This window comes from Pseudorca crassidens, chromosome 4 (assembly GCF_039906515.1).
Source record: "Pseudorca crassidens isolate mPseCra1 chromosome 4, mPseCra1.hap1, whole genome shotgun sequence".
Lineage (NCBI taxonomy): Eukaryota > Metazoa > Chordata > Mammalia > Artiodactyla > Delphinidae > Pseudorca > Pseudorca crassidens.
This window is the reverse complement of record NC_090299.1, coordinates 27,423,744-27,567,922: the sequence shown is the minus strand read 5'-3', so window position 1 is coordinate 27,567,922 and position 144,179 is coordinate 27,423,744. Positions and strand designations below refer to the sequence as shown.

The 144,179-nt window shown below is 39.0% G+C and overlaps 1 pseudogene; it reads right to left on the bottom strand.

Moving 5' to 3' along the window:
* Positions 1-24,833: 24,833 nt before the first annotated feature.
* Positions 24,834-88,888, bottom strand: LOC137224119 (ATP synthase F(0) complex subunit C1, mitochondrial pseudogene; annotated as a pseudogene).
* Positions 88,889-144,179: the final 55,291 nt, after the last annotated feature.

Genomic DNA, 144,179 nt, shown 5'->3' with positions numbered 1-144,179 from the left:
CCCAGTTGTCCCCCAAATGTCTTTTACAGCGAATTTGTTCAAATCGGGATTCAAGCACGCTCAGCATACTTATCACATTAGCTTGTTCTGTTTCTTAGGTCTCTTTTAATCTAGAATAGTTCTAACTGCCCCCAAGCCCCAACTTGGTTTTGACCTTGCCTTGCTGAGAGGGAGGGCCAACTGACTGCAGAATGTCTCCGTTTTGAACTTGTCAGCATGAAGCTCTATTTTATTATTAACTTGTTTTGTCTTGCCCCTGGCTGCTGGCGACCTCAAGCATTTTTTTTCTTTACATCCTTAATCATTTGCTATTTCATATCTCTTTCTATTCATTGAAACCCTTACTTGTCTTTTACCTTCTAATAGTAGATATCACTCTGTTCTGACTTCTTGAACAACTTTTCCTATTCTATATATATATATATTTTTTCCTCGATGAGTACTTCTGATATGTCCTTTATACTGGACATGCCTGACAGCTGTAAAATCCTTAGTTCTATGATGTCATTATCAGGGTCTCCCCGCTCCTCGCCCCTCAGTCATTCTCAATCAGGAGTAGTACTGCCCTCTAGGGGAATTTCTGGAAATGTGTGACAATTTCAATTGTCACAGTGACTGGGGGCTTACTGGCATGTATATTGGACAAAGGCCAGGGATGCTAAATGTTCTTCCCTACTTAGAATAATCCAGAGCAACTAAGAATTATCTTGCCTAAAGTTGTAATAGTGCCCATGTTGAAAAACACTATGTAGATGACACTAGGTAATTTACTTTTGGTTGACTGATACACCAGCACACAGTAGGTGCTCAGTACATATTTGTTGAATGAATGAGTTTTGAAATTTGACCTTTTAAAGCAGACTGTTTTGCCACACACACACACACACACACACACACACACACACATATTACACAAAATTATTTTGTTAGAACTCCTTTAATTACAAGTGAGAAAAACTCAGTTCACACTGGATTATGTAATTGAAAAGTTCAGGGGTACCTGCCTTCAGAAATTGCCAGATCCATGGCCGTAAATTGTATTATTGGCACTTGATCTCCTTTAACTTTTGGCTTTCTACTCTGAATATTGGCTTCACTTTCTGATGGGCTCTTTCCTCAAGAGAGTGCCCAGCAGCTCAAGGTTTATATCCCTTACCCCGAAGTCCAGGAGAAAGGAGAATTTCCTTGTCCTAACAGTTCCAACCCACACTTTCATCTTACTAGAGTCATTTGCATCACCTGCTCATACCTAAGCCAATCACTGTGGCCAGAGAAGATGGGGTACATTAACAGGTCCGGCAAGATTGTTTCTTTTCCTTCACTCAAGGCAGGCACTGAAGTTAGCCCATCTGCACCAGATGCTTTTATCAAAAGAAGAGGGGATGGATGCTGAGCAGGAAACAGCAAAACAACATGCATTTCCACTGCTCTAACCCATCACTCAGTACAGAACACCAATCAAATATTCACTCAGTCATCATCATCTGAACCAGGGACAGATTTTAAAAATGAAATTATACAGTGTAATTTTAACATTATTACACAACACTAAATAGTAAATATTATTTGTGTATTTTGAATATCTTGTGATGTAAAACATCATCCCTGTGTTACCATGAAACTAGAAACTAAAGGAATATTTCCAATAGAACTGAAGTGTTTTTTTTCTTTTCTTTTCTTTTTGGCTGCACTGCATGGCTTGTGGGATCTTAGTTCCCCAACCAGGGATTGAACCTGGGCCCTTAGGCAGTGAGAGCTGGAAGTCCTAACCATTGGACCACCAGGGAATTCCCAAATAGAACTGAAGTGTTTAATTCGATTCTACAAGTATTTCTTGAGGCCTACTTGTAGTGTCACATTGTACTGAATTGGTCGACCAGACCGGCGCCTGGGTCCTAGCCTCAGAGAGATAGGAGGTTTTGGCCAGGGAGGTTCTTTTTCTGATAGGATTTGTGCAGCCAATAACGAAACTGATGCTGAGACTAGAATAGCACAGGCTTTACTCAATGGCCAAAGAATGGAGAAGCCGGAACCTAGTTCACAAATCATCCTCTCAATTCAGGCAGAGACACCAAATATATAGGAGGGTGGAGGTAAAAGGGAGGAAATTGGAAAGAGTAGGAGGAATGTTCATGAGTTATCCAAGAACAGGGGTGTGGTTTGGACCTGGAATTGATGCAACTCTCCTTTTCATTCCTTGTTTGGGCTTTCCAGTTGTTGTCATGGCAATCATCATCTGTCATGGCTCTGGTGGGTGTGTCATTTAGCAATCTAGTGCATTACAATTAGCTATAATGAAGTTCCAGGTCTACTGGAAGGCAAATCCTCCCCCATCTTGGGCCTAATTGATTCTAACCAGTTCATGGTTTTTTTTTTTTTTTTTTTTTTTCTGTTTGCAGCTTCTTCCTGAAACTTAGATTAGTTGGTTTCTATTCAAAGGAGGGGCAGGAATATGATTCTGGGGCAACAGCCTTGGTAACAAAATTTCTAGTAAAATAATTGAAGAACACTTCAAGGTAGTATGAGTTAAAATGCTAAATTTAATTTCTAAAAATATAGTTTAGTCCATATATTCCTAGCTTTCACCTCTGGGGCAAAGGGAATGGACAGCAGGCAAATATTATTTATAGACTAAATTTTCTTTTTGGATAGGTCTTGAATATGTAGGTGCTATTGTTAAAAATTAAATGTCTATTCCTTGGTAGCATTTTTTTTTTTTTTTTTTTGCCATGCGGCATGCAGGATCTTAGTTCCCCAACCAGGGATCACACCTGTGCCCCCTGCAATAGAAGCTCGGGGTCTTAATCACTGGACCACCAGGGAAGTCCCTCATTGGTTGCATTTTTGGCCATTGTTGTTACCTTAGCAGATGTTAGAAGTAACATTTTTTTTCAACTTTAAAAGGAACTAATGCTGGACTTTTGAGTCAGAAAGAGAAAAACAAATATCGTATATTAACGCATATATGTGGAACCTAGAAAAATGGTACAGATGAACTGGTTTGCAAGGCAGAAATAGAGACACAGATGTAGAGAACAAACATGGACACCAAGGGGGGAAAGCAGGGTGGTGGTGGTGGTGGTGTGATGAATTGGGAGATTGGGATTGACATCTATACACTGATGTGTATAACATTGATGACTAATAAGGACCTGCTGTATAAAAAAATAAATAAAATAAAATTCAAAAAAAAAAAAAAAGAAAGAAGGAACTAATGCTCAAAAAGTCTGGGGTTTCTGACCCAGGCAATCAAATACTCCTATTATAGGAATACCTTTCCCATCTCCTCAATCCCATATCAAGGTCTGAAATACTCCCTTTGCCTTTTAGCTGAAAACAATCAGAGGAAGAAAGGAACAGGGCCAGAGAGGCACAAAAGGGGCAGGAGACTGGGAGAGGGCAAGGAGGAAGAAACCTGGGAAGACAACATTGATGTGCAAGATTTCTTGAATGGCTACTGGTGAATGGGAGTAAGGCATATGGATGTAAGGGATGTTCAACTTTATATGTTGTCCTTCTATCTGCATTGACATTACTCCATAATCAGTAGGCATATACATTTTCAGACCTCATCTGAACTGAAATCAGAAGCACTTGGTACTATTGTTCATGCTTGCCTTCTTGAAATTCTGTTTGTTTATATTTTGCGGTATTATTTTCGTCTGTAGCAGGAGAGAATACCTGTTTTACTGACTACCTTTTAAACGGTGTTCCCCAAATTTCTTATTTTGCTGTTTTTAAAAAATTTTTATTATTATTATTATTACTTTTATATTTTGCTGTTAAAAAAGAAATCTTACTGTTTGTGCTCTCTAGATCAGTTTATGCTGAAGGAGGAAATTTATGTCGTCAGCTCAAAATTTTGTTTGGGTTCTAGACTTGTGTTTCTATGTTACTTTTGCATGTTTTTACCTAGTTGTCCTATAATGATCTTAAATTCATGATGTCTAGACTTGAATTTTTCTTTCTCTACTCACATGCTCTGCGTCTGTTTCAAAGTCTGAAAAGAGAACCACTGGGTTTCTTTTTTTTTTTTTTTTTTTTTTTGCGGTACGCGGGCTTCTCACTGCTGTGGCCTCTCCCATTGCGGAGCACAGGTTCGGGACGCGCAGGCTCAGTGGCCATGGCTCACGGGCCCAGCCGCTCCGCGGCATGTGGGATCCTCCCGGACCGGGGCACGAACCCGTGTCCCCTGCATCGGCAGGTGGACTCTCAACCACTGCACCACCAGGGAAGCCCCCACTGGGTTTCTTGACTCTCTCAGTTACCTTTACCTGTTGCTATAAAAATGCTGTGTAACAGTTCACTTTGAAAGCTCAGTGGCTTAAAATACTGTCATTATTATGGCTTACAGGTCTCAGCTGGTTTTGCGCATGTAGTGTGAAGTCAGCTGCCCTTTGGTTGCGTGGTTCTGGTGAGCCTGATGAGGCTTTCACATGTTTGAGGAGCAGCTGGCTATAGGCTGGTCTAACATGACCTTAGTCGGATAACTGGGCTCTTCTTCAAGTGTCTCTCATATGCACATGTTTCTCATGTCCTTGTAGGCTAGCCTGAGCATGTTTTCAAGCAAGCTTGGAGAATATGCACAGAGCGATCACAGAGAAGCAAAAGAAGGTAGAAGTTCTTAAAAGCTTTTTCAAGTCACTGCTTGCTTCAAGCTTGATATTGTCCCACTGGTGAAAGCATGTAATATAGCCCAACCCAGAGTCAGAGTAAGAGGGAACTAAATATAGGGTAAAGGGTCTAGATATGGGAGTCCCTTTAATTGGGGCCATTAAATGGAATCAATTTACTGCACTTTTCTAAGTTTGACTCAGAGTTATCCTTGGTTTCTCTATTCCCTTTACTTGCCATGCAGTTAGTTGATCATGTCTTCTTTTTTTAAATTAATTTTTATTTTATATTGGAGTGTAGTTGATTTACAATGGTGTGTTAGTTTCATGTGGACAGCTAAGTGATTCAGTTATACATATATATCCATTTTTTTTAGTTTCTTTTTCCATATAGGTTATTACAGAATACTGAGTAGATTTCCCTGTGCTATACAGTAGTTCGTTTTTGATTATTTTATATATAGTAGTGTATACATATTAATTCCAAACTCCTAATTTATCCCTCCCCCCAACGTTTCCCCTTTAGTAACCATAAGTTTGTTTTCAAAATCTGAGTCTGTTCTTCTTTTGTAAATAAGTTCATTTGTATCCTTTTTTAAAATTTAATTTAATTTTAAAATTTTTTATTAAAAAAATAGTCACAGCACGTGGGATCTTTCATTGTGGTGCACGGACTTCTCTCTAGTTGTGGTGCAGGGTCTCTAGAGTGTGCGGGCTCAGTAGTTGTGATGCACGGGCTTAATAGTTGTGATGCGCGGGCTTAGTTGCCCTGCAGCATGTGGGATCTTATTTCTCTGACCAGGGATAGAACCTGCATCCCCTGCACTGGAAGGCGGATTCTTAACCACTGGACCGACAGGGAAGTCCCTGTATCCTTTTTTTTTTTTTTTTTTTAGATTTCAAGTATAAGTGATATCATATAATATTTGTCTTTCTCTGACTTACTTCACTTGGTATGATAATCTCTGGGTCCATCCATGTTGCTGCACATGGCATTATTTCATTCTATTTTAAGGCTGAGTAATATTCTGTTGTATATATGTACCACATCGTCTTTATGCATTCATCTGTTGATGGACATTTAGGTTGCTTCCATGTCTTTTTTTATTTCAGTGATTTTAATTTTTATCGTGGTTAAAAAATATAACAAGATATAAATACAGTCAGCCCTCTGTATCTGTAAGTTCTACCTCCATAGGTTCAACCAACCATGGATCAAAAATATTCAGAAAAAAACCAAACAAACAATTCCAGAAAGTTCCAGAAAGCAAATTTGAATTTGTCACATTCCAGGAATGATCTATATAGTATTTTTTTAATGGGCTTATCATATAGAATATATAGCCTTTATTATGTTGAGGTGAATTATATACTTTTGAGGTTCAAATGGAGATGGTACTGAAGTTACCTCTGGTTGCCTCAGCGTTGCTGAGTCTGATGCATCCCTTAGCTACTGCTGCAAAACAGCCCACCCTCCCCGAACTCGGTGCTGAAAATAACAAGCACAGGTTGTTGCTTGTGCATCTCTGGATCAGCTGGTTAGTTCTTGGCTTGGCCTGGCTCCCTCACATGTCTGTTATTAGCTGAGTGTTGGCTGGAAGCTTTGCTTTGCCTGCTCTTCCCATCCCTGGTGTATGAAGCCCTTTTTGCTTCTCTGCAGAGGTATGGTCTTCCTCAGCATCTTTCCCATGTCTTCTCCCTGGACCCCAGCCAGGTCCGTCCATCATGGTTCCCTCAGCTGAACGCTGGGCATGCGAGCCTTCTCATGGATTACCTGGGTTGCATTTGAGTCCTTTGTGTTAAAAGTCCATCGCAAAAAAAAAAAAAAAAAAAAAAAAAGTCCATTGCAGTTTACCCTTCTAATTACGTGTCCCTCATTCCCCTTCACCTCTTATCACACATAGGATTGTGAATTCCTTTTACTTTGTTCGTCTCTCTCTCTTATTTTTTTTTCAGGTATTATTTTTTTTTAAACATCTTTATTGGAGTATAATTGCTTTACAATGTTGTGTTAATTTCTGTTGTATAACAAAGTGAATCAGCTATATGTATACATATATCACCATGTCCCCTCACTCTTGTGTCTCCTTCCCACCCTCCTTATCCCACCCCTCTAGGTGGTCACAAAGCACCGAGCTGATCTCCCTGTGCTATGTGGCTGCTTCCCACTAGCTATCTGTTTTACATTTGATAGTGTATACATGCCCATGCTGCTCTCTCGCTTTGTCCCTGCTTACCCTTCCCCCTCCCTGTGTCCTCAAGTCCATTCTCTACATCTGCATGTTTATTCCTGTCCTGTTCCTAGGTTCATCAGAACCATTTTTTTTTTAGATTCCGTATATATGCGTTAGCATACAGTATTTGTTTTTCTCTTTCTGACTTAATTCACTCTGTATGACAGACTCTAGGTCCATCCCCCTCACTACAAATAACTCAATTTCGTTTCTTTTTATGGCTGAGTAATATTCCATTGTATATATGTACCACATCTTCTTTATCCATTCTTCTGTCCATGGACACTTAGGTTGTTTCCATGTCCTGGCTATTGTAAATAGAGCTGCAGTGAACACTGTGGTACTCTTTTTGAATTATGGTTTTCTCAGGGTATATGCCCAGTAGTGGGATTGCTAGGTCGTATGGTAGTTCTATTTTTAGTTTTTTAAGGAACCTCCATACTGTTCTCCATAGTGGTTGTACCAATTTACATTCCCACCAACAGTGCAAGAGGGTTCCCTTTTCTCCACACCCTCTCTAGCATTTGTTACTTGTAGACTTTTTAATGTTGGCCTTTCTGACCTGTGTGAGGTGGTACCTCACTGTAGTTTTGATTTGCATTTCTCTAATAATTAGTGTTGTTGAGCATCTTTTCATGTGCCTATTGGCCATATGTATGTCTTCTTTGGAGAAATGTCTATTTAGATCTTCTGCCCATGTTTTGATTGGGTTGTTTGTATTTTTTTTTTTTTTTTGATGTCTTTTTTTTTTTTTCGGTACGCGGGCCTCTCACTGCTGTGGCCTCTCCCGCTGCAGGGCACAGGCTCCGGACGCGCAAGCTCAGCGGCCATGGCTCACGGGCCCAGCTGCTCTGCGGCATGTGGGATCTTCCCGGACCGGGGCACGAACCCGTGTCCCCTGCATCAGCAGGCGGACTCTCAACCACTGCGCCACCAGGGAAGCCGTTTGTATTTTTGATATTTAGCTATATGAGATCTTTGTATATTTTGGAGATTAATCCCTTGTCGGTTGCTCCATTTGTAAATATGTTCTTCCATTCTGTGGGTTGTCTTTTTGTTTTGTTTATGGTTTCCTTTGCTGTGCAAAAGCTTTTACTTTTAATTAGGTACCATTTGTTCATTTTTGTTTTTATTTTCATTACTCTAAGAGGTGGTTCCAAAAAGATATTGCTGCAATTTATGTCAAAGAGTGTTCTGCCTATGTTTTCCTCTAAGAGTTTTGATCCTGTCTTCATTCTTCCTTTGAATTGAATCAGCTGTTTCTCTTCATCAGTGCCCACTAATGCTGATTGACTTAAGACCTTAACCATCACTCTCCTGAATTACTGTAATAATCTTTGCACTGGTAGGCTTCCCCACCCCCACCCCATTTTATCAAGTTCTACATCAGATCACAACAAAACTGGTTCATTTCTCCATGAACCCTGCAGATCCCCATCAGTTTGGTTTCCCTTTTCTGGAAGTTCTGACTCACAACCCCAGAGATGTTTTAGCCCTCCTGTGCCGCAGTCAGGAGCTCCAGGGAGTGTGGACATATGGTTTGGGTGAGCCTGCTGCAGATTCTGTGCTGTTTGTTCATCCAGCATGGGGTATGTTACTGAATGCAAGTTTGTGTGCCTGCCACAAGTAAGGCCAAACGATACTGAAATGTCACAGTTCGTAGCAGAGAAAGGTTTATTGTAGGACCATGCAAGGAGGCAGGTGGTTCATGCCCCCCCAAACCCCAATCCACCGAAGGGTTTCAGCAAAGCATTTTTAAAGGCCAGGTAAGGGAGTGGGGTTGCAGGGTATGTGATCAGCACGTGCACAGTTCTCTGATTGGTTGATGTTGAGGTGACAGGGTGGTTAACATTATCAATCCTTGGGCACCAGTAGGTCTGAGGGCTACATGCTCATGATCATCAGGTAGGTAATTTCTTCCATTTGGTGGTGGTTTTTAGCATCTGAAAAATTCAGGAAATATGCATGAGATAGTATTATCTGGGTACTTAAGAGAGGAGCTAAAGCAGAGGATATGGGGGAGGGGTCTGTCCGGGTAGGCCCCATAGGGTCCTGCTCGGTTACCGATAGGGTATCAGAAGGCATCCCAAGGACTCATGCTCCATTCATCGGTAACATCCCTGGTTAAATGGGAGGAGAGCAGTTTTTTTTTTTTTTTTTCGGTACGCGGGCCTCTCACTGTTGTGGCCTCTCCCGTTGCGGAGCACGCGCAGGCTAAGCGGCCATGGCTGATGGGCCCAGCCGCTCCGTGGCATGTGGGATCTTCCCGGACCGGGGCACGAACCCGTGTCCCCTGCATCGGCAGGCGGGCTCTCAACCACTGTGCCACCAGGGAAGCCCAGGAGAGCAGTTTTTACTGTAGCTAATGCTGATGAAGATTCCAGGTCTCCATAGCACACTCATCAGCAGAGAACTGGATGCATCAGCATTGGAAACAGATTCTGGAAGCCTCTAACGCTGGGGTCACAGGAGGTCACTAAAAGCAGATCTTGGTTGGGATGGCAGTGTCTCTCTGTGGTATATTCTTGGGCATGCCTCTGCTGATGCCTTTCAGAGCCTTAACTCTTCATACTTTCTACAAGAACAGCAGCTGGTGCCGTAGGCTCGACATTTCTAGAAGAAAATCTAAAATTTCTTTTGGCTAAAAAGCTGGGTGGTATATTGGAGTATTTCTACTACGAGGATGAAGTGAGGAAGTGTTTGGGGAGGACTGTGACCCTAAGACTGTTGTGGTAGAAGTTAGCAAGTGTCTCATCCAGATCTGGCACCAGTGTCTCTTTTTTGTTTATGGCCCTAGGACACAGGGGTCGGAGGAGGGATTCCATACTGAAAAGTTTGGTGCTGACTTACCATTCTGATCCGAGGAGCTCTAGAGCTTTGTGGCAAAGGCCCAAAAGGTACACGGGCCCAGCAGACACTGCATTATCTCATGTGCCTCACTGAGGTCCTTGCAAACCAGTTCTGGCCATTAGACAGGAAGTGGGGGACTCAAAGGTCAGCGTCTAAGAAGGACATAGGACAGAATGAACAGAGAGTGGGCACAGGGGGCAGTAGGGCAGCAGGCATGGGCAGTTTGAGGGGACCCTTACTGGGAGAACTGCACTGAGGGCTCTCTGGGAGTCTGGACAGAGACAGCCTCACTGGCTTTCAGTCCAAACAAGACATAAATATCTGTAAAGTACCTGGTACTTGATACATTGTAGGTGCAGTATAAATATTTGATTTATTGTGTTTCTCTTTGCTTTAATTTATACAATCAGAGTTACCTTTCTAAAACACAGATAAAAGTATTCAATACATCATTTCTTTGTTTTAAACCACCAGTCACTACCTTTCCTTTCCATCAGTAGTTCTCAGATTCATGTACATTAGGATCACCTGGAGGGCTTTATAAACCACAGATTTCTAAGCCCCACCTCCAGGATTTCTGGTTCAGTAGATCTAGGGTGATGCCCAAGAATTGCATTTCCTAACAGGTTCCTAGCACCGTGTTGATACTGATGGTCTGGTAATTGCACTTTGAAAGGTACTTTATCTCTGAATAAAGTCCCAACTCCTCAGCACCGTTAACAAGGACCTCCATAACTTGAGCTCAGATGTGAAGATGGGGAATTCTACCTAGGAGAGGCGACAATGCCAAGACCACCATCCCCTCTCTGGTGTGTCACACCTGGATTACCCTCCCCTTTTGCCTAGGCAATATTTTATTCCCCTAAAATCTGGCTTAAAAGAGTGTGAAGGACTGTTTTGAGGGGAAAAGAAGGCAGTTAAGGCAAATGTAGCTTCACTAAATAGTACAGCATAACCTCAGGAAAGAAATGTGTGTTCAAGAGGGAGAGGACCAAGACCCTTGCTGTTTAGTCTTTTTGGTACCCTTGGTGTGATGGATTTTGTAGCCAGGTCACACCTTCAAGTCCATTTTATTATCTGCTGGTGAAGTTGCTTTCTTCTTCTGTTACACTTTTAACAGAAGTTGCCCCACCCACTTACCACCAGAGGTAGGAGGTTATTGTACTGGGGAACATGTGTCCTGGGGGGGTGTACCAGAATCATGTGGGGAGATGGGAAAAAAATACAGATTCCTACTGTAGACTTACTAGCTGAGAACCTCCAGAATGAGGCCTTAGAATCTGTATTTTAATTTAATTTTAATACAATGTATTAGGTCTTAAAAAAATACAGAAAACTATTTTTTAAAAACGCATAAGAGGGGCTCCCCTGGTGGCACAGTGGTTAAGAATCCGCCTGCCAATGCAGGGGACACAGGTTCAATCCCTGGTCCGGGAAGATCCCACATGCCATGGAGCAACAAAGCCCGTGCGCCGCAACTACTGAGCTTGTGCTCCAGAGCCCGTGAGCTACAACTCCTGAAGCCCGGGCGCCTAGAGCCCGTGCTCTGCAACAAGAGAAGCCACCGCAATGAGAAACCCGTGCACCACAACGAAGAGTAGCCCCCACTGACCGCAACTAGAGAAAGCCCGTGCACGGCAACAAAGACCCAACACAGCCAAAAATAAATAAATAAATAAAATAAATAAATTTTTTAAAAAGTTATAAAAAAAAGAAAAAATAAAAACCCATAACATTGGCCCATATTCCTCTACTCAGATAACCTATATTGGCATTAAGAATAGAAAAATGAACATATTGGAACATTAATATAGTAAAACCTTCCCTCCATCCTCTTCTCCTTAGTTCCTTTCCTAAAAAGTAATCACTCATTGCTTTCCCCTGTTTTTATCTAGGTAATATTCTGGGAATCTACTTTTTGGGGAAGAAATGTACATACTGAATGTAGAACTATTTTTATTAGAATGTGAGGAGAACACTACAACATATCCATAAGTATCCCTCACTAGCTCCTTTTCCCTCATTTCCTTCTTAAATGGGGCACGCTGCAAAATCCATCCTCAGCCCTCTTCTTTCACCATCACCCAGGTGTGACAGCCCCTGTTCTGGAGAAACTAGGAGAGACCCATTCAAGCATTTAATTTGTGCCAAGATAGGTTGGTTTGGCTTAACCTTTGTGTGGTAATCGATACAATATGTATTTCCGCTCAGTTAGTGTTTATTGAGTGTGTCTTAGTCTGTTTGGGCTGCTGTAACAACATACCGTGGACTAGGTAGCTTATAAACAACAGAAATTTATTTCTCGCAGTTCTGGACTCTGGGAAGTCCAAGATCAGGATGTCAGCATGGTTGGTGAGGATCCTCTTCCCTGTTGCCAGCTTCTCATTGTATCCTGACATGGCCGAAGGGGCTAGGGAGCTCTGTGAGCCTTTTTATAAGAGCACTAATCCATTGGCAAAGACTCCACCCTCATGATCTAATCATCTTACCAAGGCTCTGCCTCCTAATGCTATAAACATTAGGCATTAGAATTTCAAAATATGAATTTTGGGAGGACACAAACATTCAGACCATAGCATAATGCTTTCAAAGTAGGCTAAGTAGTTTAAGAGATAGAAATGAATTAAGGTCTCCATCATGCCCTTTAGGGCATGTGTTATCAGATAAGCAAATAACTACTATGCCTGGAAGAAAGGAAGCTCTCACGGAGGTGTAAGAAATGTGCCCTGGGAAACTTCCCTGTTAGTGCAGTGTGGTTAAGAGTCCGCCTGCCAATACAGGGGACACGGTTGGAGCCCTGGTCCAGGAAGATCCCACATGCTGCGAAGCAACTAAGCCCATGCGCCACAACTACTGAGCCTGCGCTCTAGAGCCTGCAAGCCACAACTACGGAAGCCCACGTGCTTAGATAAGCCTGTGCTCCGAAACAAGAGAAGCCACCGCAATGAGAAGCCTGTGCACCACAACGAAGAGTAGCCCCCGCTCACCGCAACTAGAGAAAGCCTGTGCGAAGCAACAAAGACCCAGCGCAGCCAAAAAGTAAATAAATAAATACATTATAAAAAACAGAAATGTGCCATGGGCGGTACAAAGATAACTGATTTGTGAGTTCTGATAGGCAAGTAGCATTCAAACTGGTCTTTGAAGGATAAAAAGTAAAATGGTAAATAAAGAGGGATGGGGGCCTTCCCTGGTGGCGCAGTAGTTGAGAGTCCGCCTGCCGTTGCAGGGGACACGAGTTCGTGCCCGGGTCCGGGAAGATCCCACATGCCGCGGAGCGGCTAGGCCCGTGAGCCATGGCCGCTGAACCTGTGCGTCCGGAGCCTGTGCTCCGCAACGGGAGAGGCCCGTGTACCGCAAAAAAAAAAAAAGAAAGAAAGAAAGAAAGATGGATGGAAATGGGAGGTGAAATCCAGATTCAAGGAGGAGCATGAGTGAAAGTGTGGGGTGGGACCACGCTGTCATGGCAGGGGGCAGGGGTTTAAAAACATCATTTTAAAGAGTTGAGATTTTTAAATAGTCAGTGGGAACTTTTTCTTTTTTTTTCGGCCTTACGGCATGTGGGATCTTCCCCAAACAGGGATTGAACCTGTGCCCCGTGCAGTGGAAGCGCGGAGTCTTAACCACTGGACTGCCAGGGAAGTCTCGACAATGGGAAGTTTTGAAAGTTGTTTTTTTTTTTTTCTTCCCCTCCTCCTGAAAGTTTTTGAGAAGAGATTTAACAGGAAAAGACTGATGTTTTGGAAAAATAACGCAATACTATTAATATTTATGAGCAACAGGATCACAGAGAGAATTAAGTCCCAGAAAAAGAATATTTTGGAGCAACCAGCAATGGGATTATATTGATGTACAACATGGTCTTTCTCCCTCTTATTTTTTTTGTCCAGCAGAAGTGTGAGGGATGGATTTGGGTGGGGATCAACCAGTGGTGAATAGACCTGTTACTGCAGTACGGTAGTGAAAGTAAGAAAGGAGAGTAGGACATGAGAGACATCGCTAAGGTAGAGTCAGGACTTGTGACCGGAAGAAAACTAAAATAGATGATTTTTAAGATTTCTAGGCTAAGGGACCAGGTGAATATTAGGTATCATTAATTGAGATGGGAGAGCCGGAAAAGGAGCAGGCTTTAGGGTAGAGGTGGTCAGGGAGAGGGGTAGGAAGGTCGAAGCTTATTACTTTGCTGAGTTTGAGTTACACTGGGGATATTCAGATAGAGAGATTTAGCAGGCAGATGGTAACTCAGGTCTGGAGCTCACGAGAGAGGTCAGAGCCAGGCAGTACAGGTTTATAGCCACAGACCTACGAGGCAGATGAGATTGCCTGGAGGCAGTGGTTTTCAACACACGTCAAAATCACCTGGAGGCCTTGTTAAAACTCACCGCAGGGCCTCATGCCTGGAGTTTCTGATTCAGTCTGGGATAGGCCCAGTAATTTGCAGCTCTAACAAACGCCCAGGTCGTGCTTATGCTGCTGGTCTGGAAGCACACTTTGAGACGCATCAGCCTAAAGAAACATGTAGTGAAAGAAGAGGTCTGAGGGTGGGAATTGGGGCAGTGCCCAGCTTAAGGAGGAAGTGAAGGAAGAGGAGCTAGTGAGAGCTACTTATAGATATGTCTTAGTGTTCCCTTACTTAGTAAGAAAAATAACTGTACATTAAATGTGTACATTACGCACATATATTTGCACATAAAATATGCACATTTCAGGTATACAGTTAGATAAGAAGGATCAGAGGAGAACCTGGAGAAAGAGAGGATGCTGTGAATCCCAGAAATCTGGTCTTTTTCGAGGAATCCCTCTCACTCTGTTTAATCCCTGAATGGCTTTCATTTGGGTGTCATCCATTTCCTACAGGTCTCAGTAGCTAGTCCTTTCATTAACTGATCGGTTTAACCCATTCCTGGAATAGAAAAGTCAGACCCAGTTTATAATCTGAGATTTCATGTGAGTTGCTTCTAAAAATTGAAATAGATTTTAATTTTCTTATTAGGAGGAAAATAAAAATAATATTGGTGACAATAACTCAGTAAAGGTTGGGGTAGTATATTTTTGTTAATTGGGTTGAGTCGTTTCTATACACAGTCTTGTGCTGAGGGGTAAGCTACAGCTGGCCAGCAGTATGCACATAGAAGACTCAAATGAACAAAATCACACTGTGGGGAACTTGCTCATTAAGGTAAACGTTTTAAAAGCCCTGCTGATAAAAATATTGGAAATTATAGAAATTAGTTTTTTAAAATATCTGTAGTTTCATATTTGAGAAATAAAACCACTATGAAGATTTAGGTATATTTCTTTCTAGTCTTATATATTTTGTAGGGGAAGAAAATTTCTTTTTTTTTCTTTTTACTACACTCTTAGGTTCTCTGGCTGGGGCCCTATAAATTGGACTGACAGAAGATAAATTACCAAGAGGAAAGCAACCACATTTATTTAAGTTTTATGTGACTTGGGAGCCTTCATAAGGGAATGAAGACCTGAAGAAACAGTTTAAACCTGAGTGTTTTTATTCTAGATTTGATGAAGAGTGGATAGTTATGGACAAAGAAGTATGAGCTAAGGGTAGTAAACTGGGGGAAACTTAGCAAGCCCTGTTTATTGGGATTCTTCTTGGTGCTCCTCTGTCTTCAGAGATAAGGACGCTACTTTCTTCCAGGTATAAGGATGGCACCTCTCACGTGATGGTCTTATCACCTGTTTCAGGGGAGATGGGGTAGGTCTGAGAGTCCTTTCCGTATCTGTCATTTCTCAAATTCCTTTAGCTTAAAGTATTCAATATGTCATGGAGCCATATTTGGGGGCAGCATGCTCTGAACTCCATCAGTATTTTAAAAACTTAAATCAAATAATTGATTTAATTTTATATCATGCTTTTTTCCACTAAATATTATAATGTGGTCATTAAGTATCTTTTGGAAACCTCATTTTTTATTGGCAGCACTGCATTCTAGTTTATGGTTGTATTATAATTTAACTATTGCCTCCAGTTGTTTCCTTTTTAAAATTTATTCTAATCAAAATACAGTGAGGTAAAAATTAATGTTCTTTTTTGTATGATAGAGAATTTCTACTAAAATGTCATAAACAAATTAATTTTTGGCAACATTCTCCTTGCTGTTTAGATATTTAGATGATATCTCATCTGAGTTAATGGATGTATCTAGTGCTTAAATATGCTCATCAGTTTTATTTTCCTCAACTTCTTTCATTTTGTTGGACATGAATCACCTGCTTGAGACATTTTTTTGCTAATTGTATGTGTGTAACTTTTAACAATACCCATTAGCAAATATGTATTAAACTCTGTGTATCAAGAAATATTAGGTGTTATGGGAAATTATAGAGATAAGTAAAATGGGGCCTCTGGTCTCAGAGAGATCATATGTAGTAAGGCAAAAATATAAAAAGAGTATAAATGATAATCAAATTTAGTTTATTGATCAACCACTCTCTGATCTACAGTTCCAAATGAAAGGAAAGAAGTCGTTAGGCAGTAGAAATTACATGTACATTTCTTCCCTTCTGTAGTGTTAGGAAAAAAAGACCATTGTGTTAAATATGCACGTTGATTATAAAATGCATCCCTATTTCAGAAACATTAGATGTGTAAAGATATATAGTTCAGAATTAAGACATTCTAATTTATATGTATGTATCTGATATCTATCAGATATATATCTACCCACCTATTATCTATCTGTGTTTCAGCTTTTGATGTATATTTCTTTTCCTTTTATATTACTTAAGAGAGTCTCTTATTCTAGGGCTATTCTTGTGGTCCTTTAACTGCTCTACCTGCCTCCAGTCACTTCTGATCTTGCTTATTACTTCCAGACGAATATTCCCAATCTCCAACACTCATCAGAATGTAGTGAAAACAGTCTATGCTGGCCCTGGGGCTACAGCTACAGCTGATTCTGGGATTGTCAAGACAGTTGATCTCTGTGCTGGCTACAAACAAGACCAGGGTCCTGCTGATAATAACAGTAAGACTTTGAAGAGCCAATCAGGGTGGCTGTCACCCGCCCTTCTCTTTTCTGTGGTTGTTGGTATTTGATAGCTCAACAGATGAGGTATGGAGAAAATCACACTGGATATAGTATACCAGAGTTTGAGCCCCATCTTTGTTACCTATCTTGGTTTTTTTAGTGAAGTCCCAGGTAGTCTTAAACAGCTTTTGTAAATCAGGATAATAATTATTCTAGCCAGACCTTGAAGTAGCAGGGTGCTGACAAAATTTAACTTATTCATGAAATAATGTATCCTTTTAAAAGCAGTTTCATACACATAGCTGATTTCTTCTTTACTGTGCTACTTCAAGGTCTGGATGAACACAAATCCTGAAATATTATGACTTCCAACCAACTGCAATGTCAACAAACATCTGTGGAGGATACAATGAGACCTGGTAGTGCTAAGCGCTGGGAAGACAAGGGTAAATAGAACACACAGTTCCTTTCCTTGAGAGGTCGGTAGGTTCCTTTCCTCTGAAAGCAGGTCCCTGTACCTTGCTTACCCCCTTGCAATAACTATGTCATGGAACCAAATCTTTGAGAACTGATGCCAGACTGCAACAGGATTGGCTAGCTAAATTATTCTTGTTTGTGTTTGGGGGGTGGGAGCATGATGAGAGAGTGGCTTGACTATCAGATAACCATCCCGCACGCCATTGCCTGGAGCTGCATTTGTTGCTTTGCTCATTTTTCTTTTGTAGGGGGAAATTGAATTTATAACAGCTTCCAACTTCTCGACATCACCTTTTTCCGGCACTTACCACTTATTATTACCACTGATTTCTGACTTGCTGAGTTAGCTTAAATTGCCTGTTCTTTACATCAGATTGAACCTCTAGGGAAATCTAGTTTGTACCAAAGTGGTCAGAAATGAAAGCCTGCTTCTGTGCAAGGTTTCTACATCACCATTCAGTTTGTGTGATATGCAACTTCCATTTATCAATGCTGTCTTCTCGGACTGTGGAAACACTCTCTGGGTGAGGTTCTGGTGTATTTTCAATAGCTACACACATCTTATAATATAAATGTGGAATAAGTAAGTGATTTTTTTTTTGATAATTCTGCATTTTCTTTAAAACTCAGTCACCTTATTCTTACTGACAATGCAGTATAGTAATATATAGATTTCTCATTTTCTTCTCATTTACTCACATAATTATCTTAATTTTACAAATGTATGAGAGACAGTCTCAGATTTTATCACCAGATTTAGCATTTTTCTCAAAGTCTTGGAGAGTGAAATACTCTACATGACTGTTTTACATAAGCATTTATACATATTTTCATTTCAGACCTTTTCACAATTATTTTATCAGACAATCTTCTCTTGCTTTCACCTGAACATAATCTTAAAATCGGATTATGGAGGAAAATAAAAAATTTATGGTAGAACTTGACTTTCTGTTTTCCCAGAACAAGGGATTTATTGCAGTGCATCTTTCAAGGTTTTCTTTCTCCCAGGAACTCTGCCAGAAGACAGCATCCTGCTCCCAGAGGCCCCTCTCTGCTGCACCCAGTCATTAGAAGTCAGTGAAAACTCTGCAGTTGGAAGGCCCATTAGCCTCAGAGAGGCTGGCAGGAAATGAATTTGCTTGTGCATCTCCAGTCAAGGACAATGCCATTAAGGGTTGCAAAACTACAATATCTCAGAATAAAGATTTTCAAATTCTATTACCGGCGCACCATTGAGACACTTTCATTTCATTTCGACTCAGGGCTGGAAACCCAAGTAAGGAAGCACAGTAGTTAAGGTAGAATACAATTATGATAATGAAAAATACAAGTAAATTCTAAAAGCGAATCTCTATATTGAGTTAGCTGGAGAGTAGATCTCTGGCTGTTTGCTATACTTTAATGACCATAGTTGAATCTGTTTTTAATTTTCAGTGGTATTTCCTTTCTAAAAATGCTGTTTGTTGGTAATGCCTTGAAAGACTACCCTGGCATATTTCTGACTTCCATTCTCACTGCCAGTGGTAACAAACAGTATTCTATATTTTCTTTTAGAAATAATGAAAAGCACCTAAATTGTCTAAAAAGTAGAAATAGGCTCATATCATTCATCACTGTAATGTTAATTTAAAAATGAAAAATTACTGTGAAAGAGACTGTCAACCATTTGTAAGATATAACCCTATTTGGATCCTGATTTGAAAACATTTGTAAAAAACACACAAAAAGATGGAAAACTCAACATTCTATTTCTTCTTCCAAGTGCTGGCTGGTTACATGGGAATGTTCACTTTGTAAAAATTCAGCAAGCTGTGTACTTATAAATACTGCAAAACAAAATTTACTTAAGTATTTATGAGACAAGCAAGGAAATTGAAGCAGTGACTAGATGTTTGATAATATTAAGGAATCGTTAATTCTTAAAATGTGGTAATGGTATTTTTGGTTATGTTTCTAGAAATCCTTATGTTTTAAAGACATAAAAATGTATCTATGGATGAAATCTAGGATTCCCTTCAAAATAATCTAATGTGCGTTTCTGGGAATGGGGGTAGAAGTGAAACATTGGCCATGCTTTGCTAATTATTAAAGCAAAGTGATTGGTACATTTGGGCTTATTATACTAGTCTCCTTGCTTTTGTTTATATTTACAGTTTTCCATAATAATAAGTGAAAAAAATAAATTTTCATGAAATATTACAGCTGTACAAAAGCCTATAGGATATAATAGTAGCTGAATCAAATAGTGCTTACCCATGTGCCAGGTACTGTTTAAGTGCTTAATATATATTCACTTATTTGATTTTCATGGTACCCCTGTGAGATATGTTTCATTATTATCCCCATTTTACAGATAAAGAAATTAGGTTAAATAACTTGTCTTGGGTCATAGAGCTAAATAATGGTGGATCCACATGGGTTCCTATGAACCCATGTGTATCTTCCTCTTAGCTTAAAAAGTAAAACCTACTTAACATAGTCAAAGACCACTTACATGTGAGGTTGAACCATATATGACATTGTTGTTGCTGTAGGTCAAAAATGGTGGAACATTGGCACTATCATGTGGTTTAACCCAATACCTTGTCCCAATTATATTGTCCCTCCTAATCCCCGTGCATTTCTTTGTACTCTTAATTCATATCTATGTGTCCCTAACAGTAGGTAGAATTGTTTCTCATGTTTTAAAATGTCATATAAATGATATAATATTGTTAGTATTTTAGCAATTTGCATTTTGCCCTCAATTTATGTTTATGAGATACATTTATGTTGATATGTTTTATAAATATGTTGTGGTATACTCATACTCTGGCATAGTACACAATTGAAAATACATGAACTTGGGCTTCCCTGGTGGCGCAGTGGAGAGTCCGCCTGCCGATGCAGGGGACACGGGTTCATACCCCGGTCCGGGAAGATCCCACATGCCGCCGAGCGACTGGGCCCGTGAGTCATGGCCACTGAGCCCGCGCGTCCGGAGCCTAACGGGAGAGGCCACAACAGTGAGAGGCCCCCGTACCGCAAAAAACAAAAACAAAAACAAAATACATGGACTAAAGCTAAACTTTTCATTTTAACTTGTTTTCAGTGTCACTTATTATTCTTTGGTGGGCTTTCCATCTCACAAATATTGGGCTACCTCATTCCTTTTCATTAGCTGCATAGTATCCATTCATTGTATTGGGTAGACTAATTTATTTAACCAGCTCCCTACTGATAGACATTTAGGCTGTTTCTAGTCTTTTGTTATGACAAGCACTCTCCTACAAATATATAGGGCATAGTCGTATGAGTGTGTTCGAAGGATAAACACCTATCAACAATGGCAATTTATAAACTTTACAATTAGTGGATAAAAACACCACCTTAGACTTCTGTTGCTTCTCAAACGTATTTGATTGGATTTTATTTGGTCTTTCCTGAAAATATTCCAGATGGTTCGCACTGATTGTCATGACAGGCTGTATTTCATCTGTTCTCACAGAAAAATATAGCCCCCCTTAAGAGCAGCTTTAAGAGTGTGTGGATAGACAAAGCAGATAATGTGGTTGAGCTGGAAAATTTTACTCAGTTTGATACTGTGGCCAATAACATAAAAAAGAGGGAAAGAACCAGAAATAGGAGAGAGGGAGTCTTCACAAAATAATATATTATCTTATAGAAATAACCTCAGTGTAGCTTTGGTGAAACAGCTGCTTGCTCTTGAGAGAAATCCATCTTCAAGAGTCTATGGGCTGTGGGGGACTTCCCTGGTGGCGCAGTGGCTAAAGAATCCGCCTGCCAATGCAGGGGACTCGGGTTCGAGCCCTGGTCTGGGAAGATTCCACATGTTGTGGGGCAACTAAGCCTGTGCACCACAACTACTGAGCCTGTGCTCTAGAGCCTGCGAGCCACAACTACTGAGCCCGTGTGCCCCAACTACTGAAGCCAGTATGCCTAGAACCCGTGCTCCGCAACAAGAGACGCCACTGCAATGAGGAGCCCGCGCACTGCAACAAAGAGTAGCCCCCTGCTCACCGCAACTAGAGAAAGCCAGTGCGCAGCAACAAAGACCCAGTGCAGCCATAAAGAAAGAAGAAAGAAAGAGTCTATGGTGGCCTGTGGTTGTAAATGATGGAAGAGTTTGTACATCTGGATCGTTGGTGGGAGTATTTATCCATTTTTACTGCCCACTCTCTCACGCTTATTTTGCTACCTCTCCTTGATACCTAATATATCTTTAGCCTTTCTGGTGACCTTTTGAGGCCCTTGGAATTAGTGACCCTTGCTTACATAAAACCTGAAAAGTTACAGGGAAGCCTGAGCTTCAGTAATGAACACTAGGCATACCAAGGTGAATCTTCTTTGCCAAGCTGCCGTGGCCCTTGTGCTCTTGGTACACACATTTGTAGAAAGAGGTAAGAGGTGCTGGAATGACTTTGGAAAATAAATCGTTACCAGTCGGTGTTGTTTTTTTAACTGTAAGCTTTTCTCTTTTTCCCACGTTAGCAATGCTTAGTAGTTAATGTTCCTGCACTGTAGGTAGATTCTTAGTTGAGATTATCTTGGAAAACTGGATACTTGCTTTTTTTATTCTCTGAATATTAAAAGGTTTCAGCTGCCTTCACTTCAGACAGAGTCAAAGAAGATATTTCAATTAAAGAATTATAGTTAAAAAATTTTTAAAGCATACTACTAGACACAGGAAAGAACATTTTAGCATCTTACTCCTTTAAACTTTCTTGCTATTTATGCTTTGCTTTAAAAAATCGTTATAAAGCAGACCCAGTTATTATGCATTACCAATTGGAACCATAAAGCCTGTAATATTTAAATTCAACTACAAGAAAAATCAATCTTATTTTGAGATAGCCTATAAATTTTTTACAATGTTGACCAAAATATTTTGGCTTGCAAAATCCATTCTTCACTGTGTGTAAGAAAATATGGCAATATGAGATTTGGATGTAGATGTACATCTTTTTTTTAAAGGTTTATTTTTTAGAGCAGTTTTGGATTCACAACAAAATTGATAGGAAGGTACAGAGGTTTTCCATATACCCTTTGCCTCAACACGTGCACAGCCTCCCCCATAATTTTTTTTTTTTTTTTTTTTGACTACACCGTGTGGCTTGTGGGATCTTAGTTCCCCGACCAGGGATTGAACCTGGGCCCTCGGCAGTGAGAGCACCGAGTCCTAACCACTGGCCAACCAGAGAATTCCCACCTCCCCCATAATTAACATCACTCACCAGATTGGTACATTTGTTACCAAGGATGAATTTCCATTGACACATCGTTATTACCTAAAGTCCATAGCTTACTTTAGGGTTCACTGTGTTATATGTTCTAATTCTATGAGTTTGGACAAATGCATAATGACATATAATAATATGTCATTATAATATCATACAGAGTATTTTCACTGTTCTAAAACCCTTCTATGCTCTGTCTCTTCACCCCCACCCCCATTTCTAGCAACTGCTGATCTTTTCATTGTTTCCATATTTCTGCCTTTCCCAGAATGTCATATAGTTGGAATCATACAATATGTAGCTTTCTCAGATTGGCTTCTTTTACTTAGAAATATGCATTTAAGTTTCCTCCATGTCTTTTCATAGCTTGATAACTCATTTCTTTTTAGTGCTAAGTAACATTCCATTGTCTGGATGTACCAGAGTTTATCCATTCCTCTACTGAAGGACATATTGGTTGCTTCTAAGTTTTGGCAATTATGAATAAAGGTTCTATAAACATCTGTGTGCATGTTTTTGTGTGGACATGTTTTCAACTCCTTTGGGTAAATACAAAGGAGCACGATTACTGGATTGTAGGATAAGAATATGTTTAATTTTTTAAGACAGTTGCCAAACTGTCTTCCAAAGTGGCTGTACCATTTCGCATTTCTGTCAGAAATGAATGAGAGTTGCTGTTGCTATACATCCTTGCCAGTGTTTGATGTTGGCCAATCTGATAGGTGTGTTGTGGTATCCCATTGTTTTAATTTGCATTCCCTTGGTGACGTATGTTGTAGAGCATCTTTTCACATGCTTATTTGCCATCTGTATATCTTCTTTGGTGAGATGTCTGTTAAGGCCTTTGGCCTATTTTTTAATATGGTTGTTTTCTTATTATTGAGTTTTAAAGGTTCTTTGTATATTTTGGATAACAATCCTTTTTCAGATGTGTCTTTTACAAAAATTTTTTCCAGTCTGTGGCTTGTCTTCTAATTCTCTTGACATTGTCTTTTGCAGAGCAGATGTTTTAATTTTAATGAAGTCTAGCTTATCAATTATTTCTTTCATGGATCATGCCTTTGGTGGTGTTGTTCCCAAGGTTATCTGGGAGTTTATCTTCTTGGAGCTTTATAGTTCTTGCATTTCACATTTAGGCCTATGATCCACTTTTAGTTAACTTTTGGGAAGATGTAAGGTCTATGTCTAGATTCATTTTTTTGCACATGGATGTCCAGTTATTGCAGCACCATTTGTTGAAGAGACTACCTTTGTTCCATTGTATTGCCTTTGCTCCTTTGTCAAATATCAGTTGACTATATTTATGCGAGTTTATTTCTGTGATCTCTGTTCTGTTCCATTGATCTATTTATCTGTTCTTTCACCAATACCATACTGTCTTGATCACTGCCACTTTATAGTAAGTCTTGAAGTTGAGTAGCATCAGTCCTCCAGCTTTGTTATTCTACTTCAATATTGTGTTGGCTACTCTGGGTCTTTTGCCTCTGCGTACAAACTTTATTTATTATTTTTTTTAAAATATTTTTTTGATGTGGACCATTTTTAAAGTCTTTATTGACTTTGTTACCATATTGCTTTTGTTTTCTATATTTTTAGTTTCTTTTGTTGCAAGGCATGTGGGATCTTAGCTCCTCGAACAGGAATCAAACCGACACCCTCTGCATTGGAAGGTGAAGTCTTAACCACTGGACCGCCAAGGAAGTCCCCAAACTTTAGAATCAGCTTGTCTGTATCCATAAAATAACTTGCTAGGATCTTGACTGGGATTGCATTGAATCAGTTGATCAAGTTGGGAAGAACTGACATCCTGACAATATTGAGTCTCCCTATCCATGAAGATGCAGTATCTCCCCATTGATTTAGTGCTTTTATTTCATTAATCAGAGGTTTGCTCATATAGATCTTACTTTGTTAGAATTATACCTAAGTATTTTTTTGATGTAATGCAAATGTTATTGTGTTTTGAATTTCAAATTCCACTTGTTCATTGTTAGTACGTAGAAAACAATTGACTTTTATATATTAACTTTGTATCCTGCAACCTTGCTATAATTACTTATTAGCTTTAGTAGTTTGTTTGATCCTTTTGGTTTTTCACATAGATGATCATGTCATCTGCAAACAAAGACAGTTTTATGTCTTCCTTCCCAATCTGCCTGTGTACCTTCTATTTCCTTTTCTTGCCTTACTGCATTAACAAGGACTTCCATTATAATGCTGCAAAGAAATGGTGAGAGGGGAATGTCCTTTCCATATACCTGATCTTAGTGGGAGATATACATCTTTTTTGTGTGTGAAAAAAAGATTTAGAGAGCATCTTATTATGTCAACACACTACTAGATTTTTAAATACCTTTGGTTATCTGTGACAAATAGATATAAAATCAAACATTGTTATTTATGCTATTCAAGTCACATCTCTCTCTTAGCACACTCTAGCACTGGGCATGGCCTGGAGTCGAAGCATCAGGTGTGGGTAGGTGACCTTCATGGAGCCTCACATGGCAAAGAGGATGAGGAAGGTGACCATCAAACAGAAGAGCCCCATAGACTCAGACCAGGGCAAAGCCCAGAATGGCGTAGGAGAAGAGCTGCTGCTTCAGAGATGGGTTCCTGGCATAGCCAATGATCTAGCTGCCAAACACTGTGCCAGTGCTGGCCCCTGAACCAGACACACCAACTGTGGCGGCTCCAGCGCCGATAAACTTGGCCGCTGTGTCAGGGTCCTGGGAGACAACACTGATCCGGAACTCCCGCCTGGCCACGGGGAGTGGGACTCTGCTGTAGGAAGGCTGTTCAGATGGGACCTCTGGCCTCCTCAGGAAGGAGGCAGACACAGGCCTGATCAGACCCCTAGTACAAGAGCAGATCAGAGCAGGAGGAGTGAGTAGTGCCCCGGTGGTCTGCGTTTTTTCAGTCTGCACTCCCACTGCCCCGCTGCCCCTGCTCGGCCCACAGTGCTCGCCCGGCTTGAGGTGACTGACTCCTCAAGTCACATATATCTCTTGCAAATTAATTTATTTCAGTCTCGACTGGTAGGCACTCTTCTGTTTTTTTTTTTTAAAGTTTTGCCGAATGTGCAATGGCAAAGTGAAAGTAAGATTACATAAAAAAGAAAGAAAAATATAGCTAGTATTCAAAGTTCTTCACAAGTGAAGACCTTAATCTACTGTTCTGAATTTATCTTTTGCTGTCCCCTGGATAAACCCTTCATCAGGGTAGACCTGTGTATTGCCTATTCCTAAAATATATTGCACTAGGCTTTTTGTTGTTGTAAGGAGGAGATTCATTCAGGTAATCTTAAGATAAAAGGGGTTTACTGTAAATACCAAGGACCTAGACTTTGTTTTCTGATGTCTTTCTGGGTGATTGCTCTCTATTTTTCTCCCCCCTGTTCAATCTTCTCTGCATTCTCCAGTATAAATTCTGGAGGGAGGGCTTCCCTGGTGGCGCAGTGGTTGACAGTCTGCCTGCGGATGCAGGGAACACGGGTTCGTGCCCCGGTCCGGGAAGATCCCACGTGCCGCGGAGCGCCTGGGCCCGTGAGCCATGGCTGCTGAGCCTGCGCGTCCAGAGCCTGTGCTCTGCAACGGGAGAGGCCACAACGGTGAGAAACCCGCGTACCACACACACACATAAAAAGTTTGGAGGGAGATAGTCGGATTGGACTAATTTCCACTGCTCCAGTAGGAAGAGTCCTTTGAATTGGGCCACCCCATGAGTCAAGACTGTGGAGTTGCTGCCCTTGGGTCAGGCCCACTCTGGTTTACTCAGTGGCCATTTCTGAGTAAAGAAAAAGTAGCACCACTGTCATGGGTAGGCAGTTTCAGTGAAAAGAATGAGATTTTCTGTGTGACCCTGGGACTGCTACGTCCAAGACGTGTCTAAGGTGTTTCTACCTCTCTGCCTTTGTTGACACTTACTCTCTTATCCATAGGGCGTTCCCTATGAATTTACACATATTCTGATTTTACCAAGCTGAAATATTAATGATTAGGTAGGCAAAGCCTGCCCCAAATATTGCAGTCTACTGATATCTTCCATCTTTGAGTTTTTAGCGGATCATCACAGAGCACAGTGATGATTTGAGACCAAGGAAGTGAAGGACCTAGAGAGGAATGACTTTTTCAACAGTCTGTAAGAATGCAAAAATAAAAATATTTATTAAATTTGGAGTTGAATTTTTTCTGGGCTTGGAGGTGCGGGGAGAAGCAACATGCACTAACAAGGACAACAAAGATTACTGAATTCTTTAGATCGCGCCAATGATTTACTCTGGTGTATGTGGTTTACGTCCCCTATCTCCTTTATACTCTAGTAAATCTGTGCTCTTTTGTTTATTTTTTAATTAAAGTATAGTTGCTTTACAATATTGTGTTAGTTTCAAGTGTACAGCAAAGCAGTTTGGTTATACATATATATGTATATATTTATATTCTTTTTTATTTTTTACATTATAGTTTATTATAAGATATGGAATACGATTCCCTGTGCTCTACAGCAAATTCTTGTTGTTTATTTTATATGGTAGTTTGTATCTACTAATCCCATACTCCCAATTTATCCCTTCCCTCCTTCCCCTTTGGTAACCATAAGTTTGTTTTCTGTCTGTGAGTCTGTTTTTGTTTTGTAAATAAGTTCATTTGTACTGTTTTTTAGATTCCACTTATAAGTGATATCATATGGTATTTGTCTTTCTCTGTCTGACTTACATCACTTAGTGTGATAATCTCTAGGTCCAACCACATTGCTGCAAATGGCATTAGTAAATCTGTGCTTTTGATCTCTGTGTTGTGGACCACAGCAGTTAGTATTCAAAGTAATTTTTTGACAATTCAGATATGACATATTTACAAGAAAAGCACAGCAGTTGGAATAAGCTAGAGAAAAAGAAAAAAGGGATGCGAGAGGACATGAACCAAAAGGTGCAGGACTTGAAGGCAAAAATCTCCCTCTCGGCACTTCCCTGGTGGCGCAGTGGTTAAGAACCCGCCTACCAATGCAGGGGACATGGGTTCGAGCCCTGGTCTGGGAAGATCCCACATGCCATGGAGCAACTAAGCCCGTGTGCCACAACTACTGAGCCTGTGCTCTAGAGCCTGCAAGCCACAACTACTGAAGCCTGCGTGCTTAGAGCCTGTGCTCCAAAACAAGAGGAGCCACCACAATGAGAAGCCCGTGCACCACAATGAAGAGTAACCCCCCACTCACTGCAACTAGAGAAAGCCTGCAGGCAGCAACGAAGACCCAACGCAGCCAAAAAAAAAAAAAAATCTCCCTCTCTTTGGTCCTTGGAAGCAGCACCAGAGAGTTACCCAAGATGGTGACAGCAAGGGATTCACTGAGGAGTTCCCCAGGCACCAAAGGACTAGGCTTATTTGCTCTTCTAATATAGTAGTTTACATGTGCATTGGACTAACTAGTTTTTCCCTATGGAAAAAAAGAGAATAAATAAGAGAAGACTAATGTAGACATTTTGGACATAAGAAAGGTGATAAAAAATAAATGAATTTTACTGGTGAGAAGGAATGAATGGATTCTTTGTCCACAATGACCTTGAGGTAAATAGAAATAATCTGTCCTCAATGATGTACTCATTTATTTTCATGAAGTATCAGGTCTCCAACCAGTTGATCTTGAAGTCTATCTTGTTGATTTCTGAGCCAGCTGACTAGATTTCCAACAAAGAGGACCTTACAGAAGGTTTTTCGTCAGAGATAAGTGGTCTCATCGACTGAAGTTCCCTTCCTCTTAAGGGTTTTTTTTTTTTTAATATTTTATTTATTTATTTATTTATTTATTTATTTATTTAGGCAGCACTGGGTCTTAGTTGCAGCACGTGGTATCTTCGTTGCGGCATGTGGCATCTTTGTTGCGGCATGCGGATTTCTTAGTTGCGGCACGCATGCAGGATCTAGTTCCCTGAACAGGGATCAAACCTGGGCCCCCTGCATTGGGAGCGCAGAGTCTTACCCACTGGGCCACCAGGGAAATCCCCTCTTAAGGGTTTTGAGGGGTTTTTAGAGAGTAGCTTTTCCTCAGGAAAATTTAAGACTAATTTAGCAAAGTATCGTGCCTCTTATTATTCATATTTATGGAGTACTTAAGGAGTCTTTCTAGCTGCCACTTTTCTTTTCTTTTTTTTTTTTTGCGGTACGCGGGCCTCTCACTGTTGTGGCCTCTCCCGTTGCAGAGCACAGGCTCCGGACGCGCAGGCTCAGCGGCCATGGCTCACGGGCCCAGCCGCTCCGTGGCATGTGGGATCCTCCCGGACCGGGGCACGAACCCGTGTCCCCTGCATCGGCAGGCGGACTCTCAACCACTGCGCCACCAGGGAAGCCCTGTTAAGAGTTTTATCTCATCATGCCATTAGTTATTAAAACTTAGGTAGGAACTATTTTGTATTTTGGTTTATCACATTGCTGAATAACTAAATCATAGAAGCTCAAAGACTGGAATATAATTAGAGATGATTTTACTCAATTCCATCTTTCATAGATGAGAAAGCTGAAGCTCAGATGGAGATGAGATAATTTCCTCCATTGAGTAACTAGCAGCTCCCCTGCCTTCCCAACCCCATCGGGTTTCATCACATTTCATTGGTGGGGTTTGTGGAATAATGAATTGTTGATTTCTCCCACCGCAGTCCAATGTGTTGGAAGATATATTAACAATGCAGGAGACTCTGAAGTGCTTCCATGACAAAAGTGGATTTCATTTTAGGACAACCCATAGAAGGTCATGAAAATCCTTTGGAAAGTTTTCATGCAGTTAAGAGTTAATTTGTGTAGATTTCTAACTTGGAAGTCATAAAATCAATTGCTGTGTAGTAAGATTTCATTTATAAGAATTTGATGTATTTAATGCAGTATTTTGATAGACAAGTCTGCTGTTGTCTGGAAGAGGATCAGGTCACTTGTTGGAAGATATTCAATTACTTAAATGAGTAATAAAAACAGAGTATATAGTTATCCTATTTGTTTATTGCTTTGCTTATTCTTAGCCAATAAAGTAAAATCAATCCCATAAGAAATACTCCTGAAAATGCAATTTAAATATAATTAAGTGCCTAGAATGCTTATAGGGGAGTACAATATCCAAGCCTGAATTTAAACTTAGTGATTTTCAGGCATCAGGTTTAATTTCTTTCATCAATATGAGTTGGTGGCTGTTTTCCTCTTGAGCCAAGGGAGGTAGTGAATGTAGGGGTAAGAAGCACTTTCTTCTGTTGCCTCTAATTATTCTAGCTGGGAATCAATTCTTTTTTTTTTTTTTTCTGTACGCGGGCCTCTCACTGCTGTGGCCTCTCCCGTTGCGGAGCACAGGCTCCGGACGCGCAGGCTCAGCGGCCATGGCTCACGGGCCCAGCCGCTCCGCAGCATGTGGGATCCTCCCGGACCGGGGCACGAACCCGTGTCCCCTGCGTCGGCAGGTGGACTCTCAACCACTGCGCCACCAGGGAAGCCCTGGGAATCAATTCTTAAGTACTTTCATCAAAGAATGAACTTGCTGCCAGGAGCCTTATTTGCCTGCCAGCATAAAAGTTTGGGAATAGATTTTATTTTTTTGCGGTACGCGGGCCTCTCACTGTTGTGCCCTTTTCCGTTGCGGAGCACAGGCTCCGGACGCACAGGCTCAGCGGCCATGGCCACCAGGGAAGCCCCTGGGTATAGGTTTTTTTATTTCAGGGTAACATAGCGCTTTCCAAGGAGGAGCCAATGGCAGAAATTGACTCTATAGGCAACTGTGAGACAGAACAATAAAATGATCCTGGGCTATAAGAATTAGAAAATAATCAAGTTTGAATCCTAGTCCTAGGACTTGCAGGCAAATGACTTTGGGAAATACTAATTGCTTTGAGACTTAGGAAATACTAATTGCTTTGAGCCTTAATTTGGCCATCTATGAAATGAGTATAATAATATGTTTGTTATAAGAATCAAATGGGGCTTCCCTGGTGGCGCAGTGGTTGAGAGTCTGCCTGCCGATGCAGGGGACACGGGTTCGTGCCCCGGTCCGGGAAGATCCCACATGCCGCGGAGTGGCTGGGCCCGTGAGCCATGGCTGCTGAGCCTGTGCGTCCCGAGCCTGTGCTCCGCAACGGGAGAGGGCACAGCAGTGAGAGGCCCGCGTACCAGAAAAAAAAAAAAGAAGTGGAATTATTGGATCAAATGATAGTTATATTTATAATATTTTGAGGAATCCCCAAATTTTCCATAGTGATTGCAGCATTTTACATTCCCACCAGCAGTGCACAAGGGTTCCAATTTTTCTATACCCTTGCCAACACTTGTTATTTCTGGTTTTTTTGTTGTTGTTGTTAATGTCATCCTAATGGATGTGAAGTGGTAGGTTAATCCTAAAGAAATGATGCATAATGCATAACCTGTCTAGGCTCCAAGCACATAGTAGGTGCTTGTTAAATGAATGGGCAAGAATTCGCATTTCATATATGAAATGAAAGACCATTAGAATATAATCCAGGAAGTATTACAACTTATCCATCTATCCATTAATGAAATGGAGTGTGTACCATGCACTATGTTAATTATTAGGAGTCCAAATTTCAATAAAAAGTGAAGCCAAGACAAATGTTATTCCTTCTCTCAAAGAGCTCACAGTCTCTTATCTCTCCAAGGAGGGAAGCTGAGTCACCAAATATGACAGCTTAATTAATGAATCCTTAAAAACATCTAATCCTTTTGGCTCTAGAGTCCATATTTTTTAAGCCACATTATAATTATAATTAGCCACATTATAACTAGATACTATATTCTAGTTTTTGTGACACATGTATTTTCTTTTACCAATTAGTAAATATAATACATACATGTACATACCTACACACGTATACATATATATGTATAAACTGTATATATATATATATATATATATATATATATATACATACATATAATTTACTTCATGGGATTCAAGCCCTCTGGAATTCTGGGAGTGAAATAAGCCCTAATGGTTATTAGGCATCCATTGCATGTAATGAATTAACTTCTCATTGCATCTAGAATGGTAGTAATTATTTGCCATCCTTGGGAGAATGGAGAAATAATCTCTCAAATAATTTTCTGTATTCTGTGTTCAGATGAAGAACCCCTGTTGAGAAAGTCTGCCTCAGTGACTTTCCACTTTGGAGTGAAATAATAAAATTGAGCTTCTTAGCCTGCAAAGCTGAGGACTGTTCACTGGACCATGATAATGGCCGAAACATGCAGGAATCAGTCAACTCTGCTGTTACATTACTGCTCTTACTTTCTGTATAAATTCAGAAAGATAAGGTGGAAACAAATTTGCAGCTGAATCACAGTCTGGTTTTCTTCCTGTAGGAGAATGGGCTTATTTGCGAGGGGGCGGGGTGGTGGTGTTTGGGTTTATTTGTCTTATGCCCAAGTCAACAAAATGCTGTAAACAATAATGCTGCCATTTTGTTTGTTACACGGAAGCCATGCATTGAACTGCCTCCCTGAACAAAAGTGTACAGTACCTTTGCTACTGGGATCAGTATTGCTCTTTCTACCTATTTAGTTCCATTTATTTAACAAGTATTTATTGAGATCCTACTGTGTCCCCATTATCAGGCTAGGTAGTATTTGATAATACTTTGATAATACAAAGGTGAACTGATCCTGTGGTCTAGCGGTGGTGAAAGACTAATGAATAGGCTGTTACAATTGCTAAGTATTAATAAGTGACAGAAAGCACAGGATGCTGAGATAGAACAGAAAAGAGACCCCTAACTCAGACCAGAAGAATCAGGGGGAAGACCTCCTGGGGAAACTGATGGCTAAATTAAGACCTATCAATTTAATAGGAGTTAGTTAAGCAAGGAGAGGGGAAACTGTTTTTAGAAGAAACAGCACATACAAAGTCCCAGCGTGGGTAAGCATACACTCTTAAGAAAACGAAAAAATGTGAACATGATGGTTTGAGACCAGATTGCGAGGGTGTGAGATGAAGCCAGAGAGATAAGCAGGAGCTCACTAATCTAGGATATTATAATCCCTCTTTGGGACTTTGGTAGCTTTCTGGATATACAATGTGGGGGAAAAGGTGGACTCCCTGGTTTCTGGGTTGGCCACTGGATTAGAAGGAAAACACTAGGAGTATCAGGTTTCCTAGGGAAGACAGTAAGTTCAATTTTAGATAATTTATATTTGAGGTGCCTGTGCAACAAGCAAGAAGGCTTTTGGGGTGAAAAGTTTAGGGGGAGATTAGGGGAAATTATTGTTGTTGATGTTTTAATTCTTGCCCTTATTGCCAATCCTCTCTTAGGATGCCACTATAAAATAAATAATTTGTGAATTAGAGATATTTCCTGTGGGATTGGATCCAAAGCATATAACGAGCAGGAGCATATAACTTGCTGCTTCTTGGGAGCATAATGGGCTGAGGTAGCAGTGTTTTGATTATCACTTTCTGCCAACAGCTAAACAATTGCTCTTTCCTATTTACTTAAATATATACATGGTTATATATACATAGATAAGGTCTTTATATCTGTTGATGTGCTCATCTTTAGGAAGTGGGTTTAGTTGGAGGAGAGGGAAATGTTACTTTATATACCTCTATATTGCTAGAATTTTTTTTTACACAAAGCACTTTATTTTTATGAAAATAATAAAATGAAAATTATTTAGTAAATAATTGAGTAAAAATTTTGAGTACATTGAGTTGAAAAAAGTAGTTAAAGTGTTGGGGAAGTTTTGAAGGGCAATGCAGAAGACCCAGAAAGAAAAAAAAAAGACTGGAAGTGAGATAGGAGGTGTGGGGATACTCCACAAACTACATGGAACAGGTGTTTCTGCCTTCCTGCCTCCCTAAGTGGTATATCAGGAACTATGTGTAAAGAATGTTTGTCATTCAGTTGCTGCTGCTTATTTATTCTCCTGTAGCAAGCCTCCAACATTATACCTGTTAGCAAGACTGATGCTCAACCGGCACTCCCTGGTAGGCTATAGTGGTTATTTATAGCTTATGTCTGTTATGGTTGGTCTGATTACTAGTTGTTATTATCACTACTGCTTTAGTTATTTATACTCTATGGCATCACTGATTTAGAAAACCTTTCTTGGCATCTGCTTGTTTTCCATCTCCTTTCAAGTTGAACTGTCAACTCCTTCTCTGTTTTTCCAGTGTTCCCTGATAGATGTCTATCATGGCTCCTGTGGTGGGCTGAACAATGACCCCCAAAGGTATCTGGTCCTAATTCCTGGAACCCTCAAATGTTACCTTATTTGGAAAAAGGATCCTTGTAGATGTGATTAAGTTTAAGATCTTGAGATGGGTTATCCAGACAGGCTGTAAATGCCATTACAAGTGTCCTTATAAGAGATAGGCAGAGAGAGATTTAACACACATACACAGGAGAGAAGACAATGTAAGGTGGAGCCGTAAGAGATTTGAAGATGTCGGCCTTGTAGATTGGAGTGATGTGGCCACAAGCCAAGGGATGCTGAAAGCCACTAGAAGCTAAAAGAAGTAAGGGACAGATTCTCCCCTAGAGCCTTGGGAAGGAATGCAGCCCTGCTAACGCCTTGATTTTGATCTAGCGAAACTGATTTCATGCTCTTTAACTCCAGAAATCGGAGACAATAAATATCTTAAATATACTGAAAACCTATTGTTTGTTGTTTATTTGAAATTCGAATTTAACAGGGCAGGTATTTTATTTGGTAACCCTAGATAGAGATCTTGCATTAATCTTCATATTACTGTTTAACAGCATTTGGTAAAATGGATGTTTGGTGAGTAAATAAATAACCTAATAATTTTACAAATAGTTAAAGAGTATTTTTATTATTGAAATTTCCAAATATATTCAAAAGTAGGGAGAATAGTGTAATGAAGCCCCATGTAGGGATCACCTAGCTTCCACAATCATCAATGCATGGCTAATCTCACAGTTTTTAAAACAATACTTTGTTTAAAATAAGCAGCTCTGGTGGTTTTGTTTTGTGTGTGTATATTTAGGAGTATGTGTACATTTGTACAGCAAAAGAGGGGTGTGGTAGTAATAGCACTGAATTTCAAGACACTGTATCTTTCCAAAAGAATCCAGAAAGTGGAGAACGATAAGCATTTGTATATGAATGACAGGAGAGCAAAATGAGACTTCTACGATTAAAGGAGCTTGCTATAGAACGCCGGGTAAGATAGAAGACGTGGCCAATATTTTCCAAGTCTAAATTGAAACATAGGCACAGAGACTGGTAAATATAACTTATGGTAGTCTTGTTCTGCTAAAAAAGCAGTTCATGAACCCTCAACTAGCTTTGCTGCTAATTTCACCTCTCAGAATAGCAAGGAAGCAATCAAGAGAATGGACATCCAGAACTTGATTCTGAATGCCAAGGAAGAACAGGTTGGAAACGTGGACGTGATTGGCACTGAGGGAGGGCATGACCACGTGGTCATATCATCCCAGAATATGAAGTTGCCAAGGAACGGAGGGCTGGGCTTAGTTAGACCATGGTTTGTAGGAAAAGTAGGCTTCAAAAATTCAGGTTTAATTGCATCATAAGGATGTTGAATGATGTGCAGGTGCCAGAGAAACAGAAAATTCTTTAAAAAAGAAAATTTTACAGTTAAGCTTCATACATTTTTATGGGAGGAGAATAAACCAGAAGGCATCTGTAGCAGCTGCTGTTGGTTGCCCATCCTCATAACAGGTGGTGTGAACCAGTGAAGTGGTCCAGTCCAGCATCTCAGCCGAGAGAGCCTTTTCTTTTTCCAGCTTTACTGAGGTTTAATTGACAAAGAAAATTGTATATATTAAAAGTGTATGAAGACACAAGAATGAGGAAAGAAAAATGAATAGGAAAAATAGGTCAGAGAAATGTACAAAATGTGTCAGAGAAGAAAGATTATTTGTTTGCTTACAGGTCAATCAATAAGCATTTATTGTTGTTCTTTCATTGTGCACCTCAAAATGATACTTATTCCTTTGGCACCTGAAAATTCTTTAAAATTTAAAAGTAAATTTCACAAGTACCATGGCTTAGAAAGGTCACTTTTCTCTTATACCTTCTTCAAAGATTGTTGTATTATTTATATAAATACCAGTTATTAGTATATTAATTATTGGTAATTGTAATATAAAAATATCTTTAATATAGGGAAAATATATCTAAAAAAGTTAGGGATTCAATTTTGATTCTCATAGCAATGAACCTTTATAGAGCCATTGCTACATGCTAGGTAGTATACTAAACACATTATACCCATTAACTAACGTAATTCTCTCCACACCCTCTAAAAATAGATGTTATTTTAATCTCCATTTTATAGTTGTGGAAACTGAGGCACAAGGAGGTAGAGTAACTTACCTTTAGCTAGTAAGTAGCAGAATAGGGTTTTGAGTCTAGAATCATAAATGTTATATAATATTCCCTAATTATTCTACCAAGATTGCTGTCTATGATGAGAAGTATTCAGTAGAAGAACCCAGGTCTTGTATGTGATATCATAGATGTCAGCCTCACAAATTAAACTAATCGGGAAAGGTGTCTGAATTAGTTAAAATCTGATTTAAAGAAAGATTGAAAAAATTACATTCTCTACTTTGACATACATTCTTTGGCAGTACTTCAAGACAGAGTAACGAAGCACAAGAAAATGTCACTAAATTGGAATAATTTGAAATCAATAATCGTATGTAAATGGATATTTCTTAAGTAATCAAAAATTCTTATGATAATTAAAATAACCTTAGTTTATTTATAATCTTCTTTAAAGGTTGTACAATGTGATGATTTATTCTATGTATGTATTGTGAAAGAATAACCAAAATCAAATTAATTAACACAGCCATCACCTCACATAGTTACTATTTTTGATTTGTTTTTTTTTTTGTGGTTAGAACATTGAAAATTTACTATCTTAGTACGTTTCCAGTATACCATATAGTATTATTAACTATAGTCACAATGCTGTACATTAGATCCCCAGAACTTATCATCTTACCACTGAAGGTTTACACCTTTTGACCAACATCACCCCATTCCCCTCACCCCCAACCCCTGTCAGCCACTGTTCTATTCTCTGCTTCTATGAGTTTTCACTTTTCTAGATTCCACATATAAGTGAACTCATACAGTGTTTGTCTTTCTGTGTCTGGCTTATTTTACTTAGGACAATGGCCTCTAAGGTCATCCATGTTGTCACAAATGGCAGAATTATGTTTTTTAATGCCTGAGTAATATTTTATTGCATATATATACCCCGTTTTCTCTTATCCATTCATCCATCGACACTTAGCTTGTTTCCATATCTTGGCCACTGTGAATAATGCTGCAATGACTTGGGAGTGCAGATATCTCTTCAAGATGCTGATCCCATGCCCTTTGTATATATACCTAGAAGTGGGATTGCTGGATTGCATGGTAATTATATTCTTAATTTTGGAGGGAATCTCCATGATGTTTTCCATAATGGCTGTACTAACTTACACTCCCACGAACAGTCTACGAGGGTTCCCTTTTCTCCACATTCTCACCAACACTTGGTATCTATTGTTCTTTTGCTAACATGTGTGAGGTGATATCTAATTGTGGCTTTGATTTGCATTTCCCTGATGATTAGCGATGGGCATTTTATTTTATTTTATTATTTTTTAACCTGTGAAAGTCAAGGTTTATTTGAGGTTGCTGTATAATTTTTCTGAGTTGTACAATAACCTTGCAAAGGAAGAATTATGCACAGCTCATAAATGAGGAAACTGCAGTTAAGAACAATTTTGTGGTTTGCCCAGTTCCACACAGTAGGCAGTTTTGAAGTTTGTATCCTCCTTAACACCAAATACATGGTGTCTTTTCCAACATCAACAGCCAATTCTCCAATTCTCTGGCATCATCTAGGTATCCAAAAATTCGATTCAACTCTGCTACTATTAAAGTTAGCTCATACCCCTCTGTCCCACCAGGCTACCCTACGTCAGACACCAGCCACAAATGGGTTGCCCAGGCTACCCCACATTTCTGCTCAGCTGACTACAAATGGGGTTTCCCACTGATATTGTACAACCCAGATTGGGCCTTGAACCCATGTCTTTTATTAATTTATTAATTTATTATTTTTTTCAATCTCCCAATTCATCACACCACAACCCCCACCCCCCACCGCTTTCCCCCCTTGGTGTCCATAAGTGTGTTCTTTACATCTGTGTCTCAATTTCTGCTCTGGAAACCGGTTCATCTGTACCATTTTCTAGGTTCCACATATATGTGTTAATATACAATATTTGTTTTTCTGTTTCTGACTTACTTCACTCTGTATGGCAGTGTCTAGATCCATCAACGTCTCTACAAATGACCCAATTTCGTTCTTTTTTTTTTTTCTTTGTGGTACGTGGGCCTCTCACTGTTGCGGCCTCTCCTGTTGCAGAGCACAGGCTCCGGATGCACAGGCTCAGCAGCCATGGCTCACGGGCCCAGCCGCTCTGCGGCATGTGGGATCTTCCCGGACTGGGGCACGAACCCGTGTCCCCTGCCTCGGCAGGCGGACTCTGAACCACTGCGCCAACAGGGAAGCCCCGTTCCTTTTTATGACTGAGTAATATTCCATTGTATATATGTACTACATCTTCTTTATCCATTCGTCTGTCAATGGGCATTTAGATTGCTTCCATGACCTGGCTGTTGTAAATAGTGCTGCAGTGAATATTGGGGTGCATGTGTCTTTTAGAATTATGGTTTTCTCTGGGTATATGTCCAGTAGTGGGATTTCTTGGTCATACGGTAAAATTCTAATTTTAGTTATTTAAGGAACCTCCATACTGTTCTCCATAGTGGCTGTATCAATTTACATTCCCACCAACAGTGCAAGAGGGTTCCCTTTTCTCCACACCCTTTCCAGCATTTGTTGTTTGTAGATTTTCTGATGATGCCCATTCTAACTGGTGTGAGGTGGTACCTCATTGTAGTTTTGATTTTCATTTCTCTAATAATTAGTGATGTTGAGCAGCTTTTCATGTGCTTTGTGGCCATCTGTATGTCTTCTTTGGAGAAATGTCTATTTAAGTCTTCTGCCCATTTTTGGATTGGGTTGTTTGTTTTTTTAATATTGAGCTGCATGAGCTGTTTATATATTTTGGAGATTAATCCTTTGTCCGATGATTCATTTGCAAATAGTTTCTCCCATTCTGAGGGTTGTCTTTTGGTCTTGGTTATGGTTTCCTTTGCTGTGCAAAAGCTTCGAAGTTTCATTAGGTCACATTTGTTTATTTTTGTTTTTAATACGATTACTCTAGGAAGTGGATCAAAAAATATCTTGCTGTGATTTATGTCAAAGAGTGTTCTTCCTATGTTTCCCTCTAAGAGTTTTATAGTGTCTGGTCTTACATTTAGGTCTTGAATCCATTTTGAGTTTATTTTTATGTATGGTGCTAGGGAGTGTTCTAATTTCATTCTTTTACATGTTGCTGTCCAGTTTTCCCAGCATTACTTGTTGAAGAGACTGTCTTTTCTCCATTGTATATTCTTGCCTCCCTTGTCATAGATTAGTTGACCATAGGTGCGTGGGTTTATCTCTGGGCTTTCTATCCTGTTCCATTGATCTCTTTTTGTGCCAGTACCATATTTTCTTGATTACTGTAGCTTTGTAGTATTGTCTGAAGTCAGGGAGTCTGATTCCTCCAGCTCCGTTTTTTTCCTCAAGACTGCTTTGGCTATTTGGGGTCCTTTGTTTCTCCATACAAATTTTAAGATTTTTTGTTCTAGTTCTGTAAAAGATGCCATTGGTAATTTGATAGGGATTGCTCTGAATCTGTAGATTGTTTAGGTAGTATAGTCATGTTCACAATATTGATTCTTCCAATCCAAGAACATGGTATATCTCTCCATCTGTTGGTATCATCTTTAATTTCTTTCATCAGTGTCTTATAGTTTTCTGCATACAGGTCTTTTGTCTCCCTAGGTAGGTTTATTCCTAGATATCTTATTCTTTTCACTGCAGTGGTAAATGGGAGTGTTTCCTTAATTTCACTTTCAGATAATTCATCATTAGTGTATAGGAATGCAAGAGATTTCTGTGCATTCATTTTGTATCCTGCCACTTTACCAAACTCATTGATTAGCTCTAGTAGTTTTCTGGTGGCATCTTTAGAATTCTCTGTGTAGAGTATCATGTCATCTGCAAACAGTGACAGTTTTACTTCTTCTTTTCCAATTTGTATTCCTTTTATTTCTTTTTCTTCTCTGATTACCATGGCTAGGACTTCCAAATCTATGTTGAATAATAGTGGTGATAGTGGACATCCTTGTCACATTCCTGATCTGAGAGGAAATGCTTTCAGTTTTTCACCATTGAGAATGATATTTGCTGTGGATTTGTCATATATGGGCTTTATTATGTTGAAGTAGGTTCCCTCTATGCCGACTTTCTGGAGAGTTTTTATCATAAATGGGTGTTGAATTTTGTCAAAAGCTTGTTTTGCATCTATTGAGATGATCATATGGTTTTTATTCTTCAATTTGTTAATAAGGTGTATCACATTGATTTGCAAATGTTGAAGAATCCTTGCATCTCTGGGATAAATCCCACTTGATCATGGTGTATGATCCTTTTAATGTGCTGTTGGATTCTGTTTGCTAGTATTTTGTTGAGGATTTTTGCATCTATATTCATCAGTGATATTGGTCTGTCATTTTCTTTTTTAGTAGTGTCTTTGTCTGGTTTTGGTATCAGGGTGATGCTCGCCTCATAGAATGAGTTTGAGAGTGTTCCTTCCCCTGCAATTTTTGGAAGAGTTTGAGAATGATGGGTGTTAACTCTTCTCTAAACGTTTGATAGAATTCACCTGTGAAGCCATCTGGTCCTGGACTTTTGTTTGTGGGAAGATTTTTAATCACAGTTTCAATTTAATTACTTGTGATTGGTCTGTTCATATTTTCTGTTTCTTCCTGGTTCAGTCTTGGAATGTTATACCTTTCTCAGAATTTGTCCATTTCTTCCAGGCTGTCAATTTTATTGGCATAGAGTTGCTTGTAGTAGTCTCTTAGGATGCTTTGTATTTCTGCAGCATCTGTTGTAACTTCTCCTTTTTCATTACTAATTTTATTGATTTGAGTCCTCTCCCTCTTTTTCTTGATGAGTCTGGCTAGTGGTTTATCAATTTTGTTTATCTTCTCAAAGAACCAGCTTTTAGTTTTATTGATCTTTGCCATTGTTTTCTTTGTTTCTATTTCTTTTATTTCTGCTCTGATCTTTATGATTTCTTTCCTTCTGCTAAATTTGGGTTTTGTTTGTTCTTCTTTCTCTAGTTCCTTTAGGTGTAACGTTAGATTGTTTATTTGAGATTTCTCTTGTTTCTTGAGGTAGGCTTGTATAGCTATAAACTTCCCTCTTAGAACGGCTTTTGCTGCATCCCATAGGTTTTAGATCGTGTTTTCATTGTCATTTGTCTCTAGGTAGTTTTTGATTTCCTCTTTGATTTCTTCAGTGATCGCTTGGTTATTGAGTAACATATTGTTTAGCCTCCATGTGCTTGTGTGTTTTACGTTTTTTTCCCTGTAATTGATTTATAATCTCATAGTGTTGTTGTGGTCAGAAAAGATGCTTGATATGATTTCAATTTTCTTAAATTTATAGAGGCTTGATTTGTGACCCAAAATATGATCTATCCTGGAGAATGTTCCATGTGCACTTGAGAAGAAAGTGTAATCTGCTGTTTTTGGATGGAATGTCCTATAAATATCAATTTAATCTACCTGGTGTATTGTGTCATGTAAAGCTTCTGTTTGCTTATTAATTTTCTCTTTGGATGATCTGTCCATTGGTGTAAGTGAGGTGCTAAATTCCCCCACTATTATTGTGTTACTGTTGATTTCCTCTTTTATAGCTGTTAGCAGTTGCCTTATGTATTGAGGTGCTCTTATGTTGGGTGCATATATATTTATAATTGTTATATCTTCTTCTTGGATTGATCCCTTGATCATTATGTAGTGTTCTTCCTTGTCTCTTGTAACATTCTTTATTTTAACGTCTATTTTATCTGATATGAGTATTGCTACTCCAACTTTATTTTCATTTCCATTTGCATGGAATATCTTTTTCATCCCCTCACTTTCAGTCTGTGTGTGTCCCTAGGTTTGAAGTCGGTCTCTTGTAGACAGCATATATATGGGTCTTGTTTTTGTATCCATTCAGCAAGCCTGTGTCTTCTGGTTGGAGCATTTAATCCATTCATGTTTAAGGTGATTATCGATATGTATGTTCCTGTGACCATTTTCTTAATTGTTCTGTGTTTGTTTTTGTAGGTCCTTTTTTTCTCTTGTGTTTCCCACTTAGAGAAGTTTCTTTAGCATTTGTTGTAGAGCTGGTTTGGTGGTGCTGAATTTTCTTAGCTTTTGCTTGTCTGTAAAGCTTTTGAGTTCTCCATCGAATCTGAATGAGATCCTTCCCTGGTAGAGTAATCTTGGTTGTAGGTTCTTCCCTTTCATCACTTTAAGTACATCATGCCACTCACTTCTGGCTTGCGGAGTTTCTGCTGAGAAATCAGCTAATCTTATGGGATTTCTCTTGTATGTTGTCATTTTTCCCTTGCTGCCTTCAATAATATTTCCGTGTCTTTAATTTTTGCCAATTTGATTACTATGTGTCTCGGCGTGTTTCTCCTTGGGTTTATCCTGTATGGGACTCTCTGCACTTCCTGGACTTGGGTGGCTATTTCCTTTCCCATGTTGGGGAAGTTTTCGACTATAATCTCTTCAAATATTTTCTTGGTTCCTTTCTCTCTCTTTTCTCCTTCTGGGACCCCTATAATGCGAATGTTTTTGCATTTAATGTTGTCCCAGAGGTCTCTTAGGCTGTCTTCCTTTCTTTTCATTCTTTCTTCTTTAGTCTGTTCTGCAGCAGTGAATTCCACCATTCTGTCTTCCAGGTCACTTATCCATTCTTCTGCGTCAGTTATTCTGCTATTGATTCCTTCTAGTATATTCTTCATTTCAGTTATTGTATTCTTCATCTCTGTTTGTTTGTTCAATTATTCTAGATCTTTATTAAACATTTCTTGCATCATCTCGATCTTTGCCTTCATTCTTTTTCCGAGGTCCTGGATCATCTTCACATCATTATTCTGAATTCCTTTTCTGAAAGTTCGCCTATCTCTATTTCATTTAGTTGTTTTTCTGGGGTTTTATCTTGTTCCTTCCTCTGGTACATAGCCCTCTGCCTCTTCATCTTGCCTATCTTTCTGTGAATGTGGTTTTTGTTCCACAGGCTGCAGGATTGTAGTTCTTCTTGCTTCTGCTGTCTGCCCTCTGGTGGATGAGGCTATCTAAGAGGCTTGAGGAAGTTTCCTAATGGGAGGGACTGGTGGTGGGTAGAGCTGGCTGTTGCCCTGGTGGGCAGAGCTCAGTAAAACTTTAATCCTCTTCTCTGCTGGTGGGTGGTCCTGACCTCCCTCCCTGCTGGTTGTTTGGCCTGAGGGGACCCACACTTGAGCCTACCCGGGCTCTTTGGTGGGGATAATGGCAGACTCTGGGAGGGCTCACAGCAAGGAGTATTTCCCAGAACTTCTGCTGCCAGTGTCCTTGTCCTTTGGTGAGCCACTGCTGCCCCCCACCTCTGCTGGAGACCCTCCAACACTAGCAGGTAGGTCAGGTTCAGTCTCCTATGGGGTCACTGCTGCTTCCTCTGGGTCCTGATATACACACTACTTTGTGTGTGCCCTCCAAGAGTGGAGTCTCTGTTTCCCCCAGTCCTGCCAAAGCCCTGCAATCAAATCCCGCTAGCCTTCAAAGTCTGATTCTCTAGGAATTCCTCGTCCCGTTGCTGGACCCCCAGGTTGGGAAGCCTGACCTGTGGCTCAGAACCTTCACTGCAGTGGGTGGACTTCTGTGGTATAAGTGTTCTCCAGTCTGTGAGTCACCCACCCAGCAGTTATGGGATTTGATTTTTTTGTGATAGCACCCCTCCTACCATCTCATTGCAGCTTCTCCTTTGTCTTTGCATGTGGGGTATCTTTTTTGGTCAGTTCCAGTGTCTTCCTGTTGATGATTGTTCAGCAGTTAATTGTGCTTCCGGTGTTCTCGAAAGAGGGAGTGAGAGCATGTCGTTCTACTCCACCATCTTGAAACAATCTAGCAATGAGCATTTTAAAATGTACTTGTTGGCCATTTGTATGTCTTCTTTGAAAAAATGTCTATTTATGTCCTCTGCCCATGTTTTAATCAGATATTTTTTGCTACTAAGTTGTGTGTGTTCCTTATATGTTTTGGATATTAACCTCTTATTGGATATGTGAGCAACCTAATTCTGTAGGTCACTCTTTCATTTTGTTGTTTGTTTTCTTTGCTGTACAGAAGTTTATTAGTTTGATATAGTCCCACTTGTTTAGTATTGCTCTTGTTGCTTGTGCTTTTGGTGTCCTATCCAAAAAATCATTGCCAAGAAGTTGTTTCCCTATGTTTTCTTCTAGGACTTTTACAGTTCCAGGTCTTACATTTAAGTCTTTAATCCATTTTGAGTTAATTTTTGGGTATGGTGTAAGATAAGAGTCCAATTTCAGTCTTTTACATGTAGCTGTCCAATTTCCCCAACACTATTTTTTGAAAAGATTATCCTTTACCTATTGTGTATTCTTGGTGCCCTTGTCAAAGATTACTTGAATGTATGTGCATGGGTTTATTTCTGGGCTCTCTATTATGTTCCATTGATCTATGTGTGTGTTTTCTGCCAATAATATACTGTTTTGAATACTATAGTTATATAATATAGTTTGAAATCAGGGAGCATGTTGCTTTCAGTTTTGTTCTTTCTCAGAATTTTTTTGGTATTCAGGGTCTTTTGTGGCTCCATATGAATTGTAGAAGTTTTCCTTTTTTTCTTCTATTTCTGTGAAAAATGCCATTGGAATTTTGATAGGAGTTGCATTGAATCTATAGATTGCCTTGGGAGTATGAATATTTTAACAATATTAATTTTTCCAATTCATGAACATAGGGTATCTTTCCATTTATTTGTGTCATCTTCAGTTTCTTTCATCAGTATGTTATGGTTTTCAGTGTACAGCTCTTTTACCTCCATGGTTCAATTTATTCCTAAGTGTTTTATTCTTTTTGGTGCTATTGTGAGTGGGATGTTTTAAAAAAAATTCTCTTTCTGATACTTCGTTGTTAGTGTATAGAAACACAACTTATTTTTGTACATTGATTTTTGTATTCTGCAATTTTACTGAATTCGTTTATTAATTCTAATAGTTTTTTTTTATGGGGAGTGTCTCTAGGGTTTTCTATATATAAAAGCATGTCATATGCAAACGGAGACAATTTTACTTCTTCCTTTTCTATTTGGTTGCCTTTTGTTTTTTATTTTTGTTGCCTTGTTACTCTGGCTAAAACTTCCAGTACTGTGTTGAATAGAAGTGCAAAAGTGGGCATCCTTGTCTTGTTCCTGACCTTAGAGGAAATGCTTTCAGCTTTTTACTGTTGAGTACAATGTTGGATATGGCCTTGTCATATATAACCTCTCTTATATTGAAGTACATTCCTTCTATACCCAATTTGTTGAGGGTTTTATCATGAAAGGATGTTGAATTTTGTCAGATGATTTTTTTGCATCTATTGGGATGAAACCAACATAGTCTTTTTTTTTTTTTTAACATCTTCATTGGAGTATAATTGCTTTACAATGGTGTGTTAGTTTCTGCTTTATAACAAAGTGAATCAGCTATACATATACCTATACATATATCCCCATATCCCCCCCTCTTGCATCTCCCTCCCACCCTCCTTATCCCACCCCTCTAGGTGGTCACAAAGCACCGAGCTGATCTCCCTGTGCTATGCAGCTGCTTCCCAGTAGCTATCTGTTTTACATTTGATAGTGTATATATGTTCATGCTGCTCTCTCACTTTGTCCCAGCTTACCCTTCCCCCTCCCCATGTCCTCAAGTCCATTCTCTACATCTGCATCTTTATTCCTGTCCTGCCCCTAGGTTATTCAGAACCATTTGTTTGTTTGTTTGTTTTAGATTCCATATATATGTGTTAGCATACAGTATTTGTTTTTCTCTTTCTGACTTAATTTATTCTGTATGACAGACTCTAGGTCCATCCGCCTCACTACAAATAACTCAATTTCGTTTCTTTTTATGGCTGAGTAATATCCCATTGTATATGTATGCCACATCTTCTTTATCCATTCATCTGTTGATGGACACTTAGGTTGCTTCCATGTCCTGGCTATTGTAAATAGAGCTGCAATGAACATTGTGGTACATGACTCTTTTTGAATTATGGTTTTCTCCGGGTATATGCCCAGTAGTGGGATTGCTGGGTCACATGGTAGTTCTATTTTTAGTTCTTTAAGGAACCTCCATACTGTTCTCCATATCGGCTGTATCAATTTACATTCCTACCACCAGCAACATAGTCTTTTGAAGCTTTGTATGCCTCAGGCACTGACCTAGGCATCGAGGAGCCCATTATAAAGGATCCAGACAAAGGTCCAGTGTACCAAGAGCCAATATTCTGGTTGCAGTTTAAGACCACAAGTATGTAGGGACTGTGACAAAGTAGATAGGTCTGTGGATTTTTGTATGTTTTTTTTTTTGAGATTGTGTGGGGCAAACAAAATGAGACTGCAGAGGAACCTGGCTCTTGGGTGGCCTGTTTCCAACTTTCTCCTAAAGGATAAAGTTGAAGTTTCTTAGCATGGTTTCCAAGGGACTCTCTGATTGAGGTCTTTAAAAGGTCCTTAAAGGATGTTACTTAAAAGGTACCTTCCATCCTTATTTCCTGCTACTCCATAACTCTCACTCCAGCAGTGCAGAACTGTTTCTAGTCCCTGTACACACTGTGTTGTTCTGCATCTCTGTTTCTGTTGTTTTCTCTGTTGCCTCCCTGTCAACTCTCACAGTTGCTGTTAAAATACCTGACATTCATGAAGTGTAGGTTGAATTGAACTGAATGTTATTCAGTATTGTTTAAGTAACTTAAAATCTGATTGAGGAGACAAATGTGTATGCAAACACCTTCACAGAAGTACATGCAGGTACCATAATAAGTTCATGGCTCTAGGACTTAAGGAATGGTATAGCAGAGCAATGAAAAATATGTAAGTGCAATTCACAGTCACTATTCTTTGAGGAGAGCTGGAGAATGGCAGAGATTCTAGGTGATGGGTGATTTTTATTCATATTTTCAGAAAGGGGATAAACTTTGGATTTTGATGTATAATTGTGTTCGATGTTGGTCCTCAGCAAAATTTAGAATGAATTTTAAAATAGGAGGTGTGTGAGCATTCAGATTGGGGGGAGATAATCATTAGGAATCGGTATGGGTTTACGATGAGCAGGTGAGATCAAAACTAACCTTGCTCCTTTTTTTCATAGGTCTCCTAGTTGGTAAGGAAATGCTGAAGATCCACTATTTCAACTCAGCCTTGGGCAATCCCCCAGAATGAAGCATTTGGTTATTTTGTCATTGGACTTGGTTCTTTACTCTTTGTCAGACATGTTTATTAAATTTGCTGATGACTAAGTTTTAATTGCTTGAAAAGTGAAATTAGGATTTATAGTCAGGCTGAAATGATGGACCAATGTTGAAAAGATGAAATTTCACAAGGGTACATATAGTAATATATATACAAATAGATTCAGCATTCATCTGCTTATATTCAAGAAAATGTAGATCTATTTTAAGAACAATTCAGTGGAAAAGTTCTAATGATTTTAGTTGACTGCAAGCTCATTCTGAGCCAATAGTGTAGAGGACTGCCAAGAAAACTGGATACAAATCTAGACTGCATTAATAACAGCTGAGTGTTCAGGATAAAGTAAATAATAATCCCTTCTTTGTGCTTCTCAGATCACATATATTTGGAGTCTTGAGTCCTTAGATCTGGGCTTCACATTTCAAGAGGAAACACTGACAAAGTGGAGCATATTTCGAAGTGGGTAAGCAGGACAATGAAGAGAGTGAAAGATCATGTCAAACAGGAAACGGCTGAATAAACTGGGAACTTAATTGCTCTCTTCAATTATGTAGAAGGAGTTCACAAATTTTATGTCACTCCAGAGAGCAGAACTAAAACTGTGGGGTTGAGGAATTTGAAGAAAGCACCTAATAATTCAATATGAGGAGGAATTAAAACTAGAGCTCTTAAAATTTGAGTGAGATTAAGTATTAATTGTCAGTAATATAGAGATGATAATCCTTTCCAATTCAACTTTAATCAAACCCCAATAGAAAACAAACAAACAAAAATAGGATTTTTTTGGAAGTTGGGGGCAAATTTCAAAAATTACCCCCAAAAACAAATGAACAAAGATAAATACTGTGTGATATCACTTATATGTGGAATATAAAAAATAAACCAAACTTGTGAATATAATAACAACAGAAAAACAAATGGGCAATAATGGCTTTAAAAATTGAAAAGAGAAGGTTGTTTTATCATTGCAGAAAGCTATAATAATTAAATTAAAATGACACTAGTATAGATATATCAATGGAATAGTTATCTTAGAAATAGACTAATATATCAATATTTAATAAAAGACAAAAGAAGTATAACAATTGAGGAGAAATAGAAGGATTATTTAATCATTTTTTAGGGCAATTGCTTTCATAATTGGGGAAAGACAAAATACTGCAAAAAACAGTCCAGGTAACAAATTGTTAAATGGTTAAAAAAAAAATCAAACCATAAAAATTAGAAGTAAATATTTAGAAAACTCCTGGACTTGGGAAGTACTTTTCTGTGTTATTATGTTTTACTATAAAACCTATCAAACATGAAAATAAATAGGGTGAATAGCGTGACAAATACCCACATACTCCTATATAGGAGTTACTAATTATTAACATTTTGCCGTATTTACTTAATTTTCTTTTTAAACATTTGGAAACAAATTACGGTCATGTTTTGTCTCTACATTCTATGGTATGCGTCTCTAAAATAAGGATATTTTTCCTAAGCATGATACTATTATTATCACATCTAAAAAATTAGCAAAAATTCCCTGATATCTTGTAATACCCAATACACATTCCTCAGTTGTCCCCAAAGGGTGTGGTTTGTTTTTTTGTTTGTTTTGTTTGTTTTTAACTAATTTGCCCAAACCAGGATCTAATCAATGACCTACATGGCTCTTACCGTTTGGCTATTGTAGATCTTATTTCTCTGTTAGTTCAGGAAAGTTCCACCCTTCTCTATTTCCCCCTTTTTAAAAATTATATTTACTCGTTGAAGAGACTGCGTCAATTTTCTGGTAGAATTCCACCCTCTGGACTCACATGATTGTTTCCTTCTGGTTTCATTTAACTTTTTATTAACTCTCCACTGTATTTTCTGTAAACACGAAATTTTGATCTCACGTTATGACTAAAGTCAGGTAAAACATTCTTGTCAAGAATATTTCATGGGTGATGCTGTGAATATATATATATTTTTAATTAATTAATTTATTTTTTAGGCTGCCCCGGGTCTTCACTGTGGCATGCGAGATCTTTAGTTGCAGCATGCGGGATCTTTAGTTGTGGCATGTGGGCTTTTAGTTGTGGCATGCATGTGGGATCTAGTTTCCTGACCAGGGATTGAACCCAGTCCCCTGCATTGGGAGCACCGAGTCTTACTCACTGGATCACCAGGGAAGACCTGGTGCTGTGCATATTATATTGTTTATTTTAGGGGTTGCATAATACCTAGTTGTTTTACTTTTTAATAATCTAAGCTCCATCACTGGATTAATGGTTAACGTGAAAATTGCTCCATTGTAATGTAATCACAACATTACTCCATTGTAAAGTTATGATTTTTCCCCTTGAGACAAGTAAATATTCTGTGTGTTGTTAACTTTGTGGCAGATTAGTATCCAGTCCCTTGTCAACCTCATATTGAATGCTTTCAGTATCCATTGCTGATTCTTGCCTGAACCACTTATCCCATTACAAGTTGAAAAATGGTGTTTTTTTCCACTTCCTTCTGTCCTTTTGCATTCATTAATTGGAATTCTTCTGTCAAGAAGAGCTTCCCCTCATCCACTGGAACTAATTTTTACTCTGAAATAGAGTCCCACGTAGAAAAGAAAGAATTAATACTTAAATTTCTCTCTCTTTTTGAGTAAGGAATTGGTATAACTGTCATCTCAATTAGTGGCAAATGTGGGTTTTTTCCCTGTGTTGAGTGTCATTAGGATTTTTATATATTCAAATACATCAGTCAATTATAGGATTCTTTATTATGCTGTGATTACATTTACCGAAGAAGGCTACACCAATATATTTGGTCTCACATGTTCTTCTTATAATGTGATATTGACACTTCTCCATCACTTCTGCCGGGCACTCTCTTGGGACATGTGTGTTTAGTGAAATTCGATCACCTTGAAGACATCGCACTGAAAAGAGCACATCAAAAGACACCATAGAGACAAAGAGAGTTAACTAAGAAGTCCAGATTGTTCCATTCCTTAGCTGTTCACATCCAGGCAACAACAGACGTGCAAGTGAACAAGCTCTCAGTAGATTTCAGCCTCTAGCTTTTTTTTTCTTTTTTGGCTGCGTTGGGTCTTTGTTGCGTGCGGGCTTTCTCTAGGTGCGGGGAGCGGGGGCTACTCTTTGTTGTGGTGCACGGGCTTCTCATTGCGGTGGCTTCTCTTGTTGCAGAACATGGGCTCTAGGTGCGTGGTCTTCAGTAGTTGCAGCACGCTGGGTCAGTAGTTGCAGGGTGCAGGCTCTAGAGCGCAGGCTCAGTAGTTGTGGAGCACAGTCTCAGTTGCTCCGCAGCGTGTGGGATCTTCCCAGACCAGGGATCAAACCCGTGACCCCTGCATTGGCAGGTGGATTCTTAAGCACTGCACCATCAGGGAAGTCCCCAGCCTCCAGCTTTTGAGATGCTCAGTTGATACTGAGTAGAGTAGACACCAGCTGACCCACTGAGCCTTGCCGACACTAAAGATTTTAGCAAAAATAAATGTTGTTTTAAGTTAAGTTTGGTGTGGCTCTTACATGTCCATAGTAACTAGAACAGATGCTTTGATGAAGTTGGCTTTTGGGAGCCTCCCCAAATTGATTCCTATGTCCTTTGACACGACGCCAATGCTCTTCAATAGTTTCCTTGCTTTCTGGCGTAAGAGAATGTCCCAAGTTTACCTTGTACCTTCTCTGCCTCAGATCTGAAATCAGCCTTTTCCCTTAAAAACCCTGACTCTTTGTAGTGAGGTAATGGTATTTAGGTTTCAAAATCTGGGCATTAGGAATGCTTTCCATGGAACAAGTTGTAGTAGAAAAATTACAAATTTGATGACAATAAAACATTTCAGCATGTTTTCCAAAAGCAGAATTAAAAGACAAACTACGAAGCTCAACAGAATGGACAAGAATACTAAAAATCCAATAAAAATGAAAAACAACATGAATAAGCAATTCTCAAAAGATGGAATACAAATGAACACTAAATCATGTTTAACTTCCTAATAATAAAAGAGAGGACATATACTATTATTTTCCTTTATCAATTTAGTAGATTTTCTTTAAAAGAAATAAGCTTCAGTGTTGACAAGAATGCAGTAAAACTAATCTTGTACACATTGGTGGAAATGTCACTTGATTTTTGGCTTTCTGCTAAGTAATTGTGCAATATGAATTAAGTTGCAATATTAAAAAGTTGTGATCCAAAAACAAAAAAAAGAAAGTTATGACCACTTATACTAGTTAGGACAGAGCCTAAGATTCTGTGACAAAGAGGTACCAAATAAAGTGTCTTAAAAAAACAAATTTATTTTTCTCTCATATAACAGTCCGTAGTGAGTGGTCTGGGTTGGAAGAACAGCTCTGCTTTCTGTCGTTATTCAGGGGCCACTTTTCCTTCCATTCTCTTGCCCTGCCATTTCCAAAGTGTTAAAGCCGTGTGGTTGAAGCTCGGTCACAGGCAAGTCTGTGTTCCAGTTTACATGAAGGGGAAAAAAAGAACTCTAAGAGAAGCAATTTTCTTTTAAGCAAGAGAGGTAGAATTCTGCTTACAAGGCCACACCCAGCTGCAAGGGAGGTTGGGAGCTCTAGTCTTTGGACAGTCAACTATGTATCTAGCTTAAACATTATTACTTTGGAAGAAGACCATGTGCTTTGATGCAATAATTCCATTTTCTGATAGTCTACCCTAATGAAATAAATCAATTATAGAAAATGTATTAATTCCTTAAAGAACAATAATTCAGTCAAGGAGAGTAATGTTCAGTATGTTACTTACTAGAGAGGAAAGGCTCTTGAGAAACATCTATGCACTATTATTGAAGGGTTTTAAGGGCCATGGTAAGGAGTTAAATGAGATGGGAAACTGGTGGAAGGTTTTAAGTAAAAGAGTGATTCAATTTGCTCAAGAAGAACATTCTGCTTCCCGAATGGAGGACAGAGTGGAGGCAGTTGCCATAGTCTAGGAGACAAATGATGATGCAGATTGAACTAGGGTTTTAGCAGTAGCAGTGATAGTCTTTTTTTGTTTGTTTGTTTGTTGGAAGATTTTTTTTAACATCTTTAGTGACAGTCTTTTGAATATTAAATTTTTATTAGCTGTATAGATTTGGAAGTAGCATTTTGTCTGTGAGGCCAAATTTCTCACTTAGCCCATATAGTAAGAGATAATGGCAAAATTCACTAAGTGGAGTGTTGGTACAGACACATATCTGGGAATTATTATTATTGTTTTTCGGTACGTGGGCCCCTCACTGTTGTGGCCTCTCCCATTGCGGAGCACAGGCTCCGGACACGCAGGCTCAGCGGCCATGGCTTCCGGGCCCAGCCGCTCCGCGGCATGTGGGATCCTCCCGGACCGGGGCACGAACCCGTGTCCCGAACCCGTGTCCCGAACCCGTGTCCCCTGCATCGGCAGGCAGACTCTCAACCACTGCGCCACCAGGGAAGCCCTGGGAAGTATTATTTTGAAATGTTCAAGTTAATTATGTTTATAAAGTTAAAGGTGAGCAAAATGCCAAGAAACTAAAGGACATTTCTTAAGTAGAAAAATATATCATTTTCATTTTCTTGTATCTTAGTTTATTAATATGCTTTTTCCTACAGAATAACCAAAAACATTTTAGCTTTGTTTTTTTTAAATTAAATTTAATTAATTTATTTAAATATAGCAGGTTCTTATTAGTTATCTGTTTTATACATATTGGTGTACATATGTGAATCCCAATCTCCCAATCCATCTCCCCACCCCCACCACCCATCACTTCCCCCCTTCGTGTCCATACGTTTGTTCTCTACATCTGTGTCTCTATTTCTGCCCTGCAAACCAGTTCACCTGTACCATTTTTCTAGATTCCACATATATGCATTAATATATGATATTTTTTTCTCTCTTTCTGACTTCACTCTGTATGACAGTCTCTAGGTCTCTACAAATGACCCAATTTTGTTCCTTTTTATGGCTAATATTCCACTGTATATATGTGCCACATCTTCTTTATCCATTCATCTGTCGATGGACACTTAGGTTGCTTCCACGTCCTGACTATTGTAAATAGAGCTGCAATGAACATTATGGTACATGACTGTTTTTGAATTATGGTTTTCTCAGGGTATATGCCCAGTAGTGGGATTGCTGGATCATATGGTAATTCTATTTTTAGTTCTTTAAGGAACCTCCATACTGTTCTCCATAGTGGCTGTATCAATTTACGTTCCCACCAACAGTGCAGGAGGGTTCCCTTTTCTCCACACCCTCTCCAGCATTTGTTGTTTGTAGATTTTCTGATGATGCCCATTCTAACCGCTGTGAGGTGATACCTCATTGTAGTTTTGATTTGCATTTCTCTAATAATTAGTGATGTTGAGCAGCTTTTCAGCTTTGTTCTTTATATTTAAAGTGGACTGTATTGTTTTCTTATGCATTTATTAAAGCTATAATATCAGTGATTAGATAGTATCTACATATCCTCTGTTATGGAAGCAATCTAATCTAATAGCAATCTATTATCTATATAATTATTAATCTAATAATCTATTTGTTATTTTATATGTAATATTTAAGTCATCTATTTGTTTTGCATCAAACTTGTGATGTTTACCGCTGAGAAGATTACCTGGTTGCTTGTGACTATGGAATTCAATATGAGATTCCATGAGGCAACTAATTTCCATTTGATCTCTATTGGGAATAAGCTACATAAAGAATAAAACTGTTGGAGTCAATTCATTTATTCTTACTACTTATTGAACACCTATTATGTTTAAATCACTGTAAATAATACCGAGGTACATGGCATTCAGTGGGTTTCTAAGCTGGTTAGGGAGCTCCTGTTTCCACATAAATATCTGAAATGCAGTTGATTAACCAAATTCACAGGAAGTAATATAGTTAAAGCACACAGAGTGAATTCTCCTCTTGATTAGGGAAGAATACATTTCTGGTCCTTGCTGCCTAGCTTGGCTATGATTTTGCTTCATAAAAGCTTAATAATTTTGGTTATTCTTTCCTTAAAGGTTACATTTATCCCCATTTATCATAATGAAATTAGGGTAGAACATGGTTTTGTTATCAGCCTTCAGATTCAGTGTTCGACACAGAACATATCGTAAAAAGCCTTCATAAAGCTATTACTTCCACTGCATATTACAGAAATAGAATTAGAAACCCTGTGCCAAATTAAAAAAAAAACTTGCAACTATGCATATTGTTCAAATATTCACCCCCCCCCAATTTAATATTCCCCCCTTGTGCTGGGTACCTACCATGTGATCAATAAATGGTTACTGAATGAATGAACACAAGCAAGAATAGATCATCCTGACTTTCTACCTACTTACCTCTGTCCGTCTAGATCTACAAGCCTTTTTCTGTTGGACTGTATATGAGTGCCCTCACGGTGGAATTATTGTAATTGGCACTGAGTCTAGTGGTTACCTCCCTGAGATCTTCCATGAACTAACATCAGTGGTGCCTAGCTTATAAAATCTACACAAAACCCACTGCTATTTTATGATATATATAATATCATATATTATATACATGATCTACAGAAACATGGGGGAGGTGGTGGTGATTTGCAGATGAAATCACCCCCCTGGTATTGGCATCTTGACAGTGGCTCATTCCTCACCTTCCCTGAACCAGGTGTGGAAGTCCAGTTACTTCCCATACAGCTGATAAATTCTGGCTGCAAACGAATCCAAGTGCTTTCTTTCTTATTTTTTCCTTCTGTTAGAAACAGAAGGAATCAGGCAACAAATAAAAAAACACTTTGTGAGAAAACAACAGTTCCTTACTCTGTACCACCTGCTTAAAGGCAAACTAAAGGCACCCAAATGATGCAACCCATGAGTGTGGAAGAGGCTGGCCGATGGGCTGTCACGTCTGGCTGATCTGATGTCAGAGCAGATCATGTGGTGCTCTGTGGGCAGCTGGGACTGGCCCGCCGAAAGCACATGGATTACAGTCTGAGGCTGTAATGGGAAAGTCGGCTCCTGGGCTACTGTCTGCTAGACATCAGCTTGCTGGGAAGCTGGGGGCTCTCCGATTTGCCCTGCTCAGGGACCCCTCCTGCTGCGTGACTCACGGGCGCATTGCTGAGAGAAGCTGCTGCTCCCAGTAAGTGCTTAAAGAAGGTCTTTATTCAGAGCATTTTGGAAGCGGAAAGGAAGCACTGGTGTTGATGGGGGTTTCTGGAAGCCCTTTGTAAAACACTCTCCCGGATCTGGGCTGGGCAGCATTGCTTTCTGTGCCATCCTGGAGTTCATAGGCAGCACTGATGTGCAAATGTCCCCCAGCCCTGATTTCTGTTTGTTCTCCACAGGATGTGTCTTTCTGAATTTCATTTTCTATTTTTGTAATTCTAGGGTAGATTTGTTAGAGCTGGTTAAAGCGAATTGATTTCAGATTCACAGACCCATGAGTGGACTTGGTATTCTCTGTATGGTAAGCAGGGAGAGGGGAAAGAGGGTGGTGGCTCTCTTGGTCAGAATCACTGCTTCTGTTAAGATATTGGCTGTGTCTGTGCTGGATAAATATTTAGTGGTTGCCGCCTCTTTTCTGTTTTGGGTGAGTGGCTGGTGAGAGGGGAAGGAGGGTGAACCAGCAGTGAGGAGCATGTAGATTTAGGTAGTTACTGGTAAATTGCGATTTTTAATGGTCTAATTTATATTAGGTGGGGTCAGCTGGCAGAACAGGTGCCGGTAGTGGAAGAATGATGGAGTTCTCTCCCCTTTTTCCCAGCAAGCAAATTGTTGCCTGCTTCAAAAGCCGAATTAAAGAGCAGTGAGAAGTGCTAGAGCACAGATTTCTAAGCACTGCTTTTTGGTTTTTTGCTGGTAACAAGCATCACATTCCCACACTCATGCATCAGAAGAGATCCTCACCTTGGCAATGTTTAGGTGTGGACTTTTTGGAGAGCAAGGGAATAAATTCAATAACATCTTACTGTTTCTTCTGGGCATATGACACTACATTTGTTTTAGAGATAAGTAAAAATAAGTGTGTGTGGTTGGAAGGGACTTTAAAGGGAAATTTAGGAGAACAAATCGTTTCTTTGCCTTAGTACTTTTCTATGAAAACTTGACAGAGTTTTAGGTCAAGGAATAGGATGTCCACTTGAAAGACAATAGCAAATAAATAATTAGGCTATATCTTTAAGCATTGTAAAATATTTATTCTTTTTTTGTTTTATTTTGAGGGATAACCCTAGTCTTTTCTGTGAGTCTCTGCACAAACTGTAGGCTTTGGGGCCAAAGACTGGTTCCAGAAACATGTAGCCATTGAAGAAACTTTTGGGTGGGAAAGATGGTGAGATGGGAGCAAAGAAAGTAAGCTGAGATGAGGTCTATTCTTTTTTATAGCCTTTTGCAATAGATGGTTTAAGTCACAGAACATCAAACAACAGACAAGAGCTTGCCCCACCCATAGTGTTGTGAACATGGATTATTCACTTGCCATTTTATTCCACTAACTCGCATGAGCACTCAGTGCAGAAAGGGTTCCAATTCATCCTGTGACTCTGTGGAATAGAGTACAAACCAAATCAAATGAAGCATAGAAAAATGAGCTTCCCCCTGTCCTGCCCCACCCTACCTTGTCCTCCTTCCATATTGTTGAGTGAAGGCAGATTTATGCTGGAAAGGGCCCTATCACTGCCTGTAAATTTGTGAGTTATTCCAGAGACGCTGACAAAGGGCAGAGGAAATGCAGCTGGTGCTCGGCGGAGAGTAGGTGAGCCCAGTGTGAGGAATGTTTTCAGAGGTATTACTGACCCAGCGCTCTCTCTCTGCCTTCTCTGACCAGCCTGAGACCACACCCCCTTTTCTGGCCATGTGCCAAACACCATCTCTCTCTGAGGGGAAGCCTGATGAAGTGATGTCCATGCTTGGGCGTGTTGATTCCTTGGATAGAAACTTGAGGAGCCCTCATCTCTCTGTAAGCAAACAATTCCTGCTTCTCAAGGTAGAGATGCCCATTTATGGGAGTTTTAGAATTTCTTTTCTTCAAAAATTAATACACTGCTATGAAAAGAAATGGAAGAAAAGTTACCCATTTCCCCATCTCACTCGCACAAGCTCCATTTACTGTCTTTGTGTTCCCTTGTCTTAATCATTACTTTGGGCAGGTTATGATTAATGCAGAGAGGCCATCTATACCCCATACTACTTTTCAGGGAAGACATGCGCAGTTAGGAACTTAGAGCTGAACAAACCTTAAGGACTGACAGTTCACCCCCTTATTTTACAGAGGGGGAAACTGGCCAGAGTTATACATGTGATGAGTGACAGAATCAGGACCAGAACCTAGATCTCAGTGCACCTCTGCAGTCACATAACTTAAGGAAAGAGTATTTTCCTACAAACTTAGGTGTTCTTTCAATTTCAGGTTCTTTTTCTTTTTCTTATCTATGGTATTGCTGGAATAATAAAACCACTGCCATTTCACTTGCCTAAGAATATCTTGGAATAGGTTGGAAAGTCCTTAAAGAGAAAATTAAGTTTCTTTTTCTTAGGGGCATGGCATGTATATATTCTTTGCAGGTCATGTGATGAGATTTCAAATACCTGATCATTAGTTTTCCAATCTTGCCGTACCAGAAATGAGGACCACCCTAATTAATAAAGGGATTATTGTTCAGTTTTGGCAAATCAAATACCACAAGATCATTTAGAAGCTTCTTCCCCATTGGGTAGTTTTCGGAGTCATATTAATGTTCTTTGTTTATGCAGGCCCTATTTATGGTGACATATTTAAAACCGTGTATAAGGGATGTTTAATTTAAAATAAAGTTTCAGCTTGACCTCCTCTCCTTAGATTACTGCTAGACCCCAAAGAGATTTCAAAAAATACTTACTGATTGAGGGATAGAATATAAAGAATACTACAATGCCTGCTTATGAGTATAATGAAATTTAAAATGTAACACAATGTTATGCTGTTCCTTAATGGTATTAGAATGCCCATCTGTAAATTATTCAGTCTAATTTTAGTCAGGGTGAGATTCACATATTTCTTTGAAATCAATATAATTATGAATAAATGTCACATGTAATTTGTCTATGTTAATGCTATTTGTAAAAGCAATAAACACATAATTAGGTTGGGTGTTGTTTAATTACATTTTTTGGAAACTTTGACTACAATACAGAGACCCTCTGATTATATCCTTAATGTGCAATCATCAGTTTCTACTGGTCCAGTGAGGGCATCTTTTCATTCTAGACGTTAAACTCTAGTGATATATTGGGAGAAATTAGTTCTGGTAGCTTTGAGTGGTTTCAACAAGAATAATTGGAACACTGTCTAAAGAGCCTGCACTCTCTAGCTTAGAAACAAATGGCTGCATGTGTGACATTTCTGAATGGTGACATAGTCAAGGAACCCTCTGATTTTTTATTTTCAGCTTCAGGTTATGGAGAGGGGCAAAAAACAGAAAAGGGAAATTAGGCATTAATGTTCCTACTGTGGAGAGATAGAGACTCCAAATAAAGGTACCACTTATTTTAAAAAGATGTAACTTAAGAGGAAATCCAAAAAAAAAAAAAAGGATGTTCACCGGAGTCTCAATACAGTGAATAGCTGCTGTCCTGGTTGTAAATTTCACTCTCAGGTCTTGGGTGCCTTTAACTGGTTCCATTTAGGCTGAAAGCACAAGAAAATACCTCTTGTGGTAAACAAAGCAACAGATTTAAGTTAATGCTAATGTGTTCACAGGCAGAGCCAAAAGCTTTTCAGGGTTATTATAACACACTGGGCTCTTAGCCCATCCATCTAAATGTCTAAAGTAGACTAAAGTTATGGATCAGTCCATTGTATACACCATCCCACATGAGAGCCAGATGCTACTGTTTACTGTGCTAGTAACTCTGCCAGCTTCAATGTGAAATCTGAGATTGCGGTTTGGGGTCAATGGAAGTTATAGATTGATTTTTCTGATCATGAATTCAAGCTTCTACACTCCAGTCTGGTTTAATTAATGCTGCTTTTTAGAACAATCTCGTAAGCCTAATTTACACCCAACTCTCTAAACTGTTTAGATGGAGGGCTTCCTTGTGAAAACTGTTTATTGTCTTTTGGGCTTTGGGTTTGGTGTAGGTCTTCAGCATATTTTTGTCCTTTGTCTTGAGCATGGAAAAGAAGGCATGAAGATCTATTGCACAACCCTACATTTGAAAGCACCACTACATCACAGCCTTTGAGAAGACTGGGTAGAAAAACCGTTCTGTGTATACTGATTTAGAAAAAGACTATCTACTGTCCTCCGTTGTAAAGACAATTCTATCATTCAAGACTCAGTATTGGGTTTTACTGACTCAGTTAGATCCTTTATTTTAATCTTACCCCATTTGATTTGTGCCTTTTTATCATATTTTGAGGAAGTATCATAAGCAATAATAATAATAACAATAGCCATTACCACGTGTTCAGCACTTCCCATATGCTATACCCGGTACCAACATTTCATTTATTTATGGACATTTCACAGACAGTAAGGTAAACTTGCCCCAAAGCACATGACTTGTTAGCTGAGATTCCAACCGGGTCTTTCGAAGTCTAAAGCGCTTTCTCTTATAACTTATGCTTATTGTTTCAACTATAGATTTCTATCGAGTTTTGTACACAAACTAAAAGGTTGTGACAAAGCCTTTTTTATCTACATACAACACAGATTTGGTGATGGGGGGGATGTTGATTTACAGATGAGGAGGGAATGCCTTTATTTTAGGTAAGATTTCGTTGTGTTAATGAATCGTGGTGTGATATGGTTGAAAGGTACAGGGAATGCTTAGAAGTAATACTTACCTGCTTGTTAGTTCTACTTTCAGTATCTAGAAGACAGTCCCCGTAGCAAGTTCCTAATGAAAATGTAATTTAACAAAATTTTGCATTACAGGTCCTTATTATTAAAAGGGTAGCTCTTTTAGCTTTATCCAAAACAGGGTAGACTTTTACTATAAAGTTTTGCAATGATTAAGACTTCCTAAAGGTAATCAATGTAATTTAATGCACTAATACAGTTATTTCACAGAACGATATTACTAAAAATCTAAAAAAGCACATTATCATATTTGTTATATTTTCCTCCTTTTGTATATTAGTTCACGTCCCCGAACTTGGGTAGTCAGTTGCCCTCATAGCTTAGATTTCTTTAAGTTCCTCGAGAGAGAGGCCGACTTTTACCTTTGCCTTCTCAGCTGGGCACAGTAGCTGGTACAGGATGTTGCTTGTTCACAAAATTGCCAACCACTCAGAGGCCAGCTCTCTAAAGGTGTAAGCTTAGTGGTTGAAACTTCAAAGCAGGATTTCTTTGACTTCTTAAGAGAATAAATTGTAGAAAAACAGAAAATATCTAAGTAATCCAAACTGAACTGCTTGTGCCTTGGTTTTTAGCAAAGCAATTTGACAAATCCTTTCATGCTAGCCATTCAGAATACCTACCCATTGTTGCAGGTTTTGTTTGTGACACTTGAAAGTATACCCTTAAATGTGCTATTCAAGTGTTAATGAAAAATAGGTTCCAGAAAGGTTTACATATTAGATCTTTTTTCTCATCTTGGTGTTGAAACATCAACTCTGCCATTCAATAACTTTTCTTCATAACTCAATATTATTGGGTTTTATAATAAAAGAAACATTAAGCCATCCCTAATGAAGAATGAAGCTGATTTACAAAGTAGATTTTGCATGATTTCACAGTCACACAATTATTATGTTTTGTCCAGAAAAGACTATTATTACTCCATGTTGTACATTTTATGCTTACTAAAACTGTTGGTATATATAAAAGCATATTCTTTCTAGTTGTAAAGTTACTTGTGGAGTAATACGGCAGAATTTTAAACTCCTCATCCTGATATTGTATGGTATTTAATTTCAGAATAAACTGAATCCTGTAAGAACATTTGGCCCAGATGTTACTGAAAATAATTGTTGCTCTAAAGTTTCACACAGGGAATAACATTCCATGATTTTCTATTTGTTATGTACTCTGGCTTCATTTTCCATTTGGGATTGAAAAGAAGAAATTTAGAAAAAAAAAATATTTAAAAAGGAGATGCCTTTGTGCTTTATAAGCTCCCAATATGCTGCCTCAGTTAAACCTAAATTGTTGCTGTAAAGAGACAACTATATTTTTTTGTGTTTAGGCACTAATCTGTTTAAATTATTTAAAATTTAATTTGGAAAAAAGGCAAATCCCCCGTAATGACAGCTAGACTGGTATATGTTAGTTGATCAACACTTAGCTAGGTTGGAAGGGCAGAAAATGATCTGTAGCAGCTGGATTGTAATACAGGTCTCATTTGGATGTGGGACAGTTTTGAAAGGTGGTCTTGCTTTCAGCTTAACCACCAGAGAAATAAACAGAGAGGCTTTGCTCTACTGAGGAAACGCTGGAACATAGAAATATAAAAAGGTTTGAACCAGAATAAGCCAAACATGAGGTAGTAAGTAAGGGAGATAACAATAAGCTGAAGTGGCAATCTTTTAGACCATAGTAGCTTGAAAACCCAGAACAGAACATTGGATTAAACAGATGGCTGGAGATTTCTGATTTTAGAGATATCAGAGCAATTTTCCAACATAAATCTGGTAGGATACCAAAGTTAGATTAGTTTAAGCTGTGACTGATAATCACAGTTAATGATTAGTTTTGATGATACATGATACACCAGGTGTCTATACATTGTTTTTTTCTTTTAATTTATGAATGATTTATGTTTTTGTATATATAATATACAACCCTAAATTCAAAAGATACAAAAGGATAAACATATCTTCTTCCTTCCCCTGTGCTCTAGTTCCCCTCCTCAGAGACAATCACTGTTTTTAGTTCCATGTGTATTTTCCAGTTGTATTTCATGACTTTCTCTCTCTATATCTATCTATCTATCTATCTATATAGATGTATATATGTACACACACGTATCTCTATATCTTGTTAAACACAAATTGTGGCATAGTACGTACACTATTCTGTGTCTTTTTTCACTTAATATGTCTTGAGCATTTTTCCATATCAGTACATACAAAGTTCCTTATTTTTTAAGCAAGTATTTTATTATGAAAAATTTCAAACATACACAAGATTAGCATGTATAATGACCCCTCCCAGATATCTATTATCCAGCTTCAACATACATATCAATATTTTGACAATCTTACTGTATATTAGAAAATATCAAGAGATTATCATTAATTTTGTTCCATGTGATATTGGCCTAGTTGTTATGTGAAAAAGAAAAACTCCTTATTGATTAGTGATACATGTTGATATATTTATGAGTGAAATGATATGTTGTCTGATGTTTGAGATTTACTTTAAAATATATAAGAAAAGATATGTGTGGGAGGAATAACTTGAATCAAGATAGGCAAAATGTTGAAGTTGGATGAATGCAGATTCATTGTATTATTTCTCTGCTATTGTATATGTTGGACGATTTCCGTAAGAATACCTTTGCTAATCTGGTTTCAACTATAGCTCTCCTTTTTTCTCAGGAGTGTTTTAAAATAAATCCAAGATATCATGTAATTTCACCCATAAATACTTTAGTATGTATTCCTAAGACATACTGAACAAAAACCTACTACAATGCCATTATCACGTCTCAGAAAATTAATTTATTATTATTTTTTTGCGGTTCGCGGGCCTTTCACTGTTGTGGCCTCTCCCGTTACGTGGCCTCTCCCGTTGCGGAGCACAAGCTCCCGACGCGCAGGCTCAGCGGCCATGGCTCACGGGCCCAGCCGCTCCGCGGCATGTGGGATCTTCCCAGACCGGGGCACAAACCCGTGTCCCCTGCATCGGCAGGCGGACTCTCAACCCCTGTGCCACCAGGGAAGCCCAATATTTTTTAATAATCTAAAATCCAATCTATTTTTCAATTTCCCTAATTTTCTCAAAAATATCTTTTTAAAGTTGTTTTGTTTAAATTAAAAGTCAAATAGGTCCACATATGGCATCTATTGACACTTTTAAACTTTAATAATTCTCTTCCTTAAAAAAAGGCATCCATTCATTTAAGAAACTTAAGTTATTTATCTTGTAGAAGACCACACCTTCTGGATTTGACTGTTCCGTCCATGTGGTGTTCAACTTGTTCCTCTGTCCCTTGTATTTGAGACTTGATTGGATTCAGATTGAATATTTTTGGCAAGAATCCTTCCTAGATGGTGCCTGCTGTGCTCTTGCTGCATCACCTTAAGAGGCTCATATGTCTCACGTTTGATTTTGAGTGATTCAAAGATTGAGCAGAGGATTTGGGTGGTGTCAATCTGATCTGCCTATTGTAAAGCTTCCCATCAACATTTTGTCTAATGTTTTTGACATCCAGTGTTTATTACTGCCTCAGTCCATTATTCCATTAGGGGTTGCAAAATAATTTTCTAGTTCTCCATTCATTTTTGCATTTATTGCAAAATAAAGAAGTTCCCCTCATCAACTTTTTGATTAGTCTAAGTACAGTTGGCTTATTCTTTTAAAGACCATATAGCATTTTACTGTACCATAATTTAACGGGTCCCTATTTATGGATATTTAGAGTGTTTCTTTTGCTATTTCTTGGATTAAATATTTTTTATACTGTATTTACTATTCATTATACATACATAAGTATATGAGAAAACTATAGAATTTTAAGATATTTATATTTTAATAGAAAAATAATTATTGGATTTTTTACTTTCTGAGTGTTAGTTTAGTGTAAACGCAAGAGTTAGAGTCACACAGACAAGTATTTTAACCCTGGATCCCTTATTAATCACGTGACCTTGAGCAACTTATTTATCCTTTCTAAGCCTCATTCTCTTCATTCATATATTGGGAATAACAGTAATATCCAATTCCTGATTTTATTTCATCTTTGAAACAATCTATCAAAATGCTTGGTACAGTGCTTACTACATAGTAAGTGCTCAGTAAGATGAACTTGGTTAACATTTGAGGGTTAAATGAAATAGCACATGCAAAGTCCATTGGACAGCCCCGGGCAAATAGATGCTCAATACGTAGTGCTACTTTTCTCCCTTTCTTCACTTTTGCCCCCAATGTGAGCAGTAATGATTGTTCTTTTTCCACCTGTTTTCAGGAATGAAAAAATAAAACCCAAAAAGTCTTAGCTCCTCTGAGCCTTTTGCTGAGAGACCATTCTGTCACTCTAGTATTAGCCTTGGTGGAGACTCACATGGAGGTTCTGGGGCCGCAGCTTCCTGTCGCGGAGGCTATCCTGGCTACATACAGAGAAATTGCTTTTCAGGTTGTCTCAGTCCAAAAAAAGAATAGGTAGAATGCAAACAACACTAAGTTCTAACCATGACCAGTAGAAATAGAGTGTTCCTCTCCTCTGCCTTGCCCTCCCTGCCCAAATAGAACCATGACCAATTAACATTCCCATCAAACATTACTCTAGAATAAATGCAATTTGCCTGAAAGTTGATACGCTAAATTATTTTTGCTAGCAACTCATGAGAATGACTATTTCTCCTGTGCTCTTGGCATTCCTCTTTCCCATGTATTCCTCATCTTAGTGAGGTTTTCATCTTAGCTTTATTCCTCTACTTCCCCCTATCAAATCATGGCCACTCTTCCCTCTTTCTCCTAGGGTTTTAGGCTTCTAACACCTCCTCTCCTTACTTTCTGCTCTAATCTTTCAATTCTCAGAAGCACCATCTGTCCATGAAGTAAGGAGACATTTTGCACAATTCCTTTTTTCATGTGATTGGATAAAACTGGCCCTTCTCAGCATTACCTCATTTCTTTTCCCCATGTTCCTATAGAATAGCTGACAAGCACTTTTCTTTCACTGGTCCCAGGTTTCTTAGATATACAGAATGCAGAAAGATTAAGTGATTTGAAATGATATGTGGAAGATAATAATGGAGTCAGCCCTGCAGACTGGATGAGGATGGTTGGCTCCCTGATGCCAGGATCAGGCTTTTTTCAATGAATCTGCTGAAGGAGCACACAAATATTTTAGTAACAGTCTGGAAAACAAGAGGTACTTTTGGCAATTCTAGTGATACTCTACTTTGACAGAAAGATACCATGAATGTGTGCTGAGTCTTTAAAGAGTGGTGAGGCTAAATATTTTGCCAAATTTGAATGACTTTTAAGTATTAAGGTGTGGTTTTGGTTAAGATGACTGCCATTTGGTATTTTAATTGAGATTTGGAGTATCAGAAACTCTCATAGAATTGCTTTGCTACTTAAATGAAACATAAAGTATAAAGCAGAGGAAAGAAGGTCAAGAACACAGAGGCCGCTTATTTTTCCAGTCACTTTATGATTAATCCATGACAAGTTAGTTCAGATGTCAGTGATCAATTTTAAGCAGGAATGACCCATGTCTGTTCTTCAATCAAAAAATTTCTAGGGGGCTTCCCTGGTGACGCAGTGGTTGAGAGTCCGCCTGCCAATGCCGGGAGCGCGGGTTCGTGCCCCGGTCCGGGAGGATCCCACATGCCGCGGAGCGGCTGGGCCCGTGAGCCATGGCCGCTGAGCCTGCGCGTCCGGAGCCTGTGCTCCGCAGCAGGAGAGGCCACAACAGTGAGAGGCCTGTGTACCGCAAAAAAAAAAAAAAAAAAAAAAAAAAAAATTCTATACCTAGGATGAAGGATGACTTAAAAAATTATATGTAGAAGTTGAAATTTTGTCTTGTACATTCTCTGTACCTGGAACTCCTAAAGAGGAAAACCTCTTAAAAATGTCAACTTGTGATCTTTCTCTGCTAGGTTTGCACTCCTCTATGCATTGGGCAATAGATTGTTTCTCCCATCTATGAAGGACAAGGGTTATTCCTCCTGCTCTCACTCGTTCATGCAACAGTAATTTTATTAAGCAACTACTAAGTGCTAGATCTGGTGGTACAAAGACAAATAAGATGCGGTCCTGCTCTAACAGCTGCCATTAGGTTAAGCATCTCTGCCTGGAACAGGCAGGGTTTCCCAGAGTGTGGTCTGTGGCCTCTCCTGGGGCCCTACCTCAGCTACCAAGTCAGAATCTCAGGATAGACTGAGGAATCTGAATTTTCATCAGATGATTCTCATGCATTGGTCCAGAGCATAGTAGGAATAAGGTGGTTAAGGGGGAGAGTACCAGCCAGCATGCAGTGCAGCACATCCCTCAGAGAGAGCTTTCTTTCCACTCAGCATTAATATTTCTGGGAGGCTCCACAGAAGGGGAACACCTTGCCTGGCTTGAAGGAGCTTCCCTTAGAAGGGGTAGGCTGAGTGCTGGTGTAAAGGCTTCTGGGAATGGTATGAGTCCTGTCCTCCAGAAATTCTTAGTTCTGGATCGAGGGGCAGATTCTGGGTTGGGTCAGGGGTTGTGGTGGTGGGGATTAGGGCTTGTACCCCTAGAGGGTCCATAATTTAGTCCCTGGACTGTTCAAGGGGAGAATATAGCTGGCAGCTATTATTCTGAACATTCATTTAGGGACAGAAAAATGTAGAGGTAAAACCATAAGGGCTAGTACATATGCAATGTCTTGTTATACCTAGGTGCTTAGAAGCACTTTACATACATTAATTCATTCAATCCCAACAGCCTTATGAGTAACTGTGTTAGTACTATTGTCCTCATTTTACAAATGAAGAAACAGGAAGGTTAAGCAATGCTCAGAGTCCCCTAGAAGACCCAGGATTCCAACACAGATAAGTGTAGTACAGAAGGTTAGCTCATTACCACTGCAGTCAGCTGTCTCTTAGAAGCAGCATCGTGTAAAATGGTAAAGCGGAAGTGCACACCTTTCATCCTGTTCTACTTGAGCATTGATTTCTTCAGCTTTTCACCAAGTAATATCCTCCCTCCTCCATGGGCCACACAAAGAGCACTTCTGGAAGCCCTGACAGCTGCCCTCTTAAACGCCTTTAGGACTGGCTTCGGTTTTAGAGAAGAAATTACATGCTTCTTTTTGTTGTTACTTTACAATCTAGATGCAGTGAAAATCCCTGTTACAGAAGATGTGGTCCTTCCCTTCACTGCCTGAGTGAAGACTGGATGCACTCTTTTTAGAGATTAAGGCCCCAACATCTTAGTCTTTAAGCAAGTGTGTGATACAAAACAAAACAAAACCAACCAAACAAAACACCCCCCAAACTCACAGTGCATGTTTAGAAGGCTGAACAACCTTTCAGTTTCTCTTATTTTTTTTAGCTTCTTTTATTTGATTTTAATATCAGATTGAGTATCTAAAAGCTTTCATGTTGTGTGTTCAGTAACATGGTTAATTATTAACAAGTTTAAAACATGTTAACAAGGAAAAACACTTTTGAACTCTGAGCTTCTGACATGGAGAGTTATTTGACCTGAGTTCTTATTCAGGAGCTATTTAACATTTTTACATATTGTACCAGCTGACAGAGACCTGGCTTACAAACAGATCTGGAGTTATCTTGAATCAGAAGGAAACTGGTGAATTGAGTGGCTCTCTTTCTCTCTGTAGGAGTAGGAGCAAGAGGCCTGCCGTTTCTTGGAAATTTTGCCCAGTAGTCTGGCAACGTAGACACCTTCCTGGCCTCCTTGCTGGAAGAATTACACCCACAAAACATTATCTAACACTGACCCAATCATTCTTAGGTGTAGGTTTGCTGCATAAACACTTATTCATGCACTCATCAATACCCTTGCCTAACTGGGTCAGCTCTTGCAGCTTTACAGAAGGGCATTTCTGACTATGAAAAGATGCATGAACTTCTGATAGACCCCACTGAATATCCAAACCCAAATTATTTTATTAATTTCAACTAATTGTTTTCCATTAAAATAATAAGTGCAAAAAAAAATAATAAGTGCTTCTTTTATTTATTTATTTATTTATTTGTCTGCGTTGGGTCTTTTTTTGCTGCACATGGGCTTCCTGTAGTTGCGGCGAGCGGGGGCTACTCTTCGTTGCGGTGCGCAGGCTTCTCACTGCGGTGGCTTCTCTTGTTGCGGAGCACGGGCTCTAGGCACACAGGCTTCAGTAGTTGTGGCACACGGGCTCACTAGTTGTGGCTTGCGGGCTCTAGAGTGCGGGCTCAGCAGTTGTGGCACACGGGCTTAGTTGCTCCGCGGCATGTGGGATCTTCCCGGACCAGGGCTCGAACCCGTGTCCCCTGCATTGGCAGGCGGATTCTTAACCACTGCGCCACCAGAGACGTCCCAATAAGTGCTTCTTATAAAAAATTCAATAGAAGAAATATTTGAAGTAAAAGGTGAGTGACCCTCAACCCCCAATTATTTTCAGTGTTCACAGGTATCTGGTGCTTCTCTTAAAACTGTTTTTCCACCAAAGAAAACAATAGTTTAAACCGCTGAAAGCTAGAGTTATGATTCATAAGAGTTATTTTTAAATTTTTGACTACTAAGAGACTATATTAATTTCCTATTGCTGCTGTAATAAATTTCCACAAATTTACTGGCTTAAAACAACACAAATGTATTACCTTACAGTCTGGAGATCAGCCGTCCCAAGTGGGTTTCACTGGGTTGAAACCAAGGTGTTGGCAGGGCTGTGATTCCTCTGAAGGCTCTAGGGGAGAATCTGTTTCCCTGCCTTGTCCACATTCTAGAGGCTGCCTGCATTTCTTGGCTCCTGACCCCATCCTCCATATTCAAAAAACATCACTCCAGCCTCCGGTTCTGTCATCACATCACCTTCTCCCTTGTTGATCCATTTGCCTCCCTCATAAGGATCCTTGGGGTTACACTGGGTCCATCTGGATAATCTCTCATCTCAAAATCCCTAGCTTCATCCCACCTGCAAGGTCCCTTTTGCCATCTGTGGTGACACTCACAGGTTATAGGGATTAGGGCGTGGACATCTTGTGATGGAGGCATTACTTAGCTACCACAGAGACATATGACTGATTTGCTCAGGGATTTTGTGTGGGAGAAACTCATATTAAATTAGCACTTCTCCCTCAACTCTTCTTTCTGTTTTCATCCAAATACCAGAAGCTCCATTAAGGTCTCACATTTGATTTATCTGAGAGCACCTGACAGTGATGTGAAGTGGGCCCTAGAGCAACATTTACCAAACCGGCGCTCTAGTGGCCCATGAAATGTTAAAGATGTTCTGCGTTAAAAAGTGTTCTGAGGGAGTTCCCTAGAGGTCTGGTGGTTAGAACTCCATGCTTTCACTGCCGTGGCCCGAGGTTCCGTTCCATCCCTAGTCTGGGAACTAAGATCCTGCAAGCCACTTGATGCAGCCAAAAAAAAAAAAAAAAAAAGTGTTCTGAGTCAAATAAGCTTGAAATATTCAATACATTGTGTGCTCCTACCCACTGAGCTTCCTCTTGTTTTTTTTTTTTTTAACATCTTTATTGGAGTATAATTGCTTTACAATGGTGTGTTAGTTTCTGCTTTATAACAAAGTGAATCAGTTATACATATACATATGTTCCCATATCTCTTCCCTCTTGCGTCTCCCTCCCACCCTCCCTATCCCACCCCTCTAGGTGGTCACAAAGCACCGAGCTGATCTCCCTGTGCTATGTGGCTGCTTCCCACTAGCTATCTATTATACATTTCCCACTCACCTTCCTCTTTAATACACATTAGCATATGGGAAAGCTACTGAGAATTCTTGCTATTGTCTGTGATTCCAAATGTATTTTACAATGAAATATTTTTTCTCTTTATATAAATATATATTTAAAAAGAATGCTCATTAATGACCTTCTCAGGGATACCAGTGTATCATGTTCAGGAACTGTTGTTCTTAATGCGGTCTTTCATTCTAAAAGTTAACTAACTATATTGCCCTGAAAAGATAAATAAAATAAAAAGGGCATAGTGGAGCTGACTCTAAATATCTCCTAAATGACATTTTTCCTATTTAATTCTGTCTCTACTACTTATGTGGAACTTAGTTTATTTAGACTGTAAAGCAACCAACTTTCATAATTTAAGTTAAAAACCTGATATTAAGAATAACTTAAGTTTCTGTTAATAAATATTTAGAATAATATTACATGCATAAAACATTTTGTGACTATGACAACACAAACAAAATTGTTTTGAAAAGCAAGATAATGTCTTGATGTTTTTCAAGGCATGTAGAAAAATTTACTACTGTGAATACTATTTCTGAATCGCTGGACTGGAATCCATTAGTTTAAAAATTATATTAATCTTTTCCCTATTTTGAGAAGACAGTTCCTCTGAAGGAGTCCAGGATGGTAACTGATAACTTAGGTTGATTCACCTGAAACTTCCAACAGTGGTGTGAAGAGAGCTTTAGCCTCCTCTTCTGGGTTCATGGAAAGATGGTCCTTAGCATAGGTTGGCAATGCGATCTTTGTCAGATAAGACTTTCATTGCACTTTCTTATGACACCGATCACTTTTTAATCATATATTATTAGTTGTATATTATGGCTTGCCTGCACACAGTAAAGTTCCTGAGGGTAGGAGCCATCAATATATCTGTTGTGTGCCTGTTTCAATGCTTTTCCCTTAGCAGGAACTGGACCAGTGTTTGTCAAATGAATGGCTCAATGAATGAATGAATGCATTAATTTAGGATGGAAATCCTAGCAATATCAAGTGTGTATGTCAATAATCCATCAGTTGATCCATCCATTTATATCCTTCCCTACTTAAAATTTGAGGAAACTCCCAAATATATATAGAGAGAATAAGGAAAAAGCTAAATTAAAATTAGGTAAGACAATTAAAGCAAAGGAAAGATAAGGGCTGGAAAGTAAAATGGATTTAGGACTGAGCCTAGTTCTGAAAAATATATACCACAAAATCTTATGCATTTGTAAGGGGAGAACAGTAATTTGGTGCTAAGCTTACTGGAAGCCTATGAAGGAAGCAGTTGGTTATTTGATTTTCAATATCTAGAAAATTATGATGTCAGTTGCTCACATGAAACAGTTATTCCTGGAATTAGGACCAGAGAGAAACTCTTCCTATGGTATAACAGAAGGAGTTTACTGTGTAATATAAAGAATAATGTATTCAGCTTATCTTTAAACACAGCGATGCATTTCAAAGAGAAATTTCTTATATTACCCTTGGTTTATACTGATAGCATCCCCACCATAACCTATATGAAGAGTACAGCTTTTGAAAGGGATAAACAGTGGTTCATGAAATCCTGTGATTCAAAGGAAACTGCAAGATAGCTTTCAAACAGTTTTTGCAAAACCTGTACTTAGCAATTAATGTGCATATAAAATTTCATTAGCAGAAACAAATGTGGAATAATGTAAAATCTATTGCCTAGTTATTAGAATAAAATTGAAATCAATTATCTGAAGATGGGGCTCAAATATTGATGAACATAATTTACTCTTTTTTTTTTTAACTTTTCTCTCTATGTATAACTACAGAATGCAGCAAATGGAACTAGTTATTAAACAACAGGGAAAATTCAGTTAAACAGAGAATATATTTCTTCCTTAGGTTGTAATTTAAGTTCCTTTTCAGTAGAAGGAAACGGACTCTAGTGAGAATTCACAGATGCCAATTATCCCAGAAAATGATGACTTAAAAGGAAGGTGAGAGTAGAAACCAATTAAAGAAGAGCATGCACCTGGAGCCCTCTCTTGGGGATGGGAAAGTTGGATGGGAGTGTTGTAACTGCAGGGATGTGATAGATGGAAATAGCGTGTCTTTCGGGAAATTAACCATCACTAGCTTCCCGTCTTATGCACCCGTGTGGATTTTATGTTGCCATCTTGTAACAGAGGCACCACCAATGGCAGTTTGGAGATATTTGTCAACATGCAAAAATTTACTGAAGAGTTTACAAAACTGAATTTCCAAAAGTTATTGTTAAATCTTAGAGATTTTCTTGGGATGTTGTCTAACTACTGGAAGTTCTAAGGTTAGGATAAAACCTTACCCTGGCCTCCTCCCTTACTTCTGACTTACAGCGTTGGTACTGGCAAGGGGAACCCATCAGATCTATGGATAGAATGGAAAATAAGCCTTCTTATTTGGTTTCTAATTCCCTTGAGTCACCATACATTTAGGAGTTTTAAGCCTATATAAAATGACCGTCAAAATACTTTTTTCCATCTCTCTTCCCTTTCCTTTTTTTTTTTTTAAAAAAAATATTTATTTATTTATTTTTGGCTGCGTTGGGTCTTCATTGCTGCGCACGGGCTTTCTCTCTTTGCGGCGAGCAGGGGCTACTCTTCGTTGTGGTGCGCAGGCTTCTCATTGCGGTGGCTTCTCTTGTTGCGGAGCACGGGCTCTAGGCATGTGGGCTTCAGTAGTTGTGACACGCAGGCTCAGTAGTTGTGGCACACGGACTTAGTTGCTCCGCGGCATGTGGGATCTTCCCGGACCAGGGCTCAAACCCGTGTCCCCTGAATTGGCAGGCGGATTCTTAACCACTGCGCCACCAGGGAAGCCCCCTCTTTACTTCTTGAAACAGTAGTCTTCTGCAACTCTAGCTGCTTCCTTCCTTCCTATTAACTTTTAATAGGCCACCACCCCTACTGCTTCACTGACTTTGTTCTGGCGAAGAACAAAGATCAATTTTGTTCTTCACCAAATTGATTAGCCTCTTTTAAATCTCCATCTTAGTTTTCCTCTGTCCCATTGTATATCTCTAAACCAGTCTTCTTCCTGTCCGAAGTACCCTCCTCTCTCTTGACCTTCTCCTACCCCTGTGGCTGTTTCTTTTTGGACTTGTAAAAGGGCCTTTCTTCACTTTTTAGAGATTGTTGTTCATCTTTGTGTTCCTTTAAGTTTTCTCTCTTTTTTTCTGGTGATCTCATTCATCCTGAGGTTTGAACTATATGCTGATGCCCCATGCATTAGTCAGAGTGAGGCTAAGCTGCTGTAACAAAGAGGTAGGTGCGTGATTATGCTCCATCTGGTCACCCAGGATCTCAGTTTTCTTATCTCTTGTTGCTCCACCATCCCCTAAGGTGCTGTCTTTATCTGCAACATCTGCAGTAGCCCAGTGGCACCATGTTTATGTTCCAACACCCAGGAAGTGAAGGTCAAGAATTTCCAAAGGAAGTGATAAAGAAATTGTACACAGTGTTTCTGCTGAAATTGCATTGATGAGGTTATAGTCTCCTGACCACCTGTAGCGTCAAGAGGGGCTGGGAGGGGGAAGGGTAAGCTGTGACAAAGCGAGAGAGAGGCATGGACATATATACACTACCAAACATAGATAGCTAGTGGGAAGCAGCCGCATAGCACAGGGAGATCAGCTCAGTGCTTTGTGACCGCCTGGAGGGGTGGGATAGGGAGGGTGGGAGGGAGGGAGACGCAAGAGGGAAGAGATATGGGAACATATGTATATGTATAACTGATTCATTTTGTTGTAAAGCAGAAACTAACACACCATTGTAAAGCAATTATACTCCAATAAAGATATTAAAAAAAAAAAAGAGGGGCTGGGAAATGAGTGGCCATGTGCTCTGTGAAAACGGTGAGTTTAATAACTATGAGGAAGAAGGGGAGAAGGCAAAATGAGTGGTCCCTGCTAAATGAGTGGGTCAGCCCCATTCTCTCATGTTCCACATTCACAGATCTGTCTACTTTGTGAAGCTTTTTTTTTTTTATGGTTCATTAGTTCTTTTAAAAAAATTTCAGCTTCATTGAGGTATAATTGACATATAAAATTATAAGATATTTAAAGTGTACATTGTGGTGGTTTGATATACACTGTGAAAGAATTTCCCCATCTAATTAATTCACACATGTGATGTCTTCTTCTGCATGTCCTAAAGACACCTCAAACTCAACATGTCAAAACGAAACAAGCGTGAACTAATTGTTTTCTCCAAGTTGACTCCTCTTACCAAACTTTCTCAGTCTTAGTTAGTGGTTATTACTATGTTGTTTGAACTAGAAAACTTAGTCATTCTTGATTTTTTTATTCCCCACAGCAAATTTGCCACCAAGTTCTATATATTTTAATTATTGAATCCATCCTTCTACCACTGTCTGTGTCCATCCAGGCCCTAAAAAGCTTTATCTTATATTATTTCTGAAGCCCCCTGACTGGTCTCCAGTCCAAAAGTTGTTTCCTTAGATGACTGTCCTCCCCACACAGCTACCATATTTATCTTTCTAAAGCACATATGGATGATTAAAAGTCTGTAGTGACCCTCCATTTGCTCCTGTGGGTTTTCTTTAAATACGATTTTTAGAAAGAACCCTTTTTTTTTTCTTATAATAAATCCTACCCCAAATTCCCCATATAAAAAAATATTCAGAACTCCTTATATGGGCATTGTCCTTAGAGTGTCATTTGAAAATTACTGGCCTGAGGATTTTAATTCAGATAACTTGCTGGTAAATAGAAGACCCTCACAGTCCAGGCCCAGCTGACCTTCCCAAACTTATCTCTAGCCAGTATTTCCATCATCTTCTCTGCTCTAGTCGCATGGCATTAATCACCCCTCTCACACACTTCAGGCCCTTGTGGGTCTGTTTTTGCTCCCGTTCCTTCAGTCCTGAGCGGTGCCTCCTTGTTGTACACTGGCCACACCGTTACTCACCTGAAAGGGCATGAGCTTTGGAGCTAGGCAGACTTGGAGAGCCTCTGAAGAGTCTCATCTGAGCCTTGGTTTCCTCATTGCATGGGTTTAATAAGAGAATCTATGTAAAGTACCCAGGCCATAGGAGAACCTCAAAATGCCACTTCCTTTCCTTCTCTCTCCTTCTTAAATGTGACTTCCGTATTTTGTGTGTGTGTGTGTGTGTGTGTGTGTGTGTGTTTGTGTGTTCGTGTGTGAATACTGCAGGAAGAAGTTGGTTTCCCCAATCTGTTTTTATAGCATTTGATAATGCTTCTATAAGAGAACTTTTATGATTATATTTATGTATGTATGTAGTTGTCTCACCTGTTGGATTTTGAGCTCTTTGAAGATAGGAGTCTTGACTGACTCACCTTTGATCTTTGGTACCAGGCAAAAATAGACATAAAATAAATGTCTTTTAAACTGAAGTGCATTGAACTGTATTGAAATGAAGTTGTAGTAGAAAAAAAAAGGTCAATCAGTTTTTCTGGCTCTGACTTGCCCTTCTCATAAGGAATGGAACAAGAGTTTGACGGATGTGCATATGCTGTTTTGCAATAAAAAGGAGCAGACTTCTGATTCTGAACATGAAATAGCAACTGCTGGACTGTGAAACAATTTGCAAAATTGCATTTATCCTGGAGTGTTTTGTTTTGGCATCAGTAGGATAGAATGTTGTTTCATAGTCCATGTTTATTGAACCATGTAAGGGATTTACAGGAGCATCTGTATGGAGGCCAAAGTTGAAGTGGGGCACGGTCCCAAAAAAGTGACATGTAAAACAAATTGATGTGTTCAAGCATGCAGAGTTGACAACATAATCTGCTATTTTTATAGAGGAAATTTTGGCACTAAGTGCAGGGTGTATATATATGTGACAAAATCAGGCTTAATATCAACTCCCCCCTACCAAACAAATAAACAAGTTCCTCTTCTTTACTTCTCTATTTCTTTTTATTTTAATGTGGTAAAAAACATAATAAAATTTACCATAATAACCATTCTTAAGTGTATAATTTAGTAGTGTATATTAACATTATTGTGCAACAGATCTCTAGGACTTTTTCATCTTGTTACAGTGAAATTCTGCACCCACTGAACACTAATTCTTCCTCTTGCCTTCTCCCTGCCCTGGGCACCACCCTTTTACTTTCTATTTCTGATTTTGAGTACTTGAAATACTTAACATGAGTGGAATCATAGAGCATTTGTCCTTTCGTCACTGGCTTATTTCACTTATAATGTTCTTCAGGTTCATCCATGTGGTAGCACATGACAAGATTTCCTTCTTTTTAAGGCTTCATAACATTCTGTTATTTTTATATTCCACATTTTCTTTATCCATTCATCTGTCAGTGGACATTTGGATTATTTCCATCTTTTGGCTATTGTGTTAATGCTGTGATGAACATGGGTGTGCAGATATCTTTGAGATTCTCTTTTGAAATCTTTTGGATAAATACCCAGAAGTAGGATAGGTGGATAATATGGTAATTCTATTTTTCATCTTTTAAGGAATCTCCATGTTCTTTTCCGTAATGGCTGTACCATTTTACACTCCCACCAGCAGTGCACAAGCATTTCAATTTCTCTCCATTCTCACCATCCCTGTTATTTTCCATTTTTTTGATAGTGGCCATCCTGATGAGAGTGAGGTGCTATCTCATATATATATATATATTTTTTGTGGTACGCGGGCCTCTCACTGTTGTGGCCTCTCCCGTTGCGGAGCACAGGCTCCGGACACGCAGGCTCAGCGGCCATGGCTCACGGGCCCAGCCGCTCTGCGGCATGTGGGATCTTCCCGGACCGGGGCACGAACCCGTGTCTCCTGCATCGGCAGGCGGACTCTCAACCACTGCGCCACCAGGGAAGCCCATCTCATATGCTTTTGATTTGCATTTCCCTAATGATTAGTGATGTTGAATATCTTCTTTGGAGAAATGTCTGTTCAAGTCCTTTGCCCATTTTTTAAATATTGGATGTTGCTGTTGTCCTTGTTGCTGAGTTGTGAAATTTCCTTATGTATTTTGGATATTAACCCCTTATCAGATATATGCTTTACAGTTTTTTTCTTCCATTCTGTAGATTGCTTTTTCACACTATTGATTGTTTCCTTTGATGTGCAGAAGATTTTAAGTGTGATGTAGTCCCACTTATTTTTGCTTTTGTTGCCTGTAGTTTTGGTGTCCTACCCAACTTTTTAATTTCTTTTAATGACATTACCGGTCTTTGTATTATACAGCTCTGAAGTCTTGAAATACCTCTTTCTAGTCCCCTATAATGAAGAGTTGCCTAAGACCACTCAATTCGGTAATAGTTCTTATATCCATTCTCTCTCTCTGTCTCCATTCCACTGCACACATGGTTTATCACTCCTGTATGGATTTCTCTCTCCTCCTTATATGACATCTCTCCCCTTTCCAGGCTTGTCAATATACTGCCTCCAGTTTATGCTTCTTAAAGAAGCATATGTCTAGTTATAGATCTGTTTAGAATACTTAAAGTTTCCCCATTGCTGTGCAGAAGTGTCTAAATTTTTCTAAAATCTGGCTCTGACTTACCTTTACAGCCTATCCTTTGTTCCTTTCTCCCATTCCCTACACAGACTTTATAGTTTAGTTAAACAAGGTGAATCGCCTTTTCCTTGTGTTGCCCCATAGTTTCCTGACTTTGCCCGTGCTGGTCTTTTAACTTGGAATGCATTAGCATGTGCTGGTGACCCTCGTTTGGTCATTCATCTCTCTGTCTGCCGTCTTCCGCTCTTATTTCTCTATACTTGCTCCTAGGGAATTCATCTTTAACCTTGACCTATATGTTGATATTTCTTAAGTTAGCATCGCTGTGTATGATCTCATTGCCTCAAGGATGTTACTGAGGTTTTAGGGGACCAATGACTAGCACTCATCCTCCACACCCAAGATATGAGCCAGTTAAGGGATAGACTAGGAGTAAGACAAATGAAACCAAAATACCATCTTTATTATTAATAAAGTTGCAACTGGAGAAGGTGGCTTATACTTGGGAGAAATAGAGTTCCTAATGCTGGACCTAAAATTAGTCCACTTTAAAACTTAAACAGGTAGTGTACAGCAGGATGCACTTCCTACTGGCGATTGCTGCCCAAAGATAAAGAGAAAAAGGAGAGATGCTGTACATGTCCAGCTTTTGCTCTCAAGGTCCTCAGTCAGCCTCCTGTGGGGAGAAGTGAGTGAGGAGATGGAGCAAGGCCGAGGGGGTTGCACTACTGGACATCTGTCCACATGGAGGAAACATTGGGAGTGGGAGGAACATTGCTCCTCCTCCCCTGACACACAAGTCTCCTTCCTGCTCTCCCACTCTCATCCTGCATCCATGTTCATCATATTCCCCTCAAAGACAGCTCTCCTCCCCGACTGCTCTTGTTACACTAGAACTTTTCACCACCTTTAACTTGACTTCTCTCATATGCCACAAAGTTGAGTATTTTAGTAACATTCCTTTTCTTTAAAATGCTTCGGTAATTTGATCATTCTCCAGTATCGCTACCATTAACTTAGGACGGACCCTTAGCACCCTCGAATGGATTTGTCCAATCTGTAAGTGTTCTCCTTCACTTCTGGTTTGCTTCCTAAAGAAGAATGTTTATAAATCCAAGGTATTTTGGATTAGATGCACATTGGCATTCGAGTGTCTCTTCATTGCCCTAATGCATGACATTCTTTTACAACATACTCCAGCTTACAAACAGCACTTTAGAAAGATAATGTTCTTGGAACATTCCATGCTCATTCCTATTGCATCTTTGCCCAAGTGGACATTTCTGCTTGAAGGACAGCCCCTTAACCCTTTATATTCTTAAATTTCCAATTCACTGTCCACCTCTCCTAGATGGCTTTTTGTGTACCTCTAGTTGGCATCTCTGCTATTGTACTTAAAAATTATTATTTTATAATTCTCAACTTATTTATTTTTTGTTTTATTTTTTCAACTAATTTTATTGAGGTCAAGAAGATTTCCTTTACTTCTTATGTCTGCCCTCCCTTTCCCTACATGTCTAGTATGGGCTAAACACAACAAAAAAATCAGTGGAACTGATTAGTCAAGAAAGTTAGAATAACATGAGTTATTTAATATGTTTGAGGTTAAATTTCCAGGCTAAGATGTGAGTCTTTACATATTAAACAACAAAAAATTTCTCCATTTCCTAGTTAAGAACTTCTGTAAATGACATGGCATTTATAAGTATCCAATTTAGAGTTCTTCTGATGCATTCCTTGTTGGAATATAAGACCCTTTTCTTTGCTGAATCCTAAGTGAGAGTATTGGAATGGAATACTGACAGGAAAAAAAAAAGCTCTCAAGATAACACATGGCCTCAATCAAGAAAGCATCAGAAGGAATTAAGCAGGAATTTGGAGAAAAGACATGTTGTCATCTGGGCTTATTGATTTTAAAAGAAAACATTTGGGTACATTTAATATTTAAAGCCACTTTCTGGACCCTTCATCTTAGAAAATAAGTTATTTATTTATAATGACTCTGGTTTCTCTCTGATGTATAGTGGTAAATTTGAATTGACTTTGTACAACAGCATAAAATATGTGATGGAAAGGCCAAAGGATGCTCTAGAAGTATCTACTGGAACTTAATTTACTAAAGGAAAATATTAAAAGCAGAAGTTTTGTCTTACTTACATCCACATAGTTGTTTTTTCTAATAAATACAGAACAATTTGAGAGGTTGACTCTTTGAGCTTTTATTGTTCTTGACTTTCATTTGTTAAAAAAGTCTTCCTTTTAACAGTAGAACAACTATTACAAGTTAGCTAATCAATTGAGTCTTCCATCTTTTATGAATATTTTGAACTGTTAAGAATAGGAGGAAATCTTGGAGAAATTGGGAATGTTTCTTAATTCACAGGATTTCAGGATCCTGGAGAAGGTGCCATGTCTAGGAATGACCACAAAGTGGTGTAGAAATAAATACCTTAAACATACGTGTCATTCATTCATTCAGTAAACAAGCATTTAATAGTCCACAGCTACATGCCAGGAATAATGTTAGGCACCAGAGAAACTGAAACAATTTAGATACAGTACGTGTCCTCAAGGAGCCTAGAGTGTAGCAGACCAAGATGTACCTGTAAGGAAATAAGGGCAATAAGAGTGTTATAAGGACTAAGGTGGAACTTTATATGACAAAAAATGGGGACCAAAAAGAAGGGATGGACACTTTTACAGAAGTTCGGGGATGGAGGAGGGAATGTGGGTTTGTAAAGGCACAACAATGGAAATGATTTTTTTTTTAACATCTTTATTGGAGTATAATTGCTTTACAATGGTGTGTTATTTTCTGCTTTAAAACAAAGTGAATCAGTTATACATATGTTCCCATATCTCTTCCCTCTTGCGTCTCCCTCCCTCCCACCCTATCCCACCCTTCTAGGTGGTCACAAAGCACCAAGCTGATCTCCCTGTGCTATGCGGCTGCTTCCCACTAGCTATTTATTTTACATTTGGTAGTGTATATATGTCCATGCCGCTCTCTCACTTTGTCCCAGCTTACCCTTCCCCCTCCCCATGTCCCCAAGTCCATTCTCTAATAGGTCTGCGTCCTTATTCCCGTCCTGCCTCTACATTCTTCATGACTTTTTTTTTTTTTTAAGATTCTATATACATGTGTTAGCATACAGTATTTGTTTTTCTCTTTCTGACTTACTTCACTCTGTATGATAGAGTCTAGGTCCATCCACCTCACTCCAAATAACTCAGTTTCGTTTCTATTTATGGCTGAGTAATATTCCATTGTATGTATGTGCCACATCTTCTTTATTCATTCATCTCTTAATGGACACTTAGGTTGCTTCCATGTCCTGGCTATTGTAAATAGAGCTGCAGTGAACATTGTGGTACATGACTCTTTTTTTTTTTTTATTTTTTGCGGTACGCGGGCCTCTCACTGTTGTGGCCTCTCCCATTGCGGAGCACGGGCTCTGGACGCGCAGGCTCAGTGGCCATGGCTCACAGGCCCAGCCGCTCCGCGGCACGTGGGATCCTCCTGGAGCGGAGCACGAACCTGTGTCCCCTGCATCGGCAGGCGGACTCTCAACCACTGCGCCACCAGGAAAGCCCTGTTGTTGTTTTTTAAACATCTTTATTGGAGTATAATTGTTTTACAATGGTGTGTTAGTTTCTGCTTTATAACAAGTGAATCAGTTATACATACACATATGTCCCCATAACCCTTCCCTCTTGCATCTCCCTCCCTCCCACCCTCCCTATCCCATCCCTCTAGGTGGTCACAAAGCACCGAGCTGATCTCCCTGTGCTACGTGGCTGCTTTCCACTAGCTATCTATTTTACGTTTGGTAGTGTATATATGCATGACTCTTTTAGAATTATGGTTTTCTCAGGGTGTATGCCCAGAAATGGGATTGCTGGGTTGTATGGTAGATCTATTTTTAGTTTTTTAAGGAACCTCCATACTGTTCTCCATAGTGGCTGTATCAATTTACATTCCCACCAACAGTGCAAGAGGGTTCCCTTTTCTCCACACCCTCTCCAGCATTTATTGTTTGTAGATTTTTTGATGATGGCCATTCTGACCAGTGTGAGATGATATCTCATTGTAGTTTTGATATGCAGTTCTCTAATGATTAATGATGTTGAGCATTCTTTCATGTGTTTGTTGGCAATCTGTATATCGTCTTTGGAGAAATGTCTGTTTAGGTCTTCTGCCCATTTTTGGATTGGGTTGTTTGTTTTATTGATATTGAGCTGCATGAGCTACTTGTAAAATTTGGCGTTTAATCCTTTGTCAGTTGCTTCATTTGCAAATGTTTTCTCCCATTCTGAGGGTTGTCTTTTCATCTTCTTTATGGTTTCCTTTGCTTTTGAGTTTCATTAGGTCTCATTTGTTTATTTTTATTTCCATTTCTCTAGGAGGTGGGTCAAAAAGGATCTTGCTGTGATTTATGTCATAGAGTGTTCTGCCTGTGTTTTCCTCTAAGAATGTGATAGTGTCTGGCCTTACATTTAGGTCTTTAATCCATTTTGAGTTTATTTTTGTGTATAGTGTTAGGGAGTGTTCTAATTTCATTCTTTTACATGTAGCTGTTCAGTTTTCCCAGCACCACTTATTGAAGAGGCTGTCTTTTCTCCACTGTATATTCTTGCCTCCTTTATCAAAGATAAGATGACCATAATTGGGTGGGTTTATCTCTGGGCTTTCTATCCTGTTCCATTGATCTATATTTCTGTTTTTGTGCTAGTACCATGCTGTCTTGATTACTGTAGCTTTGTAGTATAGTCTGAAGTCAGGGAGCCTGATTCCTCCAGCTCCGTTTTTCTTCCTCAAGATTGCTTTGGCTATTCGGGGTCTTTTGTGTTTCCATACAAATTGTGGAAATTTTTTGTTCTAGTTCTGTGAAAAATGCCAGTGTTAGTTTGATAGGGATTGCATTGAATCTGTAGATTGCTTTGGGTAGTAGAGTCGTTTTCACAATGTTGATTCTTCCAATCCAAGAACATGGTATATCTCTCCATCTGTTTGTATCATCTTTAATTTCTTTCATCAGTGTCTTACAGTTTCCTGCATACAGGTCTTTTGTCTCCTTAGGTAGGTTTATTCCTAGGCATTTTATTCTTTTTGTTGCAATGGTAAATGGGAGGGTTTCCTTAATTTCACTTTCAGATTTTTCATCATTAGTGTATAGGAATGCAAGAGATTTCTGTGCATTGATTTTGTATCCTGCTACTTTACCAAATTCATTGATTAGCTCTAGTAGTTTTCTGGTAGCATCTTTAGGATTCTCTATGTATTGTATCATGTCATCTGCAAACAGTGACAGGTTTACTTCTTCTTTTCTGGTTTGGATTCCTTTTATTTCTTTTTCTTCTCTGATTGTTGTGGCTAAAACTTCCAAAACAATGTTGAGTAACAGTGGTGAGAGTGGGCAACCTTGTCTTGTGCCTGATCTTAGTGGAAATGCTTTCAGTATTTCACCATTAAGAACGATGTTGGCTGTGGGTTTGTCATATATGGCATTTATTATGTTGAGGTAAGTTCCCTCTCTGTCTACTTTCTGGAGGGTTTTTACCATAAATCGGTGTTGAATTTTGTTGAAAGCTTTTTCTGCATCTATTGAGATGATCATGTGGTTTTTATTCTTCAGTTTGTTAATATGGTGTATCACATTGATTGATTTGCCTATATTAAAGAATCATAGTATTCCTGGGATAAACCCCACTTGATCATGGTGTTATGATCCTTTTAATGTGCTGTTGGATTCTGTTTGCTAGTATTTTGTTGAGGATTTTTGCATCTGTGTTCATCAGTGGTATTGGTCTGTAGTTTTCTTTCTTTGTGACATCTTTGTCTGGTTTTGGTATTAGGGTGATGGTGGCCTCATAGAATGAGTTTGAGAGTATTCCTCCCTCCCCTATATTTTGGAAGAGTTTGAGAAGGATAGGTGTTAGCTCGTCTCTAAATGTTTGATAGAATTCACCTGTGAAGCCATCTGGTCCTGGGCTTTTGTTTGTTGGAAGATTTTTAATCACAGTTTCAATTTCAGTGCTTGTGATTGGTCTGTTTATATTTTCTGTTTCTTCCCGGTTCAGTCTCGGAAGCTTGTGCTTTTCTTAGAATTGTCCATTTTTTCCAGGCTGTGCATTTTATTGGCATATAGTTGCTTGTAGTAATGTCTCATGATTCTTTGTATTTCTACAGTGTCAGTTGTTACTTCTCCTTTTTCATTTCTAATTCTATTGATTTGAGTCTTCTCCCTTTTTTTCTGGATGAGTCTGGCTAGTGGTTTATCAATTTTGTTTGTCGTCTCAAAGAACCAGCTTTTAGTTTTATTTTTCTTTGCTATTGTTTCCTTCATTTTTCTTCATTTATTTCTGATCTGATCTTTATGATTTCTTTCCTTCTGCTAATTTTGTGTTCTTCTTTCTCTAATTGCTTTAGGTGTAAGGTTCTTCTTTCTCTAATTGCTTTAGGTGTAAGGTTAGGTTGTTTATTTGAGATGTTTCTTGTTTCTTAAGGTAGGATTTTTTTGTATTGCTATAAACTTCCCTCTTAGAACTGCTTTTGCTGCATCCCGTAGGTTTTGGGTCATTGTGTTTTCATTGTCATTTGTTTCTAGGTATTTTTTGATTTCCTCAGTGATCTCCTGGTTATTAAGTAGTGTATTGTTTAGCCTCCATGTATTTGTATTTTTTACAGATTTTTTTTCCTGTAATTGATGCCTAGTCTCATAGCGTTGCGGTCGAAAAAGATACTTGATACGATTTCAATTTTCTTAAATTTACCAAAGCTTTATATGTGACCCAATATATGATCTATCCTGCAGAATATTCCATGAGCACTTGAGAAGAAAGTGTATTCTGTTGTTTTTGGATGGAATGTCCTATAAATATCAGTTAAGTCCATCTTGTTTAATGTATCATTTAAAGCTTGTGTTTCCTTATTTATTTTCATTTTGGATGATCTGTCCATTGGTGAAATGGGGTGTTAAAGTCCCCTACTATGATTATGTTACTGTTGATTTCCCCTTTTATGGCTGTTAGCATTTGCTTTACGTATTGAGGTGCTCCTGTTTTTGGCGCATAAATATTTACAATTGTTATATCTTCTTCTCGGATTGATCCCTTGATCATTATGTAGTGTCCTTCTTTGTCTCTTGTAATAGTCTTTATTTTAAATTCTATTTTGTCTGATATGAGAATTGCTACTCCAGCCTTCTTTTGATTTCCTTTTACATGGAATATCTTTTTCCATCCCCTCACTTTCAGTCTTATGTGTCCCTAGCTCTGAAGTGGGTTTCTTTTAGACAGCCTATGCACGGGTCTTGTTTTTGTATGCATTCAGCCAGTCTGTGTCTTTTGGTTGGAGCATTTAATCCATTTATATTTAAGGTAATTATCGATATGTATTTTCCTATCACCATTTTGTTAATTGTTTTGGGTTTGTTTTTGTAGGGCTTTTCCTTTTCTTGTGTTTCTTGCCTAGAGGAGTTTCTTTAGCATTTGTTGTAAAGCTGGTTTGGTGTTGCTGAATTCTCTTAGCTTTTGCTTGTCTGGAAAATTTTTAATTTCTCTGTCAAATCTGAATGAGATCCTTGCTGGATAGAGTAACCTTGGTTGTAGGTTTTTTCCTTACATCACTTTAAATATGTCCTGCCACTCCCTTCTGGCTTGCAGAGTTTCTGCTGAAAGATCAGCTGTTAACCTTATGGGGATTCCCTTGTATGTTTTTTATTGTTTTTCCCTTGCTGCTTTTAATATTTTTTTTTGTATTTAATTTTTGATGGTTTGATTAATATGTGTCTTGGCATGTTTCTCCTTTGATTTATCCTGTATGGAACTCTCTGCCCTTCCTGGACTTGATTAACTATTTCCTTTCCCATATTAGGGAAGTTTTCAACTATAATCTCTTCAAATATTTTCTCAGTCCCTTTGTTTTTCTCTTCTTCTTCTGGGACCCCTATGACTCGAATGTTGGTGCATTTAATGTTGTCCCAGAGGTCTCTGAGACTGTCCTCAATTCTTTTCAGTTTTTTCTTTATTCTGCTCTGCAGTAGTTATATCCACTATTTTATCTTCCAGGTCACTTATCCGTTCTTCTGCCTCAGTTATTCTGCTATTGATTCCTTCTAGAGAATTTTAAATTTCATTTATTGTGTTGTTCATTGTTGTTTGTTTGCTCTTTAGTTCTTGTTAAACATTTCTTGTATTTTCTCCATTCTATTTCCAAGATTTTGTATCATCTTTACTATCATTATTCTGAATTCTTTTTCAGGTAGACTGCCTATTTCCTCTTTGTTTGTTAGTTCTGGTGGGTTTTTACCTTGCTCCTTCATCTGCTGTGTGTTTCTCTGTCTTCTCATTTTGCTTAACTTACTGTGTTTGGGGTCTCCTTTTCGCAGGCTGCTGGTTTGTAGTTCCTGTTGTTTTTGGTGTCTTCCCCCAGTGGCTAATATTGGTTCAGTGGGTTGTGTAGGCTTCCTGGTGGAGGGGACTGGTGCCTGTGTTCTGGTGGATGAGGCTGGATCTTGTCTTTCTGGTGGACAGGACCGCGTGTGGTGTTGTGTTTTGGGGTGTCTGTGACCTTATTATGATTTTAGGCAGCCTCTCTGGTAATGGGTGGTGTTGTGTTACTGTCTTGCTAGTTGTTTGGATAGGGTGTCCAGCACTGTAGCTTGCTGGTCATGGAGTGGAGCTGGGTCTTCGTTTTGAGATGGAGATCTCTGGGAGATTTTCGCTGTTTGATATTACATGGAGCTGGGAAGTCTTTGGTGGACCAGTGTCCTGAAGTTGGCTCTCCCACCTCAGAGTCACAGCCCTGACACCCATCCAGAGCACCAAGACCCTGTCATCCACATGGTTCCGAATAAAAGGGAGAAAAAAAGAAAGAAAGAAAGAAAAGAGCAACCAAACCAAAAAACAAATCCACCAATGATAACAAGTGCTAAAAACTATACTAAAATATATATATATATATATATATATATATATATATATGGACAGGCAGAACCCTAGGACAAACGGTCAAAGCAAAGCTATACAGACGAAATCACACACAGAAGCATACACATACACACTCACAAAAAGAGAAAAAGGGAAAAAAATGTATCTTTGCTCCCAAAGTACATCTCCTCAATTTGGGATGATTTCGTTGTCTATTCAAGTATTCCACAGATGCAGGGTCCATCAAGTTGATTGTGGAGCTTTAATCCACTGCTCCTGAGGCTGCTGGGAGAGATTTCCCTTTCTTTTCTTTTTTCTCACAGCTCCTCGGGTTCAGATTTGGATTTGGACCTGTCTTTGCATGTAGGTCGCCTGACGGTGTCTGTTCCCGCCCAGACTGGACGGGGCTAAAGGAGCAGCTGATTCGGGGGCTCTGGCTCACTCAGGCCGGGGGGAGGGAGGGGCACGGATGCGGGGCAAGCCTGCGGTGGCAGAGGCCGGCGTGACGTTGCACCAGCCTGAGGCGCGCCGTGCGTTCTCCCGGGGAAGTTGTCCCTGGATCCTGGGACCCTGGCAGCGGCGGGCTGCACAGGGTCCCTGTAAGGGGGTTGTGGATAGTGACCTGTGCTCGCACACAGGCTTGTTGGTGGCGGCAGCAGTGGCCTTAGCGTCTCATTCCCGTCTCTGGGGTCCGCCCTATTAGCCGCGTCTCGCGACCGTCTCTGGAGCTCCTTTAAGCAGCGCTCTTAATCCCCTCTCCTCGCGCACCAGGAAACAAAGAGGGAAGAAAACGTCTCTTGCCTCTTCGGCAGGTTCAGGCTTTTCCCCCCGAATCCCTCCCGGCCAGCCGTGGCGCACTAACCCCTTCAGGCTATGTTCATGCTGCCAGTCCTCTCCCTGCGCTCCACCGGAAGCCCGAGCCTGCTCCCAGCCCCGCCCACCCCGGCGGTGAGCAGACAAGCCCCTCGGGCTGGTGAGTGCTGGTCGGAACCGGTCGTCTGTGCGGGAATCTCTCTGCTTTGCCCTCCGCACCCCTGTGGCTGCGCTCTCCTCCGCGGCTCCGAAGCTTCCCCCCTCCGCCACCCGCAGTCTCCGCCGCGAAGGGGCTTCCTAGTGTGTGGAAACGTTTCCTCCTTCACGGCTCCCTCCCACTGGTGCAGGTCCCGTCCCTATTCTTTTGTCTCCAGGTACGTGGGGAGTTTCTTGCCTTTTGGGAGGTCTGAGGTTTTCTGCCAGTGTTCAGTAGGTGTTCTGTAGGAGTTGTTCCACATGTAGCTGTATTTCTGATGTATTTGTGGGGAGGAAGGTGATCTCCGCGTCTTACCCTTCCGCCATCTTGAAACTCCTCTGGAAATGATTCTTAAATGGAGTCTTATAAACTTGGGGTCGGGGGGCGTTTAGTAGGAAGTAGGTTATATAGATTGTAGAACTGGAGGAGGTGGGGCCTGGGAGTCGAGGAGGGGTCTTTCAGGCAGAAACACATGATTGAAGGACCAAAGATTTAAGAGCCAATCTGGCATGTTTAAGGAATTTTAAGGCACGCGGTAGGAGAGGAACCCGTAGACAGTGGACGGCCTGTCCACTGGCTGTCCAGATGATGTATGGCCTGCCGTGCTGTGGTGGCGGGGTAGCGTTGTGCTCCCGCACGGTCACATTGGTAGAAGACCCCATAAGTGGTGGCAGGGAGGCAGGAGATAGTTGGGAGCGTGTTGTAGACTCCAGGGGACAGACGATAAGGGCCAGTACTGTAGGAATGAGAGGTTAGATCCACATGATTCAGCAGTTCAGCTGTCTGGAAGTAGTATTTCAACAAGGTGCTGATGAGTTTTAGCCTAAGAGAGAGTGAGAAATGATTGACCAAGATTGGAGTTACAGGTGGAAGAGTGGATTCAGGAGCAACACCTGATAGAGATGGATAATGGGTTCATAATGAGCTTGTGATGGAGGATTCAGTTTAGGACCAATTGTGCAGAGGTGGGGGCTCGGGTGAGGAAAAAGAATGGGAGGCCCGGGTGCTGAGAAGGGGCTCGGTGTGGGAGGAATGGGGTAGCATGGGGGGTGAGGTGCTCTGGCTTGATTTTGATTATTTGCGTCTTTGTATAATATTACTTGTGTTTCTGATTGGGTGTTGAAGAGTTAGGTTGAAGGTATATAGACAAACCTCAAAAAAGATTTTAGTTTGTTTCTAAACATTAAGCTCCGAATGACACAAGTGTTGTTTTTGCAGTTCAGTTTCTTAATCCCACAAATACATTGAATAAGACAGGCTACCCACGCTCTGGGCACAGCCCGTGAACTTGCTCTCTGCACGGCTGCCTGACGTTGGGCAAGTTAATGATTTTTTTTCCTCAGTTTCCTCATCTTAAAATGGGAAAATGTATTAAGCAGGGGGCTAATATATAATTACTCCTCTTTTCTCCATGACTTGAAAATTAACTGAGAATGACAAAGGATTCAGGCAAACAGACAGCAAACAACTAACTGTAGTACTGAAAAAGCTGGGTGAAAGGATGTGGCTTAGATGTGTGGGAACAGTGAGCTTCCTAATTGTCTCTTTCTCTCAGTGGAGACCCTGGAATAGATAAATTGCACTGTTACCAGGGATACTTTCTGCTGGATTTTGTGAAAATTAAAAACGAGTGTCTGGACCAAGGGCTACCTTCCCAGATGGACACACCCCTGGCTGCACGCCTCTTACGACTCCTGGTGGGTTGCATTGCCCTCCTGGGATCACCTCGGTGCCAGCCCCTCTGGCCCAGAGTCCTGTGTCCATCTGCATTCTCTTGGTACCTACCAGCCTGCTCAGACTGAAGTATTGTCCACATTTCTACTCGATTGTCTTTGTGCATTTTGAACACCTGCTGAGGCAACTTTCAGCTAAGTTGCCTGGCCAGGAAGTCCAAGCAATACCAGTTATAGTTTTTGGTAGTGCCCTGATGACAGGTTGCATAGGTTTTAAGAAGTCCCTCTATTCCTCTTTTGCCCTCCATAGACTGTGTTTTTAGAGCACAGTTTTGTAGAATATAGAATTTTTTTCAGGATATACATCAAGCTATAGCAGAAATACCTGTAACGATTATAGCTAATATGTCTCTAGTACTTACTGTGTGCCAGGCATTGCCATAATCGAATTACACATACTAACTTCACAACGACCCTATGAGGTAAGTACGATTATATGCAAGAAAACTAGAGGCACAGGAAGGTTAAGTGACTTATCCGACACCTCACACCTGGAGAGTGCCAGAGCCAGGGTTCAGACTCAGAGTCCCTGAGCTTGACCACCAGGTTACCCATCTCTTCAAGGAAACAGCAAATGGTGAATAACAATGGGTGCAGCGATCCCTCTGTTACCCTCCTCATTATTTGCTTTCTCCAGCCCTCCTCCCAGTCTTCTAGTGCCCTCAGTGATTGTGTTTCATCTTTCTGAATAAATGGGAATGATTTGTCAGGTGCAGGTGTCTCGTCCCAGCCCCATACAGAACGCCTCTCACCCTCCATGCCTGTCCTCACTTTCTAACTCTGTTACCAGTAGGGGTTCTTCTGGATGACTGCACTCTACCTCTAGGCTCTCCACCTTTAAAGGAAAAGCAAAATTTCCCCATTATTCTATACTTTTGGAGAGATGAGAAGTAATGATGGTAGTGTATTTGTGTGTCTGCGAGTATTGTGAATGCCATACCTTAATCCTTTTTTGTAAAATAAGCTTCACTGATAATATAAGACACCTGTCCCTCCCATCTCCTCCTCCTTTTCTTTCCCCAAGAAGATGAAGTCCTCACCATAAGGTTCAGCGATTTTCAGTGAGTAATTCACATTGTGAGATTTTTAAAATAAACTTTTTATTTTTTGGCTGGGCCACGTGGCTTGCAGATCCGACCAGGGACTGAACCCAGGCCCTCAGCAGTGAAAGCGCCGACTCCTAACCACGGGACCACCAGGGAATTCCCACACAGTGTGGGATTTAAAAAAAAATGTTCTGTGGCAATTGCATTTGGGAAGACCCTGGATTAAAGAAAGTTATACAGGCTCCTTTCCTTCGGAACTTTTCAGAACCTTGCATGCTAATATGATTTAGAATCTTTTGTATGCTAATGAACATATGATTCTTTTCAGGGAGGATAGAGCATTCATTCTTTTCCAAGTTAATTTGATCAAGGAACCTTTTTTTTTTTTTTTTGAAAACATCTCATCGGCTAGTGTTCTATAGAACGCAGCCTTGGGAAACACAGGTATGGATAATGAAGCACTCAACCAAGGAGATGCCTGTAAAAGTGGCCTGAAATTGTCTTATCGTCTATCCACATTTTAGTAACTACATCTACTTTGACCTATTTTGTTAATTTTTAGACTTGAGAGTATTTAGAGGTCTTTTAAAAAATATCCCCTGTGGGGGACTTCCCTGGTGGTCCAGTGGGTAAGACTCCATGCTCCCAATGCAGGGGGCCTGGGTTTGATCCCTGGTTGGGGAACTAGATCCCACATGCATGCTGCAACTAAGAGTCCACATGCTGCAACTATAAAAGTAGAATAAAATAAAGGACCCGCATGCCATAATTAAAGATCCTGCATGCTACAACTAAGACCCGGCACAGCCTAAATAAATACATAAATAAATATTTTTTTAAAAATAAAAATTATCCCCAGTGGGAATGCTTGATGTGATGGGGGCAGTATTATGTAGAGTGCCCGGACCTTTGGAAATTGACCATCCTGTTGTCATTTTGATGGCCTTTGGAGGGATGTGAGAAGAGTCTCCTGTTGTCTCGTTTCTGGGACTTCAGTTGAGTAGTATGAGTGAAACTTAGATGTGGGTACTTGCCCAAGAGGTAAGTTAATGTGGGATCACTGGACCTCTGTTCAGCTGGCTCATTTCTATTTATACTCCCAACAGAAATAGATCATTAATATTTGGGGGCTTCACATCTTTGGACCATTGTTTAGATGTTTGATTTTATTTAGACTATCTCTATCTAGCATTCTGGGTAAAATCACAGCCTTGAATAACTTAACTTGTTTTGTTTTGAGCTAAATAGTCTCAAATATACTTTTAGTAAAATAAACTTGGTTCAAACACACTGTTCCCAGTGCTTTACAGTTCTCAGGGAGTAAGCTACAGTTCTTGCCAATGTTTCTGTGCTCTGGCTGTCGCTTTTTTTTTCTTTTTTTTTCCTGGCTGCTTCTTAATAAGAAGTTTTAAAAAGGGTATTGTTAAAGACAAAATTATTCTGACACTTGTTAAAATGGTAAGGAAGACTACTTGGAACTATTATGAAAGATGTCAAGACTACAGTAATAGAAGTGAGAGATCAGGCTCAACTCTCAATATAGCGAAGAGAGCTGGGGATTTAGAACTAGTGAGCAGAGTGAGGGGGCCAGTGGATGGAAAATAATAAGAGGAGGCATCCAGAGGAGGAGGATTCTTGCTGAACTGACTTAGGATTCTTGCTGAAGGCAAGCCAGGGTGACTAGATATCAAGAATGGGAGATGAAGAATTTGCTCAGATATCCTGGGTGGGAGATTCTTTCTAAACTGACTTAACAGGATTCTTGCTAAAGTTGGGCTCTCCAGTCCCAGCAAGGATGGGGGTCAAGATTGAGGCTTAGTTGAGGGCTCAAAGGAACCTAACTAAATTTTGGTAAAGCGAGTCTTTGTCAATTAGAGCAAAAAAAAAAAAAAAAAAAGAAAATATTTTTAAAAGACTGTGAACAATAGACATGTGATGTGGATGAAATTAGTCTTCTAAGAAATGGAGGAAGGTATTCCTCAGACTTACTGAGCATTCGTATTTCAAAAAGTCAGGAAATATCAAATCAGCAGTGTATGTAAGACAGTCTGCTTTTTGAGCTCACCATAACATATTATGTAAAATGTATCTGTGCTACACTGGCCATAGCACAAAGGGCAGGTGCTCATGGTTAGGCTTAGGCAGCTTGAAAAATCATTAGGAAATATTCTTCCACCATGTTTAAATTCACAAGAATGTATTTGTCCAGAATTTGGCACCATGGGTATTCCGAGCCTTTTACACATTATACAAGGCTCTAACTGGGTTTTTAAAAAAGAAATAACAAGTTTCTATGCTGTAATAATTTACTTAGTCACCTCCTACTGATTAGAAACAGAATAATAGAATGTCACCACTCTGAGTTGGCTGGCAAGTGGAGGAATATGGACAGTAAGGGTCCAGTGTTCCTCAAACTTTAAAGTGCATACAAATCCCCTGGAGGTTGTTAAGATGCAGGTTCTGATTCCGTAGGTCTGGGATAGGCCTTCAAATTTTGCATTTCTATAAAACTCCCAGGTGATGCTGATTCTGCCGGTCCTTGGATGTGTAGCAAAGATCTAACTCAAAAGGAATAGCACTAAGTGCTCTTTCAAACTGTTTATTTACTTGTCTCCCCTAAAATTAAGATGAGTAGTTCTTAGTTTCAAAACATATACAAATTTGTAGGGGAAGAAAAAAAACTTTTAATCTACCGTTTACCTTCTGTTATTGAGATGTTCAAATTAGACTGGAACTGACAAAAAGGTTAACAGGAGAAAAGGCACACACATTTTATTTGATGTTAATAGTTTAATTTTAGGGTACAGAGCCCTTCATAGAAAGGAAACGAAGATCTAAAGAAGCAGTTAGCCTTGAGATCTCATATACCGTTTAAACAAAGAGTGATAAATTGTGGAGAAGTGATTAGACAAAGGAAAAAGGGTTTGGGCTCCTAGGGAAAGTATATTGGGGGAAAGTAAGTATATGGGGGAAAGTTATGAAAGATAAAATTTATTTTAGTAAGGTTTGTTTGTGCAGACTGATTTTGGTGTCATCTTTCTGTCTCCAGTAATAATGGTTGTTTTCCTTTTCCTGGTTTTGGAGAGGAAAGGGAGAACAACTTCAAAAAGGGAAATTTATGTTTCACTTTTAGGCAGATAGGGTGAGAGCAGAGATCTCTTTCTACATTCTACATTCGCTGCTTTTTAATTGCCTTCAGGTCAAAACAATTTTTATGCCAAAGTGGCATATTTGGGGGCAGATATTTTGATCCCATTCACATTCTTGTCACATCATGAAGAAAATCAGAATTTTAATTTATTTATTGCTTCCAGGCAATGAAGATGACTGTTATTTCATGGAATGTCATGAATTATTTATAGATATTACTGCTTCCTTCATTCTAGGCAAGCTGCTAATGAATGACAATATTATTACTCACAGAAATAAGGTCAGTAAGAAAAATAATAACACTGTCATATATTGAGCACAGATTATGTGTTAGGCATTCTTTCAGGTGCTCTTTTTCTGTTATCTGTATTAGTCCTTACAACAACATTGCAAAGTAGATATTATTAAATATGTTTTGTTGATGGATGAAGAAATCATAGTTCAGAGAAGTTAGGTATCTGCAATGAAAGAAGGGAAATTTGAACTTAGATCTGCTAGACTTTTTTTTTTTAATTTATTTTATTTATTTATTTTTGGCTGCATTGGGTCTTTGTTGCTGCGCATGGGCTTTCTCTAGTTGCGGCGAGCGGGGCTACCCTTCGTTGCAGTGGGTGGGCTTCTCATTGCTGCGGCTTCTCTTTGCTGCAGAGCACGGGCTCTAGGCACGTGGGCTTTGGTAGTTGTGGCATGTGGGCTTCGGTAGTTGTGGCATGTGGGCTTCAGTAGTTGTGGCTCACGGGCTTTAGAGCACAGGCTCAGTAGTTGTGGTGCACGGCTTAGTTGCTCCACGGCATGTGGGATCTTCCCGGACCAGGGCTCGAACCCGTGTCCCCTGCATTGGCAGGTGGATTCTTAACCACTGCACCACCAGAGAAGCCCTGCTTGACTTTTAAGTTGTTTCTGATCTATAAGAGCAATTTTGGGGTTGGTGACGGGAATGATGTCAAGGTCTCTTATTTTTCCAGGAGGATTCTATTCTTTACACTCCATCTTAGTTCTTGTATTGACTGAAACAAAGGGAAAATTAGAAAAAAAGACCAGCTTGGCTTAATGATTTTCTTTAGGACTATGGCTGTATGTAATATCTTTGAGGACAAAGATGATTTAGAGAATATTTACCCTCTTATTGTCTTCCATGAAAGTTTCTCTTTTCTTGACCTGGAGTATTGATTCATGATTATATACTACAAATGCTAATCAATGAATTAACACACACACACAGGTATTTTCAGTAAATTGCTACGCTGGCAGCAAAGTCCGCTGCATAATTTTTGGTGAAAAACAACAAAACTTGACATATAAGCTAATATGTATAAAATGGATAACTAATAAGAACCTGCTGTATATATTTTTTAAAAAAACTTGATATATAATCTGACAACGTTTAAAAACAAAACCCAAAGCAAAGGGCCTGACTGATCCTATTTACTGAAATGGACGTGCATTTCACAGCTTACTTAACCTTCAGAGGCCGTGCCTCTAGTCATCCTAGAATCCCACAGTGCTCATCTTGTCAGCAGTTAGTGGGATCAATCAAAGTTCAGCCACCAACCTCACACGTCACCCGTATATATAGCATTCTTGTCTGTACTGTTTTATCATTTTGCTAACAAACTTGGAGATTATAGAAGTAAATGTAACTTCACAACTTTTATAGTAATACCTTGTTCTAGAGGGGGACTTACGTGTGGGAAATTTCCCTTTTAATTCCCTCTTTGTTCAGGAAGAACACAAGCAGAGGTGGGCAGTGGTGGGATGAGTGGCGCCCACCACTGGTCTCTCTTCAGAGTGTGGGCATTCACAGTTCTCAGGTTCTTTTCGTGCACATAGTAGGTGCTATGAGTAGAGGAAGTGAGTGAGAGTCGTCTTCTCTCCCATCTACAACCTAACTACCATGTGACATAATACAATAAAAGCACGTGTTGGACCAAATTGTGTTCCATGAACATACATTTAATAGCGAGCTAGCACAAAAGCAGTCATACAACCTGGAATGCAACTTCTGGTCTCCACCCTTTCGTGCTTTCCTGAAATCACCAACATATGGGAGGTCCATCTGAGGCAATGTTATGATAGTCTGGCAGCAGGGTTCCTAACACTGTATTTGGATCAGGTGGCAGAATTTTCTGTTATGTGACAGACACAGGAACAAATGAAGTTTTTGTCATAAGAGCTGTCTTAAAATTGTTATGCTGCTGGGCTGGACAGGTGCTCGACCCGGCAGGGCAGAGCTTTCCATCCATCATTTCCAGCCAGTCCCCATTGCCTGAGCACCACTCAGTTCACCATTAATAGATTATATCTAAGGCCCTTGTGTTCATTAATGACCCCTCTTGCACAGATTCAGAGGGAGATGACTGAAGTGTTTGCCCAAGCAACCTTGGGAATTTGAACTCTTGGTGAGGGTTTGTCCAGTGCCAAAAACCACCCCCTAGGAAACGTGATTTAGCTGCCCTCAGAGTGTGGATTAAAATCAGTGTACAACCACATTATCCCGCTGCCTACCCTGAAGTCTTTGAAGTAAATGACAGACAAGTATGTCTGGGCCAAGGGCTATGTAGTCACTGGGCTAAATAGTTCCTGGGCAAAGCAAAAAGAGAGAACTTCGGGGTTTTCTTAGCCATACTCTCTCAAAGAGCTATAGTTTTAAATAAGGTAATTAGGATCATTTGTTTCAATATCCACATTAAAATACCATGCCTTTTAGACTCCTGGTACTCTTCTTTTGTGCTTTCTGCATTTGGGAAAGGGTAAGTGCAGGTGGGCCCAGATAGATGTCAGTCTTCCTGAGTTGTCTGGCCTCAGCAGGTTCCTCCTCCCCACATCCAGGAAGGCTCCAACCCTCAGTGGTGCTGTGCCTAAGCTTGTGCTCTTCTGTTGTCTCTTATTTGTTGCCAGCATATATGTCAGGAAGCCAGAGATTTTTGTTCTGCTGCCTGAAGTCTCCTTCATAAAGTCTCTGCTGAGCAGCAAGTGTGTGTGCAATCGGCATGGGGGCAGCTGCATCCCTACTCATCTGTGACCACCCTGCCTGGCCACAAGCCCTTTCTGGGGCTCCCTCTCACCTGACTGACTTCCGGTTAGATGGTTAAGAGAGCTAGCACTCTCCTGAACTGATAACCTTCATTGCTTGAAAAAAAATAATAATGAAAAGATGAAATTTTAGTTGCTTACTAAATTTGCCCTGGTTTCCATGATGTTTGTTTGCTCCCTAACAGATGTGAATTCACTGGCTGATCTGCCAATCATGGAGCAGCCATTCTCTACAGAATACAGAATACCATTCTCTACATTGGGTGGGTGGTATATCCCAGCAAATCTGATCCATTCTGTGGGGGAAAATAGCTGTAGTGAAAGGAAGATTCATGTCAGTGTTTCATTATTACAGCATCCTATCACTCAGAGAATAAAACATTTATTTGATTAAGTGCCGTTGACTGTGCTTCCTTTCCCAGTCACTCTCTCCTCCCACAGTCTCTTGGAGTCAAATTTACCATGTATTGTGACCCAAGTTTTTAACAGAGGTTTTTTTCTTCCTTTTTTTTAAAAAAAAAGTTTTTATTTGAACACTAAGAAATAATTGAGAAGATCTGGGTTCTGGACCCCCCCCCCCCCCCCCCCGCTACTAACTGGAAAAGATATTTGAACCCTCTGGTCCTTAAGTATCTGGAAAAATGAAGCAGTTAGAAAAAACGATTACTGGTATCTTTAGGTCTAAAATTGTATCACCATATAGTTACAACATAAGGCAATACTTGCTAAATTAGGAGCTTGTTTAAATATGTGGGTCTAAAAAGTACCAGTAGGATATTTAAAAAGTTAACATTTTAAAGTGGAAAGATTTTATAATGGCTAGTTTTTGGATGTGAGTTTTGCTTTCCAAGCTTGGGTGACTGAGGCCACTGGGATTTGGGGTCCTTAGCTATGTGGGCTGCCAAAGGCTGCAAAAGAATCGCTTCACTGTTAATTCTGGTGGACTTTTCTAATGGTAAACAAACTTCCTTTGACATGCACAAGCTTCCGAAGCAGTGCTTTCCTTAGGGAAGGTAGTTGCAGCAATAGGAGCAAAGCCTTTCCAGTTAATTCATTGGGTGAACATGAAAGCCAGGCATAAATCTTAGAACTGTGCTTTGCTGGCAGGCAGAGAATTCTCCCTGCACTCTGATGTGGGGATATGCAGGAGCCCAGGAGGTCCCTGGTAGGGTGCAAACCAATTAAGTAAGAGTCTTGAGCTGAAATAGCTTTTTATCATCTGGGTGAGAAGCCACAGATTTAAAGAAAAGAACTATTGTTTGACAAAGACCTAATTAGCTGGGCTACACTCTTTGTCTTCTTAGGGAAAGGAAAGGTTGAAATTGCATATGGACTACTAAATAAGTTGGAATTCCTTGAAATTTGGAACTTCTAAATCCATTTCTGAAGAGTTTAGGATTCTCCCAAAGGCTGATCATATTTGACTAACGAGGATTTAGATTGAGACCCAAACTAAACATGTGGTTACTCTGATTTACTGAGGGTTGTTTAAATACCCTGTTTATTGCAGGCATGGCAGTGCACATATTTTAGCCTATTAAAGAGCATGGACTCTGGAGTAAACAATATGTGGGTTTCAAATTTGGCTGTACAAAAATTTCAGCTTTATAAATAGCTATTTGCTTTGAGGGGAGTTACTTGAATTACTTGAGTTTTTGTATAAAATGGGATATGTAAAGCGTTATTGAGAGGATTAAATAAAATTTAATGACATGGTCCGTGTCCCAAGGGACCTGATAGTGCTTCTAATCCTTACTTGGTATGATGTTTTAAAATGTAGCTCTTTCAGGGTGCAACATTTTATCATAAATGTGCATTGAGATAATTCTTTGTTAAAAACAAGCAAACAAAAGGTGGTGAGAGAAAATGGGGGAAGAATAGGGGGTGGTATTCAGAGCTATGTGGAGAACATAAAGAAAAATTTTCCTTATTCTATAATATAAGAGCATCAAGAACTTGGCACTGAGTTCAAATCTAGATTCCGATCTAGAGTGTGCCACTTACTAAGTGACTGGGGCAAGTTATTTAGCTTCTCTGCTTCAATTTCCTCATCTAAAATAGTTAGTGTTGTCCAACCCAAGGTCAGGTTCCTGATGAACAGTGAGGTTAAACAAACTGAAACATCGGAGTTTGGAGCAGAGAAAGATTTATTGCAGGGCCAAGCAAGGAGAATGGGCAGCTCATGCTCAAAGATCCAAACTTTCTGGCTTTCAGGTGAGGGTTTTCAAAGATAGTGTTAAGGGAGAGGGTCGTAGGTTGCATGATCGGCTCATGGACCTTCTTCTGACTGGTAGGTGTTCAGGTAACAGGGTGATGTTTCTAGAATCTCAACCTTCTGGCTCCAACCAGTCTGGGGTCTAGTGTTTGTGGTTAGCATGTAGTCACCGTCCTCCACCTGGGTGGGAGTCTCAGTTTCTGTAGAACAACTCATCATCAGATGTATATCCCTTCAGGAGGAACTAAGTCCTGTGACTTTATTGTCCTAATTATTAACTGCTTAAGCCTGCTCTTTGGAACTCAGGGGAGGCCTAGGAGACTAAAGCCTTTTTTCTTTTTTTTGCTACAAACAAGAAAGAGGGGGGCACATAGGGGCGTTTGTACCTGGGAAGACCTCAAAGAATCCTGCTCAGTTTCAATCCCCATTTTCTTTGATACTCCTCAATTTTGAGGGGGAACAGGTGTGGGACAAGAAAGGGAATTAAGTTTGGGGTGGAGAGGTTGATCATAAACTCAGCAGAGGAGCTCAGTTTTAGGGGGTCCTGGTTTCACTGGGGGTGGTTGTGAAGATGAAAGGAAATAAAGAATGGAAAGAAAATATCTGGCATTTGCCCAACACCTAGTAGAAGTTAAGGATCATCGTTACTTCCACCACTGGCATTAAACTGCTGAGCACTCAATATCAAAAATAGGAACAAGGAGTTTTTATATGGTGGTATTTGACAGGCTTAAGGAATGATGCTTCCTCTTGGAATAAATTCATCTCATTATTTTTAGCATCCAATTATTACTTTTTGATTTCATAAAGAGATAGAGATGGTTTGTTCCATGAGAGCACTTCTAAGCTACATTTTTAAACATGCTTATCTTCCATGTGAAAGCTGGGCTTCATTATTTCTGGAGTGTTCCTGGCCGAGGCACATGAGAGCTTTAATTTTTGGAATGCTAACAAGGGCAGCTGTATTCCAGAGTCCCAGTGGTTTTTTATGGGATTTTAAAAAAAGCTCAGAAACAAAACAAGTGGAGGAAATGTTTATGGACTCTGATTTGAGTCTACTTCCATTGAGAAGGGTTATTTCTCCTCAAATTAGAAGGCAATGAAATTAGTCAGTCAAATACTCAAATGTGAAGTCTTATGACCTAATCGTATTGTTTGATTAACTAGTTTTTTTCTTTTCAGTTATTTTACATATTTGATTTGGAAAACATTCTTAAGGCATGAGATAAATGTTTTTCCTATGAATAAAAAATTAAATGAAAACCATTTACTCTAGAGGATGCAGGCAATTCCAGAATTTGAATTTTCCTGTAAATACAGTTTGTATACATAAATGATCACATGTACCTTTAGTGATGAAGTAAAGATTTTGGAATTTATTAAATGCCTTGCCATTTTATAATTTCTTCTAATCCATGTTTATGTTTTTTTCCTAGAACAAAAGGTTAGTAAGCTATGTTCCCCCACCAAATATGCTATTTCATTAAAAAAATGATTTTAAGAGATATTAATTTATACATAGTGTGATTAACTATAAAAATCCAAGGGGTCTTTCAATAGAGAAAAAGGCTAGGAGGAAGAGTGGCTATGTGTGGGTAGTGGAAACATTGGTGATTTAGAGTTTTTTATCTTTCAAATAGTCTCATTAAAAAAAATGAATGATCATATATTACTCCCAAATTAAAAAGTCATAATTTCTAATTTTATGTAAGATGTAATAAATTCAATAGCCTGAGCTTTCAGCATTATCTTAAAGGTTAAAAAAATCTTGTTTTGGGCTTCCCTGGTGGTGCAGTGGTTAAGAATCTGCCTGCCAATGCATGGGACACAGGTTCGAGCCCTGGTCCCGGAAGATCCCACATGCCGCAGAGCAACTAAGCCTGTGTGCCACAACTACTGAGCCTGCACTGTAGAGCGTGTGAGCCACAACTACTAAGCCCACGTGCCACAACTACTGAAGGCTGCATGCCTAGAGCCCGTGCTCTACAACAAGAGAAGCCACTGCAGTGAGAAGCCCGTGCACTGCAATGAAGAGAGTAGCCCCCGCTTGCCGCAACTAGAGAAAGCCTGTGTGCAGCAATGAAGACCCAATGCAGCCAAAAATAAATAAAGTAAATAAATTTTTAAAAATCTTGTTTATTTATTTATTTATTTATTTATTTATTTTGCGGTATGCGGGCCTCTCACTGTTGTGGAGCACAGGCTCTGGACGCACAGGTTCAGCAGCCATGGCTCACGGGCCCAGCTGCTCCGCGGCATGTGGGAATCTTCCCAGACCGGGGCACGAACCCGTGTCCTCTGCATTGGCAGGTGGACTCTCAATCACTGTGCCACCAGGGAAGCCCCTGTTTTTTATTTTTTACTCCTATGTAATTTTGGGGAAAATATCTAACTTTAGAGTATCTTTATATGTATTTGATTTGGTGATGACTATAACTGAGCAACTCCATCTTGTAATATTACAAGGAAAATAATCAAATATTCGTAAACAAAGGAAGGTCAAATAGTATATGATAAAATACTGTTATTAAAGGAATTAATAAAAGGTAAATGACAGTATACTCAGGGGTCCCCAAGGGCCTTACATTTATGTAGGTATACATGCAACCAGAAAAACTATCTAAATGCAGAGGTCATGAGAAGAAGAAACAGGGATTAGATAGGGTATTATGGAGAAGAGCCAAAAATTACTTGTAGAAGGAAGAAAACAGATTCAAAATAATAGGGAAGGACTAAAATAAGTGTTCTGGTTAATAAATGAATATTAACATTCATTTAGCATTCAACAAAGATTTTGTTCCAGGTGGGATCAAGATATCCCTTAACCAGATATATCACTGATTCTCAGTGCCATCTCATCATTATGACATTTTGAGAAGGACCAGTAACATTTTCATTAAATGGTAGGGATTTTTTTAAAACTTAGGCTTTATTGAGGTACAATTGACATACAAAATTGTAAGATGTTTAAAATGTACACCTTGGTGATCTGATATATGTATACATTGTGAAAGGAATCCCGCCCCCCATCTAGTTAATTAACACATCGATAAGAATTAAAAAAAAATTTTTTTTTTTTAGATGGACATTGCCAACATCTGCATTGACGACTTTCCTTTTGTGTTCCTCTGCTACTGATGAATTCTAATTCGAAATAGTACATTCTTACTTTGGATATGTTCATATAGTAAATGAGATCTCAGAGTGTTAATGATATCAGAGACTGCCATTCATTCATTCAATGAATATTTGTTGAGATCCTTATTGTGTAGCAGGCGCTGATCAGGGCAGGGGAGTGGCAGGTATGACATTCCCTTTATTTTAACTTCTGCTACTCTGCCTCTTTAAGATGACTTTGCACTATGGGCTGATTTTATATGTTAATTTTTTGAGGAGATCAGATTTCTTACTTGTGACTGTTGACATTATATACTGCCTGTAATACAAAAAACAAAGCAAAAAACAAAACAAAAACAAAAAACAGGAAATATCTTTTATTAGGGTTTGAGCCCACACCTCCAAGATATTTTTTCTTTAATGTTTACTTGGTCAAAAGTGATGAACTAATGCTGTATTTTGAAACCATATAAAAACAACTAGGTGCTATGCTGGTGGCACTTTAATTTTGGTGACAGTTAGAAGTAGAAACTAGGGATTCGTTAGCCTTAGAAATGGCATTAGCTAAGACCTGTGCATTATGATGACTCTGATCCACCCAATGGTACAGGTTACTTCAGCTGCTGCCAAAGTAATGGGGAGAACTCTGGCTCAGCATTTTAAGTCATAATCTCCCAAAAGCACTGTATACAGTCTTGAAACTTAATGTGGAGAGTTTAAGAATTGCAGTAAAGAAATTAACCTTCCCATCTTTCATTTTCTCAAAACTTTTTGAAAGCTCTGTTACTTGTAGTTACAATGAATTTTGGTTTATACCAAACTCACAACTGTAGGTCTCACTGAGAATGCTTGTGTATTGTTGTTAACTCAAGTTAAAAACAAAAATCTTTTTAGAATCTGCAAAGGGATATATATATATATATATATATATATATATATATATATATATAAAACTGAATCACTTTGCTGTATACCTGAAACTAACACAGTGTTGTAAATTAACTATACTTCAATTTAAAAAATGGTTTAAAAATCACTTTTTAAAAGATTTCTGGGTATATGAAAAGCATTTCTGTGCCACGTAAAAAGGATGTACTTTGCTGCAGTAATCTCACTCCACTGCCAGTTTCACCCATGAAAAATAGATGAATAAACTGCTTACAGAGTGGTGAGGACAAAACAAAATGTGGTGTGGGGATATGGAGATGGGAAACATGAGTTACTTGAACGAATTTTTGCTGCAGTTAGAATTCATAGAAAATACTACAAGGAATCTAATTTAATTTCACACCATAACCTTAAAAAATATATTGTCATTTACCTAAGATTTATTTCCTGACATATATACTTGAAACACTGAAGATGGATGAGTTTCACAAATTTCCTTGCACCTTTAAAAAGATCTATTATTGGGGCTTCCCTGGTGGCACAGTGGTTGGGAGTGTGCCTGCCGATGCAGGGGACGCGGGTTCGTGCCCCGGTCCGGGAGGATCGCGCATACCGCGGAGCGGCTGGGCCCGTGAGCCATGGCCGCTGGGCCTGCGCGTCTGGAGCCTGTGCCAAAAAAAAAAAAAATTCTGTTATTGGTAGGAATGGTCTACTAGGTTTCTTACCTATTAATTCCAAAAAAAAGTCGTTGCTCGAAGTTTTAAAGCAATTAAGTACCCTGTTATTTTCTTTTCTATTTTTTTTTGTGGTACGCGGGCCTCTCACTGTCGTGGCCTCTCCCGTTGGGGAGCACAGGCTCCGGACGCGCAGACTCAGCGGCCATGGCTCACGGGCCCAGCCGCTCCGTGGCATGTGGGATCTTCCCGGACCGGGGGCATGAACCCGTGTCCCCTGCATCGGCAGGTGGATTCTCAACCACTGCGCCACCTGGGAAGCCCCAACAGTTAATTTTTGATGTTAACACTGGTGTAAACTTTTAATGTATTTTTCCTCATGTTTATTATTATTTTTTAAAGAGATGGGAGCTTTGTGCTGTGGTCCCAATGTTAAATTATTAACTTTTTCTTAAAAGTTAAATATATCTAAAGGAAAACTATAGTCTTTTCTTTTTCCCTCACAATTCTACATTGTCTGCTGATAATCTTTTGTGGTGGTTTATCAGTCTTGGTCTGTGTCAGAATAGTTACTTCCTTGTAACTAAAATTACATAAATTGTAAATGAATCTAAGTTTCTGCAATTCAAATTTACTTTTCATACACTAAAAAATTATTTGTATTTCTATAGATCTAGCTATTTTCTAGATTCATGCTATACTGGATTTCTAAGTTCTCCTTTAATATACTCCAAAAGATCTTTTGTTTGTAATGTACTTCTTTTCTGCTTTCATAATAACTTTGTTTTTTGAGGGCTTTTAATTGTGTGTGTGTGTGTGGGGGGCATGCCACATGGCTTGCGGTCTCTCAGTTCCTCAACCAGGGATTGAACCTGGGACCTGGCAGTGAAAGCCTGGAATCCTAACCACAGGCCACCAGGGAACTCCTGAGGTCTTTTAATTTTTTTCTTCCATTTTTTTTCTGAACTCTACCAGTTCATGTTTTATCTCCTTTGAAAGTGTTTCCCTATCTTCCCTAAGTACTTGTATTTCTACTTTGTGCTCTTATTTTATAAAGGTAATTACTTTTAAAAGTTTAAGAAAAATAGTATTAATATATACTTGATTAAATTTTATGTGTCTTTGGGAGCATTTTTCTGGTGAATACTCTTAATTTGTTATTTATTTCTTCTGTTTTTCTTCAGTTTTGCATTTTTTTGTATAAATACTATTTAAAAAAATTGAGGTATGATACATATACCATAAAATTCACCATTGTATAGGCTACAATTCAGTGGTTTTTTTTAGCATATTCACAGTTGTGCAACTAACACCACTATTTAATTCCATAATATTTTCATCACCCCAAAAAGAAACTCTGTACCTGTTAGCAGTCACTCCCCATTCCCACTTCCCCCCAGTCCCTGGCAACCACTAATAAACTTTCTGTGTCTGTGGGTTTGCTTATTCTGAATGTTTTATATAAATGGAATCATATTGGGTTGGCCAAAAAGTTCGTTCATTTTTTTCCCATAAGATGGCTCTAGTAGCGCTTAGTTGTCTTTAACTTGATTCGAAACAATTTTGTTAGATTGTACTGTGGCAGGTGTCATATCAACATGCATTTAAAAAAAATTCATCAAAACTGGTGAATTTTTGTATAGCCATTTTAATGTTGGAAGAAAAAAGCCACATTTTTCAGCATGTTATGCTCTATTATTTCAAGAAAGGTAAAAGCACAACTGAAATGCAAAAAAAGCTTTGTGCAGTGTATGGAGAAGGTGCTGTGACTGATTGAATGTGTCAAAAGTGGTTTGCCAAGTTTCATGCTGGAGATTTCTCAAGCTGGATGATGCTCCACGGTTGGGTAGACCAGTTGAAATTGATAATGATGAAATCGAGGCATAAATTGAGAACAGTCAACGTTATTCCACACGGGAGATAGCTGACATACTCAAAATATCCAAATCAAGCGTTGAAAATAATTTGCACCAGCTTGGTTATGTTAGTCGCTTTGATGTTTGGATTCCACCTAAGTTAAGTGAAAAAAACCTTTTTGACCATATTTCTGCATGCGATTCTCCACTGAAACATGAAAACGTTCCGTTTTTAAAACAAATTGTAACGGGTGATGAAAAGTGGATACTGTACAATAATGTGGAATGGAAGAAATCCTGGGGCAAGAGAAATGAACCACCACCAACCACCAAAGGCCGGACTTCATCCAAAGAAGATGATGTTGTGTATATGGTGGGATTGAAAGGGAGTCCCCTATTATGAGTTCCTTCCGGAAAACCAAACAATTAATTCCAACAAGTACTGCTCCCAGTTAGACCAACAAAGCAGCACCCGATGAAAAGCATCCGGAATTAGTCAACAGAAAATGCATAATCTTCCATCAGGTTAATGCAAGACCCCATGTTTCTTTGATGACCAGGCAAAAACTGTTATAGCTTGACTGGGAAGTTCTGATTCATCTACGATATTCACCAGACAATGCACCTTTGGATTTACATTTATTTCAGTCTTTACAAAATTCTCTTGATGGAAAAGATTTCAGTTCCCTGGAAGACTGTAAAAGGTATCTGGAACAGTTCTTTGCTCAGAGATAAAATGTTTTGGGAAGATGGAAATATGAAGTTGCCTGAAAAATGTCAGAAGGTAGTAGAACAAAATGGTGAATACATTGTTCAATAAAGTTCTTGGTGAAAATAAAAAAATGTGTCTTTTATTTTTACTTAAAAACTGAAGGAACTTTTTGGCCAACCCAGTATATTATATGACCTTTTGTGTCTGGCTTCACTTAGAATAATGCTTACAAGATTCATCCATGTTGTCATGTATCAGTCCTCCATTCCTTTTTATGGCTGAGTAATATTCTACTGTATACATACACCACACTTTGTTTATTCATTCATCAGTTGACACATATTTGGATTGTTTCCACTTTTTTGCTATTATTAATAATGCTACTATAAACATTCATGTACAAGTTTTCACATGGATATGTTTTCATTTCTGTTGGTTCTACCTAGGAGTGGAATTGCTAGGCCACATGGTAACTCTAGGTTTAATCATTTGAGAGATTGCAAGATTGTTTTCCAAAGAGACTGCATTTTCACTGGCAGAGTATGAGGGTTTTGATTTTTCTATATCTTCATTAACTCTTGTTATTATTGGACTTTAAAAATTTTATTATTTGACTGCATCGGTTCTTGGTTGCGGCATGGGGGATCTTTGTTGTGGCGTGTGGGCTTCTCTAGTTGTGGTGTTTGGGCTTCTCTAGTTGTGACGTGTAGGGTCCAGAACGTGCGGGCTCAGTAGTTGTGGTGTGCCTCGGGCTTAGTTGCCCCACAGCATGTGGGACCTTAGTTCCCTGACCAGGGATCAAACCCACATCCCCTGCATTGGAAGGTGGGTTCTTAACCACTGGACCACCAGGGAAGTCCCGGGACTTTTTGATTAGAGCTGCCCTAGTGGATATGAAGTGGTAACTCATTGTGTTTGTGAGGTTGAACATCTTTTCATATGCTTATTGGTTATTTTTAGTCTTCTTTGGAGAGATGTACTCATTTTTAAATTGAGGTTTTTGCCTTAACCACTGGACCACCAGGGAAGTCCCAAGCCACATATCTTTTATAAAAATAAAAATAAAAATAAAAAAGTAAATAAAATTCTTAAAAAGAAAAAGATATGCAGCTTCTATCTTGTTCTGTTGGATCAGTACCTATAGAGCAAGCCACCTGCCTTGGTGTAGGGCACTCAAACAGCTCCACACCTGTAGAGGGGTTCATCTGTTGAGGCACTGAGGCCTCCGGACAACAGCCATATGTGTCTCTTTTCTTGGAGGCAGATCCTCTTCCCCAGGCAAACCTTCAGATCCTTGGAGTCCTGGCCTGAGTTTTGACGCAATTTTGTGAGGGACCCTGAGACGGAACCACCCAGCCAAGCCACTCTCAAATCCCTGAGCCACAGGAACTGTGAAATAATAAATGTTTATTGTTCTAAGCTATTAAGTTTGAGAGTAATTTGTTACATGGCGATAGAAAACTAATGCAGAAGGCTTTTTGTTGTATACATTTTTATAGGTATTGAACTCTTGAACCATGGGAGTGTATTATATGTATAAACAAACACAGCAAGGGCAACTACAAAGGGAGCTCTGAAAATTAAATTCCTCCCTAAATCCCCCAATGGTTTCTCATTACATTTCGAATTCCTTGCACTTACCCAGTCTATGTGATCTGGTTCCACTTCCCTCTTCAGCGTCTCCAGCCAGGAGATACTTAGTGCTGGTTCCCCTGGACTTTCATCTATGTTCTGACATTTTGGAATTCCAGGATCAACAAAGATCAGCTTCTTGAATTGAAGCTCCAGCTGTATACCCTAAAGCAGCTCTTTAACAAAAGTGATATCCCCTACATATTACTAGCACAGTGGGACACACACACACACAACTTTATAGAGGTATAATTAAAATATAATAAGCTGTACATATTGAAAGCATACACTTTGATAAATTTAAAATAAATTTGAAATCATCACCACAGTCAAGATAGTGAATATCCATTATGCTTAAAAGTTTCCTCCAAACCTCTTCCTCTCACGTCACCTCCTTCTTCTCCAAACTACTTTGGACAAATTATACTTCTTTGGGCAAATTATAGAACATTTCCATCATTACAGAAAGTTCTATTGGAAAGTGCTTGTGTAAGTCTGGTAAAGAATACCCCATTTTATTTTGTTGTAGTTAATATACTAGTTGTTTACAAAGTCAGTGAGCATTGGAACCTAATAGTGCAGGGAAACAATTCTATCTATTGACAGTTGTGATGAGATGGCTCTTGGGTTTTAGAGATCTGTTTGCCAGATCGGTTGAGATATAGTAAGTTTACACCATTGAGCAGAGTGTGAAATGCCAACAGCAAAGCATCATCTTCCTCCAGGAAACTAGCTTCTGACTGTAATTAGAAAAGTTAGCTTTATAGGTTGAAAGAGATTTGTAGTTTTTGATTGAGGTAGAAGAAAAACAAAACTTGCTGTTTCCATTTAATTATCACATAAAAATTTGATCAGAGCATCCCCTATCTGTATCCTCTGATCCTCTTTCCTTCTTCTCTTTTCTGTATTTGATTAGACCAGAGGTTGGTAACTTCCCTATAAATTCCTCAAAGAGATTGATGAATTAGGATCAGATTAGAATTCATGAATTAATACAGTCTTTTTCTGGAGAATAGCTCCAATTGTTTGTTTCTTGGAGAATAGCCTCAAATCAGATGTACAGATAAGCTAAAAAAAGAAAGTAAAAGTTATGACTATGCCTAACATATAGAAATAACTACATATATGTAGTTTTTTACAATTACAGTTTTTTTAATAGTGTTTATTTATTTTTACTTGTTGACAGTTTGCTTTGTTTATTTATTTATTTATTTATGGCTGTGTTGGGTCTTCGTTTCTGTGAGAGGGCTTTCTCTAGTTGTGGCAAGTGAGGGCCACTCTTCATCGCGATGCGTGGGCCTCTCACTATCGCGGCCTCTCTTGTTGTGGAGCACAGGCTCCAGACGCGCAGGCTCAGTAATTGTGGCTCACGGGCCCAGTTGCTCCGTGGCATGTGGGATCCTCCCAGACCAGAACTCGAACCCGTGTCCCCTGCATTGGCAGGCAGATTCTCAACCACTGTGCCACCAGAGAAGCCCCAAGTACAGTTTTATTAACTTTTATATTTTAGTATAAACAGAATTCTCATTCTTCTTTATAACAATGAAAATATACCACACATTTTAAGTGTTATTTACTTACTGTATCGTGAATTATTATGTTATCAAATATGTTCTATAGCACAATTTAAAATAGCTAACATATACTGTTATTTAATGAAGTTTGAATATATCAGCTGCTGTGAATAAAGATATTTTTTTCTCTAAGCTTTTGACCCTTGAATTGTTTTTATAGTCCCACATGTAGGGAAAAATATACAGAAGTAATTGCCAGCAATGTTAGGGTCAATATTGCCAGCTCAGTTAGAAATCAAGAAAATATTAATTTTTTTTAAGTTGCTGAAATATTCATTAGTAGTTTAAAATGTATTTTCCATCTCAAATTCTGAATGATGTTTACTAATTGGAATGGTTGGAAACCTGATCTGGGAAATGGAATCTGGCAGCTGATCGATGGTTCAGAACAATAAGAATGTTGGTTTAGGATCAGAATCAAAGGATGCTGTATCTAATTGAAACTTTGGGAAAATTTATGTAAGCAACATGGAATTATCCAAATTAGCATTAAGCAAGAATACCAGCTCTAATGCATCAATAATTGAAAGATTAAAAAACAAAACAAAGCAAAAATCCCTAGGTTCTGTTGATTTCATCACTTAATATAAGCAGAAAATACTTAATTTTTTTAGGAATTCTGAGAATATGAAAAATATTTCTAGACAAATTCCATGAAAATAAGTCTTGTACAAAGGATACAAAACTTTATTAGCTTTTAACAGAATACAGTAAGTGTTCACAAAGTCATCAAGCTGGATTAACCTATATACTCCTTTCCCCTGGAGAATATGCTGAATTTGGCCGTGATGTGCTGAATGCATGTGGCGAGTGACGACTTTCTGGTTTGCCTGGGAGTTGTGTGCGTACCCATAGTCCCTTGTGTTTCTGTCTCTTTGTATTTGTTATTATAGTTATGCAAACTGATTAAATGTTACATTGTAGATGAAACATATTTGAAATAAATGTTATTTGTATGAAAAATGGAATGCTTTGGAAAGATGATAAAAGTGAGTCAAGGGCTTCCCTGGTGGCGCAGTGGTTGAGAGTCCTCCTGCCGATGCAGGGGACAGGGGTTTGTGCCCCGGTCCGGGAAGATCCCACATGCCGCAGAGCGGCTGGGCCCGTAAGCCATGGCCGCCGAGCCTGCGCGTCCGGAGCCTGTGCTCCGCAACGGGAGAGGCCACAACAGTGAGAGGCCCACGTACAGCAAAAAAAAAAAAAAAAAAAAAAAAAAAAAACCACAAAAGTGAGTCAAGGTGGGCCAGAAAACTGTAAAAGATTAGAGAGAATTTACTTTTATATAAATACAAATCATGAAGGGTCTATATTCAGATTGCCTCACATTTGGCTTGACATTTTTCCTCCACTTAAAGAAACTGAAATTTGAAGTGGAGAATATCCACTGAGGATGTGGTTTAATTGCAAGGAAGAAGACTTGGAACTCCGTATTGTAGATATGAAATTAAACAAGGGTTTTTGTCCCTTTGCAATAAATGGTGAATAAATGCACTTTTTTTTTTTTTTTTTTTTTTTTTTTTTTTTTTGCGGTACACGGGCCTCTCACTGTTGTGGCCTCTCCCGTTGTGGAGCACCGGCTCTGGACACGCAGGCTCAGCGGCCATGGCTCATGGGACCAGCCGCTCCGCGGCATGTGGGATCTTCCCGGACCGGGGCACGAACCCATGTCCTCTGCATCGGCAGGCGGACTCTCAACCACTGCGCCACCAGGGAAGCCCTAAATGCACTTTTAATTAAGTTAAAATAAAATATTTAAGTTACGTATACATCTTTTAAACTAATTCTCCGTTCTAACTTTTTCAACTTATCAGTCAACACCTGGACCTGATTTGCTCTAGATAAGGAGATAAGAGAGTGGACTTAACACTGTGAGTGATTTTCAATAGAGATTTAAAAAAAAAAAGATTCAGTAATGGTTCAACCAAATTTGGTCTCATTTCATAAATTCCCCTGAGTGACAATGAAAATGTGACTTAGACTCATCAGTACTTTTGGTAAGTAATTATAGGAAAACGAATTTCGTTTTAGAAACAGTGATCGACAACAATATAAATTTGTAATCTTTAAAATTCTCTCTAGTTGTCTTATCACAAAAATGAAAAGAACTGACCTATTTTGACTTAAATTATTAAACTTGTTGGTCTGTGGGTAATAGAATAAATTAGGAGTTTCATTTTTGTAGATCGGGGGTTGCAACTTTTCTGGTAAAGGACCAGATAGTAAATATTTTTGGCTTTGTGGATTATATGGTTACTACTCAATTCTACTCTTGTACCCAAAGCAGCCGTAGACAACATGTAAATGAGTCAGTGTGGTTGTGCTCCAATAAAACTTTATTTATGGGCACTGAAATCTGGATTTCATATAATTTTCACATGTCATGATATGTTATTCTCCTTCAGATTTTCCCCCAACCATTTAAAAATATAAAAACCATTTTTAGCTCACAGACTGTTGAAAAAAACACATGGTAGGCTGGACTTGGCCCTTGGGCCCTCGTGTGCCAACCCCTGATCTATCCCTCATTCAAGTTATCCAACGTTGCCTTTTCATGACCTAATCAGGATGTTTCAGTAAAACAGAAACACGTTGTATTCATATTTGCTGACACATTCTTTTGCTCATATTTTTTATTGCCTGGAATAGCTTCTTTGTGTCTTCTAATCCAGAATTAGCTTAATTCCTCTGCCTTTCCTCATAACTTTCCCAGCTTCTCTCAGGTACCTCCCTTGCTTTCAAATTCTTTTAAGTACCTTCGCTCTCATTCCTATGATTAGTGTGAATTAGTCCTTTATTATTCCAGATCCGTGAGCTTTGATTCTTTTGAGTATAATTTCTAGGATCAGAGATCATGTATTATCCTCCCTCTAATTCTCCTCAGCATAGTACTGAGCACATAGAAGGATAAATACTTAATAGATTGACATGTTTGCTATCAAAATACAATATTTATTATTCTTTCATTAAGTTTGAAAGCATTTTGATTTGGGTCTTTGGTCTCAAATATCCTTTTATTTCTCCATCTTTATTTAATCTTTCTCCATTGACTTCCCTCCGTGTTCATAATCATGCTCAAGTCTCTGCTTTATTAAAAAACTAACAACAATAACAATAAAGCTTTCTGTCTGTATTGGTATTCATGTATCCCTTACTGAGTTAAGGCATTTAGTTTTTCCTGAGATAATATATTTTGGATATCTAAAGGGATAGGGACGAGGTGGCCCTAACTTCTTCCTGGGAACACTTTCCTGCCATGACACATGGAGGTGGAGCCCAAATGAAGCACAGTCTCATTGGGCTGAGGAGGCTGGGATCAGAGTTTGAGCCTGCTGAAGTAGCTGGGCTTTGTAGGGCAGGGCCCTGGAGAAGAGGAGAGTCATGGAAGTCTTCTTGGGGACTTACTGTTCATCCTTGGCCAAAGGCAGACCTGCATATATATATAAGGCAAGGCTCCAGGAGGCCCAGCAGAAATTGCCTGGTGCAGGGTTGAGAGGTGAATGTGATACAGAGCTTGTACTATGCTGGGAGATGTTCAAGTTCTGGTCCAGCAAGAATGGAGACACCACATTGGGCACCTTAAGTGTTCAGTTGAGATTCCCTAAAGACCACACTTCAGCGAGTGTGTGGAGTAGGGATAAGAGCTATGCCTTAAGTTTAAGTTCAAAGTAGACTTGCCCTAACAAAGAATGCGGAACTGATTCTGATGGGACTAAAAGTGTCTGAGTAATTTAACTGCCTTCCAGAAAAAAGCTCAACATACTTTACAGGAAGATGACATAATCCAGACTTCCTACAATTTATCACCAACAGTGTTCACTAGACATTGAAAAGAAATTACTGGTCATGTGGGAAAGCCGAATGAGACCCATGATCGAGAAATAAATGCAGTCAATAGAAGGTGTACCTGGGATGACCCAGATATTGCCATCCCACAAAAAAACCTGTAGTGCCTTTTCCCATTTTTAAAGTTAATATTTAATACATCCTTCAAGATTCTATTTAAATGGTAGGAAAATTTCAAGAAGCTTCCCTGAATTCCTCCAACTTGAAATAATTTATTTCTCTTTTGACTTCTCACTGATTTATGCCTCTTCAATGGTACCTAATTATATTATATTATATTATAGTATATTATAGTTACCTCCATGCATATTTTATTTTCTTGGTTGAAATCAGAGATTGTATTTCCTTATCTTTTTAATCACTAATGTATTTACCCACTAAAGTCATATAGTAAGCACTCAAAAATTATTTTTGAATATATGAGTAAAGGATGTATGTGTTCTGTTTTTTTTCCCATTTTAAAAATATTTACTTTCTGAAATTTTTGTGTTTACTTAGGTACATATGTGTATGAGTGGAAAATCTTCCTCAATGTTATCATGAATCATGAGTTTTCGTAGAGTTTTCCAAAAATTAGTAGGCTAAAGTGATTAGTCTTCATTCCCTTTGTATTAATGGGAAAAGTAATTGCTTATTGTTTTTATCCTAGAACGTTGAATATAAATTTATTTATGTCTATCTTCTCCACTAGAATGTAAGCTCCTTGAGAATAGAGACTTTGTTTGTATCCCCAGTATTTTCAGCAATTTGTGTCACATCGTAAATGCTCAATAAATATTTATTAAATTTCTTACATCGACTGGTATTTGTCCAAACTTTGATAAACATGGTACACATTTTAGCATTTCATGATAATTTATTTTAAACCAGTTAAGTGTATCAAGAAAAGCCTTCAGAGTTTCCAAATAATTTTTCTCAGAAATGATAGTTGCATGTAAGTCCTATTAACTAAAATCTATATTTTAACAAAAATTAAGATAAGTCGTCTTTTCCTTTATTTGTTAGTTTCTTTCAAGATGGTTTCAGCTGAAGATTTTATTTGCTATTTATACATATCATACTGACAGTAATTTTATGCTCCCTTTGATAACAACTCACAAGTTAAAAATAATCGGTTGATGGGGAATTGCTAGTTATATAAAACATGGTGGTTAACAGAATGTTTAGTGTCATCACATTCCCAAGCCAAAGTGGACCCTAGAGATTCATCTAATCACTAGAGGTGATGAAAAATTAATTCCAGAAAGTTAAAGAGAGTAGTTCACTGTCAGGATAAATTGATATTTTGGAAAATTACTTTTTTCAAATAAAAATACAAAAAAAAAAATACACAAGGAAGTTTTTTTTTTGCATTCTGAAAATAAACAGATGTTTACATTTTAAAACATAACTAAGATAAATACTCAATATCAAAACGTATTTTTTGGGGAAAATTTTAGCAAGGTAAACAGCTCTAAATAATTTTAATTTTGATATTTTCTTTCTACTTTACAGAAAGGGGAGTTCTGCCTGTTTTCTAACCTTTCACCCTTCCACCCCCCCAAAAAGAAACAAACTAACAATGCTCAAAGAGATAAATCCAGGCTTTGTTCCCCAAGATTCTTTCAACCTGGCACTGGCACTACCACTGGCTTGGTCCGATTATAGTTAATCCACTGCCTACAACATGACAAATGTTTTTGGTTCAAGTTGAATGGCAAAGTCTTTTCAAATAGGAAAAGCAGTTGTCAGCTGTCCTTGTTGTGGTACCAACAAGTATCATGTCAGGATAGCCAAACAAAGAAGGGGATGATTCAGAATGCTGACCCCAGTACACTGAACCTTATTGACTCTGGTGGGTTTTCTGGAAGGCTTGTTAATAGTGATGCAGAAAAGAAATCAGGGCATAAACCCCACATTATATTTGGTCCCTTTGACTGATACAGATTTATCAACTAACATACATCAAGTGGTGTCACAAAAATGTGAATTGCAATTCCTAACTCTCCTGTAAATGACATTTCTCCTCTCCTTAAAATCTCAATTTATGCAGGTTTCCTTAAAATAACAAAATTTTCCAGCTTTTTTAAGCTTGTTAAATAGAAACTATTTCTGTTACAGTTCCTGAATTCTATGAGTGCTATTTCTCTTGACGTTCTCATTCAAAAAGATTAACTTTAAATTCACTTAAACACTATGGCTACTATTAATCATCTCTTTTATGGGAGATATTGACTTTTCTCTTTGGGGTGAGTGATGCATGATGTTGCTTCTATAATAGAGTACGACATACAGGCTATTATGCACGTTTAGAGATGTACGCTCTACATGGCCTATTTTCATTCTTCTAGGTGCAGTGGAGCCCATAATTCTGCAGAGCTACACTGAATAGAATACAATAAACACTTATCTCAATTGTATTTTAGATGTCATACTGTAGGTTTTCGGGATATCATTATTTTTTAAAGATCTTTCCTTTTTCCCCCATTTTTTGCTGGGTTCCTGATTTTGTTCTTTTTTTTCCTTTTTAAAAATGACCAATTATTTCTACTTTACAAAATTAATGTGAGAAATGAAAGTACACCATGATACTTTCTTTATTAGTAAAGCATGTCATGATAAAATAGGTTTATGTTTTAATTTATCCTTGAAAAGAACTGAGTTTATGGTCTTTATTTCACATCCCAGCTGTTAGGGAATTACTAAATCCATAGGGAGTAATTGCATGAGTTCTGTAATTCCATGAATTATTTGAGTTTAAGGAAACACAATCGCCCCACAATGTAGTGATACCCAGTGCTGGATAAATCTACATTCTTCAAGGATTCAGGGTTCCAGAGGTCTGTGGGACTGTGATGTTTTCTTAGTTGAGTGCCATTTTAAATTGATTTCTTTTTTTATAGCCTGTTAGGTGAAAACACATAATTCTTTAGCATCTTGCCTCATGACTATCTAGCCAAGCCATGCTATGAAGGAAGACTACTTAAAAGATGAAATAAACAAATAGGCTTAGGAAATGTTAAACTAATAATATTTAGTGGTTTATAATACATTCACACCCCCTCCATTCTTTCTCACCTCTTCTTCTTCTTTTAAACATAGTACAAGGAGATACAAACATAGTATCCTTGCCAAATAGTTTTCTTTCACATTGGGAGAAAGGAAAAGAGCTTCATTTTACCTTGCTGCTCTGGGATTTCCTTTCCTGTTCCCTCAAGATGTCTTGAAACTTGGTTCCTCAGTCTTTGAAGTCCCAGATTTTAAAGTAAAAATATGTATCCAAGAATGTGATGTGGTTTTCCCACTTCAGCCTACATGGTAAGACCACCTACAATGAGTTGATAGTCGGGCTTTAGGATATTGTGTGGCCTTCAAGAAATGCATTATGTAATGGATTCATTTTTGTAAATAATTCCCAATTCTATAACTCTGAAGAATTAAGATTACAGCTGGAATTATTGGTATAAATTTCTGTTGGCTCTGAATGTTAGGTGCCTGTCCAAAGGCTGTTTAATTCCTCTAAGAACTCATTTTCATTTGCAGTAGAAAAATCATGTAAAATGTAAGAGAAACTGTTCCAAAGAATAACTAAATGTCTATTTTTTTGAGATCTTATCATGTTCCAGGTACTTTTCCTAGGTAATCTTAAGTGCTTTTCACCATAGCCCTGGGAGTTGGTGTTTTTAACTCTTTTATAGAGGATATTAATTGAGATTCACAGAGGCAACTTGGCCGATGGCACACAACTGACTAGTAGCAGAGCCCGGTCTTGAATCAAGGTCTATTGATTCCTAGTTTTTTGTTTTTCCTTCCTCTCCATAGTCCCTTTGTATCCTAGTGACTATGTTGTAGAATATCCCTGTGCTGTTTTCTCTTTTGGCCATGTCCAGTTAACTATTATTCTTTTTTATTTTTATTTTATTATTTATTTATTTATTTATTTTTTATATTTGACTGCGTTGGGTCTTTATTGCTGTGTGCGGGCTTTCTCTAGTTGAGGCGAGCGGGGGCTACTCTTCGTTGCGGTGCGTGGGCTTCTCATTGCGATGGCTTCTCTTGTTGTGGAGCACGGGCTCTAGGCGCGGGGGCTGCAGTAGTTGTGGCTCGTGGGCTCAGTAGTTGTGGCTCGCAAGTTCTAGAGCGCAGGCTCAGTAGTTGTGGCACCCGGGATTAGTTGCTCCGGGGCATGTGGAATCTTCCTGGACCAGGGCTTGAACCCAAGTCCCCTGCACTGGCAGGCAGATTCCCAACCACTGCACCACCAGGGAAGCCCCTATTATTCTTTTATTGGCAATAGGGTAACAATATAATTTATTCTTCAAAGACAGACACTTTTGGTTTTTTTTTTTGGCCACTCACCATGCGGGATCTTAGTTCCTCAACCAGAGGTGGACCCGTGTCCCCTGCAGTGGAAGCACGGAGTCTTAACCATTGGACCATCAGGGAAGTTTCCAAAGAAGGACACTTTTGAGAGTGAAAGGGGGCGCTATTAATTATTCTGGGAATACAGGCTCATCCCAGAATTATCCCAGGCAAGTTAGAATGTATACATGCCCTAATTTTATATAAAAACAAACAAAAAACCCTAAAGCGAGTATAGCTTATTAAGAGGAGCAGCTGTCAAGACAGAACTTACTTCAAACCATGATTCTGCTATTTACTAGCCAAATAATTTTTGTCAAAATATCTCACCACTATGCCTCAATTTCCTTATATATAAAACGGGAATAATATTATTAGTACCTATTTTATAAGGTCATTGATTTAAATGAGGTAATACATGTATATCACTAAAACAGAATAAACACTTGGTGAGTATTATCTATTATTATACATAGAGAGAGAATTTTGAATGCCATCCAAACACTTGTCTGACAATAAATGTAGCTCTATTGGTTCTTAGAATTAAAACATTAGTTTTGGGGAAGTATCACATAATGAATTCTCAATAAATATTTATTAAATGAATAAATGAATATATACTATTCCAGAGAAATAAAATGCACTAGCATCCATTTGTGTTACAAAGATAATTTGTATTTTATTTTATTTTTTTATTTTTATTTTTTTGTGGTACGCGGGCCTCTCACTGTTGTGGCCGCTCCCGCTGCGGAGCACAGGCTCCGGACGCGCAGGCTCAGCGGCCATGGCTCATGGGCCCAGCCGCTCCGCGGCATGCGGGATCTTCCCGGAACGGGGCACGAACCCGTGTTCCCTGCATCAGCAGGCAGACTCTCAACCACTGCGCCACCATGGAAGCCCGACAATTTGTATTTTAAAGAGACATAAAAGAATAGAGATAGGTAGGTAGGTTTTGACGGTGGCAGTAGAGAATGGGAGTTTGGGTAGGAGAAATGTTGTATGGAGCTTCTGGGGGGGCAGACTCAGATGGGATGTGGGAGTTCTAGACAAGTTCTGTGGGCCAGTAAAACTTCTAGAGTTCAGATGGAAAGAAGGGGTAGAAATGGAAGAGGCCCTTAGACAAATGTCATTTGCACAAAGATTTTATTGGCATTATATGCTAGGAAAAGAGAAATAGCTCTTGCATGGCAGGAAAATTCAGCCCTTGAAACCAGACTATCTTTATTAACCTTGAGTAAATTCCCTTGGGCAAGCAGCCTCAGCTGCTTCACTGGAAAGCTAGGGATAATAATATTTCCTTTATAGAGTTGTTGTAAGGATTAGAACGAAGTATGTGTGTGCATGCAAGAGTGTGTACGTGAATATAATGTTTGCTTATAGTAGAAATTCGACAAATGATAGTTTTATAATTTTTAAGGATCGTAACAACTACATTACTCATAGAATTTTGAAGTCAAGTACTTGAAAGCTCTTTGTGACTATAAGTGCTTTACAAAGATGTGGCCCTGCTATGAATGCTGACATTGTTCTAGTTATAATCTCTGGACCTTGGGTGTGCTGTTCTTTGGAAACAGCAGTGTTCCGTATTCACGTGGTCAGAGCAGCAAGGATTCAAGAGTCGAGGTTGTGACTGATGTGTTTGCTAAGAATGTATTGAGGTTAAACTTTAAAGCATAACTACTTTTTAAATTCCCTTAAAAAAAATGAGGCTTAAGTAGTTTTGAGCTTAATAAAGATCTTTGAAAAACCAGTTTCACTCCACATATTTGGCTACTGAATGCTGCTGCATCAGTGGCCTTTAAGGTGAGAAGAGATAATCTTCTTGCATGTACGTGTGCTTTAAGTATCTTATTTATATTTTTTACGAGTTATTCATTAAAACAGGTAATATACCCAAAAAATAGTCATTTCAACCACATTTTGGATAAATGTGTAAGGTTTTCTATTTAATTGTTTTTATGTTTCCTTTAGAGCCCATTCTGATATTCTAACTCTAATTTTGTGAATATACCTAGGAATGTGAACTTCAATTTTCTCAGATATAAAATGGAGGTAATACTACTTCATATGGTTGTTGATTGGGTTAACATGATAAAAGTTATGAGATGCTTAGAAAAGTGCATTATACCTACAAGTGTGAGATATTATTACTGTGAATATGAATAATAACGCACCTTAAATCTTAACTTGCTATAAGTAACCTCAGGAAATGAGGGTATCATCATAATTACCATTTATCAAACTCTACATTTTGCATACATTCTCCATAATTGTCTTGCAAGATTCTTCTCTTTTTAGAGATGGAGGAAATCTCCAGAGAGGTTGAGTTATTTATTCAACATCACACAGACAGGAAATTGTAAAATCAGAATACAAACACAAGCTTGTGTGACCCCAAAGCTTGTGCAGTTTCCACCATGTCATGTTGATTCCTAGTTTCGAAGCTCAGTGATGTCTCAATTCAAGATGTCCTAGTTGACTACTTATAAGCATATATGTTTTAACCTAATTCTTTCATTACTTGAGCACTTACTATGTGCTAGGCATGTATTAGGCCCCAGTAATACAGAAGTGAATACAACACTGTCCCTGTCTTTGAGAAATTCTTTGGGGTTCTTTGTCTCTTGTAATAGTCTTTATTTTAAAGTCTATTTTGTCTGATATGAGAATTGCTACTCCAGCTTTCTTTTGATTTCCATTTGCATGGAATATATTTTTCCATCCCCTCATTTTCAGTATGTATGTGTCCCTAGGTCTGAAGTGAGTCTCTTGTAGACAGCATTTATACGGGTCTTATTTTTGTATCCATTCAGCCAGTCTGTGTCTTTTGGTTGGAGCATTTAATCCATTTACATTTAAGGTAATTATCAATATGTGTGTTACTATTACCATTTTCTTAATTGTTTTGGGTTAGTTATTGTAGGTCTTTTCCTTCTCTTGTGTTTTCTGCTTAGAAAAGTTCCTTTAGCATTTGTTATAAAGCTGGTTTGGTGGTGCTGAATTCTTTTAGCTTTTGCTTGTCTGTAAAGTTTTTAATTTCTCTGTTGAATCTGAATGAGATCCTTGCTGGGTAGAGTAATCTTGGTTGTAGGTTTTTCCCTTTCATCACTTAAAATATGTCCTGCCACTGCCTTTTGGCTTGCAGAGTGTCTGCTGAAAGATCAGCTGTTAACCTTATTGGGATTCCCTTGTATGTTATTTGTTGCTTTTCCTTTGCTGCTTTTAATATTTTTTCTTTGTATTTAATTTTTTTTTTTTTTGCGGTACGTGGGACTCTCACTGTTGTGGCCTCTCCCATTGCGGGACGCGGAGGCTCAGCGGCCATGGCTCACAGGCCCAGCCACTCCGTGGCATGTGGGATCTTCCCGGACCGGGGCACGAACCCATGTCCCCTGCATTGGCAGGCGGACTCTCAACTACTGCGCCACCAGGGAAGCCCTTTGTATTTAATTTTTGATAGTTTGATTAATATGTGTTTTAGCGTGTTTCTCCTTGGATTTATCCTGTATGGGACTCTCTGCACTTCCTAGACTTGATTAACTATTTCCTTTCCCATATTAAGGAAGTTTTCAACTATAATCTCTTCAAATATTTTCTCAGTCCCTTTCTTTTTCTCTTCTTCTTCTGGGACCCTTATAATTTTGAATGTTGGGGCATTTAATGTTGTCCCAGAGGTTTTTAAGACAGTCCTCAATTCTTTTCATTCTTTTTTCTTTATTCTGCTCTGCAGTAGTTATTTCCACTTTTTTATCTTCCAGGTCACTTATCCGTTCTTCTGCCTCAGTTATTCTGCTATTGATTCCTTCTAGAGAATTTTAAATTTCATTTATTGTGTTTTTCATCATTGTTTGTTTGCTCTTTAGTTCTTGTAGGTCCTTGTTAAACATTTATTTTCTCCATTCTATTTCCAAGATTTTGGATCATCTTTACTATCATTATGATGAATTCTTTTTCAGGTAGACTGTGTATTTCCTCTTCATTTGTTAGGTCTGGTGGGTTTTTGCCTTGCTTCTTCATCTGCTGTATGTTTCTCTGTCTTACAATTTTGCTTAACTTACTGTGTTTGGGGTCTCCTTTTCTCAGGCTGCAGGTTTGTAGTTCCCGTTGTTTTTGGTGTCTGCCCCCAGTGGCTAAGGTTGGCTCAGTGGGTTGTGTAGGCTTCCTGGTGGAGGGGACTAGTGCCTGTGTTCTGGTGGATCAGGCTGGATCTTAGCTTTCTGGTGGGCAGGATCACATCCGGTGGTGTGTTTTGGGGTGTCTGTGACCTTATTATGATTTTAGGTAGCCTCTCTGCTAATGGGTGGGGTTATGTTCCTGTCTTGCTAGTTGTTTGGCATAGGGTTTCCAGCACTGTAGCTTGCTGGTCGTTGAGTGGAGCTGGGTCTTGGCGTTGAGATGGAGATCTCTGGGAGAGCTTTCGCTCTTTGATATTACATGGAGCTGGGAGATCTCTGGTGGACCAATGTCCTGAACTCAGCTCTCCCACCTCAGAGACACAGGCCTGACACTGGCTGGAGAACCAAGACCCTGTCAGCCACACGGCTCAGAAGAAAAGGGAGAAAAAAAATAAAGAAAGAAAGAAAAAAATAAAGTTATTAAGATAAAAAAATAATTATTAAAAAAATTATAAAAGTAATAAAAAAAGAAAGAGGAGAGCAACCAAACCAAAAAACAAATCCACCAATGACAACAGGTGCTAAAAAGTATACTAAAAAACAAAACAAAACAAAAAATGGACAGACAGAACCCTAGGACAAATGGTAAAAGCAAAGCTACACAGACAAATTTATTTACAACAGCCAGGACATGGAAGTAAGCTAAGTGTCCGTTGACAGATGAATGGATAAAGAAGATGTGGCACATATATACAATGGAATATTACTCAGCCATAAAAAGAAACGAAATTGAGTTGATTGTAGTGAGGTGGATGGACCTAGAGTCTGTCATACAGAGTGAAGTAAGTCAGAAAGAGAAAAACAAATACTGTATGCTAACGCCTGTATATGGAATCTAAAAAAAAAGAAAAAAAATGGTTCTGAAGGATCTAGGGGCTGGACAGGAATAAAGATGCAGACGTAGAGAATGGACTTGAGGACACGGGGAGGGGGAAGGGTAAGCTGGGATGAAGTGAGAGAATGGCATGGACTTATATATACACTACCAAATGTAAAATAGATAGCTAGTGGGAAGCAGCCGCATAGCACAGGGAGATCAGCTAGGTGCTTTGTGACCACCTAGAGGGGTGGGATAGGGAGGGTGGGAGGGAGATGCAAGAGGGAGGAGATATGGTGATATATGTATATGTATAACTGACTCACTTTGTTATAAAGCAGAAACTAACACACCATTGTAAAGCAATTATACTCCAATAAAGAGTACAAAAAAAAAATTCTATGGGGAAGGAGAACTCCATTCATTTGTATAGATGGCATCCGCTAGTCTTTTCTTTTCAGGGAGATTGATGTTATTGACTGTCATAAAATTTTTTGGACTACTTATTTTCTCTGGGTGTGCTGTAGAATGTTCCACAATTGCCTAAGTGTTAAATGTAGAAACACAGTAAAATACAAATACTCAAACTCCTTGTCATTCTTCGTTGGAAGCATGATATTCTCTTGGATTCAGTCACCACCCCAATTTTTTCACCATCCCTTGGCTGTTCCAGCATGACTTTACAGGAGTGGAAACAAGAGGAGAGTCTGGTATACTCATGATTTAGCTGTGATTTTTATGAGTCACATCAATGAAACATGCTTTAGAACAGCCGAGCTAATAGATATGATGAGACTGCATGGGTTGAATGCCAAGTTTGATATATAATATTTCTTTCTTCCCCTCAATTTTCATGACTATCAAGTGATAAAATTTCAGCAATTTACTAAATGCCTGGCAGGGTTAATGTACCAATTATACCACTGGTGACATCAGGATCCTGGTGCATTAGACACATTTTGTGCAGTAGTTTTATAAGGCCGCTTCCGATGGAGACGCTTAGAAATGAAGCATCAGTGTACTGGTAAATGACTTAAGGGTAATTTAGTTATCCTGAGCATTCTGAAACATATTTTCTTAATGGAGATTTTTATTGTGATGAGCATTGAACCACTTAGTATCGTTGCTATCATATTCCATTTGTCTGAGTAAAAATACAGATGGCATTGAAAACAGGCATAATGCCTAATTAGCCTAATGCCACAGTGGATGACATCAATACAGTACTTAGGGGAGAACTGGTTACAATCGCCATAAAGCCAGTGAATCTTCTCCTTCCCAGACTTGAGGAGGAGGTAAGCCTATTTTCTTTTTCTTTTTTTTTTTTCTAGTTCAACAATTTTAATTTTACAGCTGAGAGTGATGAAAAAGGCTGTCATATGTTTAAAATTACAAAGTTATTTAATAGCAGAACCAAGTCTAAATGTAAGCCTATTTTCAATTTAAAAGAAAAAAAAAATCATTCAAAGCAGGACTTGCAAAAGGAATTTTCATTCATAGTGAGGATCAGGATTACTTTCCCCACCAATTATATGACCTTTTAGGTGAAAGATGCCGTCAGCTTCTCCCCAGAGTGACAGAAAGTTATCATTGTCTATTCTTCAGGGGAATTAAATAGATTTTTTAAATGCTCCAGTGAGGTCACAGTTTTACTTTTATGCTCATAGAGCACCAGGGCTTGCAGGTGCTGGCATTTCTGTGTTTTTCAGACAAGTGATAAGAACCCAAAGGAACACTTTTATTTATTTATTTATTTTTTTTCAGAGGTATATAACATGTTTTAATTCTCTCGGAAGAATTTCTCTTTAATGGCTTGTTTTTCTTTCCTTCTTTCTTTTTTTTTTCATTTTCACCAACTTCATTTATTTATTTATTTTTAATTATTTTTTTAATATCTTTATTGGAGTATAATTGCTTTACAATGGTGTGTTAGTTTCTGCTTTATAACAAAGTGAATCAGTTATACATATACATATGTTCCCATCTCTCTTCCAACAACACTTTTAATTTGTAAGCAACTGTATTGTGTAGTTCAGTTACTTTGAAATTCTGCCTAACACCCCCCTCCCCGACCCGTGCGTCCTCAAACTAAAGAGAAATGCAAGACTCTAATGTTAAAAAAAATGCCAACAACCACAAAAACAAAAACAACAAACCAGGCAAGACATCCAGTGAAGTCTACCTTCCTAAGTATTCCTGAATTCCACAGTCAAAATATGAACAGAAGCGGTTTAAAAATAGTTTTCTCGGTTGACAGTAATTTCAGGGGCACGGTGGAGAACTTTTGGACTCAGGGTGTGCATCAAAGTGAAAGCATTCAAACCGGCTGTGTTTCCATGTTGGCCCGTTGTGGCCTCTGGGCTGCCTCTAATTGTGTTGTATTTGTGAGTCAAACTCTCGTTTTTTGTCTTAGCAAGCTGCACAGTGGAGGCATTTGTTCTCAGTCTCCTGTCACCGCACTGCTTGTGTTCCAGGCCACTGTGCCCGAACTCTTAACGGAGAAAAAGGAACCCACTTTAGAATGCTTTGAAGGGTCAGCAGGATTACTGGACTTGGAGTGAAGCACTGACTTAATTTATATCCATTGGTTATTTTGAGAGCTTAGCTGTGTGTATGTTGTTTCTCAGCCACAGGGGAGGAGCTACAGTATACTTGCAAAAATTATTTCTTTTGCCATGGGTGATATAGACTATGGTTTGAAAAAGTTCTGTTTATTCACCAGGGTCGTATTTTCAAGTGCAAGCATGAACTTCTCCTACATTCCATTTGTTTCTAAGCCCTTTGCTTTGTCTAAGTAAGTGAGGATTCTGAGAGGTAAATCTGTGCATTGGAAAGTTCAAACCATTTTCACCAGAACAAAATAAAGAGGGGGAGAAAAAAGGATTGAGGAACACAGCATAAAACTTAGCTTACTGAAATCTCTCTATCCTTGCAGAAGCGATAAATTAATGTCTGGGTGCTGGTAACCCTTTTCTCGGGGTAGAGAAAGGCAGCCATTGAGTTCTCATTTAGGGCATTTCAGACGCTGAGAAAGGGGTTAAAGAGCTTTTGGCCAAGGTTTTTATTGCTGCTATGGGGCTCGTTTGGATAAACACTATGAATGCTGGGCTCACACTGGTGGCTTTGTCAGGTTGTCACTTCTGTTGTCACCAACCTGAGACCTTATTAGGGGCTTCTGTCTGTATTTGACCTTGGAATCATGGCCATGGCCACTTCCCTGCTCTAAGGACAGCTCCTTCCACTGAGTCGTTACTGACGTTAGAGTCAAACTGTCCTTCAGAGGAGAACAAACCACTTAACTCCAAGTGTGAGCTTGCTGAGCACAACTGTTTACAGACATGTCAGTGACAGTGCAGCCTCTTGTATCCTAGGTGAAGATCATTCCTTAGTCACGAATTCCTTTTTTCAATTTCCCTTCTCCAGGGCACTCTCCCACTGGTTCTTTTCCAACTGGTGATCTGACAAGTCTTCTTTCTCTTACAGCCAAGGCTAGAGTCCCCTCTCTACTTGAGCTTCTCTGATAACTGGTAACTGAGGGAGAGGACAGTTCTTTAGGGATCTGGCAATGGGTACTCAGGGTTTCACTCAAGCAAAACAAAAACTGTATCTGCCTCCAAAAACTATGGCTTCTGGACCTCATGACAGAAGTTTCTCCCCTTTCCTGGATTTTCCCTTGAGCTTCAAGTTCGTTGACGTAGTCTACCAACCCTCTCTTTCTTTGCCCAGTGACTCTTATTTGTGTCTTCGTCCTTGCTACTGTTTCATTCTCCATAATAGGAATTCAAATGGAAAAAATCTCCTGTCTCAAGCAAAAATCATTTGCATACGTGATGATAAAGAAAAGAGGCTGATTTTCTCTAACCTCTTAGAATCAGGGTCTTTATTTTTCAAGTTTCAGAAAAGTATTGAGAGGATTGCTTATCAGAAATTAGTTGGCTGTTAAAATTCCCTCATCTGTGAAAATGAAGGGATTAGAGCAAAGGATCTCATAAGGGTCTTTCTCGCGCTCAAAGTTTCCGTGCCCTGATGATGCTCTGTCTCCTTGTGGGAGAGAACAGATGGATGCTCAGCTTTCATACTACTCATCTTTTTGATCAATGGCTTGAACATCTGTTTGGGATTTCTGATACCACTGCACTGCAATTCCCACTGCTCACCCTTTCAGCTGGCAGCAACAGAATGCCTCTCCAGAAGGCATCAGGCCTCTTGTCTCTGGAAGAGCTTTTTATTATTATTTCCAAGAATATTGTAAGAGCTAGTTTCCTTCATATTTCCTTTCTGAGACTGGGAAATCTGTTTTGGGGTAATGGAGAAGAAAAATATATTCCTTTCAAGTAGCTCAAAAGAACAGAGATTTAATATCTAGTCTGGTATTAATTTATAAAATGAAATATAAATTTAAAAGGTAAAATTATATTTTGATTTATTTCTTCAAGGGAGAAGCGAACCTTTTAAAAAAATAACAGAATTTATTTTTTTAATTAATTAATGAGTTTGTTTTTTATTTTTGGCTGTATTGGGTCTTCGTTGCTGCACGCGGGCTTTCTCTAGTCGTCGCCAGCGGGGGCTACTCTTCTTTGCGGTGCACGGGCTTCTCATTGTCGTGACTTCTCTTCTTGCAGAGCACGGGCTCTAGGCGCGCGGGCTTCGGTAGTTGTGGCACGTGGGCTCTAGAGGGCAGGCTCAGTAGTTGTGGTGCACGGGCTTAGTTGCTCCGTGGCATGTGCGATATTCCTGAACCAGGGCTCGAACCCGTGTCCCCTGCATTGGCAGGTGGATTCTTAACCACTGCGCTACCAGGGAAGTCCCAGACTTTTATCTATCTATTTATTTATTTTGCGGTACGCGGGCCTCTCACTGTTGTGACCTCTCCCATTGCGGAGCACAGGCTCTGGATGCGCAGGCTCAGCGGCCATGGCCCACGGGCCCAGCCGCTCCTCGGCATGTGGGATCCTCCCGGACCGGGGCACGAACTCGTGTGCCCTGCATCGGCAGGCGGACTCTCAACCACTGCGCCACCAGGGAAGCCCCAGACCTTATTTTTTAGAGTAGTTTTATGTGTACAGAAAAATTGAGTTGATAGTACAGGGAATTCCTGTATTACCCATCCCCCACCCCCCATTTTACCTATTGTTAACATCTTACAACAGTGTGGTGCATTCGTTACAATTAATAAGAAATTATTACGAATTATAGTTATTAGTTATATTATTATTAAAGTCCAGTTTATTGAGATCTCCTTAGTTTAACCTAATGCTCCTTTTCTGCTCCTAGATCCCATCCAGGATACCGCATTACATATTGTCATGCCTCCTAAGGCTCCTCTTGGCTGTGACAGTTCTTAGACTTTCGTTGTTCTTGATGACCTTGGTAGTTTTGAGGCGTATCGATTAGGTATACTGGAGGATACCCCTCTACTGAAATTTGTCTGATGGTTTTCTCATGATTAGATTGGGTTATATGTTTTTGAGAGGAAGATCACAGAATAAAGTGCTGTTCTCATCACATCTGATCAAAGGTAATACCTTCAATATGATTTATCACTGTTGATGTGAATCTTGGTTGCCTGACTGAAATAGTGTTTGTCAGATTTCTCCAAGGAAGCAAACTAGTTTTAAACCTGTGTTGACTATTTCTTCAAATAAGAGGTCTAGATTTGGAAATTAATTTGGAAAATAGCATGAGGAAAGGGCCTTCAGCATAATGGAAACAAATGGAGTAGTCATTTACCGGGACCACTCACCAAGAGAGACAAATTTTGTGTGTGTGTAATTGACACACCAGGAGATAAAAAGGAAGGAAACAGGGCTTCCCTGGTGGCGCAGTGGTTGAGAGTCCACCTGCCGATACAGGGGACACGGGTTCGTGCCCCTGTCCGGGAACATCCCACATGCCGCGGAGCGGCTGGGCGCGTGAGCCATATAAAAAGGAAGAAACAGAAGATGATCTTTTTCTCTGGGAAGTGTCAGCACCAGGAAGGAATCACTGCCCTGTTGATCATGACTGTCGACTTAAATATTTCATTCTGGTCTGAGAGCCATTTAAAGAAGTTACCATCCAGGGGTACTCTCAGCATTTTGGAACACCTTGCTCAGGGAAGGAAGGAAAAGGCATTTCCTAACCCTCGTCTGCATCTTTCTAGCATGACTCTATCCAGGTTGATGGGGTTGTGAAGCTTTTCCTGTGGGCTCAGGCTTGTTATTCTTATTTAAAATTGAGTGAAAGAAGTATTATGAAGAATAATTCAGGTATGTAGTTACTTAAATATCCTGTCACATATGTTAATATTAGTGAAAGTTAGGAAAATAACTTCCTTAACAGAATACAGATGTGACCTTATAATTAGATATACTTTGTAGCATTTGAATTCTAAATACCACATATGTGAGTTTAGCAAAAGGAGTTCCCTTTAAATAAAACCCATTGTATAGATTAATGTGTATTTACATAATTTTTAGTGTTGTCCAAAATGATTTTATACTAGTTATTTATATATTTCTCCATAAACTTTTTTCTCCTTTTGTCAATGAGTATTTACATTATTACTGCTTTGTGCATACATGTATTGTACAATTGCATTTTTCCTCCTCTGGCCCACATATACCAACACCATTTTCTTAGCCATTAGCACAGATGACAGGATCAAAAACATGATTTTCTTTACAGAATTGGGTACAAAGTAGGCACCTAATAGAGGTAGCTATTTTATTAATATTAAAAGTAAATTATAAGTAATGTGAGAATTCTACTTTCTTTCTTTCTTTTTTTTTTTTTTTTGTGGTACGCGGGCCTCTCACTGTTGTGGCCAAAGTAAGGAGAATACTATATGGACAAAAGTAAGGAGAATACTATAATGAATCTCCATGTATCCAATCAGCTTAAAAAATCAGCACCATTTTGCTAATTTTGTTTCACCTTATCTCCCATCCTACATTTTTTTGGTTTCATTTGGCTGGAGTATTAGAAAGAGAACACCAAACATTGTGTCATTTAAAAAAAAATAAATTTATTTATTTTTGGCTGCGTTGGATCTTTGTTGCTGTGCGCGGGCTTTCTCTAGTTGCAGCGAGCGGGGGCTACTCTTCGTTGCAGTGTGCGGGCTTCTCATTGGGGTGGCTTCTCTTGTTGCTGAGCACAGGCTCTAGGCACGCGGGCTTCAGTAATTATGGCTTGCAGGCTCTAGAGTGCAGGCTCAGTAGTTGTGGCACATGGGCTTAGTCGCTGCATGATATGTGGGATCGTCCCAGCCCAGGGCTTGAACCCGTGTCCCCTGCATTGGCAGGCGGATTATTAACCACTGTGCCACCAGGGAAGCCCCACTGTGTCATTTTACTTGTAAATATTTCATTATGCCTCTACCTAGTAAGTTCCGTTTTTTCCCACCATGCCATTATCACACCTCATTCATATAACTTAATACCAAATATCTAATTTTCATATTTTCCTGGTTGTCTCAAACCTGTTTTGTTTTTTTTTTACAGTTGATTTGTTCAAATCAGAACCCAAACAAGACCCGTACATTGCATTCGGTTATAGTGAGGCCTTGTTTAATCTTCACTCATAGGGGAGTGTGATTTATGTCAAAGATGGGTAAATGATGGTGTGCATAAAAAGTTTATTTCTGCTTCACTTTTTCTCTGTTCTACTTAAACATTTAATAACATTAGGCCTAGAATTAGCCATTTTCATGATCGAGCATTTTGGTTCATGTGTTCATTCATTCAATAAGTACTTACTGAGTGCCTCCTCAGTGTTAAGCTCTGTTGTAGGCACAGAGTTTCAACAGTTAAAACAGCATCAGCAATCCCTACCTCATGGAGCTTGCATTCTGATGGCTGGAGCCTCTGCAGATGATAGCACTAGATTTGACCTGGAAGGGAGGAAAGGAAGTTCAGCAGTAAGTCCAGAAGATTTAACTGATGCAGATTTGTCATTTAGGAGCTAAGATATTATTAAGACTTGAAGTGTTTTGCAGGCGTCAGGTCCTTATTAGAGCATTATTTCCATTGCAGTTATTTCTCTCTAACTCCTATCCAAGCTGCCTGCCTACTCATTAGATGAATCTTCTTAAAACTCCGTTTTGGGGCTTCCCTGGTGGCGCAGTGGTTGAGAGTCTGCCTGCCACTGCAGGGGACACAGGTTCGTGCCCCGGTCCGGGAAGATCCCACATGCTGCGGAGCGGCTGGGCCCGTGAACCATGGCCGCTGAGCCTGCGCGTCCGGAGCCTGTGCTCCGCAACGGGAGAGGCCACAACAGTGAGAGGCCCGTGTACCTCAAAAAAACAAAACAAAACAAAACTCCGTTTTGATCATGACATTTCCTTACCGAAAAACCTAAAGTATGACTCATACTCTGTCAATAAAGGTCAAACTGCCTAGCTTGACACTTAAGACCTTGAAGTCTGACCTTAACTTATGTTTTCAATTTTATCTTTGTGTTTTGTTAACTCTACTGCAGCGAGACTGGTCTTTTGAGCTTACCTTGAGTATCTGCTCTGTATCTTTACATTAGGCCAATAGTAATGCATCTTACATTCTTCTTTGGGTCATTCTCTTCCCTTCCCTCTCCTTCTCTCCAATTTCTTTTCCTATTCTCTCTTTTTTTTTTCAATTTATTTATTTTTATTTATTTTTGGCTGCATTGGGTCTTCATGGCTGCATTGGGTCTTCATTGCTGCGTGCAGGCTTTCTCTATTTGCGGTGAGCGGGGGCTACTCTTTGTTGCGGTGCGCAGGCTTCTCATTGCGTTGGCTTCTCTTTTTGTGGAGCATGGGCTCTAGGCGCGCGGGCTCAGTAGTTGTGACTCGCGGACTCTAGAGCACAGGCTCAATAGTTGTGGCGCACGGGCTTAGTTGCTCCACAGCCTGTGGGATCTTCCCAGACCAGGGCTGGAACCCGTGTCCCCTACATTGACAGGTGGATTCTTAATCACTGTGCCACCAGGGAAGCCCTGTATTCTCTCTTCTTATCTATTTCAAAGCTCAGCACAAGTTTCATCACCTCAGTTAAGATTACACACCACCAAGCCATTTAATGCCCAGTCCACCAATGTGCCACTTAGTTTACCTTGCCTTCATTTTTTTTTTTTTTTTTGCGGTACGCGGGCCTCTCACTGTTGTGGCCTCTCCCGTTGCGGAGCACAGGCTCCGGACGCGCAGGCTCAGCAGCCATGGCTCACGGGCCCAACCGCTCAGCGGCATGTGAGATCCTCCCGGACCGGGGCAGGAACCCGCGTCCCCTGCATTGGCAGGCGGACTCTCAACCACGGTGCCACCAGGAAGCCCCTTGCCTTCATTTATACAACCAGCTGTGACTAAGACCTAGACTTTATAAACCAGAAAGCCCTGGATCTGATTTTCAGTCCAATCACTTATTAGTAATAGGGTCTTGCGGCAAGTCCCTTTATTTCTCAGAGTCTCACTCTCCTTGTCTTAGAATATAAATACAGGATGATTTTCATGGGGCTGTTCTTTCTTGTTTCAATATTTATTTATTTGGTTGCACAGAGTCTTAGTTGTGGCAGACAGGTTCCTTCGTTGTGGCTTGTGGGCTCCTTAGTTGTGGCTTGCCAGCTCCTTAATTGCGGCATGTGCACTCCCAGTGTGGCATGCATGTGGGATCTAGTTCCCTGATCAGGAATCGATCAGGCCCCCAGCACTGGGAGCATTGAGTCCTTATCCATTGCGCCACCAGAGAAGTCCCATGAGGCTGTTTTGAATAGTAATTGAGGTAATGTGTGTAAAGTAGTCAGTGCAATTTTTGGTACTTGGAAGCATTCTATAAGTGATAGTTTATTATTAAGTATTTTATTTTGTTTAATTATATCATCTCTAACTTGACTGAAAGGCCTTTAAATAATTCCTTGTACACTGTTGATACTGTGTGTCATTTTGTGGGCAGTCATTTTTTTTAGGTTTCTGACCTACCACTTTTAGCCCCTGGGGCTCCTACATAGTCATCTAAATATTGATCCACTTGTCCAGGTATTGTTTTTAGTAGTCAGTTGTGACTGGACAGCTATAAGGTATGAACAGAAGCATACACTGTGAAAAATGACTAGTACATGAAGGGAAAGCAACTGTAGCTATTATTCCTATATAAGGAGTTAAAATTAGGCCAAATGATTAAATTAGTGAGTCTTTTCCTTTATATGGGGTTTTCTATTAAGTTTAGGCAGGAAAGAGAGATGTTGAGAAAATGATGTTGAGAGATTCTGTCTTGTTAATATTTTATTTGTTGCAAATGGTTTTCTGAGTTGTTTCCTTGCCAACCTCAAAGCAAAACACTCTGTCTTGAAGGAAGAAAAATCAGAGGTGTGTTATATTTCACCACAGGAAGCTATTCACAGTCAGAGGCCAGGAGAATCCAGTTGAATTGTGGATCTGAAGGAGGCCAAAAAAGTGCATTTTAAACCAAGCTAAGCACAAGACACTGCCTCATTAAGAGAGGAGAGTTACAGGCTCACAGTGAAGAGGAGATCACGTAAATTGCTCTCAATTCTCTTGGAGAAGAATAAATGCGTATGCAAATGCCCAGGCCCTGGTTTTCAGTTTCAAAAGGAAATAATATGTGTTCTGTCAGTGGAGCTCAAAGTATTCAAAGGCTCGACAGAACAGCCTGATGGGAGCTGGATGCAAGGACTTCACGTAGTAGCTCTGTGTCAGTGGCAGTCTCTTGAAACTGGGACTAAAATTAAAAGTAGTTGAGTGCAACCAGTTCTAAGTGTCAGATGAAACACTTTGCTCAGCGTGTGGTGTACAACACTGATTTTCCTATTGTGTTCCGCATTGTTGCGTGAGGTGTTGAATCAGGTCCCTGTGAGTGCATTCATGAATATGAGAGCTGGAAGGCAACTCTATCCATAATTACTGTTCTGAGATGTTATTGCCTATTTGCCTTGAACTTTAATTGGACAAGGTATTTGTGAACTTGCTTTATTCTTTTGACACCTGGAGGCGATGTTTTTCTTCTTTCAATTTGATTGGCCTTTTCCATGGAAACACCTTATGAATGCTTAAATGTTGTACTTTCTAAATTGGTGCTAAGGCACAGAGAGGATTGTTCACCAGAGAAAAAGTGGACTAGGGGAAGACTTTTTCTAAATGGTATTATGCAAACTATGTGATCTCTATGGTTACATATGTGATTCTGAAGGAATTTGAAATGACGATTCTGTTTTAAGTGTCTGAATACCTTTTTGATTTTGGTAACTCCTAATAAGATTATGTGAGTGTGGACACTGCATCTGTTGAAACTTTAATCTTTTAATCTAGACATAGGGTAGGTCAAATAGATAAGGGCAGGGAAAGAGAAGTGGTAAGCATTTGATAATGTGTGTACCAGAGAGGTCTCTTTTTGGGACTTCAAAGAGCCTCCTGGGAAAGTGAAGAGTGACAATGCCTTGGCTCCATAGTGGCTCTAGAATAGTCCCATAATAAGGGAACGCAAATAGGACACAGGAGCCAGGAAATTGCTTCACATAGGGCAGTGGTCTTCAAACTTTCATTTGTATCAGAATCACTTGGAAGGCTTGCTAAAACGCATATTATTGGGCCCATTTCCTGAATTTCTAATTCAGAAGGTCTGGCGTAGGGCCCAAGATTTTGCATCTCTAATAGGTTTCTAGGTGATGCTGATATACTGCTGGTCCTGGGATCTCTGAAATAAAGCAATGATTCTTGCCTTGTTCTCTCAAACTTGAATATGCAGAAGTTGTAAAAAGTGTAAAGTCAAAAAATTATACTGGAGTGAGGCTCAAGACTCTGTGATTTAAAAAATAAAAGCACCCCTAGTGATTGGTCTGTTGTAATTGGCCCAGGGACACTGGTCTAGGGGCTCCAAGCCACTGGGACATCACTAACTCTTTAGTACTTGGGTCCTTCATATTTTCATAACTATTTATAACTCGACTCTCAGACTGTTAGAGTTCTAATATGCCTTGAAGAGAAAGAGAAAATAAAATGGAAACATTACAATATTTGTTTTACAATATTTTTTTGTTTTTGTTTTATAATATCTTAATGGCCTAATGATATCATAGGCCAAATCACATCTTATGAAAATATGATATATTGTGATAAAATATGATGAGCATTTAGCAAAACCTGATATAATATAATATAATAAGACTTTGGCATGAAAAAGTTGGTAATCTCCTGATATCAAGTAAAATGTAAATAAATCAAATCTTATAGAGGAGGCAGCAAGATATAATGAAAAAGAAGACTAAAAGAAAAAAAAAAGATGACTTTGGAGATGGACAGTTCCAGGCTTCAGCACTTAGAGCCTAGGCACATTACTTAACCTTTTTTCATCTGTGAAGGGGACTTAGTAATTCCTGTCTTACATGTCATGAAGAATAAATAGATAATATAAACAGAGAGACATATTGTGTTTAATAAATGGTAGTTATAGAAGGAAGAAGAAAAAATAGGACACAGGCACTTCTCATCTCTTAGTTTTTTTCATTGCAATTTAACTGGGACGAGATGCCTGTCCAGCTTAACATTCCTTGAACATCAATTTCAACCAATGCTTTTGTATGAATTTGAGACTGACTCTGAAAGTAGACATCATCCCTCAATTTCTTTCATGTAAGAATTATGAATGTAACCCTTGAAGATATAAATTAAAACTAAGGAAATTTTAGATTGATTTCAGATATTGTGTAATAGAAACCATGTCTTTCTTTGATTAAATAGGTATATGGTATATGCATATTTTCTGGAATGCTAAGAAAATTTAAACAGATGAGGTGAGTTTTTATATTTTGGCATGGTTAAGGACCATGAGGGCAAAAAAATCAATGTTATATAATAACAATACTGTATAATATTTAAGACAGTAACTATATGTATGTATATAAAGTGATTCTGGAAGTAGTGTGTTTCTTGTTAAGCCTGGTTATTCCAAGAACACCTTTCTCTTTACTTTTATATGCTTTATATATAGAATATTCTTCTTTGTACTTTATATGCTTCCACTTTTTTTTTTTTTTAATGAGAAGGAATAGATGAAGCATTCAGCCAGGTTTCTTGAAGAGACTTTAATAAAGAGGTAGTTTAAAGAGAAGTGAGTCAGGTTAAGGGAACCATCAAGGGGTGGTGAGGGACCATGGGGCAACCACCATCACTCTTAGGCTAGATCTGAAAGAGGTGGAGGAAGCTGTGTTTACTAGAATGTAGATGAGGGAACGTCTGATGGAAGCTATGGTGCTAGAGGAATGCAGCTACCGCCTGGATGTCAAAGCAGGGAGGGAACATGAAGAATACATACGTTAATCTCTCTCCAATTCTGTTTTGGGATCTGTTGCTGGTGCATGCAACTGAGCAAACACAAATGGATGCCAGTGGGCAAGAGAGTTTGTGTGACACAGGGTAGGGGTCAACCTCACAGGATGAGAACAGGGCAGAGAAGAAAAATGAACAGATGGGAGCTCAGGGGTGCTTAGAAAATAACCAGCATGAGCAGTTATTTCTTTTGTAATAAATTTTTTAAAAACGAATTACCTTGAGGTAAAGTATGGAGACAGGAAAATTAGATAAAATTTTGTATATATGTAAAGGGGAAAATCAAGGAATTTGGTCTTGTTGTAGGACGAGTAAAGGGAAGTAGTGATAATGTTGGAAAAGGTTATTTTGAGTCAGATAGATGATAAATGGATTTTAATGACGGTTTCAAGATTATAGGCGATATTCACTGGATTTTAAAATAAATTAGAAAAGGCTCTTTTCCAATCATTTCAAATTAAAAGGAAATCTGTAGAATATTATGAAATCCCAGATCTTAGTAGGGAAAAGTAATGAAAACGGAAGATAGGATGTCATAGTGGAGAGGACATTGACTTAGGATCAGAGAAACAATGGTTGGAATCCTGGATCAGTGTTGAATATTACCGTAAATTTGTGCAATATAGACTCTGAACTCATTCCTCGTGGACTAAATGTGCATAGTATTTCACATGGCTATTGTGAAATTAAATGAATAAACATATGTAAAATGCTTAGGATGAGGTCTAGACATGGCCTTCTGTCGATGAATGATGATACCTACCAATTTTTGGGTGCCAAATTTATGCCAGGTGCGTTCTACCTACTATCTCCAAGCCTCCAAGTAACCTCATTTCAGGAGGAGAACTCAGGCTCAGAGTAAGCCATTTGTGCAGGGCCTGTTGTTACCAGTGGCAGAGTCAGGCCTTGAGGCCAGGCCAATATGATCCCAAAGCCAGGCCTCTTGCTGTTAAACTGCAGTTCACATCCTTTGGCCTTTTCTCCCATAAGATGCAAATGCACTTATAATAGCTTCCTAAGAAAAGTCAAAGGATATAATTGTGTAGTAAGTTTTCTCTGAAAATCTGTTCAGGAAAACTATTTAGGTTGGTACTTACAGGCTCCTCATGCAAACGTATAAAATGTTCGAATATTATGTATGAGGCAGCATAGTTTCTAAATGGACGGACGCATTAAAATCAAAGCCTGCTTTTGAAATGAGGCTAAGTCATCTTAATCGTCCTCACTGTCATTAACTACGGATTGTTCTGAATATCATAGTCTGTCTAATTATTTTAACTTCTATAAAGGGAATACTCAGGAAGACTTTGTGAATTTTCCTTATAGTTTTTAAAAATTATGATGTAATTAGAGAAATGTCAAAAACTTAAGAGGCTATAAACGTTCTAAGGAGAATAAACACAAAATAAAAGTATAGGAATTAATAGTAGTAATGTATATCAGAGAGAAAATACAATTAGAAAGAAGTTCCTTTTGACAACTGCAAGAAAAATTTTGAAGTACTTCTTAATGAATTTAGCAAAGGATATGCATGGATTATGCAAAGAAAACTGAATACTCTTTTAGAGATGAAAAGGGAGATTTGAATAAGGGATGGATAAGATGACAAATGGTTGTTAGGATGTCAGTTCTTATCAAGTCTGTTTATCAACTGAATGTAATCCTAATGAGCCTCGTTGGACTTTAAGGAATTAAACTCTCAACAAATTGATACTAAGCTTCAATTGGAAAAGACATAGGCATGAATATAAAAGTATATTCTGGAACCACAGTGAGGAAGGATGTATCCTACCAGATGTAGGGACACTTGTAAATCAGCAAAAGTTAGGACTAAAGATAAGTGGAAGTGAAAAGAGATAAAAAGGATATGTATACACATATACTTGAATTATTATTTATAGAAATTTGACAATAATTTAAATGTCATTAAAAAGATAATGGCTAAGTAAATTATGAAACAGCACAAACTTGCAGATGTTAAAATGACATGTATGAACAGTAGACAGACACATAGAAAAATAAGTATAAATAATAGGTCAAAAAGGAATACAATGTTTTGTAATTATAATGTATTATATATGCCAGGTTTAAAGGAGAACATACTCACATTCGTGCTCGGTGTATGTTCACCTGTTTAAATGAGTACATATTCATATTCATAGATTTAAAAGAGAAAGAACATGAATAAATATATTTGTTGAATTCAGATAGTGAAATAAGAATGATTTTTGTTGTTTCTAAAATGATCTTACTGTTTTTGTAATGTTTTAACAATAAAAGTTTTAATGTAGATTATGTAAACTTTTATAGACTATGACTAAAGCATCAACCAAAGTGTGTTGGCTCAATGATGTTTGTCATGCGAAACTTGAACCAATAAAAAATAATTCTGAAGTATGAACACAGAATTTTATCTTGTTCTCAATTATCTTGACCATCTCAAATCTACTAATGTTGCTTAAAGTTTCTTATGATTAGATACACATTTTCATAATTTCTTAAATCTGTTCCTGTTATACACGCTATTTTTCCATCTTCATCTACTCTGTTTTGCCTACTTTTCTGAGCTCTTGAAAGATTTACGTTTTCGGTTGCTCTTTCACATTTATAATACAGTGACAGTTTTCTTATTAACAAGTTTATCAGTGCCTACTACAAACCTATTTTTATTAGAAATGTAAAAGCTGTTCTTAAAGATAATTTGAAATTATTTCAGACTTATGTTTTCTTTTTTGTTCTTTTAGGTAAGTAACTGAACGGGGACATGAAGAACTGATATTTCAAATGACAACCATGTTGCAAAAGGTACTTTTGGTATTTTAATATTACTGTAGAAGGAGCACTATAAAAAGACACAGAGGTTGGAATGTATAAGTTCTATTTTGGTAAAAATAATTTTTTGTGTAAACAGATTTAAAGATGTTATAGTTTTGATAATATTTTAATTATGAGAAATGTAATACCTGTATGATAGGACTTTTCTTTCTGAGTCTAGGAAATTATTGTATTATTTGGGAATAGAAAGATAAATAAGTTGATCACTTTGTCAGCATATTCATTGGTGGAATGAGGGAGGTGGGGGAAAGAAATTAGATGCAACAAAGTGAACACATTGAGATTTGTGCATCAGAGCTGTATGTTTTCTCCAAGGGCTTATGGTTTGTTTCCTGTGATCAAAAAATTATCTTCAGAATCGCTCATAAAATTGATTGCTCTAAGCTTGTCAATAAGGCAATTTGATTTTGGATAATTCAAATGGATTGCATCAGTGTGGAGAATTTGCCAGATTCTTTTTATATGAAAAAAATTTAAATAAAAGGGAGGGAGGGAAGAAGGAAACATTACACTTAAATAATAGAATATAGAGATCTTGGATATCTGTCACATGCATGATTTGGGGAAATATGATTCCTTTTTGAAGTTATGAAACTTATCTAGAAGAACCTCTTTATTTTCAAGAAGGAATCTTTAAAATATTATAGTGTCATGTCTCAACCATGACATCTGGTTGAGAGGGAGATAATTGCACTATGAGCTATTAGATGAGCTGTGACTCCACTACCATTGACAATTATGCAAAAGACCAGTGACATTTAGATGTAATGAAGCATGTATTGTCCCTTTATACTAAATTAAAAATTCATTCCAATGAATAGAAGATATATGAGAATAGTAAAAGAGAAGAACTCAACTTGTCTGTATAAAACCACAATTAAAAAATTCTAATCTTGCTGAAGGGGCTTATAAGAACTCAGGGCAGGTGCTATGAAGAGGCTTAATTTGAAGAGAAGTTAAAAAAAATTAAGGAAATAACTTTACACCAAAAAGTTTATACTCTTCCAATGATGACCATTTAAGTAGCATGAATTTTCTCTACTTTGTGGCTATTTTTTGAATGTCAAATGAGAATTAGGCGACTTTATTAATACTGATAATGAGAGAGCACTAATTAGCTTGTGCTATTTTTAGGAAGGGCAGATATTACCCTGTATTATTATATGAATATATTATGATACAATTTGCTTCACTTGAGATATCAGTGAGATTTCCAAGTGTAAATGCTAAGTTGGCAGTTGGATAGGTAGATGAGTCTTAGAAACTCAGAGCAGAGATCTATGGTAGGTTTTGGAAACCATTGTCTCACAGTTGGTAACAAAGACTGTGGAAACCAATGGGACCACTTTTGTAGAGATTATAGTATGATGAAGAACAGAGGACCGGTTCCAATACCTGAAGAAAAGGAGAGAATGATGAGTTGAGCTGGAGTGTCAAATGTTGCTGACAGGTGAAGGAAGATGAAGACTTCAGTAAACCCACTGAATTTTTCCACATAAAGGTCCTTAGTGACTTTGGCAAGGGAAGTTTTCTTGGAATGGTGGGGGCATATGCCATATTGGCGTGGGTTGAAGAATAAATAGGAGGTTAGGAGAAAAAGTTAGCAAAAAAGATAGTTCTTGTGAAATTTTTGTCTGTAAGTAAAAGTGGAGAGAATCCAGTAGCTGGACTGGGATGTTGGGATGACAGAGTTTCGAACATGTTTAAGTGTTAATGGGAACATTGCAGAGAAGGGGAGAGATTAAAGGCATGGATTTCTGAGAAGGAAGGAAGGGATGGAGTCTCAGTGCAGGAAGGGGGATTACTCGTAGCTGATGGGAGGAATCCTCCTCAACATAACTAAGACAATAGCAGTAGGATATGTACAGACACAGATAGGGTTATAGACTTGGTAGGTAGTTTATGGGAGTATCAACAAAGGTTTCTATTTTCTCTAAGAAGAGGGTGTGGTCAGAATACTTAGTAGGGATTTGAGGAAATGCGAAGAGTTTGAAGTGGTGTTTGTGGAGAATGGGAGAAGGAAATTTGCACTGGGGACAGTGTTAGACTAGGTTGGTATTAATGACTGGGAATTTGTAATGGTTGGGAATTAATGACTGTGTCATCCGATTCCCTGAATTTTGCCAGTGGATTTAAGCTTCCAGTCTGATTACAATTCTCAGTCAACCATTGTAGACCATGACAAGCCTTAGGTGGTTGAAGGATTTATTGAAACCTAATATATAATGATCTTCTCCCATAGAATTAAAATAGAGCCATATTTGAAGACATTAATCTAATTATGGTGTTTTCCCTTAATTTGCATGAACATATGTGTGTTTATAAGTGTACTATATGCATGAATATTTCTTTCTAAAAATCAGAAATCAGACATATTTGGCTTGGATGAAAGGGAAAAGAAAGATATTGAGTATTCTTTTCACGGGTACTCATTTTTGGTGTGTGTCTCCTAATGACAGTATTTTTATGGGAAAATTTAAGAAACTGTTTGACCTTGAAGAAAAGATGACTTTTATTTTTAATTCAAAACTTATATCTTGTTTGCCATGACTGAAGAGAGCCTGCTGTCCGAAGCTACTCAGGCATCATTGGTTTGGCATGTTCTTCCTACTCTGGTGCGCGTCCTTTGGATGGTCTAGTTAGGCTGTGGAAGTATTAAACAGGCCCGAAGATGAAAGACTTCAGTTTGTTGACTTTGAATTATAAGAATGTTAATATGCTTATTTAACTAGAAACTCTAAATTCCTATTTCCCATTTTGATATTTTAGACTGTTTACTTGAGAGTATAGGGCTTTTTATAAAACTGAAGAGGTCTCTAGTTGAGGGACTTTCAGATGTTGTTTTAGCTGCAAAACCACACTGAATAATACAATTTGGTGTAAATAAAGATATAAAGAGAACTATTCTGGTTCCAGTAGGCATGGGGGACCTGGAGCCCACTTACTCAGGTCACCTCTTTCCCCTCCTCTTCACCCACTTTCGGGTAGGTCCCCTGAGACATCACCATTGACCCTCCATGAAACATTGCTTGAAAATTATAATTCTAGGTGGTCACAACTCTACTGAATTTCATTAAAATATAAAGTTCTTAACATAAGTTAGCTGTGGCTTTAAGATAATTTTTCTCTCTAATAAAATAGGCAGGTTAGTGTTTACTTTGACCCAAAGTGTATAATTATCTTATATTGTTAATTTTAATGATAATATAATAGATACTGAATTTGGTCAAAGCAACTCCATAGAAACCACTGCTATTTATGTTGCAAATCTGAGGTTTGAAAAGCCAGGCACTCAATTTAATTAATTCTGCAGGTCAGGATGACCAGAGTTCGTAAACGGGTACCCCTTTACTAAGTTCAGGAATAGAAGTGTTCTTTATTGTCCTCAGAGGATGGACATAGGACTATGGCAGGGAGGATTTAACTGCCTTGGTCTTGAGTAGCCATGAAAGTATGTTGTTATAAGTTACGAAGATGTTGTTCTTCTGTTAGGGTATGACTTTGTCTATGACTGACAGTATCCATAGGCATGGAATTGGATGTTTTCAAGAAAATAATAGTACCTTTTTGAAAACTAGAGCATGGATAAAGTAGATATAAGGAATGGTCAAAAGAAAGCTAAAGTGGAGTATGTGGAACTTGCTAACAGAGTTATAAAGTCAAACTAATATGGGACAGTATTGAACGTATGATTTGTGCCACATACAATGTCAAGTTGTTTGGTTGAGTTATTTTTAACAGTCATAGCAAATGAATGAGGAAAATATTATGACTTGATCTTATATTCGATGAAATGAAGTCCATCTCACACAGTGAGTTACCAGCAAGTGTAGTGGGGTCAAAATTGAGATCCGGATCATTTTATTTCATCACCAAAGTGGCCTAGTGAAGTCAGATTCAACAGCCAGCTGGAACTAGAAGTAGGTGAAGTGAAGGCAATGTCCTAAACTGTTAGAGACGTAGCTAGAAGAGGGCTGGTCCTCCATGTCAGAGTGCTTCCCAGGAAGTTAAGTACCTCCAATAGCTCCATGAGAAAGAAGTGATTCTGACAGACCAATGACGGTTTGCATCCTTAAAATCTACTGCCTTTCTCATTGCCTCCAGACAATCCTTCCTCTAAATACTACGGTGATTAGAGGATTGTCTCTTCAGGGCTCAGGTCACTTGGGGCTTATGCCACCAAGAGCTTTAGCACTGAGGTCAGATGGGAAAAACTCTAGCTGGCTGAGGACTCCCCATGATGTCCCCGTTTGAGAGTCTGGCCATTGATGGGGAGAGCTTTGTCTTTTCATTCCAAGATTCATTTCCTGGGGAAGGAAAAGGAGCTCAGTTCTGGGTTGTGTCCTGACATCTTCTATTCAGGTGTTTATCCCTGAATCACACACTAAGATCTGTATCTCCTACTTTGTGACATCTTGTTGTAGTTATGGAGAAGAAAGTAATGAAAGGAAATAAGAACAACTAAAAGGGTTAAGTTTGACATCACGTGAGCCAGATATAAAGTTTATAATCTTGAGTTTTGAAAAGGTTTTTTAAGGCTTGTTTAAAATGTGTAGGGTTCCTGGGAGAAAATAGCAAAGACTAATAAACTTCTCAGATGTTAGGGAATAGAATAGCCTGCATGGGAATGATCATTAATAATACGTGTACTTTTGTTTGTCTGTGATGTCAAACACATTTTTTTATACTTCAGTGGTGTCAATTTCTTATCTTTTGGTGTAAATCAAATGTAATATTTGAGACTTTCCTACAGTGATGAAATATTGACCCTCTGTTCTGATCAATAATTATAACATAACTTGCTTTAATTTAGAAAATTCAAACTCTTAAGCTCTGTATCTTCTGGAATATTTTTTTTCCTGGAGAACATATATAATTGGGAATAATGATAGAATTAGATTTGTTCATATTAACCCATTTAAGTGTAATCGTCAAATCAAAGTGGCAGCTTTCTGGTCTCTCTCTCCTCAGCTAAATTTAATAGATATACTACCCTTGTGTTACTGTAATTGTATTTTACACACAGTTCTTGTGACTGAAGATAAGAATCTTTTTTCATTTCATCTTATTTCCTGTTTTGTTATATTTTGTTTTTGGTTAAAGCTGTTTACAATAGGCATAAAAACCCTTTTTCTGTCTTCACTGTGAAAGAGGGGGAAAATGAAAACTCAGTAAACCAAAGTACTACTGATTTTTCTGAAAGAAAAGAAGAGCATTTGGGGGTGTGGGGGAACGTGTTCACTCTATGACAAGTTTTTTGGGAACTAATCCCTCACTCTGTGGTCAGTCTACGTACAACACAGACCGTGTAGAAAGAATTGATATCCGATAAAATAAACAAAGCTCTAATGAGCTAATTGATTACTTACTTTTCTCAAAGCAAAATTTGCCTTCCTCTCCCACAGTCCCTCCATTCAACTTGTATAAATTATTTGTAATTCAAGCAACGTTAGTAATTCTTTATTACAGCTACTGTATTGGTCATATAATCAGGGGCACAACAGTAAAATTTGTGTTAATTATTTTTATCAACCATATTCTTTAGTGTTTAAAATTTTGCAAACAAAGTAACAGTGGAGTAAGTATGTTCTTCTTGGGCATGTTAGAGAGGCTTTTTTTTTTTTTTTTTTCCCACAAACATATGAATCACAGCAATTTCCATGTCTGAGTCCACATGCTTAGAGGCAAAGCATATGAGAAAAGCAGGGCCTTACCCTGATCAGTGGACTGAAGCTGGAAATACTGATCTCACAGAAAAGATCATGCCCTTCTCAGCATGCATCTGGCCCTTTTCATTTTGCTTTCATCAGCTGGGGCTGTTCAGTGGTGCAAAGAAAACATTGTAAAATGCTTACAGCTTTTGGAAGTGCTTCTGAACTCTTCAAATAATGGTAAGAGTTGCAAATCTTATAGGAAGAGCCTATCACAGAAAAGCTTTATTCAACTCCACAGGGAATGGTGAACGCCAGTTAGTGAGAGCTGCTCTAAAGTAAAATACTTGTAAGAAGGGGATGCTGAAGTGTGCATTGTTGTAAAGCTTAAAGGGAACAAATGTTTGTTTCATTGCACATCTAAACCTAATCTGAAAAGGGTGTCTATGGCCGCCAGCAGAGGGAGAGTGAAATTTTGCAGATGGATAAAAAGGAACTTTCAACAACCTAGCTTAGCTCTTTGGCAAAAATCCAGTGCACTGGGAATTCTCCAGCAAAATGGGTTGAACTTGGCAAATCTGCAAATGTGCATATTTCTACTCAGAACAATCAGGCAAACATAGAGACTTCCAGAGGAACTAATTATCTTTTGTTTTTTTCACCTTAGAAAGAGGATAATATTTGGAAGATGATTAACTGCTAAGAGATTTTAGAAGCAACGTTTGAAAAATGTTGAAAGAAAAACCTATATTTAGCCTTTTTCAAAAAAAAAAACCCTATATTTAGCCTTTTAATGCCCATTTGTGCTCCCTAAATAATTTATCGT